General features: G+C 35.8%; 8 protein-coding genes and 8 pseudogenes across 12 annotated transcripts; 9 read left to right on the forward strand and 7 right to left on the reverse strand.

Moving 5' to 3' along the window:
- Positions 1–922: 922 nt before the first annotated feature.
- LOC143573995 (blue copper protein 1b-like) lies at positions 923–1,819 on the reverse strand. The gene is made up of 2 exons (XM_077058734.1): positions 1,580–1,819; positions 923–1,248 (listed from the first exon to the last, which is right to left on the reverse strand). Exons 1-2 carry the CDS (start codon positions 1,743–1,745, stop codon positions 923–925), a joined length of 492 nt encoding a protein of 163 aa, XP_076914849.1. The 5' UTR covers positions 1,746–1,819.
- A 3,376-nt stretch (positions 1,820–5,195) lies between these two features.
- LOC143573999 (blue copper protein 1b-like) lies at positions 5,196–6,064 on the forward strand. The gene is made up of 2 exons (XM_077058736.1): positions 5,196–5,556; positions 5,675–6,064. Exons 1-2 carry the CDS (start codon positions 5,391–5,393, stop codon positions 5,983–5,985), a joined length of 477 nt encoding a protein of 158 aa, XP_076914851.1. The 5' UTR covers positions 5,196–5,390; the 3' UTR covers positions 5,986–6,064.
- Positions 6,065–6,575: 511 nt separating this feature from the next.
- Positions 6,576–8,702, reverse strand: LOC143574007 (uncharacterized). The gene is made up of 4 exons (XM_077058745.1): positions 8,215–8,702; positions 7,272–7,508; positions 6,837–7,054; positions 6,576–6,765 (listed from the first exon to the last, which is right to left on the reverse strand). Exons 1-4 carry the CDS (start codon positions 8,512–8,514, stop codon positions 6,576–6,578), a joined length of 945 nt encoding a protein of 314 aa, XP_076914860.1. The 5' UTR covers positions 8,515–8,702.
- A 3,700-nt stretch (positions 8,703–12,402) lies between these two features.
- On the forward strand, positions 12,403–17,242 carry LOC143574008 (uncharacterized; annotated as a pseudogene). Its single transcript, XR_013142514.1, has 6 exons — positions 12,403–12,544; positions 13,586–13,857; positions 14,687–15,339; positions 15,967–16,169; positions 16,266–16,510; positions 16,593–17,242. The product of XR_013142514.1 is annotated as an uncharacterized LOC143574008 (transcript).
- Positions 17,243–19,572: 2,330 nt separating this feature from the next.
- On the forward strand, positions 19,573–23,582 carry LOC143574000 (putative sodium/metabolite cotransporter BASS6, chloroplastic). The gene is made up of 7 exons (XM_077058737.1): positions 19,573–19,678; positions 20,736–20,860; positions 20,939–21,132; positions 21,201–21,453; positions 21,994–22,247; positions 22,366–22,448; positions 23,152–23,582. The coding sequence occupies exons 3-7, from the start codon at positions 20,967–20,969 to the stop codon at positions 23,212–23,214; spliced, it is 819 nt and encodes a 272-aa protein (XP_076914852.1). The 5' UTR covers positions 19,573–19,678; positions 20,736–20,860; positions 20,939–20,966; the 3' UTR covers positions 23,215–23,582.
- Positions 23,583–26,061: 2,479 nt separating this feature from the next.
- Positions 26,062–26,877, forward strand: LOC143574013 (zinc finger A20 and AN1 domain-containing stress-associated protein 1 pseudogene; annotated as a pseudogene).
- A 3,318-nt stretch (positions 26,878–30,195) lies between these two features.
- On the reverse strand, positions 30,196–31,327 carry LOC143574009 (F-box protein CPR1-like; annotated as a pseudogene).
- A 20,543-nt stretch (positions 31,328–51,870) lies between these two features.
- On the reverse strand, positions 51,871–53,853 carry LOC143574015 (uncharacterized). The gene is made up of 2 exons (XM_077058749.1): positions 53,121–53,853; positions 51,871–52,512 (listed from the first exon to the last, which is right to left on the reverse strand). The coding sequence occupies exons 1-2, from the start codon at positions 53,178–53,180 to the stop codon at positions 51,916–51,918; spliced, it is 657 nt and encodes a 218-aa protein (XP_076914864.1). The 5' UTR covers positions 53,181–53,853; the 3' UTR covers positions 51,871–51,915.
- Positions 53,854–56,886: 3,033 nt separating this feature from the next.
- On the reverse strand, positions 56,887–58,997 carry LOC143574016 (geraniol 8-hydroxylase-like). The gene is made up of 2 exons (XM_077058750.1): positions 57,873–58,997; positions 56,887–57,556 (listed from the first exon to the last, which is right to left on the reverse strand). The coding sequence occupies exons 1-2, from the start codon at positions 58,869–58,871 to the stop codon at positions 56,933–56,935; spliced, it is 1,623 nt and encodes a 540-aa protein (XP_076914865.1). The 5' UTR covers positions 58,872–58,997; the 3' UTR covers positions 56,887–56,932.
- Positions 58,998–59,498: 501 nt separating this feature from the next.
- Positions 59,499–64,693, reverse strand: LOC143574017 (cytochrome P450 monooxygenase 76AD131-like; annotated as a pseudogene). Its single transcript, XR_013142515.1, has 2 exons — positions 63,780–64,693; positions 59,499–60,163 (listed from the first exon to the last, which is right to left on the reverse strand). The product of XR_013142515.1 is annotated as a cytochrome P450 monooxygenase 76AD131-like (transcript).
- A 23,043-nt stretch (positions 64,694–87,736) lies between these two features.
- On the reverse strand, positions 87,737–90,094 carry LOC143574018 (geraniol 8-hydroxylase-like; annotated as a pseudogene). The gene is made up of 2 exons (XR_013142516.1): positions 88,658–90,094; positions 87,737–88,576 (listed from the first exon to the last, which is right to left on the reverse strand). The product of XR_013142516.1 is annotated as a geraniol 8-hydroxylase-like (transcript).
- A 5,699-nt stretch (positions 90,095–95,793) lies between these two features.
- On the forward strand, positions 95,794–99,076 carry LOC143574019 (cytochrome P450 76C1-like). The gene is made up of 2 exons (XM_077058752.1): positions 95,794–98,041; positions 98,254–99,076. The coding sequence occupies exons 1-2, from the start codon at positions 97,058–97,060 to the stop codon at positions 98,872–98,874; spliced, it is 1,605 nt and encodes a 534-aa protein (XP_076914867.1). The 5' UTR covers positions 95,794–97,057; the 3' UTR covers positions 98,875–99,076.
- Positions 99,077–102,837: 3,761 nt separating this feature from the next.
- Positions 102,838–103,903, forward strand: LOC143574020 (pectinesterase inhibitor 9 pseudogene; annotated as a pseudogene).
- An 8,473-nt stretch (positions 103,904–112,376) lies between these two features.
- On the forward strand, positions 112,377–113,292 carry LOC143574021 (21 kDa protein pseudogene; annotated as a pseudogene).
- Positions 113,293–122,297: 9,005 nt separating this feature from the next.
- On the forward strand, positions 122,298–123,035 carry LOC143574022 (21 kDa protein pseudogene; annotated as a pseudogene).
- Positions 123,036–129,654: 6,619 nt separating this feature from the next.
- LOC143574001 (elongation factor G-2, chloroplastic-like) lies at positions 129,655–133,341 on the forward strand. Of its 2 annotated transcripts, none has more exons than XM_077058739.1 (4): positions 129,655–130,016; positions 130,943–132,354; positions 132,435–132,947; positions 133,033–133,341. In XM_077058739.1, the coding sequence occupies exons 1-4, from the start codon at positions 129,770–129,772 to the stop codon at positions 133,201–133,203; spliced, it is 2,343 nt and encodes a 780-aa protein (XP_076914854.1). In that variant the 5' UTR covers positions 129,655–129,769; the 3' UTR covers positions 133,204–133,341. The 2 variants fall into 2 exon arrangements, with proteins under 2 accessions (XP_076914854.1, XP_076914855.1); XM_077058740.1 differs by having other exon boundaries at positions 129,657–130,007; positions 130,940–132,354.
- The last annotated feature ends 10,838 nt before the right edge of the window (positions 133,342–144,179 follow it).

Raw genomic sequence — 144,179 nt, forward strand, 5'->3', positions numbered from 1 at the left:
TTACTTACCCCTCAGAAAGGGACAGAGGGGTCCTCTTTGGGGTAACCCTCCGGCGTGAGAATAAGTATGTGTAGGAGAAGATAATAATGTGAGAGTGAGGGAATTGGGAGAGTATTGCTTAATAGCTGAATACTGTATGTTACTCTGTATGATTGTGTGATTGAATATGCTTCAATGTGAATCAATGTGTCTGTAACTGTCAATGATTGAGTATGAATGTGTCCATCAAAGTGGAGTTGATGCTGTATTTATAGTGCTAGGGTTTCCACTGATTAGGCTCAACCTCGTTGGCCTCCTCCAATCGCACTGCGCCACGTGTCCTCTGGGACACCTGGCGCTTTCTCGTTGGTTGTAATCACGTGGTAGCACATGTGTCATGCTGAGTTGTCGACCTTTCATTTGGCAGCTGTCAACATCAGCATATTCTTATTCCTTAAAAAGATGCCTTCTGGAAGGTTGTCTGACGTGCACAATCAAGGTTGCCCTAATCCTGATTTGGATAAGGACGAGGTCGATTATGTGCATATGTGATATGCGCCCATCCTGAGGATGCGCGAGGTCTTCTCTTTATTCTCACGCGCAGATATTCCATGCGCAGATGTGATATGCACGAGCATGTGATATGCGCCGCGCGCTGATGCGCTGCGCGCATATGTGATGCGCGAGCATATGTGTGCCTGGGCAGATGTGATATGCATGAGCATGTGATATGCGCCGCGCGCTGATGCGCCGCGCGCATATGTGATGCGCGAGCATATGTGTGCCTGGGCATATGATGCCTGAGCATGTTTTGTATGCGCCATGCGCATAGGTTTTGGCTTTGTGCCTTCATAATGTCTTTATCTTATGGGTTGACCCGCCTTGCTCGGTGTTGAGGCGGGTACATACCTCTTCAGATGGAAAACATAAAACATTAAATGTTTCAAATCAAAAGCAGTAAAATACTGCCGAATAATGCAATTGCAAATCCATAGAAAGTTGGTGCTACCAATTTGACCGATGCGGATGTCGCTATAGGGCTTGGAGCCGCAGCCCATGTTTGAGGTAGAACCGTGATAACAAGTTTCATGTTTCTTGACTCACAATGCTTTCCGACACCACAAATGTACCATTTCCTTCCCGGGGTTTGAAGGGGCACAACATCGTGTCCACTTGTCATGATTCCATTGGAAGCTGCAGTACTACATTGTTGGAAACCAGTGCCATTGACTTTCGCCACGGTGTGGACCCCGGGCGGGTAGTTGAATACTGCATCAAGAGATTTGTAAGGGATTACACTTATTAGACGTCTTGGAATGATATTAAACGTTCAAAATCACTATTTCAAAACCGGCTATTAGCGACAGTATCGGTGTGAAAAATGTTCACAAGTTTGCGACCGAACACAAAATGTCGCAAAAGTAGTGAGCACCTTCAAATGGCACCGACTTTTTAGTCACTAGACGTGTCACAAACAAATTAGTGACAAGGTATTTGCGACTGTCAAGTTCGGTTGCAAAAGTTTTTGTGACAGATTGGTCGGTAAATATCCAGTTTTGCAATAGTGAATCTAAATAAATGTTGAGGACATAAAACGTACCAAGAGTATCTCCAACAAAGAAAACTTTATCCTTAGCCCAAGTTTGATAATCAAAGTCGAGTTTCCAACCATTTTCATCCCTGACAATGTAGTCCTTTGCAGAGATTGATGTCGCGAGAACAAAAATTGTTGCCATGAAGACAATGTTCAAATGGGATGTGACCATTTTGAAATAAATGTGGGGTTTAAGTAAAGATATCTATTAAAATTAAACAAATTCTTAAACAGGATGAAATAATTGCTACACGATTGCTGAGTATTTATACAACGTTTTAACATAAAAGTGCAAGCTGGTAGGGTACCGGCAATAGACGGCAATGGTATCATGTGGATTTGGTCTTAATTCTGTTTGATTGCCACCCAAATTATTTAAAAGAAAGTTGTTTTAATTACTAGTTTTTTTTATTTTTTAAACTAAAAAAAGAACAAACTTGCATCACATATAATTTATTTAGGGGTAGTATTTATTTTATATCAGGAGTGAAATAAAAGAACCGTGATGCAGAATAATAAGGTATCAGTGGCAAAGGTTGGATGAACATGTGGGGTAGCAGGATTCAATACGTATAAGAAAATCATAAACCGGAGTGGGCGGCCTCAAAATCTTCGGAAGAAAACGGGTAAATTTACGGTACATATATATAAAAATTTTGTGATGAAACACACATAAATTTACATTGCTGAGCAAGAAAACGGGGGTGGTCGGGCCACCCCGGGCCACAATACGAGCTTCCCCATTGTAAGCAATTAATTTGGCACAACAGGAACTTGTTGTGATCGAACAACGAATACTTGTAATTCTTCTACGCTAACCATGTTTTTTTATTCCAAAAACAATAATCAAATGTAATGTCACGTCACTGCCATATAGGTTGGAGTACGTTAACAAACTAACCCATAAATCATGTGCATTGGAAGGGTTTAAAGTTTTAACTAACCAAGATAACAATCATTTCGGTTTATATAAATATATTGGTTGGATTAAAAAGGTTTATACTCTGGTTGGATTTGATTGAAGATGGATTTGTTGCTCGTTACAGAATTAGCGCTTCAAGGAATTGAAGATGTGTATGGCACTTGTTCATTTCAGATGACATGGTTTTAACGCCTTAAAGAAGGTGACGTGGCAATAAGTGATGCCCACACCATACCACAACACAGTCTAAGAGTATTCACATTCCATCTATCATTTTTACTTTATTATTTAACTAAAGTTCATACTTTTCAAAACTTAATACTCATTTTTAAGAATCTCTCACATCTCATCCACCATTTTTATCATTATCTTACTCACAAACAATTATTTTATGATATTTCTTGTTTTTATATACCCACAATAATTTAATGAATGATGAATATTAGCTTTTTGTAGTTTAGGATTTGGGTAAATAATTGGTGGATGGGATGGAATTAGTTTTTAGTAAATTTTTTTAGATTTTAAAGACGAGGAATGAGAATACTTTAACCGACTAATGAATAGACTAAAATAAAGAAAAAAATAACTTAAATAAAAGATATATAAAATAATAAATAATTAAAAGGAAATGATTCAATAAACCAAGAGATACGAATTATCCTGTATGAGGCCTTTAATCGGTGTAAATGAGTTGATCTTGAGTTTAGTTCGACTCATTTATACCTCCATATATTCTCTAGCTAGCTAGTAACTTTCAATGCATCAAACTACCGGATAATATTGTATTCTTTTTTGTTTAATAAATTTGCAACTATAATTTATCAATTTCTTTACTTACATAATAAACTATTTAGAAATGAAAGTTATATTTTTGGTTTCTTAAGAATAAAATCTTTGATAAAAAACTGTCGCAATTCCTATTAGTGTAGGCCAGCAATACTTCTAGTTGCAACTAAAAAAACTTTACAAAGATTTACACTAATTATTACTCCCTCCGTCCCTTTGTATATGTTCTATTTTAAATTTTCAAAGTCTTTATTTATAAACTTTGACCTTAATTATATACTTTTTGTGTTATATAAAACTTGATAAAAATTATACCGATAAAAACATTTTTTAAAACATACTCAAATCATATAACTTTCATCAAGTGTTATCTAACACAAACAAAATTATTTAAGGTCAAAGTTTATAAATAAAGACTTTGAAAATTCAAAATATGACATATTCAAAGAGACGGAGGGAGTATTAATCAGTAAGTGTATACTCAGACTACCCGATATGGATAAGGCCAAATAGTATGAAACATAATTTTACAATTGAGAATGAAACTGAAATTACCAATATTTATTTATAACATATCCAATTGTCATCCCTAGCTTGAATGATATGTTTTTAGCTGAATTCGGGCTTCTAAAGCTTTTTTTTAAATAATAGAATAGGGCTCAAAATGATTGTTTCGATGCATGCAATGAATTGAAGGTGAAAGGTGGCCACTTCTATTGTCTTGTACAAAGATTCGTCAGCCGAATTACAAGTCACAAAGTCCGCAACTGTGACAATCAACTTTCACCTTCGAAATATTTTAATATTTACATATATATTTACATGGTTTGATGAAAAGTTAGTCCTTAAATAAGAAAGAACTATGTTACAATTTTATGTAACAAATACATGACTTAAAATAGGACAACTAAGACGCATTAAAAATATAAATAAAAAATAACTAAAATGTCTATTAATTTAACCGGTCAAAGTAAACAAAATGTCCATTTGATCAGTTTTTTTTTCCATAATTTCACCCTCAATCTCGTCAACCCGCACACTTCTTAATCGTTAGACGACGAGATTTTCAACCAACAAGATTTTGTCGCGAGTAATAAAATTTTCTGGCCGACCGACAGGATATTTTAGGCGTCCAATGAGATCTATTTTGGCGTTTGACGAGATTTATCTCATGTTTCGACAAGATTGTTTTGGATTTTGATGAGATGCTTTTTTTAACGTCAAACAAGATTGTCTGGACTCTGACTTGGACATGTGAGAAAATCTAGTTGGTTAAAAATTTCATTGAGTAATAACTAAAACTAAAAGTCATTGATTTGACGAGATTCAATGCACTACTAGAAAAAAGAGATGTTTTCTACAACCGAGTTCGTAGAAAATTTGTTGGAAAATCTAGTTTGAAAATCGTTATCAGCCAGCCGTTTTCCAACAACTTTTCTTACAAAATTGCTACAAAAACATATGGTTGTAAACTGCCTACAACTTTCCTACACAAATTATTTTGACTTAACATAATGTTCATTAATAACGTAGCAAAGTTGGAGCTTGTTTTTTTGTTGAAAATCTATTGAAACTACTTGTCGTAAGAAATTTGTATGAATTTTTTGTGAGAAAAATGACTTGTTTTTTCAGTAGTGATGTGTGAAATTTTTGGGAAGAAGATAGTTAAATACATTTTTTAACACTGTTTGTTTAAATAGACATTTCGACCGGTTGTAAGACCATGAAGTCAATCATTTGTGGCGTATGCTAGCAATAAATTTTAAAGACTCAAAAATTGTTTAAAAATATAACTATTATTTGCTTAATTAATTCTTTTATATATATTCATACTTCATTATTATTTAATCATTATTATCATGCGCTAGCATACTTAAGGAAAAAATGGCTTACCATTTATATGTCAAGTGTCAAGAATCAAATACGTAAATTATAGTGCTCCTTAACTTTTCAAAACTATACGGCAATTGCCGTCTATAGCCGGTTCCCTAGCCACTTTGCATCTCTACAATCTCCAAAACCATGTATAAATACTTTCAATTTCTCACTGAATTTAACAACTTAGAACCATCTCATAACAGTCATTGATTACAAAAAAATATTTAGAAAATGGCCGCATCGTGTTCAACCATTGTTTTCATCATGACAGTTTTTGCTCTTGCAACTTCAATTTCTGCCACTGAATACATTGTCGGTGATCAAAACGGTTGGAGTCTTGACTTCGATTATCAAACGTGGACCAAGGATAAAGTTTTCTACGTTGGAGATAAACTCGGTACATTATATTCCTACAAATATATATAATTAGGCAATGCTTGTTACATAGTATTCAATTACGTCCCTATCATATTAGTAGGATTTTACTGAGTACAATTGTTTGTTTGTATGTTTAGTATTCAATTACGCGCCTGGCGTCCACAATGTGATGAAAGTCGATGGCACGGCTTTTCAACAATGTATCACTTCATCTTCCAATGGAACTTTGACAAGTGGACGAGACATCATCACCCTTCAAACCCCCGGAAGGAAATGGTACATTTGTGGTTTCGGGAAGCACTGCGAGTTGAGAAACATGAAGCTTGCCATCACCGTTCAGGCAATGTCTCCGGCTCCAAGCCCGTCTACATCATCCACATTGTCGGTATCCACAACATATGGGTTTGTGGTTGCGTTGTTTAGCGGACTCCCGTTGTTCTTGGTTTAATTCTCTTGATATGCATAATGCTTTTGGAGAACGGGTCTCTCTAGAAGCAGCATCTCTAACCTTTAGGATAAAGGTATAGTTTGCCTACGTCCCCTCTTAAGACCCTACCAATAACTTTGCTACGGTTGAGATTTCTTTTATTATTGTTGTTGTTCTGTATCGATTGTTGATTTACCCTATATGAATTGATTTTTAATATAGCGGTTTGCAATTATTATTACATTTCAACACTAAACATGTTACCTAATTTGACATGACCAGTTTTTACTTGGAACGGAATTTTTAATCGCACAGGAAATCAATCATGTACAAACAAGTTACAAGCAAACTAAAAAAATTTAATATTACAAATCTTGCCCTAACCTGTCATCGTTCCCTCCTCCCAAACTGTGGCTTTGAAGCAAGCAACATGGTTTGAAAACTCTAATGTCTCAAATTAAATGATGACTAACCTATAATGTTATCTTAACCCATTGAAGGCCACTCCTACCCGGTGTAAGGTGCAAGTTTTACATGTCCTACTGGTTAGCAAAGTATTGATGAAACCCGTAAGTTTTCTCTAATAAGTTCTCACCGTTGCCCAAAGGAACCTAATGTTTCTGTAACAATAACTCTTCTTCAACTGCTTGCAACTCACTAAGCCGCCTTTTCGCAAAGATTGTGACTACTATTGTGGTTATTATCGTTAAAATAAATCCACAAACCGTTAATACAATTTGAAGTGGTGCAAGTGACCGTTGATCTTTTGAAGCAACGGCCAATGTTTTTATCACTATACCCCTGAAATGCAAACAAACAATAAGTATGCGTTTTGAATATTTTCCCTCGCAGGACTTAAAAAAAAATCTTACGTATAAATCGCAATAGAGACTTCTGGCACCATTCCAACCAATGTTCCAAACAAGTATGGAACATATTTAACATCAGTAGCAACAGCACAATAATTGTATACAATGTATGGAAACGGGGATATTCTTAATAACGTCACGGCTCTAAACTGATCGTACCAATCTCCTTCGCCTGCTAATCTCAAAAGTGATGCTTTTTTCGGATATCTATCTAACCACCACTGGATAATATACCAAACAAAAAAAACATAATTTCAGTTATCATTCATGGAGAAAATAATTATAATTGTTCAGCACAAATAAGTGTTTGGTCACATGTTCAACAAAAGCTTTACTTAATCTCATTGGTTAGCAAGGTGTTGATGGAGACAGTAAAAACACCACTTACGACTTTTACGATCGCCAAAATTAAAATAAAATAATCATTGTGATACTCACTTGAATTTTATGGTAAAAGAGGGAGCCGAAGAAATAAGGAAGTGTCACACCAATGATAACACCACACATTACAAGTAAAAATCCCAAACAGTAACCAAAACTCATGCCCGCAACCCACATAGAGGGCGTAGACGGTATCAATATGCTCGGAAAGATTGCCACCGATGAAAATATTATAGCCGCTAATACTGGTTTACTAAATGCCTTGGTCTCCCAATTTAATATAGGTATAACCTCCTGAAAACAGTATGATTATTAGATTGAACTAAGACATATCTGAAGGTTTTCATGTTCCCAGAGAAATAGCGTGGAAATAAGATGTCTCCACTCTATCCTGGACAAACCTTTTTTTTCAAAATAGGAGAAAAAGAGATGCTTCAATAGCTTCTAGAAAAGAGAGATAAAACTGTTTTGGTTTCTAGTGAATCGGTCATTTCAAATTGCGTATCCTCTCATTGTTGCATATCGTGTCAAAGTTTATAAGGGGAGTTGGACAATTCTCATATGTTATCCCATTTCAAATGGAGGAACTGCTATGAAACACTCGAGATCCGTCTCGTGAACAGTGCATAGTCAGGTAAGATACTTGATGGGAAGTGACTTGTACAATCTAATTATGGCCTTAGTGGTTCCTACATTTAAAATGGCGGATCCTGTGTGTTTCATTCTGGTTCCTCCATTTGAAAAAGGTGGAACATAGTGCAATCGTCTAACTCACCTGACAAACGATTACACTGTCTGCAACGATGAGAAGATTCGCCATTTGAAATGGTGGGTTGCCTATAAAAAAATCACTTTCATCTTTCTCCTAGAAACATGGAGCATGTAATTTTATCTCATTATTAAAGTAAGGTGCCTAAGAGGTAGAAGGTTCAAATCCTGCAATCTATAGGTTTAGGTGGTTTATATGAGTATTAGTTTGGCCGATCAAAATATTGCATACCTCATCCATAAGAAAGGGCCCGATCCATACGATGAAACAAAACGCCAAAATAACCAGAAACATAATCATAAATATAAGTTTTCCCCACCACCAAAATGACCACCAAAAACTAATAAAGTCCCCGGACGACGAAGAAGAAGAAGAAGACGACAAAGACAACCCTCCGTCACCTAACCCGTCTGGGGACGTCATAATTACGTAATCCGGCTTCGGGTCTTCAAACCCAACCTTTAGTTGTGTGATTCCAGAATTGTTTTGAAGCGTCATTTTGATCGATAGATAATGTCGAATCAAAATCATATTAAATCAAACCCCTGGAATCGGAGGGGTTTGAATTATATAGCTGTTATTTTTTGTTGATCAGAAGAATGTAAAAGGAGAATTTTTGAAGAATCAAATGGAATGTTTTATGGGGAAGGAAATGTAGGTTGAAAGACATGTTTTGGTGTTTTTTAACGGTGTATTTTGTTTGCCATCCTAATGCTTCCGGTCCATTTAAGGGTGTTTATTTTTTAGCCGAATGTTTGTTTGTTATATTTTTAGGTGTTGGCTTAAAAGTTTAAAACTTTTGTTGATAGTAACTCTAAAGGTTTAAATATTGAAAATAAGAATAAAATAATAAAATAAGTTTTTCCAAATATAGTTATATTTAAGCATAAAAAAATATATTACATGTTACTAAATAAAAAGTTGTAGCGATAAAATCCTTGATAGAGTAATTTAAAAATCTTGTTTATATTTAACTAGTTTTTTACCTAGCGTGTTGTGCCGGGTTAGTAAAACTCGGACGGTGATAAAACTCAAGTGTTGTCAGCCCCAAGCATTGAGCAAGTAAGTTGACGTGAATTCGGTTGTTTCGGTGGTGTTTGTTATTGTACCGTAATTAAAACTAGATATAAAACAAAAATGTATAAAACTTGAGGTGGGCCAATAGGGTGACGTCAGTCGGTAAAACTTGAGCGTTGGTAAAGGCCGATCGTTGTCGATCCCGGAACTAAAACAAAAGAAAACACAAAAATTTGGCGTTCACTCGGTTTTCGTTACGATGGGACTAAAAACACAAAAACAAACTTTTCAGACCAGTCTGATGCCGCCAAGTGGCCCAATAAGGCACTTGCGGCATCTTTCTATTTGTTATATATAAGGCCCAATAAGGCACTTTTAATACACAGGTTACAAACCTTATATGCGTAAGGAGATGTTGATACGTGTTATTTTCTTGATATCAATATATGATCTCTCTCTAAAAGCTCTCCGCCCCCTGTTTTTCTCTCTCTAAAAAAGCTCTCTGTCTTCACTCTCAAGGTTATGTCAAACTTCATCCTTTACGCACGCATCAATTGGTATGTAAAAGTCACAAATTGTGTATTCGTTTTGATAGGTGTAGCAAAGCAAATCTGAGTGTGGTAAGAGCACGATCATCAAGGGTGGGTTTTCCGGCTATGGATATGAGAATCGTCGACAGCGTGCATCAATCATCCGGCGAACTACTCGGTGAGTATAAGCTTCTTATTTTCCCTTTTTTGTCATATAATAAATTTCTAGGTAGTCATATTTTGCTAAAATTGAGTTAGAGAAAGTGATTAAATAAAACTTACTGTGATAGACTTGAAAATATGTGTGAGATTAAGACAAATGGGATTATAGAAATAGGAAGAACCATGGAAAGATCCATGATGCACATCATTTTCCTTGCTTGCATTTATCATGGCTTATGCATGTTACTGTTTACATCTCTTATATACATCAGAATTTTAACCCTTGGTTTGAGTAATTGATATTTGATGGCTTGCCGTTGCGTCTATTATGAGGGCCGAATAACATGTGCAGCAACTGTTGCGTTTCTGGCGGTCAACCTTTTGGTTTGACTCGATGATAGGAATCTTTTTGTTTAAGTGGATGATGGTTAATTTTCCAGCAGCTCTGGCCGCCTATGGCCACGACGTAATTAAATGAGTGCCGCATTTTGTGGGTTGTTTGTTACTGACTTTGAATATGTTGGCTGCACTCCATGATGGTAAGAACGTGACTGGGTGTTGCCGTGCCATTGCCGGCGTCTCCAAATATCTTTGGCTGCGGTTTTGTATGTTGAAGGCTATGATGATGCATTTGGGCTTATCTGAGCCTCCATAGCCACAATAACTCAGTGATGATGAGCCTTGCTTCGTCTAAGAGCTAATTTGTTTCTTTTTGATATTTTTTTTCGTTTGTGTATGTATTTGTAATATTTATTGCATTTTTTTTTGTTTTGTTGCAACTTTTGGTTTAGATTTGTTTGATTGGTATTGGCATAAACTGTTATAATGAAATGTTGTATTTTAAAGGTGTGTTTTTTAAAGGGGGGGGGGGGGGGTGGGTTAAATTTTGAATTTCATTTGCTGATTACACGCTTTTGTTGTACGTGAAGCTACAATACGTGTGTTGAATGGATCACCTATGTTATTTGGCACTTTTATTGTGTAGTTTTAATGTTTCATCATGTCATGTGGTTTAGCATGTACATTGCATTTTGTTTTTAGTATTATGGTCAATTTAGTTTACTTTGGTTATGTACCTCAACTGGAAATATATGTTTGTGTCGTTAACAATAATTAGTATTGTATACTGCACTTTTGTAACTTTATAACGAGCCAGTAAAACGTGCCAACTGTTAATTTCACGCCCACGCCGCGAAGCGCGGGTAATTCCACTAGTTATTCTTGAAAATCAAACTTCTAAGACCATGTGTAGTGAAACGTTTCCCTACCCAAAAAGCTCCTAAAAGCATCGGAACACTGCCCCCAGGGCGCTTTGGGCGTTTTGGAGGGAGGGGTTGCTTCCCACACAGCGCCGGATGAGGGAGGAAATGAGGAAGATGATTGGTTGCTTTATTTTCTTTTTCTTTTTATTATAAAAAATAATAATATATTAATGAGAAAATGATTTGAATGAGCTCCATCCACTACACCTCTTTTAACCAAAATTTCCTATAGTGACGTGACGTCACATGGCTGAAAACACCCCATATGGGCTCTACCCACCGCACACGGTCTAAAAGCAAAAGGATTGGGGTATGTGTTTTTGCTTAAAAGAGCTGAATCGTACGTAATCCAGTACCATTGGCTTATACGAGGTGACGACACTAACAAAACGTTTAACTTATGTAGTCATGGCGTGTTTATGGTAGTCGCCTAGTTGAGGCAAATTTAAGGTTATCGAGGTTGATGAGTAAAAGCATAAGAAATGTGTTAAAATGGGAACAATGTATGATTGATGACATCGTAGAAAGTTTACAGTTGATGCGTTAAAAAAATATGTGAAGTTTTTGCACGTAAAACGAATCATATTGTTTGGTCATGTTCTTGGTTTAAATTTGTAAATTTAACGACCTAATTTGTGTTGACTCAACGCTGCACCACCCGATTTTTATCTATGTCCGGGTTACCGAAGGAATATACATCGTTTTAAATATGTTATTTTTTCGTATCATAATCTATACGAGTGTCGCTACAATTATCGGCCTTTACGGACTTTATTAAATTCAGTGTCGATATTGTAAGGAACCTAACCGATAGCATCAAATTCGAGTCGCTTCAATCATAAGCTATGTGTGTGCCGATTTTTTGATGCTTACACATTTTTTTTGTATGTTTTGGTGTTGGTGCCGACCTGCCGTCGCAACACACCTTAATTTATTATATAACTTAGGAAAATTGGGTTTAAATAAGCTTAATTAAGGGTTATTAACAAATAACAGTCCCAACTAACAGGTTGGTTGTTGACAGTCTCATCTTTTATCATATTTGTTTTCAACGAGTCGCGACTAACGGAAGCTTAACTTTGTTAGTCTCTGGAAAAAAAATTTTGTCGGAAAACCAACATGAACACCAATGACCACAACCACCGTTGTCGGATTTATCTAAACCCGCCATCCATCACCATAACATAGCTGATGCGATCCACTTCTCTCTACAGTCGCTGACTCTAACGGTGGTTCTAAGGTTTTGGCAAGCTCAAAATTGAGCTTTCATTAGAAAAAGATTCACAAAGATCCGATCTAAGGGTTACAAAGAGGTTTGAGACGAAAATGTCGAGTTTTCCAGGCAGAAACGTTTTTCTAACGACCGAAGACTAATGAAGTTACTTAAGTTTGTTATTTGTGAGTGTGGTCCATAATAATTTACTCTAGTTTAAATCCACCCCCCATAACATTTCCTTTCCCCCAAATCCTATTTATTTCCTCACCTTAAACCCTACTATAAACATAACAAAACCAGCAAAGCAAAATGATGTTCGGGACTTAAAACCCTAATCACAATCAGCCTCTGCAATTTGTTCGACAATCGACGCCGTAAGTTTGCTCGATTTTATGTTTTCTTAACAGAATCCAAGTTACTCAACCTCACTGCACCCTCGTTGGTTATATCTCTGTTAAGGTTTTAATTTCTACGGTTTCTATATATAATCTGCCATGTATTCTGTTAAATAGAAATGTTTATTTATTTTTATTATTTGAGGAAACTTAACTATTTGGTCCTGATCGTCGTCTTTAGCGTTTCAACGCGAGGACTTTATGTTTCAGTGTTGGCTGTTTTCTTCGTATGCGGCGAAGCGCGGGTATAAAAACTTGTTTATTATTATTATTTCTCAAAACTAATCATACCTATACACTTTACACCGTCGATTATCACCGTGGAATTTAGATATTCTTTGCCACATCACGCTCCGGATCGTTTATTATTTGTTAATCAAATTAAATTAGTTTAGGCATACATTTTAATTGTTTATATTTCGAGAAAAACCTTAAAAGTTCAGTTGTGCGGTGTGAAACTAATGCATAAAAATCCCAAAAGAGTTCAGACTTATAAAATTATAAACCTCGAGCTCGACAACTAAACTAGATTTATTTGAGGCTTGGTTCTTTTTCGATCTGATCTTGAGTAGCTCGAGCTACTCGAGATCAGATAGATAAAAAACTCGAAATGAGTGAGCTTTTTCGAGCATGAGTCTCAAATAAAGCTTGTTTAGTTATTGAGCCCAAGCTCGAGCCCTTGTGTATTTTTAAGTTTTGCCTCTTTTGAACTTCTATGTATTAATTTCACACTGCACAACTGAGCTCGCCAACCTTTGGCTTATTCAAGGTCTTAAACGAGCTCAAGCCTAGCTTAGGCTCGTTTAAGGTTTTTCTCAAAACATATAAAAATATTTTTAAAAACGTTTAATTATTAGATAATAAACGAGCCCTAGCTTGAGCTTTATAAATAAAACAAGCCGAGCTTGGGCTCAGCTCGTTTACACTTCTTACTTTGCATTTTGCACCCCTATCCTTGTGCAATTGCTGATCTGTAATATCAGGGCGAACAATAATAAATTTCTGTTCTTGGTGTCATAGATGACGAGGTGGGATACGATACTGTCTCTCCCAGTACAAAACCCTTCAACCTTGGAGTTCTCGGCCTGCGATCTTGTTTGGTCGAAGGTAGAAGGTTATCGTGACAAAGTGGATAGGCTTGCACTAATTCCGTTTGCTAGAGTTGGTGATTTTGTTCATGGTGAATCTAAAAATAAAGATTGTCCTACGAGGTTTCATGTAGAAGCTAGGAGACGTCGATCTCCTAGATCGACTAAGAAGCCTAAAGTTGATGGTATTCTTGAGTATATTATGTAAGTTTTGATTATTATCTTGTGGTTGCATAATAATAAATGTTTTTTTACTTTTTCATTGTCATTGTATCTATCAGTTTCTACGTTTGTAGATTTTTCAAACATTTAAGCACCTGATGTACAAATTCAAACATGCCCGTATACTAATTTTGTTATCGTTCTGTTTTGTTGTAACTAGTTATTGGGTTCTGATTATTGAATGCCGATAATCACTTTCTGAATCACGTCCAGACACAAAATTCAACTTGGGGTGTGCACAGGTCGGATTTGGGCTCAAATGTACCAAAAACTGAAATTTTGGTTTTGGGTTTTTGAAAACCGTTCATTTTGGTTTTTTTGGATTTATGAAAACTGTCCGTTTCGTTTTGTTTGTTTTCCACAATGTTTCAGTTTTTATTTTTTTTGGTTTTGCTTTGGTCTTGAAACTTTCGGCCGAATTTTGTTTTGCCAATTTATGATTCATTGATTATTAAATGCTAGGGCCTAAAAATTTTGAGCTTCTTCAGTCATAATCCATAAATTTAATAACAAAAGTTGGTTTTTACCGGGTTGGTTTCTACGGTTTGATTCGATTTTTTTTAATAAATTTTCGGATTTCAGTAGATGCAAAATGAAACTGAACCAGAACTTGTGTTTTTAAATAAACATAAAGCCAAACCATCAGGATTGGGCTCGGTTATCTTGCTTTGGTTAAAAGTCGGGTTTTCTGTTTTCATGCACATCCCTACATGCAACTACAGACATTATATTATTTCTGAATAACATGCATTAAAGAGTTAAGAGGCTTGACTTTTGAAGTTCACCATGCTGACATTTGTTGTTTTTATAGGTATTGGTGTTCCTTTGGTCCAGACGATCACAGATTAGGCGGTGTGGTTAGACCAAGCAGGAACACATACAAACCCAAGAAAAACTCCGTTGGTAGGCCGAACACCAAAAGTGGGTGCATCTGCCACTTCATAGTCAAACGATTAATCGCCAAACCAGACGTAGCATTAGTCATATACAACAAAGATAAACACGTGGACGAAGAGGGATTAGCATGTCACGGCCCACAAGACACAATGGCCATTGGAACACGTGCGATGTATGCACCGTTCATCTCAGAGGACCTTCGCCAACGTGTCATGTGTTTATTGCATGTTGGAATCCCGGTTGAAACAATAATGCAAAGACATAATGAGTCGGTTGAGAAACATGGGGGCGTTTGTGGCCGAGATGATCTTTTTGACTCATAGGCATGTGAGGATACAAGAAAGAAATACTAGACGCGCAATTTGTGAATTTGACGAAGATGATGATGTCAGCGTCGGGTTGTGGGTTGAGAGTCATCAGAATCTTGTGTTTTTTTATGAAGGCTTTAGTGAGAATGACCCGTTTCTGCTGGGGATTCAAACGGAATGGCAGTTGCAGCAAATGATTCGGTTTGGAAATGGACGGCTTCTTGCTTTGGATTCGAGATTTGGAACGAACAAATTAAAGGTATGTTTGACCCGTTTGTTTATGAGTTGGTCAATTTGGGCTCCAATCAAACCGAAATCTGAAAATTCGGTTTTTGGATTTTTGTAAACCGTTTGTTTTTTCGGTTTTCAGTTCGGTTTTTCTTGTTTTACCATTTGTGCTTGAAAGTTTTGGACCGAAAAAATTGCCCAAAACAATAAATATGGGCCTAAATCATTTTTGGCCTTAATTTTTTTTCTTAATAATGATTAATGGTTAATTGATTATTTACACATTTGGATATACTTTTAGCGCAGAACTGTTTATTAATATCTTATAGTTTATTTAAAACCACTCTCTCAATTTTTCGGTTTTGGTTGATAGCAAAACCAAAACAGAATCGAAAATCTGTTTTCGAAAACACATAAAATCAAACCTTTAATTTTTTATTTGATTCTCTTATTTTGGTAAAGTCGGTTATTCCAGTTTTTTCAGTTTTGGTTCTTAATTAACACTTTTTAAATAGTGACCGGAGAAAAAAGTGTTTTGGGACCAATGTGGGTCGGTCTTGCCCATTTCAACCCGAGTGTGTTTTATTTTAATAGTCTTTCTCATGGTGTTTAATATTATTATAAACTTTTTAATTTTCACATTACAAACTTCATGCAGTACCCGATCCAAAGTCTTGTTGTTTTCAACTCAGACAACAAAGCAATACCGGTAGCATGGATAATATCCCCTAGTTTTCTGACACCTGGCGATTCATATAGATGGATGTGGGCCCTCTTCAATAGAGTCCGAACTAAAGATCCCACGTGGAAATTAGCCGGCTTTATAGTCGATTATCCTTTAATAGATATCGTCGCTATCAAGTTTGCTCATCACTATATTTACAAAATTATTATTATTATTTTAACCCGCTAACCCGTTTGGACTTATCTTGACCTGTTTCTTTTTTTTTCAATCAGGGAAGTATTTCAGTGCTCTGTATTGTTTTGTTTTTGGCGGGTTCGTCACGCGTGGCATAAAAACATAATGAAAAGATGTTCAAGTATGGAGACACGCGCAAAATTGTCAAAAACGCTTGGTCAAATGGTAAAAGATGTTTGTCAAGGGCGCGGAACAGTCGAATCATTTGATAAGTTCATGGAAGATTTTGTAAATTGCACAAATTTCATGGGCTACTTCAAGGCAGTTTGGTATCCAAGATTGGGTTAGTAAATAAAAAATAACAATCATCATTAAGTTTGACCTTTTGACTTTTTTTTTAATATTTGTATTTTTATTTCCATTAGGGTCTTGGATAACTGCTTTGAAAACACTACCACTTGCAAGCCAAGAAACTTCATCAGCTCTTGAATTCTATCACAACCAGTTAAAAATCAGGTTACTTAACGAGACTGAAGATGACGTTTACCAACGAGCCGACTGGTTGATTAACAAACTGGGTACTAAAGTGCAAGCCTACTTTTGGCTTGACGAGTATGAGGGCAAAGATGACTTTTCACGCTACTGGAAAGACGAATGGACGAGTGGTTTAACCGCATGGCGGAAATCAAGAACCATACCCGACACAGATGTGGTCACAGAAGGTGATCGGGTCAAAGTTGTTGACGAAGATGTGGTTCATGTTGTACGGAACCCGTGGTCAGAGTATGCTATTTGTGGTTGTGAGTGGGGAGAAAAGGGTAATTTGTGTGAGCATGTTTGTAAGGTTATTCAACATTTTCGGAAAAAAGGTTTAGAGCCGTCGTCTGTTAGCTTGATGCAGTATAATCAGCGTTTGATTAATATGTTAAAATGCCCGCCTGCTAATTTGTTTATTCGTGACCATGCGGTTTCTTTAGCGGTTTGGGTTAATGAACAACTTAGTGCACAGTTTGGAAAAGGTGGACTAAATGGTGACTCGGATGGGAGGAATGAGCTGCATGCGTATGGAGGCTGACTCGGAGGTATGTTGAGTGTGTTGCGTCTGGCAGCTCGTGGTGGATGTTGGTAAGGAGTAAATGACTGAATTTGTATATGTTGGATGGGAATGTTTTTAAGTTTGGATACTTTGGTACTTATGCGAAAATCTTTTAAATTGTTTGTTTGTTTTTGTTAATACTATTTTTTTTTATCTTAGTGTATATAATTTTTTTTTGTACAAAATATGTGGAAACATATGCAACTAAAACAAATTAAATGATTTTCGGAATTATAGTGTGGGTTTTCGACTTTTAATGTGTGCAGACCATTTAATTTTAGGCATTTTTTTAGCTTTACTTTTTGGGAAAATATATTACATATTTTGTTGGATTATCTTAGGTAGTCATATTTTATTCATTGTTCCTTCAAAAAATAAATAAATAAAATTTCATTTGATTCCTAATCAAAATTTAAAATACAAACAAACAACGCTATGCAATCAATAAAGATGTATCTGATTCCTAATCAAATATTTAAATTAGGGCTGGCAATTTATACTCGAGACACGAATACACGATACGTACCTAAATGACTTTAACAGGTAACAGGTAAGACCTTAACAGGTTTCGTGTACTAAACATGTAGACACAAAATTACCTGTTAATTTCCGTGTCTAAACAGGTATAATACTTGTTTACCTGTTAGGTACCTGTTAATACCTGGTTATTTTTAAAATTAAATAAATATATATAAAATATATATAGTAATATTATATCCCATTATCCATTTATCCCTAACCCTAATTCATTCTTAGTTTCTTACAGCCGTCTGTCTCTCAAGTCTCAACATCCATCCTCCCTCTCACACCGTCCATCACCCGAAACCCGTCGCTGGCCTTCCCTCTCACGTCGGCCATCACCCGCCACGGCCATACTCTCTCCGGCCTCCACCCATCGACTTTTATGTTTTATTTTAAGACTTTTATGAACTTTCGTCGACTTTTGTTTCGCTAAAAGGTTGTCAAATATGTGTTTCTAAACAGCTATTATCGTGTACTATCGTGTATTATCGTGTATACCAGGTATTGACAGGTTCGTGTTCGTGTTTGAGTTACAGGTACACGATAAGTTTTCGTGTCGTGTACAGGTATACTCATTTCATGTTCGTGTCTTATCGTGTACGGAGGTATACACGATATGCCAGCCCTAATTTAAATAAACAAACAAAGCTATGCAATCAATAAAGATTTGTTTAGTAGTGTGTTTAGATGTTTTATTAATGTGAGGCCAAATTTCAACACTAGTTATTGATCAAATTATTTTAAAAAAATAGGAAAAGAAAAATGTATTGCAAGGATGCCTGATTATTTCTTTAATTAATATATTAGCATTTATTAAACTAATTTTAAATGGTTACCTAACATAGTTTAACTTACTCCTCATAAGTCGATCATATTGGTTTAGAGCATTCTCATCCCGATTTTCAAATCCAAAATTAAACTAAAACACATTATATTTTTTTCTTATTTCCAACTATATAATATATTTTTATAAATGTATTTTTTCGCTTACAATCACTTTCAAAAAAATATTAAAAAAATTATAGATGATGAACAATAATTTTTCAAATATATAAAGAAATCAAACATATTTTTTTTTTTACTTTTTCATCGAATTTATAATGGTATGATGCATATCCTATTGAAATGCAGATGTTGGTTCAAGTCTTTGCAAATTAAAGGTTAAATACTTAAATGAGTATTTAATGTAAATAAATTTGGTGTTAAGAAAATATGTTATATGGGTTCCTGCAAGTTTTGACCGAAATGATAGCAACAAGGCCAAATTAATATATTAATATTATAACAATAATTATTTTAAAGTTACACTTTATCTTTTATTAATTAAATCATTTATGATTATATTTTAATTAATAATCATAAAGTTTATAAATCTGATTCTTCGAATTGACCGAATATGAGTTGAGTGATCCCTAAATCTCAAGAATGATCCTTCGAAACACCATCTCCCAGACCCACCACCTTCAATTTCAATTTCAATTTCAATTTCATAATAATAATAATAATAATCAACCATCAATCCGGACATATTCTTCTTCAGGTATTACAATATAACATAACATATTAACTTAATAATAATAATAATAATATTCCATCAACAACATTGTAACTAATTATTATTATTATATAAACTTTGCAGCAGAGAACACTCCAATCGGGTTACCAGTTCGTCCTAAAACCCTAATAACTTTACTTAAGTCATTTTGATTTTGATTATTATTATTATTATTGTTATATGAATTGTGAATTGAAGGATTATTTGTGGTGTTAGGTAGAGGTAGAGGTAGAGGTAGAGGTAGTTGGAGATTAATAGTTGATAGGCGTGTCTCTGGTGAGTCTCCTCAGTGGATTGGTCCTGATGAATCCTCTAATTATGCACCAATTTCACCTCAGGTATCCATTTCAACCTCGCCTCGTTTTGACTTATGAGAGCTCGCACTCGATTACTCATTTTTTTTCAAGCTCTGTCTTGGCTCATTTATTATTTCTTAATTAATTAATTTGTATATGTTTTTAAATTATTTTTGTATGTTTTTGAGGAAAACATATATAAGGCTCGAGCTCGTGTAGTTCCTTAAGCTAGTGAAATCTTCCCGGTTATGCAATGCCAAATCAATACATAGAGGTCCAAAGGTTGTGAAGCATTAAAATACATGAGGCTCGAGCCGGGCTTGACAACTAAACGAACTTTACTTGAGGCTTGGGCTTGGCTAATTACTTTATATACGTTTTTAATTGTTTTTATATGTTTTGAGAAACTTCTTAAACGAGCCTAAGCTACGCTCGAGCACGTGTAGTGCCACCGTAAACAAGTGAAAGTTAAGTTATGCAGTGTCAAATTAATGCATTTAAGTCTAGAAGAGGTAAAACTTAAAAATACACAAGGCTCGAGCTCAGGCTTGATAACTAAATGAGCTTTACTTGAGGCCTGGGCTCGGCTCGAGCTCAAAGAAACTCTGCCTGTTTTGAGCTCTTAATCGATCCGGTCGCAAGTAGCTCAATAAGAACCAAGTTTCATAATTGTTTCATTTAGGTCGTTTTCAGTTTAAACAATTATGAAAAGTTTCACAATAATGGAACAGTATTGAAGGTTGAGTGGTATTTATGATTTTATGGCTAGACTAAAGTATGAGTGACTTTATTGGAACAATACTGAAACTTGGTTACTATTTAGTGATAATTCTTTTCAAGTTCTAATATGAAGTAGTTGTGCGAGGTAATCCTAGAGAAAAAGGTTGTTGAATAATAACAAGGTTTCGTAATTGTTCCATTTAGGTCGTTCAATTTAAACAATTGTGAAAATTTTCACAACAATGGAAGAATAATAAAACTTAAGTAGTTTTTATATTTAGAAAAAGGTACGAGTGATTTATTCGAACAATACTGAAACTTTGCCACTATTTCTGTAATTCATGATTTTGTTATATTCTTCATGCTTGTGATGAGGCAGATACTTGAAAAGGAGTCTTTTGTCGATGTTTTGAAGAAAGCCAACTCGATATTACCTCAAGTAGTTATTGCTACTACAATATTGGCTCTTGTCTATCCACCATCTTTCACATGGTTTACAAGCAGGTTAACTAATATTCCCTTATTTCCAAAATGTTATTCCTTAATATGAAGTGTCTGTATGAAAAAAAAATTATATTTCAGGTAATATGCCCCGGCTTTAGGCTTCTTAATGTTTGCAGTCGGGCTAAATTCAAGTGAAAAAGATTTTATCGAAGCGTTTAACCAACCTAAAGCTATACTTGCTGGTTATGTTGGCCAATTTGTTATTAAACCGGCTCTCGGTTATTTGTTTGGCACATTGGCGATGACATTGTTTGGTCTTCCAACTTCATTAGGTAATATTATTTTTTTCTTTCAAGGTTTATTATTATTGTATGGTTAATTTGAAGAGTGTTTGATGCAGGTGTTGGGATCATGCTAACTTCGTGTGTTAGTGGGGCTCAGCTATCGAATTATGCAACTTTTCTAACGGACCCCACGATGGCCCCGCTAAGCATCGTTATGACATCAATATCTACTGCTAGTGCTGTTTTTGTGACACCGATATTGTCGCTATTGCTCATTGGAAAGAAGTTGCCTGTTGATGTAAAAGGAATGATTTCCAATATTTTGCAGATTGTTGTTTCACCTGTTGCTGTCGGCTTGCTTCTTAACCGGTAAGAAAATACTTGAAGGTCGGGTAACGGTTCAAAAACAAGTTTGTGGTCAAACATGGTTTTATATTTTAGTATGCCAACACTATAGTAACTTCTTTTGTTAATGGGTGCATTAAGTATGAGATGAAAATAATATTTATATAAGAAAGAATTACACGAGTGGTCAAGGGTTGTTTGATCATTTCTGATTTCACATGTATTTAAAAAGTAAAAATTTAACCTTCATCCACGTCAGGGACCATTTGTGTGTCATATGCATACGTTGGGACCAGTGGTGCACTTTCTCAAACTTAAAAGACTAAAAGTGAAATTCGGATATACGACACCGACCATACGTGTAATTCTTTGTTATTTCAATTATTATATGAATGTTTGTATAAAACACAACTGAAACTGACCTGATCATAAGTAAATAGTTAAAATTTCCACCTTAAACTCATATCAACTTCAAGTTTAACGAGTAAGAAGTTTGACTTTAAAAAATCAAACTAAGCTTTTGTTGATTTTTTTTATCTTACACGCGTTTTCTTGTATATACAGGTTTTTGCCAAGCATATCAGGTGCTATCAAACCATTTTTACCACCATTATCAGTATTAGTGACATCTCTATGTGTCGGGGCTCCTCTTGCAATTAACATCAATTCGGTTTTATCGCCTTTCGGGATATCAGTTTTATTACTTGTTACCTCATTTCATTTATCAGCATTTATACTTGGATATGCATTTACTGGCATTGCTTTTCACAATGAACCAGAAGTCAAACCTCTTCAAAGAACACTTTCTTATGAAACAGGTTCAAACATTTCTTCTTACTGCAATTTAAAAATGCCTAAAAATTTTCTTTTTTTTTGTTACGAAGATTTGCAAATTATTTATATTATGTGACGCTCACCGAACTTTACTTTATATAGGTATGCAGAGTAGTTTGTTGGCCCTTGCCCTAGCAAATAAATTCTTTCAAGATCCACTCGTTGGCGTACCTCCTGCAATATCAGTAAGTTTGTTTTTCTAACTGTTTAACTAACTTGAAATAATCTTACTATCTCTACCCGTATGAATTAAAAACCCTCCCAAACGTGCCCTGCCACATTAGATTTCCATTAATCTTTCAAAAACACCTGTTTTCTCTCCAACCCCACAAAGTACAAGCATCCATACAAATCCTTACATTTCTACATCATCACAACTTTCTAATTTATTTTTATTAATCAAGTTATTTTTTATACCAAATCAAATTATTTATAAATTTTTATTAACTCATTATAATAAGCAAATACTTTGTTAGTAAGATAAGTTATATAAAGTAAAGTATTGTACAAAAGAAATAAAAATGGTGTAAAATTTTGTATGAATTAATTTTTTGAAATAAAATATTAATTGTTTTTTTGTTATTTATCCAATTACTAAGTTTAAAATGATTTAAACCTAATAGTAAATTTTGATGTACAAGTCATTAAAGTACATGTGTACAAGTTAACGGGGCCCGTAATTTTGAACGGGCAAAGCCTTTGGGGGTGGAGGTATCCACCAAAAACTCCCCAAATGCCACCTAGGCGCCACATCAGTTTTTTTCTTCACACAATTCTCTATATGGGCCATGGGCCGGAGATGGTCTTCTTGATCACTTTCTTTGCGTGGCCCGCCTTTTTTTTTTCTTGTACATGAAGTAACTGATTCGTTTCTTGGTGTTTGTGCAGGTTGTAATCATGTCACTAATGGGGTTTTCTCTTGTGATGCTTTGGGCTAAGAAGAAAGTATGAGCTCAGAACTGATTAGTTGATATTCCTCATTCTTCTGTTTTTAAATTTTTAAAAGTTCCATTGAGAATTTGTATAAATCTTGTAATCTTGAAAGGTATGCAAACGAATCATTTCATAGTATTGAGGATTTCTTGCTACCAAAATCCGCGTAGCTAGACTTGGATCCTGGTAATAGTGCAAGATCAGGAGTTACCGCGAATGTGATGTTCTTGGTGACTGCATGCAATTGTTCTTTGTGTCCCTAAATCCGACTTTGACCTGTCAACATCAAAATAGACTTTAGAAGTGGTCCCCGAGCCTCCACGTCAGCTAGAGGTGCACAAACAGGTTCTAAACTGGTTTTGGTTAGGTCAACAAAAGTCAAAAACGGGTTACCGGGTCGGGCTGGAACCGGTTCTTTATGGTGTGTGGGTGGGTGGGTGGGTGGGGGAGGGGGGGGGGGATCGGGTTTGGCCGTTCAAGTAGGGTTGACTTGTTTCAAAGTATAGTGTTAGAACCCGCTTTTAGCCCTACAGGTCGAGTCCGGTCCAAAACTGATTCAGCCGACTAGTTTCAAAGTCGGGCTGCTCAAAGTCAATATAACCTTTTAATATTTTGTTAATTTTCATTGATACCGAGTGTTGTTACCTTTTCATCCGAACCATTGTCAATTTGGATTTTGGGAAGGGGGGGGGGGGGGTCAAAGGGCGATATTGTATTAACAAGTCATACACTCAAAATATTATGAAATAAGTAAATAAGAATTATGTTATTAGTTAAACCATTACATTTTTTATGAAAAGAATAGTGAGAGCCTCATGCCTATAAGGTACTGACATAATGGTGTGTTTTCTAAACCACGTTAATGGAGTTTTTTTGTCTGTATTTCAAAATAAGTATGCTAGATGTCGTTCTCACTTAACTGAGTTGGTCATGAGTTTTACCTTATGTTCTTCTAAATGGTTCTTTTTGTTTGACATAATGCGTACAAATCTCACTGATATCTCATATTCTTAGATTTTATGGGTTAAGCACCACTGGATAAAGTTAGTTTCACGAAATCGGACACCCCCTAAGAGTATTTCAGGAGTTTTGCATTTGTATGTCGTTCAAACAAATAAGGTTTTTTTTAAAAGATAAAATAAAAATAATAAGTACTTTGTTGAATTGTCAAGGTGTTTCTGACAGGAATCTAGTTTCTTGTACAACGTTATGGTGGTATGATTGCGTGAGATTTACCAATGCTCGTATTTGTCTGTATTACTATTGTCTCGACAAACTGAAAGCCCACCTCGATTCTTGCACTTTTGCAAATAGGCAATTTGATATGGGCATGCAAATTTCCCAAATAGCCCATTTAACCCTTTATATAATATTCTTTTGTAGAAGTGTGAAAAATTATTATAAAAAAAATCAGAAATATTTTTATGAGTTGATTTCGCAAAAGGATATCTTGATAGTTGCTACCCAAGAGGCTTGGTCTATTTTTTTAACGGTACTCGAATATCAAATTCACCTCAAACCACCCAAATTAGCTAGAGAGTACATCTATATATTGTCCTTCGGATTAAGATGAGAGTTATGTTAATAGTTTTCTCTAAGCACAATGGAAAATCTCTACATGACCATCGTAAAAGATAAGACAACACTCGCATGACCATGTCTGCAGATGTCACAAATGTCCACCGAAACACGCGTGGGTATCCACGACACCTAGTTTATCAAAGAAAACATTGATGATTTTATGTTGGTATCATAAACCCTTTTAAGAGTATTTTACAGTAAACATTAATGGATTAATTACTTTTGGCTTTGTATGCTACTCTCTCTAAAAGATAGTAATTCTTCATCAAGAATCAAGTATCTTCATGGTTTGAAAGATTTCAGTTTTATTATATTTATCACATGATATTGGCATTTATGTTAAGAGAATAGTTAATTTGAAGTGAAGTGTCAATGAAAAAATTATAAAATATTTAAAATATCTACATTAAATTATAATGAGAAAAGTTTAAAATATTTCATATGGTCCACAACGTTTTGAAATTAATGTTTGGGTATATACCTAGTTGGATATAACCTTTTAAAAAACTATTGCTAACGTTTGATATTTTAAATCATTTAATTTAAATATCTAATCTTCTCAAGTTGATATTTCTCTCAAATATATCTTTCATCGTCGTTCATTTTATTAATAGTTAAGACTAGTGGAATACAAAATCATATTTTTAGTAAAACTATATAAGCCTTTAAAAACGATTTTGTCAGCTCTATATAGTCGCTTATGTAACAACATAATCAATCTTTTTTCCTCTTTCATTATAACTTCAAACAGTTCGATGTAATAGATAAAAGTGGTTATACAACGCTTCTAGAATTCTAAAAAGGACTTAAATTGGATTTCTTGTAACTTTCATTATCTTTAAAATATTCATTGTCTTTTAAATATAAGGAAAATACTTAAAGAAAAAACCACTTCATCTACAGCTTTCTTATCCATAAACTATAGAAATTAACCATATGAATTGAATAGTGACTTTTTATGTTTATCAACTCACAATTTATTATTTATAAACTTTTTATTAGTAAAAGAGAGAAAGAAAAGACCAAAAACTAATTAAAAAGGCACTATGTACAAAATTTAAAAGACAAAAGTGATTTTTAATTAAACTATAAAGATAAAATTAATGAAACAAAAGTGATTACAAAGTTGATTATTGACAAAAGTAAGTTTAATCTTTTTAAATACAAGGGTATATTTGTCTTTTGACACCAACAAGTGGTACAATACAAGGGTAATACAGGTATTTCATAGGAATCCTAATCCAAGTTACATAACAATAACTTATTCACAAAGAAAAATTCAAATACCATTTCTTTGTTATTATTACCTTTCTCTCTCTTCATCCCCACTTTATATAAACCCCTCAACCCCTTTATTCTTTCCCTTCAATTTACACACAAAAATATTATTAATAATAATATTCACACACACACAATAACAATATTATTAACATTCATTCCAACTTCAATTCATAAGATGGGATCCGATGGCAACAAGATGAACGACGGTACAAGCTTCCAACCTTCCGAGCCGACTCCATGCGCCAACGGCTGCGGCTTCTTCGGAGCCGCCGCCACCAACGGCTTCTGTTCAAAGTGCTTCCGTGACTTCCGGATCCAAGAAGAGCAGGCCGCTGCGGCTGTAGCCGCCGTCGACAAGCTGGTCAACTTCTCTACACAGGCCACCGCCACGTCATCTTCATCGTCCGGATCTGAGCCGGTTTTGAAGCCGGCTCAAGCCGAGCCGGTGAAGAAGCCGTCCAACAGGTGTTTGAGCTGTAACAAGAAAGTTGGTGTTATGGGGTTTAAGTGCAAGTGTGGGGATGTGTTTTGTGGGGTCCACCGGTATCCTGAGAAACATGAGTGTGAGTTTGATTTTAAGAAAACCGGTCGGGAGGCCATTGAGAAGGCGAACCCGGTTGTTAAAGCTGATAAGGTGGACCGGATCTGAAAGAAACCGGGTCGGGTCAGGGTGTATGGTATGGGAATTTGTTAGGTTTTATTATTTGTTTTTAGTTTTTTTAAAGGTTTGGATTGGATGATTAAATGTAAGGGGAACAAAAAAACAAACATAAAGAAGTGAATTTGGTTGAAGTTGAATATAATTTGATTTGGATGTTTTACTTATGGTTTTGGTTTATTTATTTCTTATAATAATATTAATAATAATATAATATTAATAAATTTGGTATTGAAAAAATTAATTAAATTAGTATATGTTGCCGTCTAAGTTTTGTTTCTACACCCTTCTAAAGTTTGGATTGCTTTCAAACATTTATTGGTGATTAAGTTATCTTACTGGACACGTATGAAGCTTCTTGATGGGTATCTCTATGTTTGAATATGGTTTAATGTTTTGGTATCATAAAAAGTAACGTCTTATTTAAAATATATTAAAATAAATGAGCTTTAGAATAGTCTAGAAGCTTTAATTTATATGAAATATTAGTTGGGACTTGGGAGTATTTAGGTTGAGAACAGACTTTATTTTTTATCTATGTTAGATAAGAAGCTTATTGATTTTTATATGGTATTTATACTTTATTAATTTAAACTATAGCAAGTTGTCATGGATATAATTTTTTTTTTATTTTTTAAATTTGATAAGTATGGTATGGTATTATCAGTTTGGTATTAAATAAAGAGAACGTTAGAATTCCAATGATTACTTCCCTTTTGTTTTTTTTTGTTTTCGTCCGATTTCATACGTTGTATTTTTAATAATAAAAATAAGCATCTTATAATTTATAAACATGATGGTTTGGCTATTTGGAACTTTGGGACTACGGATTGCTATCACCACTCTTGTTGATCTTTAATCCATATGTAGTTTTTTTTAACCATTTCTTTGGAAGTTTATAACAATAATATTTACTAATTTTAATACAACTATTTTACTAATCTTTACTAAATACAAAATATATAATAATCTTATTATACAGAATTATACACGTGCTTTTCATATGCAAACTAAAATTTAAAATAATGTTTTTATTTTATGTAAATAAATATAATTTTCAATAAAATTATATATAAATTTTGTTAACAAATAGTGTGATACATGATTTTATAATTCTATAACACACCAAATTCTCTTAAAATCTAAGAGACGAGTGAGCAAAAACATCGAAATGGAGAAGAAGCAAAGGCACCCAAAGACGCCACTCCTGCAGACTGCAGTGCAATATTCTTAGTGGTTTGATTGGCCACATCAAATGGTGGGGTGTGAGACGAGTACCGATAATCTTACCTGTTGGATTTGAATTATGTAAATAAGTTGTGTAAATCTTTTTTTTTTTTTTACCAAATATTCATCTTTTGTATATTATCACAATTCTTTGGGTATAAAGGTGATTCCACTATAACGTTTCTTAATTTCTTGTATAATCCATAAGTATTTCATAGTTTTGAATATTTGTTAGTATATAGAAAAAGAATTTTTTTTGTTAACATGCTTACATTAGGCTAGTGAGTTTAACCTATGTCACATGTAAGATGGATGATACTATCCTTTTATCATTACTATTATGTCCTCTTCGAGTATACTAAGTGTAGAATTAACATCTTGATTTCAAATCTGTTCACGGAACTTGTGTGATAAGAGTGTTTAGTGTTCACTTGTGTTTATTTTCCTTTTTGAGGTATTGGACTAATGGACTTAGACCGAGAGTTAGTTCGGGCTGATAGAAACATGTATGGGATGGAAGCTGTTGCTTTGGATCGGTCTTGGTTGCAATAGCTAGTTATCTTTTGTCGTACCTCTTTTATGTCTCCGGCTAGAGGTGCGCAAACAAACCAATTTAAACCCGAAATAGTACGTAACCGGTTAGTACCCGATTCAACCCGGTGGTTAGAAACCGGTTTATAGTATTGATTTCCGGAACCGGTTTATAGTATTGATTTCCGAAACCGGTTATTAGTTTTTTTTCCGTTTTCCGGTTATTTACTGGTTAATCGGTTCGGTTATACCCGAAACTGGTTATACTGGGTAGGGGTTTCATCACTGAAAACCGGTTAGTACCCTAACTGGTTATTGGGCTAACCGGGTAGTTGACTACGTTGACCATAACCGGTTTGTGCACCAATATCTCCTGCTTGTTTGCTCTCTAAACAACGAGCACAATGGGTTGTCCTAATTAGAGATGAGCTCAGTATCGGTATCGAAAATGCTGATACCAAAATTCTCAAAAAGTGGGGTACCAGTATCGAAAATGTGGTACCTATACCGAAAGCAATAATTCAGTAAAATACCGGTACCGTACCTCTTTCGAAACTTCAAAAAGATGATATCAACTAGTCCTTATAGCAAAAAAGTCATGAAGTTAAAGGTGTTTTTTGCACTTTTGGTTATTATGTTTGGGAATTTGGATATGTACTTGAACCATTCCGATGATTATGAACAGTTTGGTTATAACTTATACGTAAACATGAATTTATTAAAATTTTAAATGTTTTAAAGTACTATTTCGGGTTTTGACACCTTCTTTATATACTATTTAATTAAAAGTAGCATCCCTACTTTATATACCTTTAATTTCAAAAAAGTTGGGCCGAAACCATGCTATGAATGTATAAAATAGACCACTCTTGTAATTAACTAAAGATTCCTTGCGTTTTGGGACAAGGCATCAATCCCCTCTTCATATATTGAGCAAGCCCATTGTTGTCATCCTACTTGACATCCTTAATGACAAAGTTTCGATCCATACCGAGCGCATTAACTTGGTCCCGAAAGTAGTCCCATTCACCCCAAGACTTTACTTAGTACACCCACTTTTTGATAAAATGAACTAATATTTTGTACATGTAATGCATTTAACCTACTTCGTCGCAACACACGGGTAAAAATGCTTGTGTATTAAAGTGCCACCATATAAAATGGAGTGTAGAAAACCATACAGTTAAATAAAATAATGTTCTTAGGTAAAAAAGAAAAAAATAAATATAAAAGGAACATATCAGCCACATGTGTAAGCTTAAGTTATTGTCTCCTTTGACTAATTTACAAAAAGGCAAAAAAGAGCATATCAGTTATCACTATATATATCAGCTACATGTATAAACAGTGGAATAGTCTACTGTAATCTTGTGCATAGAAACTTCATATTAAATGATATGAACACTTATATAAACATGCATACCAAGCATGTTAGTAGAACATCACCAATGTTTAAAATTTCCAAATTATCCAAAAACCATGACTCATTTTTAAAGTCAAACAACAGGCATGAAAATCCCAAAGTGTTAACAGTAAACAAAACATAGACTATTAAGAAGAAATTGCTATCAACTTACATGATTTAATCTCCATATCTTGCTTGTCAGCTCCAAAATTTGTATCTTCACCTTGACTTATGTCAAAATCCTAATAACATTAATGTGTCACGGTTACATGTTCAACCTCTCCGTCATGCTTCTTCATTAAAGGTACCACACTTCTTAAATCCCAGTGTCAAATAGCATAGAATTTGGCTGGTCAAGCAGAAGTAGAGATTCTATGTAGGAACACACAAAAAATACAAAATTTACTTCGTTAATCCCTAGATTAACGATGCATCCTGTGTCATGTTCATAAACAGCAAGTATATGTGTTCTAGGGGCTCCAAAATGACATTCTACATTTGCAATTACAGCTTCACCTCTCAGAGTACATGATATTATCAATAGAAAATAGCTTCGTGAACGATTTAGGAACACCATCCTCCATAATCCATACACCAGACATGTCTTCAAGCACAACAAGAGACTCCTTCAGCTTATAGAATCCCAAATCGTCAATAGCCATGCACGCTAAAACATCCGGGAGATATATTTCTCTAAATTCTTCACTTGTCATATCAAATGAAACAATCATAAACCTACATGTACCATCTATAGCAATCCTATCAGCAGCGGGCCAATACAAAAGACCATCTACGGCTACACCCACGCCTTCTCGAAATACGTTGAACTGAATTGTTTTACTAGGGAGATTGCCATAAGGAAGTCTCCAAACCCCTGCGCTTAATGTAAAAACCTCAACTTGCCACGGGATGCAACTTATACTTTCCATCATCCTCCATTTATTAATATACATGATCTTGACAATCTTAGGATCGATAGTCTCACGACAAACCCCAAAACCTAGAACGGTTCCATATAACAACCCATTTGTCACATTAGGCACATTAAGAGCGAAGGCTTTTCTAATGGAAGGATTCCAAATTACAGCCTTTTCAGTTGCAGAGACAGGCCCATCGTGGCCCTTTTGATAATCGCCACACAAACATAACAAGCCGTGAGAGCTGCCGATTGTGGTAGTAATATTAACCAGTGGGGGAATAGTCGGAGAAGCTTTGTGATTAGGGAAAGTATCATCATCAACAACCGAAAGGTATTTTGGCTTAGATTCAGCGAAATGATGATTCCTTACAAGTAGATGTTCTTTTTGACCGATATAATGAGCGATAAAATCAGCACCATCGATGGTAGACTTCCATGTTTTCGAGACGGTCCGGCATTGAATCAACGATTTGAGAGGAAGCCTTTTGATGATTTCCACTTGTATTTCAATTGGTATGTTGTCGGACATTTTGATTATGATTATTTAAAAACCTTTTCAGAGGCCTAAAGCGAAATAAAAATCCCTATACATAAAAAGAAAAGACGCAGAGTTGTCATTTGAACTATATATTTTCTGTCATGTCCTGGGTTGTTAGCCCAGTGATAGAGACTTAGACAAAGTCTCTGAAATACCCAAAAGATCCTCGGTTTCGAGTCCCAGCGGCAATAGGGGAGTCGTGTTAACCCGAACCCAAATAACATTTAACCCAATTCAAATAAACCCGAAACTGAACAACCTGGACCCGATTAAGAGGGAACCAGAAACCCGTAGGTTGTCGTCGAATTCACATATATAATCAACAAAAAATCTATTTTCCTCACATATGTTTCGTTTTGTTGTGAAGATGATATGTTGTTTTGCCATACTCACACATATATATCAACAGGAAAATCTAGTTATCACTTAAACAATTAACTTATTGTGTTAGAAAGTAATGCTGGTTGTTTAAGCGACAAAACATATTCGGTTTGGTTGACACGATTTGAAAGATCATACTGGAAGTGTTTTTATTTGATATATTGTGGTTATTACATAGTTATTAAATTCGATAGGCGCACTTAAGGTGCATAGGCATCTTCTAGGCTCTAGGCGCAAAAAAAAGCGTGGACCTGAGAAAAAAAAGCACACTTAAATAAAAAAATCTTAAACAAAATTTGTAATGGCAAACAACAGCTTATTCAAATACCAAATCATTTCAAAAGCATAATCCTCAACCATAGTTACCAAAATCATATGAAAATACAAAATAACCAAATTGTTCATACTACAAAGCAACAAATTCATAAAGTAGTAAATATAACTTTAGCAAGTAGGTTAAAACAAAGCATCTTGTTCATGCATCTTAACAGAATTAACAACATAATCGAAAACAAAAATTAAAAAAATAAATAAATATTACCAACCTCTTTTCTTCAAGTAGCCTCTGGAATCGTGTTATAGCAATAACCAAAGGTCGTTCATTATAAAAGATAATAGAGTTAATTTTGTTAATCCCATAAATTTAGGTAAATCGTTTATTAAATAGATCAAATAAAATCAAAGGAAATACATAAAAAATTTTAAAAATATTCAGTTGCCTATTTTTCTCCTATATTACTATGGGTTATTATCTATTAATATTGTGTAAAGTATGCATTGCAACTTGTAATTCAAAAACCCGAATAACGATTAACCACACCCCAACCGATTAACCCGAATATTATTTGGGTCGACGGTAAATGGGTAAGATTCCTAGAATAACCCGACCCGAATAACCCAAACAACACCTCTAACGTACAACAAACAAATTTGCCTCAAGAAAAAGTGTATATTTTCTCTCATCAATCTATCATATCTTAACCCGATATATTAAATTATAGAGCAAAACAAGTCGATTACTTGTTTACTTGAAATTTAGTTACTTTAATGTTAAAAACTAAATCAAATTACATAATACATACCCTTTTTTTTTACTGTCAGACACAATGAAATCATCAGTCGATTACTTGATTATTGATAGTAACATTTCTAGGGCTTTTGATTCACCCTCTACGATTTAATTTTATTATATTCTTTTCGTTTTCTGGGCCGTTTCGGTATTATAAGAAAGTGGGAGTGTGTGGTGTAAACGAGGATCTTGGTTCAGTTCGAGCGATGTTTTAATAATGGTACGGACCGGACTGCCGGCCGGTTGAACCGAATATGCTAGATTTTGATAAGGCAACCGGTATTTAGAATTTATTATTTTTGGACGATTTGCTAGAACATCGTACCGTCGATTTTTTTTTGCTGGTTTAAACCGGCAAACCGGTTTTAAACCCGAGAGATTTTTGATATTTTTTTACGGCCCGTATTTTAAAAAAAAAACTTTTAACCTAGCGAATAAATTTGAAACGAGTAAACACAATAAATGACGATCTGTTAATCAGTATCCTGCAAATGCAAGGTTGATTTCTTAACATCTTTTGTAATTGATTAATTTCGTATACAAAGTACAAACTTCCTATTTGATTCGGTTACTTTTCATGTGATGTTTGATTCATTTTTATGTTTATTAATGCACTTTCGGTTTATTTTTTGAGTTGAACTTGCATTTATATGGAATTATAGATTAAACTATTCAACCTTGTTGGGCCTCCCGGTATATTTCAGTTCAACTAGTTATACAAAATTTAAATCAAATGCGGTACTATTAAAATACCGGATTTCATGTTTTCTAAAGGTTCGTGAATTGGATTTCAAGCTTAAACTTAGCTTATTTATTATATTTTAATTATTTTTATATATTTGAGAAAACTTCAAACGAGCAAAGTCCAGCTTTAGTTCGTGTATTACCTTAAACCCAGCCCATAGCTCGGCTTAGCGATCCAGTGTGAAATTGATACATATAAAACCAAAATATGTAAAACTTAACAATACACAAGGCATGAGCTCGAACTAGAAAAAATCTCAACTCTTTTCGAGCTTTTTGTCGATATAATGCACCCATATTCGGTAATGTGTCTTAGATTTGTCAATTTGTAGCCTTTTATTATAAAGAGTAATTAAAATTTTGGGCATGCCTGAAATTGGAAAACTCGATTCGTAATTTAAAAATCATATCCGAACCAAATTTATGAATTTTTTTTTACTATTTTAAATGTCAAAATAATATATAAAAATTTAATAAACAGTGTAGCACAAATATTTTAACTCAAGTTTATAAAAATCAACTAATAATTTACTTTCTTTTTGTGACTAAAAGTTCCAAGCTCAAACGATAAAGCTCAAGAAAACAAGACCAAATTGAACCCAAACAAAAACAGACGGATTTCAAAAAGTCTAAAAACAAATGTTTTGGTTTAGTTTGTGTCCAAACATGTAAAGTATGAGTGAATTGGAACCTGTTTTTACCTGGATTCCACATAATATTTATGTATAGTGAAACATTCCCGTCCAAGCTTTGTAATTTCCCACATCGGTTATGAAGGAGAACGGGACATTCTTTGTAAGGAGGTGGTTCTCTTCCATATTATGACGCTTTAAAATCCTTGAAGTGATGGTGGTTTGTCCCGGCAAAACAGAAAATATTATGGTGTGATTATGTTTATTAAGACCAAAGGTGAAATATTATTAATTATTGAAACCAAACGAAATCGCAAAAAAGATTGTAACAAATTTTGAAACGAGTGGTTACAAAAGAGTTCAAACGTTTTTTATGACAACATATGTTGCTAAGGTATGTCATTGCTGATGACATAAAATAGATGAATATTAATAAAAATTCTTTAAATTAAAATCAATTTTAAATTAATATCAAGTTATTTTATCGCTAATAATACTATAAATTTACAAATATATGGTTAAGTTTTATTATGCAGTCCCCTAACTCTAGAAATGATACAAAAATACAATATATCGTAAAATATTACATAATTATAATTATAAAACTTGTATAAGAGGTATATTAGAATACCATTTTAAGCTAACAAAATAAAGAACCTTGTGTACTTAAATCAATGCTGGCTTTCTGCGTGACAATTAGGGGGTGTTTGGGATTCCTTATTTTCATCAACTTATAACTTATAAGCTTTTTGATAAGTTAATAAGGTGTATAAGATGTTTGGTAAACCATAAGGCCTTATGGATTTTTATTATAGTGAAGACAAAATAGAGGGGTTTTGAAAAGTTAGGAATATGCAACTTATTAACTTAATGAGTTTGATTTACCTATTATACTCCTCTCACCCTTAAACCCCATTACACTCCTTTTAAAAAGAGTGCCCTTTTGGTCATTTTGGTTTTCATAAGCTAATCCAAACATTCTTTTAAAAACCTCTTTTCAAAATTTCATAAGTTTATATGTCCTTTTAATCAAAAGTCCTTTTTCACCTAAATAAGCAATCTCAAACACACCCTTAATCAACCATAAAATAACTATATTAACCTTAGATAGAAACACTGAAAGACTTACAATCTCATATCGCGTTAGAGGTATGGCGCGACGAGAATAAACATCATCCAATGCCAGGTCACAAGAGATATAACACACATAACACGCCTTGTGTAATATATTCAGGTAAAATTACCATCTTTTCTAATATGCATAATCATAAGGGAAATGTAATCAAACTCTTAATCCGTGAAAGATATAAGTTGTAACACAAAATATACATCAAGCTATCTCCTTTACACAAAGTGGATTGTGCTTTAGAGTAAAAACAAAGGTTCATTATGAATGATTCGTATCTCCAACTACAAAGTTATAACCTAAGAACATTGTAGATTGATATGAATGAAATTGAATTATCCATGCATGCATGATGAGTATATCAACTCTTGGAATGTAGAACTTTAAAAAACCCTAATTTCAATTGGCATATCGTGATTAAACCAGAACATCAATGGAGAATTAAATGTTGGTGAATTATGATAATGTTAGTTCACCTGATAAACAACAATATTAATAACGAGGGTATCGATGAGGATGAAGAAGAATAGAAACTATGCAAACATATCCCACATTTGAGGAAAATCTTTTCAAAATAGGATAATATTTAATAGTAAAATGGTTTATAGGAGAGAGAAAACATGTTAATGGAAAGTAGGAGATATGTCATTTGAAATGACGGATCTAAGGCAAAACGTAGGCCCCGTCAGATCTTGTCTAGTGAGGTAGACGACTACCAGGTGTTCCACCATTTCAAATGACGGATCACGAATATTTTATTCATGTTCCGTCATTTGAAATGACATATGTCAAGTTTTGTGATCCGCTAGTTTGACAAACTGGCCGGTCACAATTCCCAACGTAGGCTGCTCATATATGTCAAAATGTATTTTGAAGGACATTCATCATTTGAAATGGAAGATGCCATCTTAACATCCATTATTTCAAATTAATGCCGGATGTGAATAATGTACTTTTCTGGGTGATTTGACCACACACTACATTTTCTTTTTATTATTACTTACTTTCCTAAATAACTCTTTTTAAAAAAATAACAAGTTTTTTAAACATTAAACACTTATATGTAATTTTGATATAATACGTTTTTTTTTCTTTTTATTATTTATTAGTTTTCGAAATATCGTTATTTAAAATATACAAATTTAATATTAAAATGATTTTTTTATTGAAAACACTAGACATTTTTCATTTCAAATGACGGATGTCCATCAAATATTAAAAATTAAAATTACACATGTAGTGCTTTTTATAAAAAAAATCCTTTTAACATTAAATATTTTATTTTTTAAATAACGATATTTCAAAAAAGTAATAAATAATAAAAAGAAAAAGCGTATTTATCAAAATTACATATAAGTGTTTAATGTTAAAAAACTTATTATTTTTTTAAAAAGAGTTATTTAGGAAAAAATAATTAACAAAAAAAGGGAGTGGTGTGGTCAAATCACCCAGAAAAGTACATTATTTACATCAGTCATTTGAAATGGTGGATGTCCATCAAAATATATTTTGACGTATAGGGGCAGCCTATGTTGGGATTTGTTACCTGCTAGTCAAACTAGCGGATCACATAACTTGACATCCGTCATTTCAAATGGCAAAACACGAATAAAATATTCGTGATCCGTCATTTGAAATGGTGAACACCTGGTAGTCGTCCACCTCACCAGACAAGATCTAACTGGGCCTACGTTTTGCCTGAGATCCGCCATTTCAAATGACGGATCTCCTACTTTCTATTAATACGTTTCTCTCTCCTAGAAACCATCTGACCATTAAATGTTATCCTATTTTGAAAAAAATTTCCACATTTGAGCTCTCTTTTCTGCCCAACTCTAATTATCATTAGAGGGGGCAATCTTGATTCAGTGAGTTGGTTTTAGGGATGGTAATGGGTCGGGTTTGGGTCGGGTTTAGGTATTCTCAAACCCATACCCGGTTATAAAGTCCATCCCAAACTCTCCCAAACCCGTTGGGTTTTAATCTGGTAATTACCAGTCGGGTTTCGGGTTTTCAATCGGGTTTTTTCAAAATACCCGTTGGGTATACTCGGCCTAAAACCTATCGAATTTCTATCGGGTTTTGACAAAATATAACTAATCGATCACAAATAATAATTACCATAAAAATAAAATGTCTCAAATAATTGTTATAAACAAGTTTCAACAGATGATATATTTAAAATATATAGCGTATACTATATATAAATACAAAAAAGTTATGTCGGGTATATCGGTTTTATAATCGGGTAAATGGGTTAACGTTATCGGGTAATCGGGTCGGGTAATCGGGTATATTATAAATCCCAAACCCGTCCCAAACCCACGGAAATTTTCAAAGTTAATCCCAAACCCGTCCCAAACCCTAATGGGTTGGGTATTACCCGTCCCAATTATGTCGGGTTTCGGGTTTTCCCATCGGATTCGGGTTTCATTGTCATCCCTAGTTGGTCTGAGTAAGATATTTTACCTAAAAGAATCAGAATGAGTCAACTACAATTTTATCTTCTTATTTTCGGGTCAAAACGGGCCATCAAATTTAAAGAAAATGATTGATGTGGGTTAAAGCATCTTAAACAGAAGAGACATGTTTCGGGCTGGCACAGGTTTCCGGCCGGCACAAGTATCCGAATGAGACGTGTTACAACATAGAACGGGTTATGGATCAGAACGTGTTCGGTTCAGATTGGGTTTCGGTCCGGGACGGGGTTGAAACGGATCGGGATTCAGAATGGGTTCGGTTCGGGTTTTGGGCCGACAAGAGTTCCGCACGGCACGTGTTTCGGGTCGGGACGGGTTTCGTTTCGATTTCGATTTCTTGTTTTGTTTTGTTCGATTTTGATTTTTTGTTTCGTTTTGGTCAGTTTCGGTTTTTTATTTGTTTCGTTATGCCCGGTTTTTTTGGTTTCGTTTTGGTTCAGTTTCGGTTTTTCAGTTTTATTGTATCGTTTTGGTCGGTTTATTTGGATTATGTCCTGACTCGAAGAAAGGTACATTAATGATATTAATTATGATGTAATCATGTTTTAAGAAATGGAAAAATAAAATAAGAAAACCTTTTCGCCCTGAAATCCATTCCAAACCTTACCCAATCTGTTCCAACATGACCCAAAACAACTCGTTCCGATCTAACCCGTTCTGACCCGACCCGTTAGTTAGTCCAAAATTTATCACCTTCTTTCTATTTGTTCAATTTATTATCTCTGATGTATTAAGAAGCGTTCGATGGATTTTCCGGTGGATAAAAGATACAAATAGATTGAGTAAAAAGAAAAATATAGTTGTAATAGATTTTATAAGATAAAGAAGAAATAATGAAAAAACACGTAAAAGTTTTTCAAATATTCTATTCTGGTAAAATAAATTTTTTTACCCACCGACTTACGTGTTATATTACAATAAAAACACGCTTAAGTCTATCTCTATATATACACTAGGTTAGTAACCTACACGGGTTGACATGTATTACACGGATTATAAACCAAGTTACTTATAAATGTATGCAATATGAGAGGTTGAAATAAAGCAATTTTATTATTTCTGGCATGCCTAATTTTGTTATTTCTGGCGTGCCTAATTTTGTTATCATAAGCAAACGTGCATGTTAGAGTAATATCCCTATAAATAGGGCAAGTAGTTCCTTTTTCAAATCAACACAAACTACCCTTGTACTCTTCGTCATATTTAATTGGAGTGACAATCTTAATAGCACACGATACAATGGTGAATTTCCATAAGACGGCCTTTTTATGGAAATTCACCATTGTATCGTGTGCTATTGAGATTGTCACTCCAATTAAATACGACGAAGAGTACAAGGGTAGTTTGTGTTGATTTGAAAAAGGAACTACATGCCCTATTTATAGGGATATTACACTAGCATGCTTATAATAACACAATTAGGCATGCCAGAAATAATAAAATTGCTTTATTTCAACCTCTCATGTTACATACATTTATAAGTAACTAGGTTAGTAATCCATTCTACTTGATCGGTTACCAACTCGGGTCGCGTTGGCAGCTAGAAATGTGGCGGTCCCTTCTGTCTTGTGTGCTCTTTGCGGCGAATGCAACGAGTCGGTAGAACATATATTCGTTTCGTGCAGCCTCGCGCATGGTCTATGGCAAGCTATAGGGTTATGGTGCAACACTCCTGAAATTTATGCGTTTGGAATCCGGGATCTACTCGAGTTGTACAAATATTGTAGATTACCAAAGAAGATGGCGAAGATTTTCTATGCTATTATCTTAATTGTGTTCTGGTCTTTGTCGAAGGCCCGCAATGCAGTGCTACAGGAGCATGTGGGAATCCGTTTGGTCGACTTGGTGGAGCAGATCAAGGTGGTTAGTTTCTTATGGGTAAAGAATAGGGCAAGGATGTTCGATGTCTCATGGGCGGCTTGGAAGGATTTCAGTTTCTAAGGTTATGGGCTGTGTATTGCATGCTTGTCTGTTTCTTGGTATCTGGTGGTGTTTCTATTTTTTGTGCATGTACTGAACTACTTTATTTAGCCTCTAGCTAGTGTGAATGGATTTGTTTTGTCATTTCAAAAAAAAAAAAATATATGCACGGGCTGAAGAAAATAAATATGAATTATAGTAAAAATGTTAGATAACATAATTAAGATATTAATTACATGAATAATATAAATTTATAATCGATGAGAGTGTTAACACAGACAAGATTAGTTTTAAACTTAATAAAATAAATTAATAATTATTGCACAACATAAACATCACCAATAAAAAAAACACATGCATAACTTCAGTAATGTCGTAAATAGAAATAAACATAAACATTAACAAACAAATACGGTTTACATAAACAAGTACGTCTACTGATATATCAAACAAACAAACAATCAATGAATGAGCATGAACTTTAAAATAAAGCATGAACCATTAAAAATATAACCTTTGTCAATGAACGAACATCAAGATTCTAATTGTGATGGAGGAAAGTGTCACACCCCAACGGCCCAATCTACGGCGGAAATGCCGGGGCATAACTGATTGCTCACAGCTTTTCAAATGTTACTATCATTCAATACTAAATGTGACAATATCTATTTAATTTAATTAAATAGCCATACATCAAAGTAATCAAAGTGCATGAATTAATATTTAAACAAATAAAACAAAATTTAATATTCTAATTCTTGTGTCTTCTTCTCTAGCATGCAACCTAAGTTTTCTTCAAATACAAGCTTGAGAATCACATCACATGATAACATGCATATGCGTTAAAAATAAAATAGGTTTTGTCAACACAATGTTGAGTGGGTAAATCACCAAATTGAGACACTATATAATAATAAGTAAAAAGTGCAAATTGTTCCTGTGAGATATGCAGATAAGCCATAGCACATAACAATTAAATAACTATAAAGAAAGCAAACCATAAAGAAAGCGCTCAACCAATCCATATAAATGGACATGGGTTACCAAGCAAGGACTAAATTGTGCCATAAAATGACAACGGTTGCCGAAATAAGCAAGTAGCATTCAAACAAAGCAAGTAAGCAAATAGCAAGTTAGGCAAACTGATAAACACACAAGGATAGACAGTTGCGGTTGAGTACTATATAATATAAAAATATCTACGAACGCATAAGTCCCCAAAACGGTTGAAAATAAGTAAAAAAGGGGAGTGAAATACTCACCTGATAAAGTAGAACAAGTGATAATGAAACGATGATAGAAACTAAGTTAAATGAGTCCGAGCTACGGGATGCGATGACAAGAATTCCAGATACAACTATCAGATGGTGGTGAACGGTGGATACACAACCGCCGACCTTACACAACCAGACGAAGTTGGTGCAATTAAAGATGGGGTAAAGGTTTGCGACGGGTATAGGGTTGTGCAGGCTCAATTAATTGCGTTATAACGATCTGTAATTGTTATATTGACATTAGGATATATGATGGGTTTGATATATGTGATAATACCTATCAATTTGATTGAGTTTTCATAATTAGATTATCGGTGAGGTTCAAATTACGCGCATAAATGATTCCTTATGATCCATTCCATGTATAAGACGAAGATTAAGCTTCAAGAAAGCAATTGGGTCGCGAATCAGGGTCAAATACGGGTCTGGGTTAGTTAAAGAGTTTGATGAAATGGGTCTGGGTTATTATATTATATTATATTAATATCTCACATTTGCAAATTAGTCCCTGAAGTTTATGGTTGGATTCCAAATTGATTAAAACTAAGATTTGGGGTGAAAATTGAATAAAATTGAAAGTTCTTTTAGATAATTAAAATAATAAAATATTATCAACTCGTAAATGAAACGTTTTGATTATTTAAAAATTACCCGGAAACGAAAATGGATCGGGTATTTGATACTGATAAAGTAAACGAAAAAATCCGAGTTGTTACAGAAAGCAACAAGGTCAATGGGGGATGGGGGGGGGTGGGGCTGCCCAACTTGTTTCTTGATCTGCAGTTGCACCAGAATCCAGAATCTGTGAAATGCAAACAAAAATAGTCGTACAATTGATTAAAACTACCCTCATACACCACTTGTTAGAAAGTTAAATATTCAAGATTGTAATTTCTCCTAAATAAAAAAATAACTTGTTAAAAATGATAACCTTTTGAAGGTGCCTGAATATATAAAAATAAATATTAAATTAACATGAAATCTACCAATTGAATTTACTAAAAATAAAAAATTGTAAGAACATAACTAAGAAACTCACATCGACCATGAACGACAAATTTCTCCAATACGAACTGGATCCTTGCTCATATGTATAAAAAGAATATCACCTGTAACATATTAAAAAGATGTCACTAAGAAAAACTAAAATATCATTTGAAACACAATGAGTGCTCATAAGTTGTACATACACCAAACAAACTTGATTACTAAATTACAATATGAACAAAATATTACTTCAGTAGATTATGATATACATCTGGCAACTTACTCGCTTAAATTCATATTGGAAGATATGACAACATAATTAAAGCTAGCAAGCTAGAGAATCTGGCCATACAAAAATTAATGACACATCAAAGGTAACATAATTATAGGAAAAACAAATACGTGACGAATAATAATGATTGTTGCAGATCAATTACAAACAAACAAACAACCTAATACTTTACAAACTAGAAGTGTTTTTATTTGATATATTGTGGTTGTTATCTACTAATATTTTGTAAAGTACGCATTGCAACTTGTATTTCAAAAACCTGAATAACGATTAACCACATCGGAACCGATTAATCCGAATCTTATTTAGGTCAGTAAATGAGTAAAGATTCCTACAATAACACAAGAATACCCGACCCGAATAAGCCGAACAACACCTCTAACGTACAACAAAAAAATTTGCCTTAAGAAAAACTATATATTTTCTCTCATCAATCTATCATTTCTTAACCTTATATATTAAATTATAGAGAAAAACAAGTCGATTACTTATTTACTTGAAACTACATGATACATACCTTTTTTTTTACTGTTAGAAACAACGAAATCATCAGTCGATTATTTGATTGTTGATGGTAACATTTCTAGGGCTTTTGATTCACCCTCTGCGATTTAAGTTAATTATATTCTCTTCGTTTTCTTTTCCGTTTCGGTATTATAAGAAAATGGGTGTGTTTGGTGTAAACGAGGATCTTGGTTCGGTTCGAGAGATGTTTTAAAAATGGTAGGTACCGGCTGGTTGAACCGAATATGCTAGATTTTAATAAGGCAACCGATATTAAGAGTATGCTATATTTGGACGATTTGCTTGAACTTCGTACCGTTGATTTTTTTTGAATGGTTTAAACTGGCAAACCGGTTTTAAACCCGGGAGATTTTTGATATTTTTTTGCGGTCCATATTTTTAAAAAATTACTTTTAACCTAGCGGATAAATTTGAAACGAGTAAACAAATAAACGACGATTCGTTAACCAACTAATTTTGTATCCAGCAAATGCAAGATTGGTTTCTTAACGTCTTTTGTAATTGATTAATACGTATACAAAGTACAAACTTCCTATTTGACTTGATCATTTTTCATGTGTGATGTTTGATTCATTTTTTACGTTTATTAATGCACTTTTGGTTATATTTTTTGAGTTGAACTTTCATTTATATGAAATTATAGATTAAACTATTCAACCCTATTGGGCCTCCCGGTATATTTTAGTTCAACTGGTTATACAAAATTTAAATCAAATACGGTACGATTAAAATACCGGGTATCATCTTTTCTAAAGCTTCGTGAATTGGTTTTCAAGCTTAAACTTAGCTCATTTATTATATTTTAATTATTTTTATATATTTGAGAAAACTTCAAACGAGCAAAGTCCAGCTTTAGCTCGTGTATTACCTTAAACCCATCCCATAGCTCGGCTTAGCTATCCAGTGTGAAATTGATACATATAAAACCAAAATATGTAAAACTTAACAATACACAAGGCTTGAGCTCGAACTAGAAAAAAGCTCAACTCTTTTCGTAATTTTTGTCGATATAATGCACCCATATTCGGTAACGTGTCTTAGATTTGTCAATCTGTAGCCTTTTATTACGAAGAGTAATTAAAATTTAGGGCATGCCTGAAATTGGAAAACTCGATTTGTAATTTAAAAATCATATCCGAACCAAATTTTTGTTTTTTTTTTTACTATTTTAAATGTCAAAATAATATATAAAAATTTAATAAATAGTGTAACACAAATATTTTAACTCAAGTTTATAAAAATCAACTAAAAATTTACTTTCTTTTTGTGACTAAAAGTTCCAAGCTCAAATGGTAAAGCCCAAGAAAACAAGACCAAACTGAACCCAAATAAAAAACAGACGGATTTCAAAAAGTCTAAAAACAAATTCTCTTATTTAGGTTTAGTTTTGTGTCCAAACATGTAAAGTATGAGCGAGTTAGAACGTTTTTTTTACCTGGATTCCATGGAACATTTGTGTATAGTGAAACATTTCTATCCAAGCTTTATAAATTCCCACATCGGTTAAGGAGGAGAACGAGACATTCTTTATAAGGAGGTGAATCCCTTCTATATTATAACACGTTTTAAATCCGTGAAGTGATAGTGGTTAGTCCCAGCAAAACAGAAAATATCATGGTGTGACTATGTTAGGCTCTTATTATGACCAAATGTGAAATATTATTGATTATTGAGACCAAACAAAACCGCCAGAAAGATTGTAACAGATTTGAAACGAAACTAGTTTGAAAAGAGTTAAAACGTTTTTTTTGTGACAACATATGTTGCTAAGGTATGCCATCGCAGACATTGTGTACTCACATCAATGTCGGCTTTCTGCGTGACAAATAATCAACCATAAATAACTATACTATCCTTAGATAGAAACAAATAAAGACTTACAATCTCATCACTTTAGAGGTATGATGCGACAAGAATAAACATCATCCAATGCCTCGTCACTAGATATAACACGCCATGTGTAATATGTTCAGGTAAAATTACAGTGTTTTTCTGATAGACATAATCATAAGGATAATGTAATCAAACTCTTAATCCGCAAAACATACAAGTTGTATCACGAAATATACATCAAGCTATCTGCTTTACACGAAGTGGATATTGTGCTTAGATTAAAAACAAAGGTTCGCTATGAATGATTCGTACCTCCAACTACAAAGTTATAAACTAATAACATTATAGATTGATATGACTGAAATTGAATTATCCATGCATATATGCATGCGTATATAAATTCTTGGAATGAAAAACTTTAAAAACCCTAATTTTAATTGGCATATATATCGTAATTAAACAAGAACATCAATGGAGAATTAAATGTTGGTGAATTATTATAATGTTAGTTCACTTGATAAACAACAATATTAATAACGAGGATAGCGATGAAGGTGAAAAAGAACAGAAACTATGCAAACGTATCCCAAATTTGAGCCCTCTTTTATTCGGCCTAACTCTAATTATCATTATTAGAGGGGTAATCTTGACCCAATGATTTGGTTTGTATAAGATATTTTAACTGAAAGAGTCAGAAACTCAGAATGAGTCAATTAAAAACCCAACTTGTTATTTCGGGGTCAAAATGGGTCGTCAACTTTAAAGAAAAGGATTGAAGTGGGTTAACATCTTAAACATAAGAGACATGTTTCGGATTGAAACTATTTTCCGGCAGGAACAAGTATCCGAACTAGACGGTTTACAGCACAAAACGTGTTCCAGATCAGAACGAGTTCGGTTCAGATTGGGTTTCGGCCCGGGACGGATTTTGGGTTGAGATTGGTCTCGGGCAGGGACGAGGTCGAATCAGATCGGGTTTCGGGCCAGCATGTGTTTCCGCACAGGACGAGATTCGGAACGGGCTCGGTTCGAGTTTTGGGCTGACACGCACGGGACGAGTTTTGGGTCGGGATGGGTTTCGTTTTTGTTTTTGTTTTTGTTTTGTTGTGCCCGGTTTTTTCAGTTGCGTTTTGCAGGTTTTTTATTTGTTATATTAAAGAGATCATTGAAATAACAACATATATTAGAGAGTAATAATATGTCAAATAAAATTATAAAATATATTTTAAGTCTAGGGGAGAGGGTATGACAAGTATACAAAGGGGATACGTTTAGCCTAACTATTGTTCAATTTATTATCTCTGATGTATTAAGAAGCGTTCGATGGATTTTCCTGTGGATAAACGATACAAAGAGATTGAGTAAAAAGAAAAAATATAGTTTTAATAGATGTTACAAAATAAAGATTGAAATAACGAAAAAACATGTAAACAAATTTCAAATCTTCTATCTTGGTAAGATAATTTTTTTTTACGTACCAACCGACTTACGTGTTATATTATAATAAAAACACGCTTAAGTCGATCTCTATATATATACACATTCAATTTCAACAATTCTTTCATTGCCTTGATTCCATCCAAGTTCAGAAAATAAGGTAATTAATAATTAGTGATATATTGCATGTTAATAATCATTTAATGTTCTATATATCTTCAACCATTAAACCCTAGTTTTATCTTCTTTTTAATTTGTTAACTAGGATTTCGTTCGTCATGGGTATTGAAAAGAACTCTAAAGTCGATAATGTTGTTCAAGATAAACCTACTTGTTGCGGAAGCCCAACGGTGGAGGTTATATTTAAGTCCTTTGTGGGCTTTCATTTTACTTTTCCAATCGCTTTCTCCTTCGAACCGATGATTCATATCCGGTTCCAATGACTACAAAGAAGTTTGGAATTGAGTTTTATGTGAAATCGATAGAAAGTTTTGATAACAAGTATCCGGTTGGAACAACCAAACGATCGAAAGCTGAGGATGATATCGTCTCGGAGTACTTCTACTATGCTAGTATATGCTGCAGGGATGAGCTGCATTGGCATCGTGAACTACGTCGAGATTTTCCAACTCCGACGTGTGACAAGATTCAAAAGATGGGATATCATGGTTGGCCGTTTGTTTGATTGATCGATCGTCTGCATGCTTCTTAAGGTTTTACGTACATTCAATATTATGTTGCTGTTGATGTTGATTTTTCAATTTTTAGGGTTTTATGCACTTTTGGTTGTTTTGTTTATTAAGTTTTAACATTAATGTCTTGTTTCTATTAGCTATGATATGGTTAGAAGAGCGATGAAGAAACAATTTTTATTTTTATTGGGGTGTTGGTTAAGTTTAACAAGTACTAATTCAATATTCAAATGTAATATTAAAATACCTTAGACACCGTCAAATTAAGAATCCAAACAAGTGTATGGTATGATCATTAGGGCTGTAAACGAACCGAATCAAACCGAACAAGACTTTGTACATGTTTGTTCATTAAGCTTTTAGCGGACAAGAACGGTTCACAAACACCTAACATAACGAAATTTCTTATTCGTGCTCGTTCGCTAAGAGGATGACTTGTTCATGAAAGCTTCACAAACACAAGTGAACACAAACAATGTTTTTATTTGATTTGGTTAACCGATAATGGTCAATGCCAATGATTCTGGCTACAAAGTTTGCGTTTGTGATTTTTTTAACATGCACACATGTTAATTTACATATAAATCAATTATATAATACTTGTATAAAATTGTATATTATCTATATGATAAATTTAGGAAAGTCATTAAAAAATATTAGAAACCTTTTTGAACATACATAAACAAATAAACATGAACGCATATAACCAGACTTAAACGAAATGCTATCGAACGTTCACGAATACAAATGAACAAACATGGCTTTTGTTTTTGTTCGTTTAGTTAATCAAATGAAATTCTTTATTCATGTTTGCTCATTTATTTAACGAACGAGCATAAGCGAACTTTCCACTAAGCAGTTTATGAACGGCTCACCGAACTTTCGATTCAATTAATATCCTACTGTTGTGTTTAATTGTGTACTGATATAATTTCACTCATTGAGAATCCAAAATTTGCCTTTACAAGCCCATCAGTGTAGTAATTTCCTATTGGGCTTTGTTCAAATTTGGCCCACATAGTACATTGAAAGTTAAAAATTAAATGAAAATATTTGATTATCGAATGAGAAAAGATTTGACATCACCACCATTTCGATGCTAAATATATCTTCTAGAATCATTTACAATTTTTTTATTGGAATATATTCTTTCTTGTCTGTCAGGTCACCACACTTTCTAATTTAGAGAATCCCGTTACTCAACTCTAACAGACTTGATCAACCTAAGATAATAACAACTATTCCTCTGTAATATAAAAGTGACCGATTTGGCAATCCAGATATGCAAAGGTTGATGTTTTTTTTAAAACATAGACTTTTATTGTTTCTTAATGCTTCATTGCACTTGTATGTGAGATTTTGAGCCTCCAGGCTCCAACTTTAGGATGAGTGAAGTTCCAATAATTTGGAACTGTTCCATGAATACAAGTACACAACCCTATTCTCGACGAGTTATAAAGGCATCGGACGAAGTTTTGTATGTCAGGTTAGTGCAGATAACTTCATCTGTAGATTGCCTTGTCAGCATGTTAAGATCGACTTAAAACATCATAAAATTTTTGAACTTAATGCACATAGGCTAAACTGTGATGTCGGCCTCCTTCGCGCAATTATTAAAGTCTTTTCGTGATTTTAGACTTAGGGACTGTTTGTTTACATCTTAATGGAACCATTCAGATGGACACATCTGATTCATTCAGACTTCAGACTGTTTGGTTTCAGACAGAAAAACATCTGAATTAAAATTTGGGTTTAAATCATTTAGACTCATGTTCTTGCTAAATGAGTCAGATGCTCATTTAGATCTAAATGAACCAAACAGTCCCCTATCATGTAATGTTGTACGCGTGATATATTACTTGTTAAAGAGTTTTATTTATAACCAAGTCACCTTGCAAGGTGATAGAACCAGGGGCGAACCTGGTTTTTTTCGTATGAATCATTACCATTCCATTGTCTTATTTGGTTAACTTATAGGAATGAAATGAATAATTACTTTATGTTGTTTGGTATCCAAAAAAAATTGTATGAATGAAATATAAATAATAAAAAATACTCATATCCCAAAATATATATTTTTTTTACCAAAGAAAAAACTAAAATGCCGACGGTTGTGGTGGTAGCTTCGACGACGAAAATGGTGGTGCTGGGGGTGGGGGTGGTGATAGTAGCATTGGTAGTGATGGAGATGGTAGGGCAGCGACGACGGTGGTGGTCATGCATCGACAATGGTGGCGGCGGTTATGGTTAGGTGGTGGTGGTGGTGTTGAGAAAGTAGGGCGAGTGATGAATGGAATGAAAAAAAAAGAAAGGGGTGAGAATGAATGGTTTTGATAAAATGAGATTCCATGTGTAATGGATAATTCAATTCCATTGAGTAACCAAACACCACTTTCTTCATTCTCACGTAATGAATCATTTCATTCTCTCTGTCATTCTTACATACAAAATGCTACCTTAGTTCTGAGTTAGTGGGCATGGGAACAATGCAGGCTAGTTGTGCTTCATGTGAATGATACTTGTATCAGAGAGTATCTCAAATGAGCCCCCATCTAGAAACCTTTAAAAAATGGGAATTACTAGAACGTTCAGGATTTGGATTCTGTTCAAAGTTTCTCGCTGAAAGTTGATGGAATATGAATGAACCAAGGGACATGACATGTTTTTGACTTGACAACATTTGAAACTTCTCCAAGAATTATTTCATTCAAGTTCAAAATATATTCTTGAATTTTCTCCTAACTATTTTCGAAGGTTTTCAAATTTCAATTGAAAATAGGAACTAAAATCTCATTTTTTTTTTCATAATAGCCGCCAAATTAGTTGATTTGGGTAATCAGGTTTACTCTTATCTCCATTTTGTAAAAACCACCTTAAGTGTTTTTTTTTTATTTTAAGGTTTGCATGTTTTTATGGTGACGGCGTCATGACTCATGAGCAAAGGCTGGTCAAAGGATCAATTAGATCTTTCCTTTTTGTTTAATTATTATTTTATCTTCATGTTAAATTAATTTAAACAATATTTAATCATTACAAAAGGCTTCAACCACTACACATACATATGGAAAAAGCCCTTATATATTCGTGGAGTTGACGTTACAAATTTAAACAATTTTGTATAAACTTATTTTTTGAAAGGCTGGTATTATTTAAAAGAAAAAAAGGGAGGCAACAAATGAGAAGCCGAACATATAATAAAAGAAAATAGAAATGCAGAATTAACAAGTACCAACACCCTATAAAGTGCACCATTTTCCCATTCAGGCTCGATCTCTTACTACGATGTTTCACCCACATGAAGAACGGGGATTTCGATGTCGTTCGCCACTTTGAAACGGCTCATTATTAAAGATGAAGTCATTTCAAGATTTTCAAATCATCCAACATTCTATCGTCGATATAGGTTGAACCACGATACATTCCTTCTTATTCTTGATATTTTTCCTTGGGTAATCTAGTATCTCCTCCGCCATACTAAAGTTGTCTCGTCTTCCATTTGTATAAATTTATCTGTTTTTTACAGTACAATTTTTATACAACTTTATTTGATTTGATATTTTAGTTATAAATTTGAATGGTTGACCATTTTGTTTTTTATTAAGGCACAACTCAGATTTCTTTCTTTCTAGCACGTTTACTCGTTTGCGTGTATAGAGATTAGAGAATGACCATGGCCATTTGCGTTAGTTGACTTCTAAAAGCATTTTTTTTAGTCATCATCGTTGGCACGAAAATCTATTCCTTAATTAGTAATCGTTTCATTAAAAAGCACTAATTAGACTATTTAACACCATTAGTAGAATCGCAAAGATACTGTGTAAAAGTTTGGACTCGGCTCGTTTAATTTAGAAAGCTCATACATTTTAAACTCTAATTCTAAAGCTTGTGTTCGACTCATAACTAGTTTTTCAAATTCGGTATTGACATTTTTATTATTTTCAAATATTTTAATTATATATATATGTGTACACTTTTTATTTTACGTATAAAATAATTAATATATAACACTTAGTTATTTCTTTCATTTTATATATTTATATATAAAACTGTTATGTGTTCCGTGTATATTTAATGTATTAAATAAAAATGTTAAGTACAGCAAACTCGTTTAGGCTGTCAAGCATAACGAAACTAGATAAATGACGTTTGAACTCAGGCTTGTTTGTTAAATTAGCTTGAAGGCTAAACTCGTTTGTGACCGGCTCACTTTCGACTTTTAGTAGCCGATTGTGTTGACTCATTTACCCTGCTAAATTTATTCTATAAAAACTAAAATACAATGAAACTAAAACTAATGATTACAGATTATAATTGGTCATAAACTGTAAGGCTGAGGGGTGTGGGGGGCGCGAGAGGGGGCGTGAGTGGGGGCGCCATCCAATAATATTGTGACGTGTGGCAGAGAGAGAAACTTGATAAGATGGGTATTGGTAGTGGTGATAGCGCCCCGGGGCATGGTGTGGAGGGGCGCGAGAGGGGGCGCGAGCGGTTTTTTTTTTTTTTTTTATAAATGTATTACCCAACGAATCCGGAATTTCTCAAAAACTCAATCGGAATCCGGTCAAAACCTCAACGAATCCGGTCTTCAAAAACTCAATCGGAATCCGGTCAAAACCGGAATTTCTCAACCCGGAATCCGGTCAAAACCATGGCACCTTCACTCTCTCTCCTCCTCCTCACCACCACCGTAACCTCCACCGGAATCCGGTCAAAACCATGGCACCTTCACTCTCTCTCCTCCTCCTCACCACCACCGTAACCTCCACCACCATCGGCGTCACCTACACTCGGTGGTTGAATTGAAGCTTTTCTGCACGAATATATATATATATATATATATATATATATATATATATATATATATATATATATATATATATATATATATATATATATATATATGCTGAAACATTCCCAAGACACCCAGCTTAAACCCCAACGGCTCTATTTTGCATCCCAAGACACCCCTCACGCTCAACCTGTCCCGCGAGCCTCCTGGCGCCAGCCTCGTTTTCCGCTCTCGCGCCCCTCTCGCGCCCCTCTAGCGCCCCGGTGGTGTGGCTCTCGCGCCCCGGGGCGCGAGCGAACTCCCTCTCGCGTCCTGACTAGCGCTCCGCACCCCTCAGCCTAATTACAAAAGAATAAAGACAATATCTTCCTTAAATTAAAAACTACAAAAACCTTTTCTTACTTTCGGATCAGAAATTCTTCCCCTGATTCCCTGTCGACCCGTTTAATCCACCTCCCATTTTTCACCTTACCCGAACCCGACCCGGATTCCGCAGCCGCCACGTGGGCAACTTCCAGCCCATTTCCCACCGGAAGAAACACCGATCTCACAATCCGCCGTGATCCACCGTCGTCAAACAAACTTCGCAAGTGAAAGTCCGAAACCACCCGTAAACTCGCGTTCTTACAAACAACCACCGCTCCGCGGTGGCCGAAACTTGCTGCTTTTAAAACCCGAGCAAAATCATGCTTCTTTGAATCAACCACCAAGAAATCTATGATGTCCAGTTTCTTAACCACGGTTTCCGGGTCTCCAACCATCACTTCGGGCGCCATGCTGTACTTCTGCATGGCTTTGACGTACATAGTTCTCGACTCCTGGTTGGGAACTATGCACACGTGTCTGCCGCACGTGTGGGTTGAGGCTACTGCCAACCCGATGCTTGTTGTTATCACATCGCCGAGACACCAAGTCTCGACGATGAGGCTAGCGTTCCAACCCGCGGCCATAGCGGATATTAATTCGCTCACACTTGATCCTTGGTAAAGCTCACACTTTATAAGAGAAAGATCTAAATATTAAGAACAGTTCACGATGATATAGTCACCATCAAATAGGTGTTTACAAACACTCATGCCACCTTTTTTTTAAGAAATTAAATAAAATTATTTGTCAGAACGAACCGTTCGAATAATATTCAGGTAACCATTTTAACCTAAGGATGGTCAAACTTTAAAAGTTTATCCACAAAATACCCTGACACCAATTTTAACAAAAACTTTAAAAGTTTATCCACAAAATACCCTGACACCAATTTTAACAAAAAGAAAAAATAAAAGAGAGTCAAACTTTAAAAATTATTGGATAGAATGGCCTTTTGAACAAATCCGGATAGAAGGCAGTTTTGGCCGTTCTGACCATATGGAGTCAAACTTTGATTATTGTTTTATTATTAAAAGTTAAAACAGTTGTCTGTCCAATATCCGGATGACCGTTCTAAGTCTGACCATGAACAATCGAACTTTGAAAACTTTTTGTCAAAACGATTGTTCGACTTCTATCTGGACGGCCATTTGAAATGGTCTGAGATTAAACGTAAGACGATGCATGTATAATTCAACTATAAAACATTAACCAAGAAAATAGTAATTGATAAACATACCGATTTAACAGTGTCCATGAAAGCTTTTGTGGCCATCTCCGGCGACCAAACAAGTTTCATCTTTCCAAATATAAGTTAGCTTGTTTTTGTTCAACTAGTGGTTTTAAAGTTTGTAAAAATTTTCATTGATTATATATGAGAAATAAATAAAGAATATTAATTGTTGGTCAATAAAGCTAGAGGGGTGAGATCGTTGACTCATCTACGAGAATCCAACGTGTGGATTAAGATGCAAAACAATGGGATGTTATGTTTGGTTTGGTTTTGTCTTGATCAGACCGACAAGTATTTAATTAACGGTAATGATTATTATTATTTGGTTAGAATTAATCCAAACATCGTAATCAGCTTGTTAAGGATAATATATTCAAACGATCGAATATTCAGTTTCAAACACACCCAACTACGCGTTTGCTGTTAACTTTATCTCTTTCGACAAAAAATAAATTCAAGAATTACGTACAAAGATGTATAAACGACTTGTATGTGAATGGAATAATGTATAAAGTTTATATTAAGAAAAATATTCACTAGTTGTAGGATACACAATGACACTCACACGTAATACTGAGTTGGAGAAGTAATGAAACCCCTTTTAAGTTTTAAGGAATGTAAAATTCATTTAATTTTTAAAATATGATTATAGAATATAATATTTATTTAAAGTAAACTGTTAAAATTGTCGCCGACAACTGGTCACTTTAATGATTTTCGTCCAACTTTTTGTTGAACATAGACATTTCAGGCTTCCCAATTATTGTTAGCGACGTCCAAATTTTAACAAATCCGTCTTTTTTAACTATAGCTTTGTTGGAGGTGGGGTTTGTTTTTGGAGGGTTTTGGCCTGTCATTAAGTTACTACCAAAAAATACTTTTAGTGAGTGTAGTCTTGATTTTAAATTTAATAAATTCATTTCAGGGTTGTGGGTCACTGTACCTTACTCGTGGGGTACTAACCAGGTTTTAGTTTTTCAGGAAAATTATAGTAGAACTTGTTGGAACCGGTTTCATATCTACACGGTTAAAACCCAGAGCCGACCTGGTTAAATTAATACCTGATCATATCCAGACCCGTTTCTTAAACTTTTTAATTTTTATTGACCATACCTTCAGTTCCGGTTATCGAAAATACCCAATTTTCTCACCTCTATGAGTGGACTATGGAATAGAGATGCACAAATCAGGTTTTTCAGATACCCGGGTTCGGGTATGGAACCGGGTTCGAGTATGACCGGGTATTGGAAAATCGGGTATTGCTAAAAAACGGGTCGGGTTCGGGTCCGGGTATTGCCTTTAAAAACATACCCTATGCATCGGGTTCGGGTCGGGTATAGAACCTGGTATTTTAAAACCGGGTATTTGAATATCCTATTTTCGGGTATTGAAAAAAACCTATTTGTGGTTTTTTCGGGTTTTTTTCCGGGTATAGATTGGATTTTTTAAAATGTTGCATTTTTAGGGGTATTTTTCGGGTTTTTTTAATGTATTTTTGGGGTATACATCAGGTATTTGAAATACCCGGTTTCGGGTTTTGGAAATACCCTGTTTCGGGTATGGAACGGGTTCGGGTTTTCGGGTATTACCGGGTACAAATCGGGTCCGGTTCGGGTTCGGGTTCTAGTACCGAAATGCATACCCTATCCGTACCCTATGGTAGGGTCGGGTACGGGTTCGAGTATTAAAAACCCGGGTATTAAAAAACCGATTCCGAGTTTTTATTTCAGGTCCGGTTCCAGATTCGGGTTTTTTTTGCACCTCTAGTCTAGAGTGCCAGACCGTATAAAAAGTGAGAAGTTGCCTGTGAGTTAACTTAAAAGAAAAAAAAAGTTCTTAAAATATGCTTGTTCCGAAGAAAGCCCACATAAGATCCTTTGTTTACCAGGGTTCGTTATAATTGAATTAATTTAAAAAAAAATCCATATAAAACGACAATGAGATTTCATTATTTGAAACCAAATCAATCAAATAAACTTAAACGTGTCATCAAAGTTCGAGAAAGAGACGAGAGAAAAGCAAATTAATGATATTATAACTTATCACACTTGTATTAAATAACTATTTCGTTTAAATTAGTGAGAAATGATGCAACTAATATATGTGTGGCACGTAATAGTTAAGTGTGGGCTTATTAAGTATTTCTTTATTTGTAGAAAAGGACAAAACGTAATTATCTTCGTTACTCGTTAATCTAACTTCAGTTAGTTTTTTTAAAAATGTATTGTTTACTTTTTGCATAATAAATACAATCATATACAAGGGATTGTCTTTTAGTTGCTCATATAATTGCATATTATTATCTTGTGTAATAACTAGTTTGAGACTCGTGTATATTTAATAAGTAATCAAAATGCACTTTAGCAATATACTATCATATACTAGACTCGTGTATATTTAATAAGTAATCAAAATACACTTTAACAATATACACTATTATATACTAGACTCGTATGTTTAATAAGTAATCAAAATACACTTTAACATTATATATATACACTATCATAGTATACTACTAATACAAATCCATTGTACAATACAGCTGACAACAATTTTAAAAACAATCAATTAGTTAATTAACTAACATTACTTGTTGGTTTCTTTGAAATTACACGAGCTTTCTAGAAAAATATAACATATTAACAAAACAAATTAAAAAAAACATTATATACAATGTCAATAGAACAGAATTTGTTAAAGTTTAATTAAAGATGCAGGGAAACAAAAATCATTGAGAGTTTTTAATTTTTAATTTTGTGATAAACTCGAATTTTTAAAACTAATTTGAAATTATTTCCTTAAAAATATCACTACTAAGAGAAAGGTACATTTATTTAACAAATGAATAAGAAATAATTAAAAATTTGTGAGAGTGAATATTGTTATTTTGTGATGACACCTAAGAGAAAAGTGGTGGTAGTAAATGAGAACCAAAGTTGCATGTTGTTTAGAGTTGTGTAAATTTAAATGAACTCGTAGAGCAACAAAATGAAAACCAAAATAATCACACAAATCTAAACGTACATTTACAAAGCCGTTGTGTTTTATTTTTGTTTTGATTAACAATACACTTTCAGATCATTTTATCACTATTAGAAAACTCATAGGTTTGTGAAGCATAATTGCGCCAGAAAAGTGTCACAGACGAGTAATTCCGACAAATTAAGCAGGTTGGAAAAAGCCTCTTCGTAAATTTGTATGTGACACATTTTCGACACAAACTATGACAGTTTTTACACATCATTTTATCGCAATTTTTCGACACTTAACAACTTCTACAAATTATAGTTACCGTACTAATTTTTTTAAAAATTAAAAATGGTGTACATTTAAATCGTTGTTTTCTGACATATATACAAATTGTTTTCCTACACATACATATATTATTTTTTCCAACGCAGAAATGCCAAAAATTCCAACACATTCCTAATGTAATTTGTAATATCATTAGGATTTTTTTTAGTTTTTTTAATAAATTTGTCGCAACTCTCAACAAAAAATCAAGGTTTCACTTCTTGCCGGAAATGTGTTGAAAACATATAGCAAATTGCGACGCTAAATTTACGTCACAAATTTAGTAGCAATTCATCTATTTTCTAGTAGCGGTTGTTAGTTCTTTATCGACATAAAGAGATTTTCTAATGATGATTGTAGATATATATAAGAATGTGTTCTACGAATATGTAATAACACAGTTTACCCATCGAAGTAGTAGCAAAATTTAGTAACAAACATTTAAGGTTTTACTAACTTCATAAAATAATACATGGAAAGTCACATAAACAAGTATCACCTTTGAATTAAGAGCACATGATTTATTATCCCATGTAGAGGGTTGCCTCAGGTAACCTTTGAGAGGGTATGGCTACTAATGATTTCCTTTTCTTTGTCACAAATCCAAACTCATCACAAAGCTCAAACTCATCGTCTTTAGGCAAGTTCCACTCAAAAGAATGCAGAAATGAAGCTAATATATATGTTAACATCTTGCCACCAAGAAGGATTCCAGGACATATTCTTCTTCCTAATCCAAACGGCAAAAACTTCACATTATTTCCGTTGTAATCCCATTTTCCGCTTAAAAACCTATCGGGTTTGAACTCCAATGGATTAGTCCAGTTGCGGGGATCGCGATGGATTGCCCAAACATTCATATACACGATTGTATCTTTTGGGATCGTGTAGCCACCCACCTTGCAAGATTCTTCTGGGCATCTATGGATTAGGAGAGGAAGTGGAGGGTGTATTCTGAATGTCTCCTTGATCACCGCATCCAAATATGTCAATTTGTGTAGATGGGATTCTTCAACAATATTATTCATACCAATAACCTCGGCTAATTCATCTTGAACCTTTCTCATTACATCTAAATTGTTCAAAAGCTCCGCCATCACCCATTCTACCATTGTCGACGTTGTGTCTGTTGCAGCAACTATGACTTCCTGTTGAAAGAAATATAAGGATTTTAAAAAACTCATTCGGTGAATAATATTTTCTGTGTATTGAAAGTTAAAAATCAGACCCCTTTACATAAAAAAGATCAAATTGAAAAATATAATGGTAAAGGTAATCAATTTATGATAAAACTAACTAACAAATGATAATGATAAAATATCAATAACTATCATAGTATTCTAAACCAAAAGATAGATACATCTAATAATAATAACCACGCCTCTTATATTTAAAGTTTCCATGTTTAGTATAACTTTTATAAGACAGAACAACAATATTAGAAAAAAAAAAAGAACAACATACCATCAAAAGAGCTTTAATTTGGATTATGTTAAATGATGTGGGAGTGTCTTTCCGGTCTCTAAGCTCTAATAACATCTGCAGAAAATCCATCCTTCCATCTCCTTCAACTGCTCCATCTATTTTGTTGGAGTTAGTTTTAATTCTTTTTTCTATAATGTTATCAAAAACATGATCAAAATACTTCACTTGCATCTGCATATCTCGCTGCCTCTTTTGTAGATCAAACCATGATAACACCGGAAGAAAATCGGAGATGTTTGGTGCTCCTAGTAACTCAACAACTTTGTATTCAACTTCGCGGAACCTATATCTGGTATAGCTAGATTCCACCCCTTCATCAGATTTGCTACAACCCCATAACATGCTTGTCACCACATTAAGCTCTGTGTAGAAAGCGATTTTATTAATATCAACCTTTTCCCCTATTTTAGTATAAACTTCATTCACTGTCTTTCTCACTTCATGTGTTCTAAAACTCTCACAAGCGTTTAGATTTGTGTTGTTCATCAAATTGTGAACTAAAAGCTTACGCATGTTACGCCAATGTGTCTTGTCGTCGGTCCAAGCGATATCAAGCCCACCATAAGTGAGCAATGATGCTGTTATTGGAGTGCTGCGGTTTGCAAAGGTGTGGTCCAGATCACGAGCCACGACACTTACTAGGTCCGTGGAGTTTACCACAACATGAAGCTTACTTCCTAGCTTCAGACTGAAGATGGGTCCATATTTGTGAGCCATCTTGGTGAATATTTCATGTAAGTTGGAGCCGAGAAACGGGAGGTAGCCTACGATTGGTAAGCCGTAAGGACCTGGTGGTAAGGAAGTTGTGCCCTTTGTTGTATAGAAGAATAACAATTTGTGCCATAGAAATACTAGAGTCGGAACAGAAATGGTGAGAATTGTGCGAGCAAGATCGTCTCGCTCGTTGTTGGCTTCCCACCACCATGACCAGTAGGTAATCATTTTGAGATAAATGTTGTATCCATGTATTGATATCATTTCTACTAAAAATGATATGTTAGCAGTCTGCTTGTTATATTTATGGTTGATTTGAAGTTTGGTTATCTTGACTAAATCACAAAATGATAAAATGTCCCCCAACAGGTGTCCAGCTAGCTTTATTGGTTATCAAGGGTCATTTTATTTTCTTTAGTCAATGACCGTGGCCCAAGTCAAGTAAAGAAGCTTCAAAAACAAATAAACAAATTAAAAGCACATGGCTCATTTTTTTTGTTTTTTTTACTCAGGAGCAGCAGATACTGTACTCCTATTAATTACCTCTAACACCGTTAAGTATTGTTTGGTTCTTACCCATACAACTTGATAAGAGCTACGGTTGCCAAGTCAGTCCCCCACTTTTGATGGATTTTTGTCGCAAGCTAAACATCGAATCGAAATCGATGTTTTAGGGGTGGACATGTTAACGAATATTAAGCATCATAACATATAAGTAGCATTTATGATTTGCTATTATTATCTAGTAGTAGTTAGTTGTCGAGTAATGGGTTAATATCAAATAACATAGCGAATATATACATTAAGCCTAGACCTAGATTATTCTAGGCTAGTATCAATACATGTTGTATTTTAATCTCTTTATGAACTCCACTTATTTATCCAAATGTAAGAAACAGGAATATATATCTGCCTATCACTATATCAGATAATTTATATCATAAGTAAAACCTTGCTTCAGATAATCTTTAAGAAGGTATAGCAAACAGCGGTTTCCTTTTCTTGGTTACAAATCCAAACTCGTCCGAAAGCTCAAATTCATCATCTTTTGGCACGCTCCACTCAAAAGAATGCAAGAGGGACGCTAATATATACATCATCATCATCTCCCCAAGAGGGATTCCCGGGCATATTTTTCTTACCGATCCGAACGGTAAAAACTTCAAATTGTTTCCACTACAATCCAAATTTCCATTCAAGAATCTCTCGGGCTTGAACTCCAATGGATTGGTCCAGTTTTTGGGATCCCGTTGGATCGCCCAAAAGTTCATAAATAAAATACTTCCCTTTGGTATTGTGTATCCACCCACATTGCTTGATTCATTTGGGCATCTTTGGATTAAGAGAGGAAGAGGTGGGTGTACCCTAAACGTCTCCTTGACTACTGCATCCAAATATTTTAGTCTAGGTAGATGATATTCTTCAACAATATTCATACCAATAATCTCCGTTAATTCTTCTTCAATCTTTGTCTTCACACTTGGATAATTCAAAATCTCCGCCATCACCCACTCTACCATTGTCGATGTTGTGTCTGTTGTTGCTGTCAAAATGTCCTGATATAACAATTTTTGGTTGTTTAGTAACTAAGTATTAGGACCTTAGACTCACGCGTTGCGTTGCGAAAGTTAAACTATACGAAATGCAAGCGTCAGAACGTAAAAAATGTGCACGAGCGTTGCAACGCTTAATTTGTGCGTTGTGGCACATTAAAACTTGAGATAACAAAAGTTAGATTGAAACGCAAATCGTAACGGTAAAAAATTGATTAAAATGGGAAACCAAAAAAATCATAATGACTTATTTATCTATGCTTAGATTATTTGTACATTACATGTAACTCCATTTCAGATGAAAATTACAATAAAGCATAGACTAAAAAAAACATATTGAAATAGTATACTTAGGATTTTGAACAACATCACGTTATAAAAGTTACAAGAGAAAAACGAATATATTAGGAAACTAATACAACTAATAAAATAATAATAATAATAATAAAATGATTGGCAATGGATAACATGTCACATGAAACAATTAGCAAAATCATTTTGTACACAATGTTAGTGTACATGTCCTCATGGCGGATATATATATTAAATGGATGGTTTCTCAAAACCACCTGAGTTTCGAAATAACAATGTATTTATATATAGAAAATATTATAGAAACCACCTTATAAATTAGTAAGGAATCACCTTATTTATATTACAAGCAATAGTCTAGGTGGTAGTTTGGTGGCTTTGTAACCTGACGGTCACATGTTTGATTCCGGGGTTTAGGCTAATTTTAGAACTTTTTTTTTCCTAACTTAGCTAATCAATTAGGGTTTTATAAACTAATAAAACACATATACACAAGTCCACAACGACTACCTATCTCTCTTCAAACTCACGTTCACGCACACTATTACCATATCGTCCTGTTCTCCGACCACCGCTATCGCCTGTTGCTTTTCTGGCTGACCACATGTCACACCCCCATCTTAGGCCTAGGAGTGCGACCCAGTAGTTGGTATCGTGTTTGTAAATAAATCAGAGTTGCGTTAGTTTGCGGAAGACTTAGAAAACTTTAAGGATCAAAAGTGTAACTTAGATATATATATTCAAAAGACGGGATTATAGAATACCCGTTTGAGTTTACAAAAATGATTATATGTTTATAATTACAAACCATCACGTTAAGTTTACAAAAGAAATCCGAGCCATCGGATTTATATACATAGCACTTCGATACTCCAAGTGCTAAACTTGTTCACCTGCAAAATGTAATAAAATACGTCAGCAACGAATGTTGGTGAACACGCTGACGCATAAACATTTTTCTTTTTTACTTTATTACCCCTCGAAACTACGCCTGCCTCGGTCCAACGTGGCTTAGGAATAACAAAGTCAAATAACACATTATAAATATGAGCCTCTACACTAGGTCACCTCAGCAAACACCTCATCGTTCGACTTAGTTAAGTACCCGTAAATATACACAACGATCGCACTCCCTGCAGGAGAGCGTCCTACGACCAAGGGTGGTGCGATCATGCCCATACATCGCATAGTACCACCTGTGTAAGGATCCAGACATACGTATACCACAGCCTGATGGCTAGGTTTATACCCTTATTCATAACGGTTTTATAAACACATAGTTTCTTGTAAACAATTTCATAAAGCAAGTTGACTAGTTTTAAAATCAGTAAAAGTTTGGGGGCGTATTCACCTTGTGTCTTTAGGATCGGCTTCACTCACCGTCCAAGGGTCTTTCCCTTTCTTTATCTCGCACCTATAGTACGAGTATAAATATTTGTTAGTCGGATACACGATCCGACTTAAGACCTTTAGTCTTATATCTCAATCCTCGATTGAACCTCTAGTTCAATTCTTTGTTTACTTGAAAATCTTTAGTTTAAAAGTAAGTTATAAACCCTTAGTTTATATTTAAAAACCCGACGGTTCTTCTTCTCTAAGAAACGTAATCATTTTCTTTATTATTTAAGAATACTCTTTATTCATTAAATAATATTTCATAACAAAGAATATTTATACATATACTTACACACATATATATGTATTCAATAATATTCATAATCATACTTTCATTCGTTTCTTTGTTATGTTTATTTCTCTTTTATCGAGGTATCGAGTATATCCTCGACTTAAGGCTTAAACCTTTAATATAATATTGAATTATATTGAATTCGTTATTACGCCTAACCTTAATGGCGTTTAGAACCTCTAGGGACTTGAGCAACACTCCAACACCGCTTTAACCTTCTCGACACGCAAATTGAGGAACACCAAATCTTCAATACTCGTCGACACGCTTTACGAGATTCTTCGCCATTACAACAACACCTTTGCTCGTATGTGGGTGGTGGGTGGCACGAACTCTAAGGAAACGTCGGTACACAAATGGAGGTTCGGGGCACGCTTAACGAGATTATTATAGCACGCTTATCGAGGCAACAAGGCACGAATTTCGAGGTATATTCTAGAGAGAGAGTAGTGAGAGGTTAGAGCTGATTTTGGGATGCTTGGAATGAGATCCCATGGCCGCTATTTATAGGCAAATCTTGGGTCCCATCGCGTACCGCGCCCGGACTCCTAGGAACCCCATCGCATACCGCGACGTAGGGTTGATGACGCAGAGGGTAGGTCTGCCACGTGTCGACACATGGCAGTCATCGCTCCACGTGGCAACACGTGGTGGCAGTGTTGCCACGTGGTGACACGTGGTGGCAGTGTTGCCACGTGGTGACACGTGGCAGCACATGGTGCCACCGTGTGCCACGTGGCACACGTGTCACACTGTGTCAGACTTCCCATCGCGTACCGCGATGGGAGTCTCTTCTGACCTGTCGTGTACCGCGATGGGACAGGAAAATCAGATTTTACAATTTAAACCCTGGGGTTTGGAATTTGGCAATTTTAATCCTTAGACTTTGAAAAGCTGGTACTTTAAACTCGAAATTTTCACATTGTTACACCACACACCTCCTGCCTTCCTCCAATCCTCCTGCCTTCTACTCTTCCTCGAAGATCGATTGCTCATTTGCTCGAATCCTCCCACTTTGAAGGTAAGTTTAGATTCATTTGTTAAATGTTAATTGTTCTTGACTTCTTGTTAATTGCTAACTTATTTTTTAAATTTAGTTTTAATTTGTTAGATTGTTAGTTTTAATTTGTTAGTTTCCTAGTTTTTAATTTATTAGTTTGTAATTGTTGATTTGTACGATTCTTGCAGTTGTTACATTGAAAGAGAATGCCTCCGAAAAGTTTCGGTTGAAGAAGTAATGCAACGATTTCAAAAGATAAAGACTCGTATGGAACAACTATAAATATTCTTTTAAATTCGTAAAGAATATTGTATTTATATTATATGTCTTTTTAATTTCTAGTAAGGGTGTAATTTTTATTATTTTATTGGATTTTTATTACGTAATGAACTTTGCCCAAACAATTGAACCGACCCTAACCTCAAAGGCTCAAACCAACCCGGAACTTTTTATGCCCGACTCTATGAAATTGAAGTATCTAAAATTAGTATATCACCTGAAAAGAATTTCTAGATCCACCACTACATGTACTTCCCATTTGTTATGGTTAATAGTATACTTACATTTGTAATTTCATAAAAAATAATAAATTAAATAAATCTTTAGGATCATGAACTTACAAATAATAGGACCTTTATTTGATTGATATCCAATGACGTTGAAACATCTTTCTGGTCTTTAAGCTCTAACATTATTTGAAGAAAATCCTGATGTCCATTAAATTGTAGAGTTATTAACATTGATTCTTTCTTCAATTAAATTGTCAAAAATCCTATCAAGATGTTCCCGTATCTTCAGAATCTCTTGATGTCTTCCTTGTAGATCGAACCGCGATAACATCGGTATAAATTCAGAGATATTTGGTTTTCCCACTAACTCAACAATCTTGAACTCAAGTTCTCGAAACCCACCTAATATATCCCCAGAATCGCTACAACCCCATAACATGCTCGTTACAACGTTAAGTTCAGTATCAAAAGCAATTTCATTAATATTAACCTTTGTCCCCATCCTAGCATAAAGATTACTAACTGTTTTTCTCACTTCTTTATTCTAAAATCGATACAAGCATCAAGATTTGCATTGCTCAACACTTGGCTAACCAAAAGTTTCCTCATGTAACGCCAATGTGTTTTGTTGGACCATACAACTTCAAGGGCACCATAGGTGATGGTTCGTGCCGTGACCGGAGGATTGCGCTTAGCAAACGTCTTGTCACGGTCACGAACCACAACCTTTGCTAGGTCCATGGAGTTTACCACAACATGTAACTTAGTTCCAAGCCGAAGGCTAAAGATAGGACCATATTTGTGAGTCATCTCCGTAAATCTTTCGTGTAAGTTGGAGCTCAAAAACGGAAGGTAACCGAAAACCGGTAAGCCATAGGGGCCTGGTGGCAACCGATAGTTGGTAATTGATACGGTGTATTTGTACCAAAGAAGCACTAGTGTTGGAACACAAACTGTGAGAATTGTGCGAGCAAGCTCATCTCTATAGTTTCTACTTTCCACCACCATGACCAGTAGTTGATCATTGTGAGATAAATTTGATCTTTAAAATCTGATTTTGTTATATATATATATAGCAGTAGTGGTATTCTTGGCCACATATAGGAGTGGATGATATAATGTTGATATATTTGGAACTTTCCTAGCTACCAAATTGTAACAACTTACATAATTAGAGAATAAGTTAGTTTCATGGTATATATGCTTAAAATTTAGAGAAATCCCCTTATAATTATGAACATCACTTTACTCCATTCTAGATACCATATTTTTACGAAAACCTTAAGTGAATCATCATATTAGGGGATTCACTATTATTTATTTCAAATTCAAGCAAATCAATTAAATTATAACACATAATTAGATCGTTGTTGCCATCGGTCGCCATATAATTACTAGCCCTTTTGTTTTATATATTTTCTTTCCAGATTGTAGCTTCTTGTGCTACCAACTTATTCGTTACCAACATTTATATTTTGGTATGAGCTTAGGATTTTCTCTTGCTTCGACTTCGGTGAAATATATTTTTTAATATATTATTAAGGTTTTTAGTTATATAATTACCATAATTAGAATATATGGTTTAATTAGGTCTACTTTAGAATTGTTATTGTTATACTCCTAGAAATGTCGAATAAGGGTTTCATTATTCTACAAAGAGTGATATACCAGTGTAAAACTTCACTTCTATCATATTCAATTCAGTTGGAAGCATTTGGGAGTAATTAAAGAATCTCATAGCTACAGTACCCCTTATTTTTGGGTCTTCGGCTCTTGATTGTTCATAGTTAATTAGGTTTCCAAGTCTAATTCTTTATTGTTATTGTTTTGAGAGCGAGAATCATCTACGTTTCTTTGAACTTCATTGCGTTGATGAAGTTCTTGTTTCATCTGGTGTAATAGTTTGGTTTGTGTTGATTGTACAAAGAAGTATTTCACTTTATGGATTATAATAGTAAATAGTGGTTTCCCTTCATAGGAAGTTGTACAAGTTGCGAAGAATTAGATCTTTGAGTTACCGTTAAAACATAATTAAAGGGTTTTTACTTTCAAAGTAAAATGTCTCGAATAATTCCTTTTCTTACATGTTTTATTAACAATTTTTAGTAATTTTAATTTAACTTTTTTTAAGATAAATTGTTTTTCTTTGTTTAGAAAATATTTTTATTAGCGGCATACGTGCAGCTTTTCTTTCTAGGGTTTTGTTTCGGTCAAAAATTAACAAACGAACTTTTGATCAAATTAATGCGTGAGGCTAGGTGCTAAATAGTAAAAGGATTGAACACGAGGATATGATCACGAGGGGAAAACCCCTTGAATATAATTGTCTTCGATTCGGTCAAGAGTTTACAACTTAATCTTTAGTCAAATACCTTCGGTTAAAGATTATGAGCTTAACTTTTGGTCGAATTACGAGTGAATATTATAATCTCCGGCACAAAAAACCCCCGGACGGTGAAACTATCACCGTCAAGTTTATTAATATAAAAAAACGGGTGATTACAGAGGTTGGAGCTGATAGAATATCGAAAGCTAAGTGTTACAGTGATTGCTAGTAAGCTAGATCGTGAAAAGTGTGTGTGTCCTATTGATATTATCAGCTCAATATATAACAAAAGATTACAACTGTTATCCCGAAATATCCGGAAACCCTAGACTACTTCTTCAACAAGCCGTTAGCTTCCACGTTGTTAGTTGACGAAGTTCAAGTTATATTCCGTTGCAATCCACGTTCTCATGAACACATTTAACACGTGTTCTTATCTGCAAAACAGTTAGATAATATAGGACAATTGAATTAGTCAACGTACCTTCCTCAGAATAACTGCCTGAGTCAACATCCCTAAGTTAAGCTCAATTCCGAGGATAAAAATCTGCACCCAACAATTGCCCCCAATTTTTACTGCGTGACAGCTGTAAAAATTTTAAACTTCAAAAGCAATAATATCTTCTGATATGTAAATGACGTGCGCGGGAATCGAGGAGACTCTACAGCTGCATTTCTAGGTTATAAACTATTTCCAATTATTAATCTCAACTCTTCTCCCATCGGTCCATAATCAGGTTAGTTTCTCTCTCTCTATTTTTCTTAATTTCTTAAAACTTTTCTTCTGATTCGATCAAGAATGAGGAAGAGAACCCTCGAGCGCTCAAACCTTTTTCCTTCAAAACCTCGGAAGATTTCGTTGATCAAGCCCTAATTCCGGCCACCGATGAAGATCAATGCCTTTTTAAAGATCTTGACATTAGGTCTCTGAAAGATTCAGGTCTGTTACCCGTCGACGTCGTTATCAGACCTTACGACTCTCAAGTCAAGGCTGATTTTTCTTCAAAAACCTGGGTTTGCTTCTTCTATTACCCCTTTTCGATTGGCGTTTCATATCCGTTTCCCCCCCCCCCTTATCTAAGAGTTCTTTGACGTAACCGGCCTCTCATATTCACAAATCATGCCAATGGTGTGGAGGGTTTTGGCAACAGTAGATCGTTTGAACAAAACCCATGGGTTATTGTCACACCCCCTTCTAGGGCCTAGGAGTGCGACACAACAGTTGGTATTGTAATTTTAAATAAATCAGAGTTAGATTTATTTGCGGAAGACTTATAAAATTTAAGGATCGAAAATGTAAATTATATAAAAGACGTTGTTTAAAACATCCGTTAAGTTGCTACAAAAGATTATGTGTTTTATATTTACAAATCACCATGTTGAGTTTATTACAAAATAATCCAAGCCATCGGATATATCAAAGCACTTCGTTACTCCAAGTGCTAAACTTGTTCACCTGCAAAATGTAATAAAATACGTTAGCAACGAATGCTGGTAAACACGCTGACGCAATATACTTTCTTTTACTTAATTATCCCTGCCTCGGCCCAACGTGGCTTAGGAATAACCAAGTCAAATAACACATTATAAACTAGAGCCTCTACACTAGGTCACCTCACGAACACCGCAGCGTTCGACTTAGTTAAGTACCCGTAAATATACACAACGGTCGTACTCTCTGCAGGAGAGCATCCTACGACCAAGGGTGGTGCGATCATGCCCATCCATCGCATAGTAACACCTATGTAAGGATCCAGACATATGTATACCACAGCCTGCGGGCTAGGTTCATACCCATAGTCATAATGGTTTTAGGAACACATAATTCCTTGTAAACAATTTCATATAACAAGTTTGACTCATTTGAAAACAAGTTTAAAAGTTTGGGGGCGTATTCACCTTGTCTCTTTAGGATCGGCTTCACTCACCGTCCAAGGGTCTTTCCCTTACTTTATCTCGAACCTGTAGTTATGAGTATAAATCTTTGTTAGTCGGATACACGATCCGACTTAAGACCTTTAGTCTTATATCTCAATCCTCGATTGAACCTTTAGTTCAATTCTTTATTTACTTGAAAACCGCATGTTTAAAAGTAAATTATAAACCTTTAGTTTATATGAAAACCCGACGTTTCTTCTTCTCCAAGAAACATAATCTTTTCTTTTATTATTCACGAATACTCTTTATTCAATAAATAATAAATTCATAACAAAGAATATATACATATATACTTACACACACACATATATATATATATATATATATATATGTTTATCTTATCATTTCTTTATTCTTTTCTTTGTTATGTTTTGTATTTTTTTTCTTTTATCGAGGTATCGAGTATATCCTCGACTTTAGGCCTAAGCCTTGAATATAATATTAAATTATATTAAATTCATTATTACGCCTAACCTTAGTGGCGTATGGAAATTCTAGGGACTTTGAGCAGCACTCCGACGCCGCTTTACTCTTCTCGATACGCGAATCGAGGTATGCCAAATCTTCAATACTTGTGGATACGAACTTTAAGAACCAACACCATCTTGGTTGTATGTGGGTGGGAAGTGGTATAAACTTTCAAGGAAACGTTGATACACATTCGAGGGTTTTGAGGCACACTTATCGAGGAAATCGTGGCACGTTTTACGAGGATTTTTAGAGAGAGAGTGGTATTTTCTAGAGAGAGGTTAGAGAGCTGTGTTTTGGGATGCCTGGAGTGAGATCCCATGGCTGCTATTTATAGACGAAATTCGGAACCCCATCGCGGTACGCGATGGGTCCTTGGACAGACCTATCGCGTACCGCGATATAGGTCTGTCGAGTCACACATATAGGCTTGCCACGTGTTGACACGTGGCAGCCGTTGTGACACGTGGCGACACGTGGCAGCAGTGTTGCCACGTGGTGACACGTGGCAGCACCTAGTGCCACCGTGTGCCACGTGGCACACGTGTCACACATTGTCAGACATCCCATCGCGGTACGCGATGGGAGTCTCTTCTGACCCGTCGCGTACCGCGATAGGTCAGGAAAATCGGAATTTACATTTTAGTCCCTCAACTTTGGAATTTGGCAATTTTAGTCCCTAGACTTTGGAAAGTTGATACTTTGAACTCGAAATTTTTACGTTGTTACATCCTCCCCACCTTGAAACAAATCTCGTCCTCGAGATTGCTTTACTCGAACAAGTGGGGGTATTTCTTTCTCATTTACGATTCGAGTTCCCAAGTATATTCGGGCCCTCTACGCGGGTCCCATTTAACTTTCACAATTTTCAAAGTTCGTCTTTTCAATTTCTTTGTTTTCGAATCTTCAATTTTAATTGGACGTTCTACGAATTTTAAGTTCTCATTTGATTCAACGTCTTTTAATGGCATCGCCAAAGATTCATCGGTCAAACACTTTCGCAGATTCGAAACATGGAATACATCATGTATCCCTTGCATTTCCTCGGGCAGTCGCAAACGGTATGCAACAGTGCCGATTCGTTCGAGTACCTCAAAAGGTCCAACGAATCGAGGACTTAATTTTCCTTTCTTACCGAAGCGAATGACGCCTTTCCAAGGCGAGACTTTCAACAGAACTTTGTCACCGACATTGAACTCTAACGGCTTACGACGGATATTGGCGTAACTCTTTTGGCGATCACGAGCCGTCTTAAGTCGTTCACGGATTTGAATAACTTTGTCGATTGTTTCTTGGACTATCTCAGGTCCAGATAACTGATTCTCCAGTTTCAGACCAACACACGAGCGTTCTACATTTTCGCCCATACAACGCCTCAAATGGTGCGGTTTGAATACTTGCGTGATAACTATTGTTATACGAAAATTCCATTAGGGGTAAGTGGTCGTCCCAACTTCCACCTAAGTCTATCACACAAGCGCGGAGCATATCTTCCAATATTTGAATCGTCCTTTCGCTTTGCCCATCAGTTTGCGGATGATAGGCAGTGCTAAGGTTCAACTTTGTACCAAGAGCTTGTTGGAAGCTTTTCCAGAAATGAGACGTAAAACGACTGTCTCGGTCAGAAATTATAGATAGCGGTACTCCATGTAAAGCAACAATGTTGTTCACATAGATACGCGCTAATCTATCCATAGAGTATGACTCGCTGATGGGTATGAAATGTGTGGACTTTGTTAAACGATCCACAATTACCCATATTGCATTATTTTGTCGAGTGTCTTCGGGAGTTTAGTAATGAAATCCATAGTAATCAACTCCCAGTTCCATACGGGAATTTCGGGTTGCTGAAGCAATCCAGAAGGCCTTTGGTGTTCAGCCTTGACTTGTAAACAAGTCAAACATTTCGCCACATGCGAAGCGACATTCCTTTTCATCCCATTCCACCAATAATTCGCTTTTAGATTATGATACATCTTATCACTTCCGGGATGCATCATATATTTTGACTTGTGAGCTTCGTTCAAGATTTTCTCACGCAATCCTCCAACGATTGGTACCCAAATTCTATTACCAAGTCTAAGGATACCATCGTCACCTTTGACCAACGAGTCAATGGTGCCATTTCGTTTCTCGTCGGAGATTTGGTTTTCGTTGATTGCTTGAGTTTGCGCGGATTTGACTTGTTCAAAGAGGTCGATTTGGATTTCTAAGCGCAAAGCTCTAACTCTTTTGGGTTTCTCGTGTTCTTTTCGACTTAAGGCATCGGCAACGACGTTGGCCTTGCCTTCATGATACACAATCTCACAATCATAGTCGTTAAGAGTCTCCATCCCTCGCCGTTGGCGCATGTTGAGCTCTTTTTGATCAAAGATGTGTTTCAAACTCTTATGATCAGTGTACACGGTAAATCGTACTCCGTAGAGATAGTGCCTCCAAATCTTAAGTGCAAAGATTATGGCGCCTAACTCTAGATCGTGAGTCGTGTACTTTCAATTGACGAGAGACGTAAGCGATTACTTTCTTTCATTGCATTAGTACGCATCCCAATCCCCGAGTGGTATGCATCGCTAAATACCACAAAATCCTCGGTACCTTCTGGCAAAGCCAAGATAGGTGCTCGAGTAAGTTTTTGTTTAAGTATATCGAACGCCTCTTGTTGCTTCGTTCCCCATTCGTATTTAATGTTCTTTCGAGTTAATGAAGTTAGGGGAACGACGATACGAGAAAAGTTTTCGATGAACCTACGGTAGTAGCCGGCCAAACCTAAGAAACTTCGGATCTCGGTTGGCGACTTCGGGACCTCCCACTTAGAAATAGCTTCAATCTTAGCGGGGTCCACTTGGATACCGTTAACATTAATGATATGACCAAGAAATTGCACCTCGTGTAACCAGAACTCGCATTTCGAGAATTTAGCGTACAACTTCTCGGTTCTTAGAATCTCAAGTAACGTACGAAGATGGATTTCATGATCGGCCTTAGACTTAGAGTAAATAAGTATGTCGTCGATGAAGACGATAACAAATTTATCCAAATAAGGCTTACAAATTCGGTTCATCATGTCCATGAATGCGGCCGGAGCATTAGTAAATCCAAACGGCATAACCGTGAACTCATAATGTCCATACCTTGTTCGGAAAGCAGTCTTTGGAATGTCTTCGGATTGGACTTTAAGTTGGTGATAGCCGGAACGAAGATCAATTTTAGAAAAGAAGCTAGCACCTTGAAGTTGATCGAAAAGGTCATCAATACGAGGGAGTGGATATCGGTTTTTAATTGTAACTTTATTCAACGCACGATAATCGATACACATTCGCTTGGAACCATCCTTCTTCTTGACGAATAGAATTGGCGCTCCGCAAGGCGAAGAACTTGGTCGAATGAATCCTTTCTCCAAAAGTTCGTCGAGTTGTTTCTTTTAACTCCTTCATCTCAGTCGGTGCTAAACGATATGGAGCTTTTGCGATTTGAGCAGTACCGGGAACAAGGTCGATCCTAAACTCTACTTCTCGATCGGGAGGGATACCAGGGAGTTCATCAGGAAAGACGTCAGAAAAGTTAGAAACGATAGGAACGTCTTTGATTTCTTTTGGCTTAAACTCTTCGGTAACGTAGGCCATGAATGCGAGGCATCCTTGATTCAAACATTTGTTAGCCCTAATTATGGAGATTATGCTAACTTGGCTAGCGTCTTTGTCCCCTTCAATTCGAATTGTTCATTTATCGGGGGCTTGAAGTTCCACAGTTTTGTTATTGCAGATGATACGGGTTTGGTTATCGGATAACCAATCTATACCAAGTACAATATCAAAACCAGCCAAATTCATGGGTAAAAAACAAATAGGCAACAAATAACCAGCTAAAAGGATTTTTCCGTTTTCAAGAACTTCGGAGATTTTAACGATTTCACCGCTAGCAGTCTCGACGCTTAGAGTTTTATCTAATTTAGTTAATGGTTCGTTTAATAGACTACAGAAACTATAATCTATAAAACTTAAATTCGCACCCGAATCAAATAAAACTCTAGCATAGGTGTCGTTGACTAGAAACGTACCAGGAATGTATTCTAGCACATCAGCGGCCTTTTTTGTGTCGAGTACAAAGACTCGAGCGTTTCCCTTTTTGTTTTGGCCACTTCCACCCGCACCACCAGCAGCAGGTTTGTTCTTTGGGCATTCAAAACTTAAATGGCCCATCTCCTTGCAGTTAAAGCAAGTCATCTTGTTCTTCCAACAGTTGGCAGCATCATGTCCTGAGCGATTACAGGACTCACAGACTTTAGGAGACGGGGCGAAGTTGCATCGGCCCTTATGGTACCTCCTACAAGTCTTGCATGGCGTAGAGTTGCTTTGGTTTACGCCTTTGCTCCTAAAGTTGGAACTTTCACCAGTCCTTCCTTGAGCAGTTGTTGGGGTTACCTTCTTGTCCTCTTCCTTGTTGCGGACCATGCCGCCCATCAAGTATCCAGCCAACTCCATCGCAGAGTCAGCGGTTTGAGGCAAGTGAGACCTCACCATGTCGCGAATTTCTCGCGGCTGTCCCCAAATATATCTAGTTACTTTACTGGACTCAGGGTTAACCAGCTGGGGAACAAGGCGACAGTACTCGAGGAATTTGGTGTTATACTCTCGAAGATTTGTCCCCACGACCTTATGATTAAGAAACTTTGTTTGGACTTGGTCGGTTTCATGCATAGGAAAAAACTTCGCCATTACCATGGTTTTGAACTCTTTCCATGACAAAATATACATTTCGTTTCTACCCTTACTCATTAATAACGAATTCCACCACTCATGCGCTTCACCCTTGAACATCAGGGCAGAGTACTGAATTTTCTCCTCCTCGGAACACTTGCTCGTGATAACGAGAGTCTCCATCTCCTCGAGCCTCCTCACAGTTGTGATAGCTCCCTTGTCACCATGGAATTCTTTTGGTCCATAGGATTTAAAGTCTTTGAACGTACGCCCACTCATTTTCAATTTCTTAAACTTTTGTCTAATACTTTCGTCGGCATTAGATCCATGATCACTCTCTTCATCATGAGAGGGTTTTGGATGGGATTTTACAGACTTACGAGAGGGATTAACAGAAGGATTAACAGATTGGGAATGTCTAGATTGTCTAGATTGTGATCTCCACCCAGATTCCTCTCTCACGGCTTGCTTAATCATCTTTTGAATTTTGTTCATGTATTTATCGGGAATTTCTCCTTCTTGCTCGTTTTCGGGGCCTTTCCCCTTATCTTTTATTTCTTTCTCCCTCTCTCTACGAGCGTTCTCGTTATTGTTACTTTGATCATACATATTTCTTTTTCTTTTTCAAGTTAGGTCTGAAATTTTAACAACATATTTTTTTTAAACATATATCTTTATTTATTATACATATATATATATCCAAAGGATATATATATTTCATATTACACATATTTATATATCGTTACAAACGATATATAACTTGCCCTATCCATACAGAGAATGTTTCATACGTTCTTTATTCATATACACATAAAACTATATAACACATAGTTCTCGCATGGCCATCATCTTCAGTTCTTCAGAAACTTCTTCACAACCTTCGATATCTTGTTGCATTTTCAAAGGATTGTTTCTCCAACTTTCTTCTTTTTCTTCTCTTCCTCATGCACCTTCTTCCTCCAATCGTCGGTTTCATGAAGAGCGCGGTCCAAGTGCTCTTCGTACGATTGCGGGATTATGTAGGGGTATCCATACTGCGGAGGAGGGTCTCGGTAACCCAGTGTCAGCATCTCATAATGGTTACACGGTTCAGGATACGGAACATAATTCCCGTCGGAGGCAAGGTAGAGGTAGGCCTTGGCTGCTTGGTTCTGCTCACGAATCTCGTCGGCTTGTTCTTGAATTGAGGGAATTCTCCCTTGAAATGGTGGGAAGCTTGACGAAGCTTGGTTCCTCAGATTTTCAAGGTGTTGGACATACGGGTCCATAGAACCATAGCTTGCATTGTTGGAAGTGAGTGATCCATTCATCGGGCTTGTCATCTCATTTGAGTTCTCTGGATGCTCTTCTTCCATATCTTCCTCAGACTCCTCCACTGGGTCCTCCTCACTTTCTCCTTCAGGGTCCGTTTCATTATCAGACTCCTCTTCTTCCATGGGTTCTTCTTCCTCCAGAGGTTCCTCTTCTTCTTCTGGTTCACCTTCTTCCATGGGTTGTATATCTTCAATTGAAAGCATCTGGAAGGTCTCGGTGGGCATCATTACTCCCATATTGGGTCTTCGGGACGGCCCTTCTTCATTGTTCGGTTGGGAGCTAACTTCTTGGAAAGTAGAACCTCCAGCATGCCATTCTTATTGTTCAGCAAGGTATTTCATTCATTCGGAGGATGGTTGGGAGTTTGGTAGGTATCCGGCTGGATAGTATTGTGGTGTTTCCAAGGGTTGGATGGTGAATGGATTTGACGGTACATAACCAGTTGGGAAATATTGTGGTATCTCCGATGTTGGTACCTTTGATGGTTGATACATTGGCATAGTCGGTGAATGATAGCTCAAGTGCCTTGGTGCCTCAATACTTGACTTCAGTGGACTATCGGGGATGTCAATCGGGTAATGTCGGCTTCCGGGATAGTACACCGGTTTGGACAAATCGTGTTCCACGTTTTGGTTGAAGTAGGCTTCGTAGTATCCATCACCCATGCTATCTTCGGGATATGGTTCGGCTATTGCGGCTTCTTTGGCCTTGCGAATATAGCTCTCCATATAAGCTTGGAACGACATCTATTAATATGGGTGGTTTAGAGTGTGGAGCGAGAAAGAAAGGTTACCAGCCTATCTTATCTCTAAAACACATAAACAATTAATTCTTATACTTGGATCGAAGCTTGGGTATTGTTTTATGATACCCAATTCGCTAAGATCGATGGTTCTGATACCAAACCTTTCACACCCCCTTCTAGGGCCTAGGAGTGCGACACAACAATTGGTATCGTAATTTTAAATAAATCAGAGTTACATTTATTTGCGGAAGACTTATAAACTTTAAGGATCGAAAATGTAAATTATATAAAAGACGGTGTTTAAAACATCCGTTAAGTTGCTACAAAAGATTATGTGTTTTATATTTACAAATCACCATGTTGAGTTTTTACAAAATAATCCGAGCCATCGGATATATCAAAGTACTTCGTTACTCCAAGTGCTAAACTTGTTCACCTGCAAAATGTAATAAAATACGTCAGCAACGAATGCTGGTGAACACGCTGACACAAAATACTTTCTTTTACTTAATTATCCCTCGAGGCTATGCCTGCCTCGGCCCAACGTGGCTTAGGAATAACCAAGTCAAATAACACATTATAAACTAGAGCCTCTACACTAGGTCACCTCACGAACACCGCAGCGTTCGACTTAGTTAAGTACCCGTAAATATACACAACGGTCGTACTCTCTGCAGGAGAGCATCCTACGACCAAGGGTGGTGCGATCATGCCCATCCATCGCATAGTAACACCTATGTAAGGATCCAGACATATGTATACCATAGCCTGAGGGCTAGGTTCGTACCCATAGTCATAATGGTTTTAGAAACACATAGTTCCTTGTAAACAATTTCATATAACAAGTTTGACTCATTTGAAAACAAATTTAAAAGTTTGGGGGCGTATTCACCTTGTCTCTTTAGGATCGGCTTCACTCACCGTCCAAGGGTCTTTCCCTTACTTTATCTCGAACCTATAGTTATGAGTATAAATCTTTGTTAGTCGGATACACGATCCGGCTTAAGACCTTTTGTCTTATATCTCAATCCTCGGTTGAACCTTTAGTTCAATTATTTATTTACTTGAAAACCGCATGTTTAAAAGTAAATTATAAACCTTTAGTTTATATGAAAACCCGACATTTTTTCTTCTCCAAGAAACGTAATCTTTTCTTTTATTGTTCACGAATACTCTTTATTCAATAAATAATAAATTCATAACAAAGAATATATACATATATACTTACACACACACACATATATATATATATATGTGTGTGTGTGTGTGTTTATCTTATCATTTCTTTATTCTTTTCTTTGTTATGTTTTGTATTTCTTTTCTTTTATCGAGGTATCGAGTATATCCTCGACTTTAGGCCTAAGCCTTGAATATAATATTAAATTATATTAAATTCATTATTACGCCTAACCTTAGTGGCGTATGGAAATTCTAGGGACTTTGAGCAGCACTCTGACGCCGCTTTACTCTTCTCGATACGCGAATCGAGGTATGCCAAATCTTCAATACTTGTGGATACGAACTTTAAGAACCAACACCATCTTGGTTGTATGTGGGTGGGAAGTGGTATAAACTTTCAAGTAAACGTTGATACACATTCGAGGGTTTTGAGGCACACTTATCGAGGAAATCGTTGCACGTTTTACGAGGATTTTTAGAGAGAGAGTGGTATTTCTAGAGAGAGGTTAGAGAGCTGTGTTTTGGGATGCCTGGAGTGAGATCCCATGGCTGCTATTTATAGACGAAATTTGGAACCGCGATGGGTCCCTGGACATACCTATCGCGTACCGCGGTATAGGTCTGTCGAGTCACACATATAGGCTTGCCACGTGGTGACACGTGGCAGCAGTGTTGCCACGTGGTGACAAATGGCAGCACCTAGTGCCACCATGTGCCACGTGGCACACGTGTCACACATTGTCAGATATCCCATCGCGGTACGCGATGAGTCTCTTCTGACCCGTCGCGTACCGCGATAGGTCAAGAAAATCAGAATTTACATTTTAGTCCCTCAACTTTGAAATTTGGCAATTTTAGTCCCTAGACTTTGGAAAGTTGATACTTTGAACTCGAAATTTTTACGTTGTTACAGTTATCTATTGGTGTGCCTGAGCTTGCTGCAACTTATAACTTTCGAACCCACGGATCCTTTCGCTATTATCTTCAATCCAAGTCCAGCCGTGTTTATATGATTCCCAAGGTGTCCGGTAGCGACCCTGATTGGAAAAAATACTTCTTTTTAGTTCGCCGGGATTCTATTCCTGATGGGATGAACTTTCCTACCAAATGGGTTCATAAGGGTAGGAAATCTGTAGGATAAAACTTCTTTTTGTAAACGATTTATTCTAAAATGGTTTGTTTTTTTGACAGTGGTATTTGAGGATTTGATAAAGCTTAGGAAGGATACAAACAACAGGCTCAAAGAGTTGTTCATAATTCCTGCAGAGGAAAGAGAGTTTTGGTTAGAGGAAGAAATAGGAGAAACGAGTGTGATTGCTGAGAAACCTGCTGAGAGTATGACCTCTGGTAAGTGTTTTAGGGATTTTTGGTTTTCTAGGGGTTTTGTTATCTTGAAAGTAACTTGATAAATTGTTGTGTAGGAATGCCGAAGCCAAAGTCTTTTTGTTTAGTTGATTTGGATGATCTCATTGAGGATATGCCTGTGGTGAAGCAAGAACACCCCAAGACACTTTCCCCTTCGGTGAGAATTCCAACTACTCGCCAAAAAAATGCTGCACAAAAGAAGAGGAAAGCCACCAGTTCAGCTGAAACAGAGCCCTTTGCTGATATGACCACCTCCGATGCTGTAGAGAAGCTTCAAGCTCTTGCTAACTTTCTTGGAAAAGTAAGTAATTTTTGCTTATCCTGAAAATAGTAATCTGCAGAAAAACTAATATTAATTTGGGGATAACAGAAAGCCGAAAGTTACCATCAGATATCCCAAGATGCTGAATTGTCCAAGAGAGAGGCTGAAGCCAAGCTCGCCGACCTCCTGCAAGCTGTTGACACAAAGGACAAGCTGCTCAAAAAGAAGAACAAGGAGATTTCGGATCTCAAAGCCTCATTTGAGTCAGAGAAAGCTGAGTTTCTTGAGGATGCTAAGAAGTGTGCAACCGCCAGCATTCTGGAGTCGATGATCAAGATGTCCGAGGAAGTGCAAGCAAAGGGTCATGTGATGGAGTCTTGGAATTCCGTAGCTTGGAAGAAAAAGCTCAAGATGCTAAGGGGGGAGAAGCTTGAAGAGGATGAGATGGTTGGGACTTCTGAGGTGGTTAAGGATGCTGAAGCTAGTGAGACTGCGAAGGAGACTAAGGTTGGGGAGGTGATGGATTTGGAGAAGAAGGAAGGTGATGATGCCGAGGGTGGAAAGGCTTGAACCTGGTTTCCAGGTTGTTTTTATGTGTTTTGAATGGTTGTTCCGAACAATTTCTATTTTGGTTGTGTATGGATAATGTAGTATGCTTAGGATAATGGTTTGGGTGGAGGGATCCTGGTTCAGGATGAAGCCCAAACTGTCTTTTACTTTCTGAACTAAAAACAATTATGATAGTTCGGGTGGATGGGCTCTGTTTTGAGTGAAACCCAGACTATCTTTTTTCTGCATAATAGTATTAGTATAACTTTTTATGACTTATATTGGCATGCTTTCATTTTTTTCCGTTTAAAAAAAAACTAAGTTTCATGAAAAATCTCTTAGTAATAGTTTAAGTTTTACCAGTAAACCAATATCAAGTCATAAGCTTTAAATAATATGAAAGATGAAATATTTGCAAATAGTAAATCATAACAATATCATTGTAACATTAGCATTATTCTGAAAATATTCTTATAAATTCTGGCGACAAGGCCCTTTAGAAGAGATGTAAATCTCTTAAACCTTTAGAATGAACTGGCGTCAAGGCCCTTTAGAAGAGATGTAAATCTCTTTAACCTTATATTATGGTACGTCTACCTTAAACTTATGATTCAAACCATTAGCCGAGGATAACGAGGTAACAAGTCACTATATTTCATGTGCTGGCCCCGCCTCTCAAACTAAGGCCGAATAAATCATGCGCTACAGGCGTCTTGAGAAGAGATGAAGATCCCTTGAACCTCAAGATCCAAACCATTAGCCGAGGATAACGAGGTAACAAGTCACTATATTTCATGTGCTGGCCCCGCCTCTCAAACTAAGGCTGAATTTACGTGCTCTACAGGCGACTTAAGAAGAGATGAAGATCCCTTAAGCCTTAGAAGAAGTGAAAACCCCTTATACCTTAAGGATAATCAGGCCACGAGGCCCTCAGAAACTGGCGACGAAGGCCCAAGTTAATCTACAAAACAGTCAACTCTAAGTGAGGGGTGGGTGTTAGCCTTGCTAACACCCCTCCGATGCTTAAGTCAGTATCTTGTTTGAAGAAAAATAATAATAATAAATGAATAAAAGATTAAGTTTGAGTACATACCTTAACTATTCAGTATAACAGTTATCCTCGGGATAGAAATCTTACATGAAATATTTTTTGAGATGAATAGTATTCCAAGCCCTTGGTAGTAGGTCACCATCCAAAGTAGATAATTTTATGCCCCCTTTCCTGCTTCTGAATCAATCAGGTAGGGACCTTCCCACTTTGGCGCGAGCTTGCCATCCGTAGGATTGGTAGTATTCTGAAAAGCTTTACAGAGAACCAAATTCCCTTCTTGAAACCTTCGAACTCTGATATTCTTGTTGTAGGACTTTGCTATCTTCTGTTAATAAGTAGCCATTCTGATCTTTGCCAAATCCCGGAGTTCTTCTACCGCATCTAGATCTTCAAGTAGGCTTCGAGTGTTATCTTCGGGATTTTGATGAGTGACTCTGGCCGTTGGGATAACCATCTCTGTGGGGATAACTGCTTCGGCTCCAAACACTAATGAGAAAGGAGTCTGACCAGTAGCATTCTTCGAAGTGGTTCTATCTGCCCAAAGAACGAAAGGAAGTTCCTCGGCCCATTTTCCTTTCTTAGACCCCAACTTTTTATTCAGGTTATTGATGATGATTTTGTTGCTTGATTCGTCCTGTCCATTAGCCTGAGGGTGGATAGGTGTTGATGTAATCATCTTGATTCCCCAACTGGCACAGAAGTTGGTTGTTCTCTTGCCGATGAATTGTGAGCCATTGTCACACACTATCTCTGCTGGAATCCCAAATCTGGTCAGGATATTGCGCTTAATGAATGAGATGACTTCTTTTTCTCTGACTTGAACAAAGGCTTCCGCTTCGATCCACTTCGAGAAATAATCTGTCATAGCCGGCATAAAGACTTTTACTCCTGGGGCTCTTGGTAATTTCCCAACGATATCCATCCCCCACTTCATGAAAGGCCAAGGGGATATAACATGATATAATGGTTCTGCTGGCTGGTGCAAAATGTTGCTATGTCTCTGGCATGCATCACATTTCTGAGAATAATTCATAGCATCCCTCTTCATCGTTGGCCAGAAATACCCCGTTCTCAAGATTTTGGAGAATAGAGCTCTGCCCCCAGTGTGATTCCCACAATCTCCATCGTGGATATCTTGAAGAACTTATTGAGCTTCTGCCTTCTCCAAGCACCTAAGATATGGTCCTGCAAGAGATTTTTTGTATAATATATCATTCATTATAGTATATGGGGTTACCTTTGTGCGAAAAGCTCTTGGGTTTTCATCCTTGGGGATAATTCCATCTTGAATATATTCCTTGATTGGGATAATCCAAGAACTTTCATTATCCTCAGTATTCGTGACTCCAATATCTCTACCATCTTCTGATATTTCGTTGACACCTTGTTCTTCTATTTCTAGGCTTAGGATATGTATGATAGGGATCTTGACACCTTCTGGTATCCTGAAGGATGAAGCTAAATATGCTAGGGCGTCTACTTTTACATTCTCTTCCCTAGGTACCTGCGAAATATCGAACATTTCGAAACACTTTGCTAGTTTTTTTTACTAGCTCTAGATATTTCATTAGTCTTTCTCCTCTAACAGTATATGAACCATTAAAATGATTAGTTAATAACAATGAATCAACATGTACTTGAATAAACCTGATTTTCATGTCGATTGCTAGTTGTAATCCTGCTATCAAAGCTTCATATTCTGCCTCATTATTTGTGGCTTGAAATCCGCAGGATATGGATTGAGATATAATGTCTCCCTGTGGTGATTTCAACAGAATCCCGAGACCTGTTCCTCTAACATTTGAAGCACCATCAGTGTATAGAGTCCACTTATCTTCGGTTTCTTCAAGTTGTTGGACTTCCAAGTCTGCCTTTTCTTTAAGTTCACTGGTGAAATCAGCCACAAAGTCTGCTAATGCCTGGGATTTGATAGCAGTCCTAGGTTCATATGTTATATCATATGCACTTAGCTTTACTGCCCATTTTGCCATTCTACCTGACATTTCTGGTTTTCTCAAAACAGACTTAATATGATAGTTAGTTTTAACACATATAGGGTGAGTTTCAAAATAATGTCTAAGTTTAGTAGATGCCATAATAAGGGCTAAAATTAATTTCTTAAGATAAGAATACCTGGTTTCAGCATCCAAAAGACTTTTACTTACTTAATATATGGGGTGTTGCTGACCTTCGAGATCCTTAGCCAAAACTGCACTTATAGCATTATTTGATACAGCAAGATATAGAGATAGAGATTCACCTTCCTCGGGTTTTACCAGTAGAGGAGCAGAAGAAAGATAAGCTTTTAAAGATGCTAAAGCTTCCTCATGCTTACTGGTCCACTCGAACCTTTTGTTTTTCTTCAGGATATCATAAAATTCTTTGCATTTTTCTGAGGATTTGGATATGAATCTGTTGAGCGCTGCTATCCTGCCAGTTAGCCTTTGAACATCCTTGACTGATTCTGGGGACTTCAGGTTCAGGATAGCTTATATATGTTCTGGACTCGCCTCTATCCCCCTTTTGGTAACCATGTATCCCAAGAATTTGCCAGCCTTCACTCCGAAATGGCATTTCGAGGGATTCAGCTTCATGTTGTATTTGTCGAGAATATCAAATGTTGTCTTGAGATCTTGAAGGTGATCTTCAGCTTTCTTAAACTTCACCACCATATCATCAATATAGACCTCCATCGTGTCCCCTAGTTGCTCTTTGAACATCATGTTAACTAACCTCTGATAGGTTGCACCTGCATTTCTAAGTCCAAAGGGCATAGCAATATAACAAGAAATCCCTGTGGGAGTCATGAAGGCCGTATCTTCTTGATCTGAGGGCTCCATCTGGATTTGCTGAAATCCTGAGGATGCGTCCATAAATGTCAGCATCTTGTGGCCGGCTGTAGCATCCACCATTGAATCGATGTGTGGTAGAGGGAATGGATCTTTAGGACAAGCCTTATTCAAGTCTGTGAAATCTACACAAACTCTTCATTTGCCATTCTTTTTCTGTACAACCACTACATTTGCTAACCATCAGGAATATTGAACTTCCCTAATCATTTTTGCCTTCAAGAGTCTTTCTACTTCTTCTTGAATAATTGTGTTTCTTTCAGGTGCAAATTTTCTTCTTTTTTGATGGATTGGAATGAAAGAATTATCGATTCCAAGTTTATGTGTTATAATATCTTTGGAAATACCTGTCATATCTTCATGTTTCCATGCAAATGTTGACAGCCGTGATTTGAGGAAATCGAGCAATTTTGACTCAATATCCTCAGGAATGCTAGTTCCTATCAGCACTTTGACTTCAAGATCCTCGGGGTTAAGAGGTACTTCTTTAATTTCTTTTTCCCTGGCCTCCATCACGCCTCGTGCTGGCTTCTATAATTGCTACGCCTGCTGGGGTTTGGCAGTACACTTCATGGAAGACGTGTAGCAATTCTTTGCGTCTTGTTGGTCACTGATGATTTTGATAACTCCCCACGGGCTTGGGAGTTTCACACATTGGTGATAAGTGGAGGGAACTACTTTCATCTCGTGTATCCAGGGCCTGCCTAATATAATATTGCAACAAGATAAATAGTCAATAACACAAAATTTTTGCATTATATTTACCCCCTTCGACATATATTGGGAGCTTAAATCTCCCCAATAGTGTTCTTAGTTTCTCCACTGAATCCAACCAATACTGAGGAACTGGGGACGATCTCATCCTCAGGAATATTCATCTTTTTCAGCACGTCTAATTGAATAATGTTGACAGAGCTCCCGCCATCTATGAGGATCCTGCGAACATAATGGTTAGCTACATATAAAGTTATTACCAAACTATCATGATGAGGATCTTGAACATCGACTCTATCGCTTTCATCAAAGGATATAATCCTCTCATTAGTGAGAATAGATGTCTTTGTTGGTCTGTCAGCCACTTCTAACTTTCTTTGGTCAGCATTTCTTTTCACAGCAGAATAAGAGGTTCCACAGATGTCGGATCATCCGGATATGAACATGATTGTTCTTGCATCTGTTGGTGGAGGAGTCGGCTTTTCAGGAATTTTCTCGGGATCCTGCTCTCTTCCCTTCTTCTTGCCAAGTAGCTCTTTCAGATGGCCCTTGCTGAGAAGATAGCTGATCTCCCTTTTGAGTGCAATGCAATCATCAGTCAAGTGCCCAAAGTCTTCGTGGAAGGCACACCATTTGGATTTGTCTTTCCAGGCTCCTGGTCTCTCCGTTTTTCTTGGCCACCTGGCTTTCTCACCTAAATCCTGCATAGCACACATTAATCCCCCAATATCAACAGAAAAACAATATTCAGAAATATTAGGATATTCTTCATCATTTTCCTCATCTACTGCGTTAATCCTGGGGTTATCAGGCTTATGGTAAGGCTTTGCTCGGTATGATTTTCCTGGGGATTCGAATTTCCTGTTCGTCTGGTCATACTTCGGGATATCAACTTTAGAGTTTTTCTTGTCATCTACTAGCCTGATAAACCTCAGGGCTCTGCTTCTTGCTTCGTCTAATGACCTGCATGGAGTCATAACAAGATCATCATAAAAAGATGAGTCTTTTTCTAACCCCCAACTTGAAAGCTTCCACTGCTGAAGTTGGGTTCAGATTCAGGATTTCCAACGACTCCTTACTAAACCTGGTAATAAAATCTCTTAAGGATTCCCCAGGATTTTGGGTAACCCTATAGAGATCACCTGTCATTTTCTCAAAAGTTCTACTGCAAGAAAACTGGTTATTAAACATGTTAACTAAATGAGAAAAAGAATTGATAGTGTTAGGAGGAATACTCAGTAGCCATTTCATGGCTGCTCCGGTTAAGGTAGATCTGAACCCTTTGCAAAGACATGCTTCTTTGATTTCCATAGGGATTGGATTGATCTCCATACGTTCCTTATATTGTGCGACGTGTTCCTCAGGATCCGTTGAGCCATCATACAGCTTCATATTTGGAGTTTGAAACCGTTTCGGGATCTGTACGTCGCTAATTGATGGCACAAACCAGGATATCCTGTGACTATCAGTGGGAACTTCAGCTATGGGACGGATCACGCTGGGGACGTTCGATATCATGTCCTTAAGTTTCTGCAATTCTCACGCTAAGCCCGGACTTATGCCTGCATCCTGCAAAAATCCTTGATTAGCATTAAATGGAATCGTATTGAAAGAGTTACTCTGATTAACATTTTGAGGAACGGTCTGGGCGTGGTAGCTTGTATTCCCAAACATAGTATTCCCAGGGTAGGTAAGCGGAGCAGTCGGAGTGTTAGCCTGCATCGGGATAAAGTCTCCCTGGTGCACATCAGAGAATCCTGAGGGCTGCTGAGCTTGAGCTGATCCTGAAGATACCGCCTGCTGATAAGGATCAGTCTGATGGAATAATCTTGAGGATCCAGACTAATGGGACAATCCTGAGGATCCAGACTGCTGGAATAATCTTGAGGATCCAGACTGTTGGAACAATCTGGAGGGTCCTCCCGGCTGCGACAATCCTGAGGATCCTGTATGTTGAAAAGGCCCAGCAAATGACGAATACGGGTATCCTTGAGATCCGGATAACTGCAATCCCGCAGTCCCCAAATGCTGGAAAGACGGGGGTCCAGAGTTGTACGCCGTGGTTGGCTCTGGATGCACCAATACTGAGGATCCTGGAGGAGTGAAATCCAAAGATCTCGGGATTAGTGGTGTGAATTCTTCCGCCGACTTCTTGGCTTTCTTGAAATCTTCCAGTTCCCTCACGAGCATCTGGTTGGTCTTGTTCTGGCGATCCATCTGTTCCTGTAATCGTCTGTACAGAGACAGAAGGTCGTTGTTGGACACCATGATGGGGTCCTGGGAAGATGGTTTCGATCCCGAGAACACAGGAGTTGCAGTTTTCTTCTGAGCATTGTCAGGCTTCTTCGGGATAACACCAGCAGGAGGAGGAGGCATGGGAGGCCTCCCAGAGGATTCCGAGACTGCGGCAGAAGAAGAGACAATCTTGGGTTGTGAAGACATGTTGTGGATATTGAGAGTAGGGTTTCGTTTGAGAATGAATATTGATCAAAGCACCGTTTGCCCCACGGTGGGCGCCAAATTGTTTCGGTCAAAAATTAACAAACGAACTTTTGATCAAATTAGTGCGTGAGGCTAGGTGCTAAATAGTAAAAAGATTGAACACGAGGATATGATCACGAGAGAAAAAACCCTTGAATATAATAGTCTTCGATTCGGTCAAGAGTTTACAACTTAATCTTTAGTCGAATACCTTCGGTTAAAGATTATGAGCTTAACTTTTTGTCGAATTACGCGTGAATATTATAATCTCCGGCACAAAAAACCCCCGGACGGTGAAAACTATCACCGTCAAGTTTATTAATATAAAAAAACGGGTGATTACAGAGGTTGGAGCTGATAGAATATCGAAAGCTAAGTGTTACAGTGATTGCTAGTAAGCCAGATCGTGAAAAGTGTGTGTGTCCTATTGATATTATCAGCTCAATATATAACAAAAGATTACAACTGTTATCCCGAAATATCCGGAAACCCTATACTACTTCTTCAACAAGCCGTTAGCTTCCACGTTGTTAGTTGACGAAGTTCAAGTTATATTCCATTACAATCCACGTTCTCATGAACACATTTAACACGTGTTCTTATCTGTGAAACAGTTAGATAATATAGGACAATTGAATTAGTCAACGTATCTTCCTCAGAATAACTGCCTGAGTCAACATTCCTAAGTTAAGCTCAATTCTGAGGATAAAAATCTGCACCCAACAGGTTTTTAGAAAGATTTTCTCTCCGTGCGACAATAACTGATGATAGGAAAACACACAAATTAATCATGTCATGGCTACATTAGTAGCCCTACAAGAAGAAAAACCATCACAATAATTGAGATAAATAATCAGCCCACGTACTCAATTTGTACACTCCCAACTCTATGATGTGAATTGAGGTAACTCTAAAGAGCAATGAATGAAGTGGTCCATCATTTTCTGGTGGATGCCGACAGAGCTTCCGATGATGGCAGATTTTGAGAGCAAAATTCAAGTATGTTGAATTTTTGGGTTATATATTGGTTTTTTTTTCTTCTTTTTATCTGTGTGTGTTGTTTTTTTCAAAATCTATAATATATATAAACGAAAATATAAAAATCCTACGTGTCGCTATGCGGTCGTTCCCCTTTTTTTGGAGTCACCAGATTTCCTTGATTTTTAAATAGAGGCTTCTCATGCATTTGACCCGAATTCATAGATATGGGTGTAATCAAACCCATATATTTCTTAAACGGGTTATAACATCTCATTAAATTAAAAATTAATCTCACCAAATATTTGATATAAAAATCCTACAAAGTAGGGATATATTAAAAATTAATATCTGATATATTTAAAAAAAGATATATATTATTTATAAATAAAAAACAATTTTATAGTAAAAAAAATAAACGGGTCTTGAAGCTCATCAAACCATATAGTTTTTAAACCGGGTTATAACATCTCATTTATTTGTGAAACAATTTATCATCAAAGCATAAGTATATTATTAATTTTATAGAATAGAAAAAATAAAAATTCAAAACATATATTAGAAACAAATAATATAAAACAATCCCCGTAAATAAACGAAACATTTAAAAGCTTTATGATTGTTTCTTACATTTACTCAAGCCACCATATTGTTTTATTTGTAAATAACGACTTCAAGTGCATTTGACCCGAATTCACGGTATGGGTCTCACCATACCTAAATAACCTTAAACGAGTTATAAAATCTCACTGTTTTAAAAATAAATTTCACCAAGTATTTGATATGCAGATCTTATAAAGTAGGGATATGTTAAATATCAATATCCAATTTTTTATAAAAAGATATATTATTTATAATAAGAAACAATTTTATAGTAAAAAAAAATAACATGTCATTTATTTGTGAAACTATTTCATCATCAAACTCTAAGTACATTATTAACTTTTTTATAATACATAAAATAAAAATGCAAAAAAATGAATATTAGACACAAAAAAAAAACAAAACCCCCGTAATACGGGGGATAAAAAGTAGTTAGTTTTATAAAAAACAATTATTGATGAATTACTCAAGGATATTTAATGGGCAAGCGTTCCCACCAAACCGACGAAAGTTAATTGATCTGTTGACATCTTTTTTTGTTAATTTTAACAGAACCGGTTGTCGGAAGTCTATATGAAATTCCGATGGAATTTCATCGTTGGTAATATTCCGTCTTTGTGACTGTGATACCCATTTGTATGACCGTGATAACAAATTCCAATACTTTAGTATTTTATTAACATCACATTATAAACGATACATTTGCGAAATGGAAAGCCACATAAGCAAAGTATCTCCTACGAACACACACACGTATATATTTATTTATCTCAAATAAAGGGTTGCATCCGATAACCTTTGAGAAGGTGTGGCTACTAATGGTTTCCTTTTCTTTGTCACAAGCCCAAACTCGTCACTAAGCTCAAAATCATCATCTTTAGACAAGTTCCACTCAAAAGAATGCAAAAGTGAAGCCAACATATACATTAACATCTTGTCACCTAGGGGGATTCCCGGGCATATTCTTCGTCCGGATCCAAAGGGCAAAAACTTCAAATTATTTCCATTGTAATCCCATTTTCCCTTTAAAAACCTCTCGGGTTTGAACTCCAATGGGTTTGGCCAGTTGTTGGGATCGCGATGGATAGCCCATGCATTAATATACACGATTGTGTTTTTTGGGATTGTGTAGACTCCCACCTTGCAAGATTCATCCGGGCATCTCTGGATTAGAAGAGGAAGCGGAGGGTGTAATCTGAATGTCTCCTTGACCACTGCATCCAAATATGTTAATTTATGCAAATGTGATTCTTCAACAATATTGTTCATACCAAAAACCTCGGTTAATTCATCTTGAACCTTCCTCATTACACTTGGATTATTCAAAATTTCCGCCATCACCCATTCCACCATTGTCGATGTTGTGTCTGTTGCGGCGACTATTACGTCCTGGTTTATCAAAGTTTAATTTTATTTATTAGTATATATATCTTGTGCTAGAAAGAACAATAATAAGTAAAAAAAACGTACCATCAGTAGAGCCTTAATTAGAATTATGTCAAATGAAGTATCAATGTCTTTCTGATCTTTAAGCTCTAGTAGTATCTGAAGAAAATCCTTCCTTACATCTTCTTCAACCGCCCCATCGAGTTTGCTAGAGTTGTCTTTGATTCTATGTTCTATAATGTTTTCGAAAATCTGATCAACATATTCGACTTGCCTCTCCATATCCCGTCGCCTTTTTTGTAGATCAAACCGCGCTAACCATGGAAGAAAATCTGAAATGTTAGGTGCTCCTAGTAACTCAACAATTTTAAATTCAACTTCACGGAACCCATCTCCAATATAGTTAGATTTGCTACAACCCCATAGCATGCTTGTCACAACATTAAGCTCCGTGTTGAAAGCGATTTTATTAATATCGACCTTTTCCCCTATTTTAGTATAAACTTCGTTCACTGTCTTTCTCACTTCATGCGCTAAAACTCTTACAAGCGTTTAGAATTTTGTTGTTCATCAAATTGTGAACTAAAAGCTTACGCATGTTACGCCAATGTGTCTTGTTTTCGGTCCAAGCGATATCAAGCCCACCATAAGTGAGCAATGATGCTGTTATCGGAGTGCTGCGGTTTGCAAAGGTGTGGTCCAGATCATGAGCCACGACACTTACTAGGTCCGTGGAGTTCACCACAACATGAAGCTTACTTCCAAGCTGAATACTAAAAATGGGTCCGTATTTGTGAGCCATCTCGGTGAATATTTCATGTAAGTTGGAGCCGAGAAACGGCAGGTAGCCTAGGATTGGTAAGCCATAAGGACCTGGCGGTAAGGAAGTTGCGCCCTTTGTTGTATAGAAGAATAACAATTTGTACCATAGAAATACTAGCGTCGGAACAGAAATGGTGAGAATTATGCGAGCGAGATTGTCTCGCTCGCTTTCGACTTCCCACCACCATGACCAGTAGGTGATCATTTGGAGATAAATGTTGTATCCAAATACTGATATCATTTTTGTTACAAATGATATGTTAGCTGCCTGTTTATATATTTATGGTTGAATTAGCCAGTTAGGACCATGGACTTGCCACTAGCTTACGGCATTAAACTTTGAAGTATGGTTATTTAAAAATTCAAACATATAGAATAAAAAAAATATGATTTTTTTCTTGAGACCATAAGATAACGACTCAAACTACACATAATACTTGAGTATACTTTCCTAAAACGAGATGTCAACCGTCTATGCTGATTTTGACGCTCTACGTATGACTCACTCAGGAAAACCATCGAGGAAACCTACCACTATGGAGAAACCTCTTAAGATAGGTTTCGAACCTAAGAACTTAAGAATTTGAAACCATAACAATCGCCCCATGCCATTATCCAGAAGACCAATTGCAACATAACTGTATAACTGATGACAGGAAAACAAAACTATCGATGTCTTGACGAAATTATTGATGTGAATCGAAGAAAAACCATCACAATAATTGATCTAAGTTTGAATTTTTTTTATTTTTATTTTGAATAATCAGCCTACCCATCTTATACACTCCAAGTACCACAATCCAATTTGTTAATATAAAAACAGGTTCTGAATATGATATATCATTTTTTAATATTATAAAGAAAACAAAACATGAAGAACTTATATGTATCATTCATTCATTTAGTATTAAAAATTTATAAAATAATAAATTCGGGTCTATAGTCACATAAATGTTCGCATGAAACCAAAAAAATAAACTTAAGTATCGAAATTAAACTGATTTACCTTGACATGGTGAGTAAATCAATCTAATGAAAAAAAATAATATAAAAATTTACAAAAGCCAATAAACTTTGAACAAAAATAAATAAGAAAATAGCCGTTTAAATCTGTGGGCTACGCCGCTACGGCTCTGAAGGCTCATGAATGCCAACCTAATCCCGGAGTACGTATTAAATTATTTTCACTATTCATAAATTTATGGATGACTTTTCTTCTTGAATACATTCATATCAATCTATCATCTCATTTGTAATCGGCCACTCGGCACCTAAAAAATAACGAAAAATGATTTAAAATGGACTTGGCTCCATCAAAACAAATGGTCCACGAAATAATAAGATATGCATATGATAAATGCATAATATGTAGCGTGTCTAAATATACAACTAACAAAATGAAAATTTATTATTCTGCATGCATTTCAGTCTGATTACAATTCAAAAAAGCAAGAATTGTCTTGAAACATATAATTTACATTTTGGACTTGTGTAAACAACATTGACAACCTAAAATTACTAGACATGTATCGTACTTTGTAACATCTGAGATGTACAATGACTCAGGGTTTCTATCTTCTTTATAATACACTCTAATTCCTTTAGCTGCAATGACTCTTATGATGAGATATATCATATATGTTTTGTGATTCGTTCAGCATGCAAACACTTTGAGCTGACGAACAAAGTTATATGTAACACGAGTTCGCTCCTGTTATAAATCTTATAGCCACAAACCATCAAGCCCAGTTCAAGGCCCAACACAGAATGAATGGAATTGGGGCTCAGTGAAAGAAACACGCATGATATGAAAGAGGCGAGAACCAGAGAATGGGATTACGAATATGATGAATGTTTAGTAAATGGTGGTTCTTCTCTCATCTTAGATTTTAGCCTAATTTCTCATCTATTCTTGTAATTCTTGATTATTCATGATTGTGTAAACGGTTTGGTTTATATCAAATTGTAAACCTTCAGTTTATCCATATCTAATCGTCTAATTCTATTAATGCTTGGGTTGTGTTAATATCACTTCACAACAGCTACTAAAACAATGATTCATATAAACTAAATGCTAAACGTATTTAAGAGGCTAAGATCAACCTCATTGAAGAGTCAAGTCCAAACTCTAAGAAGCGTTTAGATTTGTGTTACTCATCACATGGCTTTTCTTGTTGCTCCACAGGATCTCCGAACCACCATAAGTGATCAATGACGCTGCTATTGGAGCTTTGCGGCCGTTAGCAAAGGTCTGGTCCATGTCATGAGCCACGACCTTTACTAGGTCCGTGGAGTTCACCACAACATGAAGCTTACTTCCGATCTGAATACTAAAAATGGGTCCATATTCTCTCTCAAAGCGACATGGTCTAGAAAACGAGTAAAAAAAGGACACGGTCTATATTAATCCATCGATATAACAAGTAACAAACATATTCTCGTACACATATTGGATCATTGGAGTCTTGATTTGAAGTTAATAAATTCACTTGCGCGTTCGTTTCACGGAATGGAATTGAATTGGAATTGGAATTTGCATAGGATTGGAATTTGAAAGAATTGGATTTGGAATCTGAACATTCCAATAGGAATTGGAATTGACGGGAATTGAAATCCAAATACAATATTAATGTGTTCGTTTGACAAATGAATAGGAATGAAAGAGGTTTTTTTTAACAATGATAACAGCGAAAACATTTTAGTTTTTTAGATTTTTTGTTTTTTATTTATATTTTGAGTTATGATTTTTTTTTTTGAATTTATTTTATGGGTTTTCTATTGAAATTAAAAACCCCTCAAAAAAATATTCAAAAATAATAATAAAAAATTCATAACTCAAAATATAAATTTAAAACAAAAAAACTAAAAAAACTAAAATGTTTTATTCGTTGTCCTCGTTAAAAAAACAACTTCGAGATAAGATTCCAATGAATTTCCTTGAATTCCTTCACATTTTGTAAGGATTTGAAATCCTTGTATTTAAAGGAATCCAATTCCAATTCCAATTAACCAAACACATCAAAATGGAATTAAGATTTCAATTTCAACGAAACGAACACGCCATGTCATGGGATTTTAATTCCAATTCTTTTGAATTCCTACGAATTCTGTGAAACGAATGCGTCCTTAAAGATCGGGGGCATAGTGGAATCTTAATGGTGATAGACTGATAGCCAGTTAGCAACATTAACTAAATATGGGCCATACAAGTTGGTCCATGATCCACAGCTAAGCAATATGATGGGCCAGTGTCAGACCGTATAAAAATTGAGAAGTGGGCCGTGGGTTAACGTTACAAAAAAAGTTTTTAAAGGAGGCCTGTTCTGAAAAAGTTTACAATGACGTATGAAATAGAGGTGTACAAAAACAGTTTTTTCACAAACCGAACCGGTTTGGTTTTTATATGCTTGAAACCAGTTTGACCCAAACCGGTTCAATTTAGAAACCGGCTTAAACATAGAACTACTCGAACTGATCCAGAGTAGTTCGGTTCGGTTTTACCCAAAAACTGCTATACGAACCGCCAGTTTGGTTCGGTTTAGAACCGGTTTTTGAAACGAACCGGTCCAGTTTGATTTCCGGTTGTACACATATGAAGAACAAGAAACCTACCATCAATAACTATCAAAGCGAGCCAATGCGAACTAAAGTGAACTTCATATCCATACCTAATAAGTAAGTAATTGGTTGTTCTAAAGTGTTACAAGTTCAAAAACTATTTTTCCCACTTCTCTTATTTCAACCATCTGTATTAATAGTACATAATATATTAGATCAGATATAATGACTTATTTGAGACATCTGATACCCCCCCCCCCCTCTCCCCTAACTGACTCTATGCAGGGTCGATGGGTTAATTTAATTAGCTAATCGTCTAATCAGTTATCTAGAGTTGGTGTCCTTGATTTCAATGTTTCTTCATCTCAACATAGCCGATAAATGATTACTTGATTAACAAGCTAATGGAAGATTGTTAGTGACTTGTTGGCCACCCTTCAAAACATGAAATTCAAATTAGTACTATTATTATATTATATTTTTTGTCACTAGTCTATGTTGACCTAGTGCTTCTTTTCGGCCCCTCAACCTTGACCCGCTATTTGGAATTGAGTTAGTAAAAAAAACTTATTCAACCATTGGAAAATAAAAGTTCATAATTTTCAAACCACATCAGTAAAATACAAAATAAACTAATGTCATATCGAGAAAGAGACGAGAGAGAATAAATATAGTTAACCACACTTGTATTAAATAAAATTATTCAGATTATATTACTGACAAATGATGCAACTAATATGTGTAGTAATAATTAGAGCAGTTATCATTAGCGAAAACATTATAAAATAGTAACCAAGTTTTAAGTTTTTTCCAATTAATTCACTTATATTTTGTTTTATCTCAATCAGGTTACTCAACTTTCAGTTTGTTGCAATTATACCACATAATTTTCATATTACAAATTTTGTCTTCAAACATATGTATATGCGATTTATGGATCAAATCATTTAAAAAGTTTAATTGCAAACGATGTCATTTATATGACATGTTTGTTTGATTTTCGTCCTTTTAACTAGCTGTCATCAAAAAACTCAGTTAAATATTTGAATGTACCAAACAGGCAAACATGTAAGAGCATAAATGTAATTTCTACTTGTTGTCTACTATTATAATAAACAAAAACATATTTGTGCCACTTGGCATCTAATTTTACCATGGTTATGCCACTTGCCAAGTTTGATCTCAATCATTAAAACTTTATTCCTTATTTAAAAAAAGAATAATTAAAATTGTTAAATGGTAATTGAACATTTCTTTAAATATGTTTTTCATATTATTATGAGTTAATTAATTAGTAATTAGTAATAAATGTCAATAATAAATGTATGTTGTTGTAAATTGTAATTTTTAAATTTTAAGACTTTAAGAATGAGAGTATTTCCATAGACATGTGAGAGTACATATTATTCTTCCATGTATAAGAAAATGAAATACTCAGTTTACTTATTATTATCATTGTTATTATTATTTAAATAACAAAATAAAAGAACTTTAGCTTAAAGAATAAGTACTCGGTTATTATCATTTCAACAATTTTGTATTCTTTATAAGTAATCCTTAACATAATAAATAAAAATATGGTGGTGTCAGCATCTAATTAGACCATCTTATGCCACTTGACACATTTTAAAGTTATAAAAAAAACTATATTATCCCATCCCATATTATGGAAGAAATTAATAAGGAAACCAACTATTAGACGGTCATTGGGTATACTATAACCCCTCTTAACTCCATATAAACACAACATCACTTATTTTTCTCTCTTTCACTCCATCTCACCCAAAGTAAATAGTTTAATCCTTTTAACTCCATCTCACTCCTATTAATTGTTAATTTAATATATTCTTCTTTTCCTTTTAACCCGTTAACAGCATATAATCCATGACGTATTGTGTATGGTTGCTTAGTTTTAAAAATATTTCATGGTATCCGGACTATAAACGTTGTACAATTTGGTATCCTATATCCGTTGTTAAGAACACAAAGATAAAATGGATGACATAAAATAAATGTAGAGACAAATACGGTTAAGCAACTAATAAACTATAAATGTTATATACATATAAATATTTTGAAATTTAGGAATATAAAGCTATATATATGTATACACACACATGTATGTATGTATGTTTGTATGTATGTATGTATACACACACCATGTCGTTTAATATGTAATTTATTATACTGTAAACTGTATATTTATATAAACAATTTAACATATTAATTGTGTTTTACATTGTGTCGTCATTAAAATTTATTTATTCTAACCCGTGTTACACACGGGATCCTAACCTAGTAATTAATATATAAATATAATATAAGAAAGATTATTAATATATACATATAATTAAATTAATGGGGGTCTCACGCCTTCATCCCCATCAACTCTCGGCATTCACCAATCACCACCACCAAGTCCCACCCCCCACACAACCACCACATGCAACAATTGACTCACTTTAAAATACGTCTCCAACTAATCGATGCTTCTCGAGCCTCCAGATTCGTCAAACTCCAACATTGCCATGCTCTTCTGTTGTGACGAATTGAGGACCAGCCATTTCCGATCAGGGTTTTCTAACTCAAAAATTCGTCTCCAATCTAGAGTTTTTTTAACTTGCGGTGTCGTTTAGATCTAACTTCTCATATAACGATAATACTAGCCAAAAATTGTGAGCTTGCTAACTAGTAAATTAAGGTGATTATGTCTGATATTTTGGATTAAAAATGTTGTTATTTTTCTAAATACTACATGTTCGTTTGGGTTCGTGAACAAATTAAATTCCTTAAGGAACGAGCACGAACAAGATTCTACGTTCGGTTAGCGTTCATGAACCGTTCGTGAAAAAGTTTAAAGCCAAGCAAATGTACATGAACAAGACATCGTTTGGTTTATTTATAGCCCTAAGTGTTCCAGTAGCATTAGAAGTAATAAAAAGTCAGTCCTAGGTCGTGTTTAAGCTTGGGAGTAAGGTAAATACATTTAACGACTTGTTTAAGTTCATTTCCTTACGTTTAAGCAAAGATTTAAGCTATTATCGATCAAACCTAGGTAAAAGTATGTAAAAGATGATTTCTAACATAATCAGTTTTGTGAAGAAGGTTAGACAGACCATCTAATATTCATATGTCCGTTTAACTCAAAATTCATACGGGTATAAGTCATACCATTGGATGGTCCATCTAATCAATTGGTGGTGCATCTAATGATAATATCTTCCGTCTAATTAATATTGTTCGTCTAAAATTAAGGCACCCCGTATAAACAAGTTTCTGGTCAAATAATCAAACGGATGACTATACGGATTGTATAAACATCATATGGCCCGTCTAAAGCCATATATTATTTTTTTAATGAAAATTAAGTTTTAAACCTAATAACTAATCTGGAATTTATAAATATGGGTTGAAACGATAAAATCAAGCCAGTATGGTTTGTAGTAGGATCCAACTAAGATCCATATATTTTTATAAACCTATTAATATTTACCTATTTTAATTATAGGTCAGTTAAGCATCTAATAAACAGAGGTTTCATAAACGGGCCATCAGCCGAACAGAAAGATGAATACGTTGAACCTTTAAAAACTTTTAAAATAAGATGATTTACTCGGAAAAGACAAACAAGTTCATCTTAAAGAATCCGAAAGCATTTATATGAGATAATGAAATCATAAGACGTTATGGCACAAGATAGAATATAAAACACTCAGATCAACTACAAATATGTCTAGATCCCCAAAGATAATTGATAATTAGTAGACATACATAAAATTAAATAATGAATTAAGTAAAGAAATTATTCAATAGTTCACTGTACGTTATGCTCTTTTATCTAATTGTAAAAAAAAAAAAAAAGATAGAAAGAGAATAATGATCCATACCCTACATATTTTAATAGCAGAAGATCCATTCATCCATACCATATTTGACCTCTTGGCAGAAGCATGTTTTGAATTAGGACAATGCTTCCTTTGATTTTAAGATAATTACACTTAATTTAACGTTTAATGCCGTAAGCAAGTCGAACATTCACGGTCTTAAGCAACTATAAATATAACAAGCAAACCGCATATAACATATCATTAATTTGTAACAAAAATGATATCAGTACTCGGATACAACGTTTATCACAAAATGATCACCTACTTGTCATGGTGGTGGGAAGTTGACAACGAGCGAGACGGTCTTGCTCGCACAATTCTCACCATTGTTGTTCCGGCACTAGTATTTCTTTGGTACAAATGGCTGTTGTTCTATACAACAAAGGCCGCAACTTCCTTGCCGCCAGGTCCTTACGGCTTACCAATCGTAGGCTACCTCCCGTTTCTCGGGTCCAACTTACACGAAATATTCACCGAGATGGCTCACAAATATGGACCCATTTTTAGTCTTCAGCTCGGAAGTAAGCTTCATGTTGTGGTGAACTCCATGGACCTAGTAAAGGTCGTGGCCCGTGACTTGGACCACATCTTTGCAAACCGCAGCACTCCAATAACAGCCTCATTGCTCACTTATGGCGGGCTTGATGTCGCATGGACTGACAATAAAACAAATTGGCGTAACATGCGTAAGCTCTTAGTGAGCCATGTGATGAACAACACAAATCTAAACGCTTGTAAGAGTTTTAGAACGCATGAAGTGAGAAAGACAGTGAATGAAGTTTATACTAAAATAGGGGAAAAGGTTGATATTAATAAAATCGCTTTCGACACAGAGCTTAATGTTGTGACAAGCATGTTATGGGGTTGTAGCAACTCTGATGAAGGGGTTGGAGATGGGTTCCGTGAAGTTGAATTTAAGATCATTGAGTTACTAGGATCACCAAATATCTCGGATTTTCTTCCATGGTTAGCGTGGTTTGATCTACAAAAAAGGCAACGAGATATGCTGAGGCAACTCGAATATGTTGATCCTGTATTTGACAACCTTATAGAAAAAAGAATCAAAGATAACTCTAGCAAACTCGATGGGGCGGCTGAAGAAGATGGAAGGATGGATTTTCTTCAGATCTTATTAGAGCTTAAAGATCAGAAAGACGCTCCAACATCATTGAACTTAACCCAAATTAAGGCTCTATTGATGGTATTTCTTTTCAATCAGAAACTTTAATAAAACATGTCTTACGTACGTAGTTTGTTGTTTATTATAGTTATTATTATTAGATTTATATGTTTTCTATTTAACTTTTGAATTCGTTTAATAAGTATCATTATTTCGTTAGTTTGATACTAAGTTGGTTACCTTTAGCATTTAATTTTCATTGTGATCTCTTTCTCTCTTTAATTCTTCACCAGGAGGTCATAGTTGCCGCTACAGACACAACATCAACAATGGTAGAATGGGTGATGGCGGAGCTTTTGAATAACTTAGATGTAATGAGAAAGGTTCAAGATGAATTAACCGAGGTTATTGGTATGAATAATATTGTTGAAGAATCCGATTTGCACAAATTGTCATATTTGGATGCAGTGATCAAGGAGACGTTCAGAATACACCCTCCACTTCCTCTCCTAATCCATAGATGCCCAGAAGAATCTTCCAAGGTGGGTGGCTACACGATCCCGAAAGATACAATCGTGTATATGAATGTTTGGGCAATCCACCGCGATCCCAATAACTGGACTAACCCTTTGGAGTTTAAGCCCGAGAGGTTTTTAAACGGCAAATGGGATTACAATGGGAATAATGTGAAGTTTTTGCCATTTGGATTAGGAAGAAGGATATGTCCTGGAATCCTTCTTGGTGGAAAGATGTTAACATATATATTAGCTTCACTTCTGCATTCTTTTGAGTGGAACTTGCCTAAAGATGACGAGTTTGAGCTTTGCGATGAGTTTGGGTTTGTGACAAAGAAAATGAAATCATTAGTAGCCATACCCTCTAAAAGGTTACCTGAGGAAACCCTCTACTGTTAGCAGGCTAATTCAAAACTTGGTGCACGTGTGTTTTATTTTGAATAAGAAGTCTCAGTCCTGGTTATGACCGATTCTTCAACTAGTTAACGTTTAAGTTTGTTTTGTCAATTTCTATTAAAGTTGTTTAGCTTTTCATGGTTAGGTGCATTAGTTATTTGACTATTTAAAGCCTTGTTTCATATTGAATAAACTCAGTCTCTCCTGTGTTCTCTCTTTCTTATTAATCTTTATCAAAACTCTCTAAACCCTAATATACAAGTCAAGACATATGATCGATCAAACTCTTTATTATTGCAAGAGAAAATTGACTCAAAAACTATTTACAATAATTCTCTAGTGATCAGATATCAAAAGCCTCTAACCAAGCCCTATATTTATAATCTAACCCTAACATGTGGACCAAGACATTACAATAATAATCTTATTACAATTTGGAAAATAAACTAACTTATCAACTTAGGTCCTTCCATATTCACTAACTTGTGAACACGGTCCGAAATTAACAATATACAAGCCTCTTTAATCATTATCAAAACCTTATTTGTATGAGATGATCTAACAAAGTGGTATCAGAGCCACCCTATCTGATCCAATCTAAAGGCTCTTGCTGGTATTGTGAAGTCAATCATATGGCCGGAAGTAGCATGACTGTAATGTTCACTCGACTCCTCTCCCCATCTTCAAATTTCACGAGGGATATGAGTTATGGAACATAATAATGAATACCCTACTCGTCTAAGGCGATATGTGGGATATTGTTAGGAGTGGGTTTGTTATGGACGTTGATCCAAGCCCAATTGTAAGCCAAAGTCAGGAGACGGAAACAAGCCCAACTAACGAGCACAATCCGGTACGCCAGCAAAGTGAACAGATATAAGCGAAGAGAGTAAAGGAATATGGCGTGAGTGAATCATTTCTTCTCATCTCAAACTCTAATTATGTTCTCTCATTTTCTTTCTAGCTATTGAATATTAATTTCATTCTTGTAATTTCCTTTTGCAATTGATTGCTTAATAAATCTAAGTTGAATATTATCAGTTGAATTTTCTTTTTAATTACATCGAGAAGAAATCACTTCCGGTTTAACCAAAATGATAATTAACCTAGCTAGGTTACGAGAAAATCAAAAGAAAGATGCAAACGCCTTGTCTTTGATTCAACATGTTGTACATGATGAAGTTTTCTCCCTCATAGTAGTTGCCACGACCTGACGTTGCTAAAAACTTATTATCATGGGACTCCAAAGTAAAGATGACGAATTTAAATGCTTGCGACGTGAATTCAAGTCACTTCAAATGAAAGAAAGAGAAGGTATCTGAAATAACCTAAAAAGTTTTAGTCTTTACAACGACAAACCGACAAGCTTTAGTATGGCACGCCAACAGAATTGGCCATTAGAGCATTCACAATCCATCCATCAAACCAACCATCCCCCATCTCTAAAACATAAAAAGTAAAAAAGAAAAATTCAAGAGCAGCTTCATCCCTTCGCCTGTTTCATTTCTTTAACCCTAAATTATTAAAAAAATTGATATAGTAACTTGTCATATATATTAAAAAAAATTATTATTTATCCTCCATCTAATATATGTGAGCATATAAAAATAATAATAAAATAAATATTTATGAGTTAGATAAAGATAAAAAAGAAAGAATGTGATATGATGTGGAAATTTTTTTACAATTAAAATTTTTAAATGGTGACTCGCTTCCTACTACCAACTTCTAAATATAACCATTTTAGATAAGAGTGTATCCAGCAAGGTCTTGGCATGATCCATAAAAGCTAAAGGTGAACCTCAATCTGGTTGATCAGGCGGTTAAGTAGGAAGTAAAATGGTTAATTAAGTCGGCCTTTAAAGAATGCCAACTTTCAACTAATTACACCCTTTTACTTTTTTTTTAATGTTTTTATGTCATCTATCTCTATTACGTTATTTGTTTTTTCAGAGATAAAATGTCTGCAGTCTGCGGACCACATCTGTAGGTGTCTATGGCAGAATAGGTGGACCAAACCTCTTCAGTCCGCAAAAAGAAAACTATTTGTTTTTTTAACGTTTGCAAACTGCTTAAATCAAACATAATTTTTTAAATAAGCTAAAATTTAAATAATAGTCAAACAACACTAAAATAATATTTATAAAACCACAATAACAATTTTTTTTAAATCACTTGTTCCGTACTTTGCATAAACAATGTTATTTGATAGATGTTGTGCTTAAAACAATGTTGAAGGTGAATTGTGAAAGTTGAGAACAATTTATCTTCTATATCTATCTTTTTTTTACTAACATATAAAAAAATATACAATAAAAATGAAAATAAAAAAAAACTCCCTTTAAGGTAAAATATTATGTTAAAAAAAACTTGCTTTTGGGCGAGTCTATAACATGTTTACATTTTGGTTAATTTTGTAAATTTAAAACTTCAAAATTATTACATTTTTTTGTTATCCTTATATATAAGTCATACTTGTATTTCATAAGTGTCGATGCTGTCCTTAGTCATTTTCTAATTCTTGTTAAATTCAAAAGATGAGTCTTATAATATATTTGTTTTTGTATACTAATTATTTTTATATTATAGCTAAAAACTTTTGCATATTAGTTATTTTTATACTGCGAATATAACATTTTAAATTCTAAATTCAAATTTTTTTTTAATATTTGTGTTGAATTTGTTGCGCCTTACATGGACTTGTTGCGACGTCATTGATGAATATGATATTTATGATGCACCCGGTTGAATCTGTTGCACGCGCCCAAGGATTTTGCGTCATGTTCGATATGTTGCTCGAAAGTAGTCCAACTTGTTGTGCAAATAGAAATGTTTCATGTCAGATAGAGATCATAGAGATCTGTTGATCAGTGAATTTATAAAGTCAAAGTTATTTGATTATTTTTCTTAGTTAAACTAGCTATTTTTGATGATTTTTTCTTTTAAACCTGCAGTAAGTTTTAAGCATGAACTAGGACTACTATTATATCTCCCACTTGAAAAGGTTGTTCATTTCAAGAAAAGTCAATAAACCGTGGGTTATATACTAGTTTGCAAACCCTTGCTTTCGATCAGTAATTAATTTAAAAATAGTAAAATGTCTATTGCTTAACCTAAACTTCTTATACAGTTGTCAATGAACAGCTGTTTAAACAAGTGTCGTTATTTATTTAATTTCTTCTACTAATTTCATTTATTGTTTGGCTCGTTGACTAACATGGTTGTAAAAATCGCGCCTAGACTTTGTTTGATCATCGATTATTTGTTAGTCGATACCCCACCGATTAACGCTATTTGGTAAATATCAATCAAAATTAAAAATTTTGTATATAAAATTAAGTATATAAGTATTGGATCATTTCAGAAGTTTTCTTACAGCAAGAAGTGCGAGAAATGAAGCTATAACTCCATTAATCCCTAATTTTACTCCATTTCTTATGTGTAGGTGTGTTGTGTAAGTGCGTATGTAGGTACATATGTTTGTATATATGTATGTATGTTTGTATGTGTGTAGGTACGTAGGTTTCAATGTGGCTCGGTACATTTGTATGTGCGTGGGTAGGTTTGAATGTGTATTAAGACATAAATACAACCAACCTACATACATGTAGGTAACATCATAAGAAAGAGAGTGAAAAAATAGGGATTAATGGAGTTACACATTCACTTCTCGCACTTAACGCTGTAGTATCACTTCTCGCAAGATCTATCTCCTAAGTATATATTTATATGTATATTTGAGAAATTACGTATAAATTAATTCCAATTCGATTAATCGCTAGTACGTCATTATCCCACTGTCTGACTAGCGCTGAACGAGTTCTACGACGCTGTTGACTGGTATTAACTGAACACTTGCCTCATTCCTTCTTGGTGATTTCCTTCTTCTTGTCATCATAAGATAGATATTAAAAATATAGCATGTGGCTACCGCCTGGCGCCTGCTTTAACTTCATGTATTTTTTTTAATGTCTACAAACTTTAATTGAATTGCACACTTCTAATGGTTTAAAGTAACAACTTTTTATCAAGTATATAAACCCCTCAACTCCTCTCAATTTCTTCATCCAAATCCAACTCCAATTCATTTTTTTTCATATAATTAATATTCCAAAATCTCTCTTAATAATTCTTAACCATGGATAAACTTCTGTTTTACTTGCTAATTCTTCTAATCAACTTCCAATACACCACTTGTGCCATTACCAACCCTACCCCTCTAGACTTTGTTAAAACCTCATGCAAAACTACCCGGTTCCCTGCTCTCTGCGTCAACTCTCTCTCGAATTATGCCGGTTCGATCCAACAAAACGATCAGCAGCTAGCCAAAGCCGCCATAGCGGTCAGCCTGAACACTGCCAAGTCAGTGGCAGCATATGTTTCGAAACTGGCTGGAACCGCAAATATAAAGCCAAGGGAGTCCCAAGCCCTGAAGGACTGTGTCAATAGCATGAGTAGTTGTGTCGCTAGTCTGATACAGTCCGTTCAGGAGCTCAGGAAGATGGCTCAATATAAGGGCCAGAATTTTGTTTGGCACATGAACAATGCCCAAACATGGGTCAGTTCTGCACTTACTAACCAAAACACTTGTGTTGGGGGGTTCTCTGATAGTTCTATGAATGGACAACTAAAGGATGCTATTAATAAAAAGATGAGTTCGGTTTCACAAAGCACCAGCAATGCACTTGCTTTGCTCAACAGGTTCTCTGCGAGACATAAAGATACACATAAGCCTTGATGGTTCATGCTTCACAGCTAGCTATTGGTTTTTGCTTGTTCCTCATCTAACAAGGGTTATACATATATAGTAGTGTAAAGTATTATAGTGTGCCATAAGGTTTTGTATCCTTAAGGATATATTGTTTTTTTGGACTAGTCTATTGTACTGGTTTTTGTGGCTAAGGTTATGCCTTGTTTAGGTTTTGCTGGCCTTGTGGTTAATGTTGTAATATCTAATGAAATAAATATGGCACCTTATATGATATATTTTATCTTCGTGTAACTTTAGGATGGCTTTTGTAGTTTGTACCGGTGCATGTCTAATTGCATTGAGTTAATGACATTCTAACTTAACTTGTTGAAAATCAATATTAACCGATTAAGAATCGATGTACTTCATAAATTTATTGACATTTACTTAAGGACCATAGAATGTTGATCAAATATTCATATACTTCATAAGCAGTTTGTTGTCGAATAGCTAGGGTGTGAAGTTAATCCCAGTCATTGCTGGAATTAAAAAGCCTACAGTTCATTGCTGGATTTAAAAAGGCTACATGTTGTATTCGTAGTGTAATTATAAGAAACGATGTTTATTTTGTATTTAGTATCTATGTAAAGTTTAGGATCCAGTTTGTAATGATCAAACTTGATAACGTACTACGAAAGTACGAAGTTTTAATGTGTTGATCATATACAAATGCTTGAATAGTTCTAACCTTACAAACACATCGGTTCGATGGATATATGAGGCCTGATCAACATCAACAACAACTACATCATTGTCAATCAAATTCTTGTTTCATTCAATCTTGTTCCTCAATTTATATTGCAATTGTTGTGTGAAATTCCATTTTTGGGCAACATAGGGAGACAAAAGGATTTAAACTAATGTGTTTCTGAAAGTGATTATTAAATTTTTTGTTTGCAACCCGTGATTTGAGGCCCTCGGTTCATACTTGTGTCCAATGTTTGTCTTGTTTGCCATGTTTCGTATACAGTTTTTTATCACTAATTCACGGGTTGTCAAATCGATGTCAAAGGAGTTGTTTTCGTAATGTATAGGATCAGAAAGGGAATTTGCGAAAGTTTTAATAGAGGCACATGGTTATTTTGGCTGTTGGGTCACCAGGGAAGACTTTTGGCCGTACCAAAGAAGACCCGTTGGTAACCCGTCTTTAATTTAACCATCAGCAGTATCCTTTGCTAATCTTTCAGAAACCAAATTACCCACACCCACATTCCTGATGGAATATCACCGACCACTTTTATTTGCAAATTTCTGACGAAAAGTTCTAGCGGTGATACTCATTTATTTAGCAATGAGAACACACATATATATATCAAACTATTTATAACATGAAATCTTATTTTTACACAAGAACTGTTTGCGTACTCCCTTAAGAGAAGTCTTTTCACATTTTCGGCTTTTCACATTGCTTCGGAAGTTTTTTAATCCCAGGTTTTAAACCACAAATTTGTATCGTGACGACACTTGGGAAACGAGACAACAGCATCCAACACAAATATGGATTTGACACATTAGCATCAAATAGTTAAACCTTCTAGGTATCAATAAATTATAGTCCCAATCAATAGTTAAAGGCGAGAGAAGGTCCTTAATGTTGAATTGTTGATCATGATTCATGAAGGACAGACAACTAATATGGTTACCATCTTAACTCTACATGATTTTTGGTGTAAACTTTATCCAAGTTTATGATGGGGAATTTTCAAAATGACGCACAAATAACTAAACTTGGTCAATATGATCATAAACTCGGTCCGGTACTTGAACAAATTTACTCATGGAATCAAGATCATTCACTTGTTGATTAAATTTATTAATGGAAAATTGGAAATGGTTTTGTTACACAGGCATGGGGTGTTCACTTCAGGTTGATTTATGAGATCTGAGAACAGTGAGACTGTTTCCACCGACCTAATTAATAAAATTACTTTGATTTCAAGCGTTAATTGTTTAATGATTTTAATGGAAGAATGGAGCCATCTTGATCTGGAGCTGCTTATGGGAAACTAGTTAATGAACTGGAGTCTTTAAGTATGTTGGTGTATATTTTATTCTTTTCAACAGCTCATGTGCTTCTGTTTTTGTCTAATGAAAGTTTCCCACAAATATCCTTTTTAAACAAACTGCCACATCAACTTCGCATCTCGTTTTTCTTTTATTATAATTTAATTTTAGTGAGCTAATGACGTTAAACTCTTGTCACAACTTATAAGATAAACACAAATAAGAAAAGAGTTTAAAGGTTAAAGATGACACAATCGGATTTATAGAGGTTTAAGTGAATGTTAAGTGTTAACTAATTTCAATCTATCTCCTCTACTGGATCCATCGATAGAGAGTTTTCTTCACTAGTCGTCTCCCTATAACGGTAGGGATGCTACTAAAAAAAATGTCTTCCTTGACATGCGCACAATGACACGCGTCAATTTATGACGCGCAGTTGTGCGAGTCATAAAAAAGAAGTCATAAATTTATAAAATTAGAAGAGTTATGACAATCATTTTTGTATGTCATTAAGCAAGTGTCATAAATTACAAAAATAAGTGTGACGTGTCATATTTGCGTGTCATCTTTCACTCAAATTGAAAAAAGTTAACCCCTGCCATATATGTTCGTCATATATCACAAAATAAGTTTCCCTCAAATTAAAAAAGTCCCATTTAACCTAATCCCAAATCCACAGTGTTATCTCTCAGCATGGGCGGATCTAGTAGGTAAGTTGCGGGTTCACGAGAACCCACTGAGTTTCGGTTTATAAGCAGAATGCCTATATAAAATATTGGAGTGAACCCACATATAAAATGGTAAGTGAACCCATAAGTAGTAAAGACTTTTACTTTCTACCGTGTGAACCCGGGTTCGAAACCCCTTAGTCACATAATTTTTTTTCCTTGTTTTTTGTTTTGTCTATTCCAATAAGTCACAGGTCATCAGATCTGAAAATTATATATATTCTTTACCTTTCTATCTTTCACTATAATTCCCTAAAGCCATTTCTTCTATCATATAATTCCCTCGAACCCATTTCTTCTTTATCACTTCCATTTTTCATCTTATCAATTTTCTGTATTTCACATAATGTGTGTACTCCGTTAATGAACAAATTTTTCAAATATTATGGTTTTCATCGAAATTTGTTTACTCAAAATCAACAAAATTAACTTCAATTTTAGGGTATTCAGCTATAATATAATTTTGTTTTTGATTTGAATCATTAGGGTATATGATCAAACCATAGATAGTTTTTTTTTTAGTTTAAAATGAATTGAATTCATATTATGTGTTTTTTTATTTCTAATGATAATGTTTGTTTTTTTGTTATTTTAAGCATTTCTATTATGTGATGAACCTTACCCGGCCGAACCATTGAACCGACCTGAAAATTTTTATGTCTGGTCGTATAAAATTAGAGCATATAATAGAGTGAACCCACTGAAAAAAATTTCTGAATCCGTAGTTGTCTCTCAAAACATCACAACAACCTGTTTCTCTCTGAAGACACCACCGGCCGGCCACGAACTTGGAGTTCCATCACCACCACCAGCCACGACATTCTGTCATCACCATCAGCCGCGAACGCCATCACCACCACGATATTCAGTCACCATGAACCCACAAAATTTTTGAAGGATTGAAGCAAAACTTTTGAATCTATTGAAGGAATTTTTGAAGGATTTCATCTTCTTCGAGGTATATGCCTTCAATTTTACCTTATTATACTATTAATTGGCTAGGGTTTAATGAAGTGTTAAGTTATTTCTTCAAAAAAATGGAATTTTTTGTTTTCTAAATGCTTAAATTTGAAACATAATTGAACTGTTTCTAAATGCTCATGTAATGACAGTTATACTGAAGAAGTATAGTATGAGATTTGAGCAGAGGGGTACAATCTCCGAGCCACTCGTAAGCTACTTGAGCTCGAATTGATAAAAAAAACTCGAGACGAGCTGACACCGAGCTTCAAATAAAGCTTATTTACTTATCAAGGACGAGCTAAATGGGAAGCTCGTTTAAGCTCGTCGAACCTTAACGAGCCATGTGTATTAACGACTGAGCTCGAGTCGAGCTTTGGCTCGTTTACGGTACTATAATAGCTCGAGCCGAGCTTACGCTCGTTTAAGTTTTTCTCAAAATATATAAAATTAATTAAAAATGTATACAAATTAATTACTAAATAATAAATGACCCGATCCCAAGCTTGAAAAAACAACTCACGAGCCGTTCAAAAGGCTGTTTAAAACCGAACCATTCAAAAGGCCGTTTAAAACTGAACCATTCAAAAGGCCGTTTAAAACCGAACCGTTCAAAACGGCTGTTTAAAACCGAACTGTTTAAAAAGTTTGTTTAAAAGGCTGTTCAAAAGGCTATTTAAAAGGCTGTTTAATAAAAAGGCTATTCAAATACATAAAAAAAACCGCTCAGTTTAAAAAGGTTGTTTAAAACGCCCATTTCACCGATCAGTTTTTCTTTTTAACAAACTTCAGTTCAAAAGGGCTGTTTAAAAAACCGACTAACCTGATCAGTTTAAAAATGTTGATAAAAAAACCCGATTAACCTGAAACCCGATCGGGTTGACCCAAGTAACTCATTTTAATAATTTATGCTGAAACAAAACTATGTTGATTTATATGGAAGGGTTTGAAGTTGCAACTTACTGCTGCACTTTACTAATTCTAGTGGTCTTCTGTCTTATTTAATATTATGTAGGTCAATATACGTGTTTCTGTGTTTGTGTTAGGGGTGTACACGTAATTTGGCACAAAAGTGTTAGAAGCCTGTTGATCTATCTAGTGATTTATTAAGTTGTAGACAAGTAGCTTACTTATCTGTTTAATAAACTTAATTTACAATGGAAATCTATTTCATTTATTGGTTTTGGCGTTTTGATTTTGATTTCATACAAACTTTAAATGACTTTATTTGTGACTAAGTGTGAGCCTAAGTATTAGAACAAGAACAAGCATAATCTTATATACTTTCTCACACAAGTTTTAAAATGGTTATTTAAGCTGATCTTAAATATCGACTAATGTATTGAACCAGAAAAACTAATATCGACTGTTTTTGTAGCGGGTCAACAGCTGGCACGTTGATTAAACAGGTGACATTATTTAAAAATAAATTAATTTTGAAACGTTGGTTTAATTTGATAATGAATGTGAATATGTTGCAGGGTCAGGATCTTATAATTGGGAATATTGGGGATTGTAGGGCTATTTTGTGTACAAGAGATCCAATAATTCTCTTGGTGTTGTGCAGTTGACTATGGATTTAAAACCAAATCTTCCAGGTTCTTCTTTTTCCCATTTTTATTATGTCTATTTGCTTGTTTTATGTTCTTTTATGATTTTCAAAAACCAAATTATAAACCTTTTCACTTTCTATTTTCAGGTAGATAAGGTTGGGAGTTTGTTGGTGTGTTCAGTTGAAGCCGACCAAACTGCTCAAACAGGAGCAACTCGGTTGGTTTGGTCAATTTGATATCTGAAGGAGATCGTTCGTGAAGGACTTCAAATACTCAATGATAACAATGTAAGTGTAATTTATATGTTTGATTATGCTTAAATTGGTTTGTCAGATTTGACGTTTAAACCTGTTGACTTTAACTTAAAGGGCAAATGGGTCATTTGGTCAATTGATTTTGATGATACAGTTTAGGGGTGTTCATGATTCGGTTGGGAACCGTGAAACTGCTCAAATCATGCACATATATTTGATAGTTTATAATTCAAATTAGGTTTAATAAATATGCAGGGCTATACTAATTTGTTTAAACCATTAAGTTTATAAATCATGTTGAGTGAATGACTTTAATAGATTTCGCTACATATTATTTTTTGAAAATTTTGAACCATAAGTCTTTTCAGTTTAAGAGCTTGACATTTTTTTTCAGTTTAATTTAACAGTTAACTTTTTTATAAGCACAATAAGCTTAAACCGGCGAAACCGAACCGGGAGAAAACCGTTAGAAATGGTTTGGTTTGGTTCGGTTTTAATTTTCAACGGTTCTGTTTTGGTTTTTAATAACCAAAAACCATAGCTAAAACCCTCAAAAACCAAAACATGAACGTCCCTAATAAAGTTCGTGCCAGAAGTAATTAAGGGTTTGAAATGTTTGTTTTTTATAAATGATAGTAAGAGATGGATTAAGGACAACAATTGGTTTGGCCAAATTTCGTAATGTTTTCTTTGTTTAATTTCGTTCTAAGGTTGGGGGAGGCAAACACGAATACATGGAGGCGGATTTCGATGCGGTCCGAGAAGAATGGCCTGCTTATACGACATAGTTTATATTTCATTAGTGATATGTATGATATTAAATATTCACCGATATTTTTGGAACTTGGGGAATAATATGTAATATTTTGATTTAGGATGTTTAATTTAGAAATAGAATTTATATTTTTGCTGCTATATTTTGAATCATTAATGTAAATATTAGTAATTATATATGCAAAATAAATAAATAAAAATTTAAAAAAGTTATACGATGACATGCATTTATGCATGTCGTTAATTGGTGTCATAAACACCAGTGTTGAAAGCGCGTCATACAAGCATGTCAAGAATGTGTGTCACAAATGAGTGTCATTAAATATGACACGCGGAACGCCGTCATATTTGATTTATGACGGGCTTCAATGACTGCATTTGCGTGTCATAAGTGCCCTTTAATGACACGCAATGCGTGTCATTTAAAGCCTTTTTTCTAGTAGTGACACGCATTTGGTCCGGACCACAGATACAAATGTTTCACTCTTCAAAAGAATTAATCGCCTTCTTCACCAAGCACACTAAGTACTTTGCATTACAATTCTTTTTAATCTCACTATGTCAAGATATTGAGTCTTCACCTAACAACTAATTAACTTTATATCAAGATATAGTTCCCAGCCCAACACAAAAACAACACTATATCAAAATGGTGTGTTCCTTTCTCAAATTATCAACAATTTGGCGCCTATCTTGTCTATGTGGAATGTGGGTGGCGATCACAAGGCTTGGTCTTAGGAGCTATAGAGATATTTGAATTTTTAATTTATATTTTGGATAGGAATTACTAAGAGTAGACTTTGATGATAATAATAATAATAACATTAATATTTGCATCGATCCCACATGGAGTAATACTTTAATAAACGTCAACGGTTGTCTTCCCCTATGCCTTAATTGGTATTCAATACCGACCAATTCTTGTCAATAGTATATATATATATCCCTATTGCTTAGTTTAAACTTTTGATAGTTGTTTACAGTCTTAAAATACAATATATGTTATTAGTGATCCACTTTATATGTAGATCTTTGACCACCTCACTTGCCTTGTAATTTCTTTCACATTTTGTCACCTTTCTGATTATGTTGTTTTTTATATTTGTTGACACGGTTGAGTAGAATGGTTCTTTCTTGGTTGTTCAACCTTAAAACTTGTACTCGAAACTCTAATTAGAAAAGTAAACCGACTAACTTCATTTGGTTGTAGTGTTAACATTCTTTTCCATTCTTAACTAAATCATTATGTTCTTATGTGATCAGAAGTTATTATGCGACTGCTTTGCAATAGCTTTTGCGACAAGTGTCTAACCCGGCTCTTTTGTGAATGGATTATTTTGCGTGTTTTTGTATAGTATCTGAATAGTTAAAATTGGGTTTGAATCATTCAGACTCAGACATGTTGTTGAATGGGACAGTGGCTTATTCATATATGGCTTATTCAGATCTAAATGAACCAAAAAGCCCCTTACTTTAATATCAATCAGATGGGACCATTTTTTGCAGTTGTTATTTGGGAACAGCCGAACATGTTCTCAACTCTTGCAGGTTGGTTTCTTTGGTTTGGCATGATCTATCTCTTTGGTGCAATATTCCCCTGATCTACGCCTTTTCTAATTCGTGATTTGTTTTCTCTTCACCATAACTTGCAAACTAGTGTTGTTGAAAAGGAGGTGGTCTACGCGATGATATATACTTTCGGCTTGTTGGTGCATTTGCAAAACCCATAATAACGACGTTTTCAATTGAAAAACCCGCAGTCAATAGGATAGTGAGAAAATAAAGATCACTAGCTACTTGTGGATCAAAAATCAAGCCAAAGACATAAACTTAGGAAAAGTTGGTCGTTTTAAAACGGAACTTGTTTACCCTGGTGTGGCGTCGCATTTTCTAGTTCATTGCTAGTTGTGTGTGTGTGTGTTTTTTTCTAAATGAAATCTGCATTCCAAAAAACATGTAAGTGTGTTAAAACTGATTATGTACACCTTGTCGCAAAATATATAGCTAATTAATCTTGATAAGTATCACAAAGTCAGTTTTCATAAAAAGGTAGTCTTTTAACCATTCATACTTAAATCTACCTCTTAACCATTAAGAAATTATGAATTCTATTAAAAGATAGTTTCTTAATAGCCATTAAAAGACTACCAAATAGTCTCTAATAAGACTATCCGCATCAGCTTGGTGCAATTTTTTAAACAAACGGCCTAGTCAGCATGCCACATCAGCTTTTCATTAATTATTTTCACACACACTTTTACCTACAACACTAACATATTCATTCATTCTACAAACAACCTCATATTTTTCACATAACCAATATTAGGGACCCACCAACCATCATTCTTCACCATCCTTGGTAAAGGATGCTCAAGGATGGATGGCCTCCACCTCAACTTTCACAATAGTTATCTTTTCCATCCTTATCACAAATACTCTCCACATAAGCTATGGATGACCCTGATACGGAAGGTCTAAGTCATAACATCAGAGAAAGCTAGTGATAATAGACATGAATATTAAATAAGTGCACGTGACTACTCCTGATTAGATCCCATTGATGGTTTTATATTCGAGTTAAAAAAAAGAGTAGGTGACTACCTCTTGATTAAATCTTATGGATGGTTTTTAAATTATTAGTCAACCATACTAAACTAAGAAGTGTAACGGTTTAAGAATTTTTGAAAGTAGTATATAAACGCTTTAACCCATCTCATTTGCTCCATCCAAACTCACTTACATATCTTTATTAATATTCCTACATAACTCACAACTTGTAACACTAATAAGTTATGGTCAACTTAGAGTTTTACTTGCTAGTTCTTCTACTCACCCACCACTACACCACCAGCAATGCAGCCACCGACCCCGCCGCTACAAACTACGTCAACGCCTCATGCAGAAACACCCGCTATCCCGCTCTATGCATTCGTTGTCTCTCACCTTACGCGGGTTCCATTCAAGGAAACGATCAACAGCTCGCAAAAGCAGCCATTTCAGTCAGTCTAAACAATGCCAAGTCAACCTCTGCATACATTTCCAAACTGGCCATGTCATCGGGACTAAAACCGAGTGTGCGCCAAGCCGTGAAAGATTGTATCAACAACATGAACAGCTGTGTCCCGAGCCTGAACCAGTCGGTTCTGGAGTTTGGGAAAATGGCTCGGTTTAGGGGTCAGAATTTCGAATGGCACATGAGTAACGTCGAAACGTGGGTGAGTTCGGAGCTAACAAATCAATACACTTGTGCTAGTGGATTCTTTGATGGATCCATGAATGGACCTGTGAAGGATGCTGTGATTAGGAGGATGAATTATTTAGCACAACTCACTAGCAATGCACTTGCGTTGATTAATAGGTTTGCTTTGAGACATAAAGTTGGTACTCACATACCTTGAGGAATAATGGTTTTTCTAATGAGAAACATGTTATAGAAATCATTGTGTTAGATACTAGACTAAAATCAGGTTATTCAGTTAATTGTCTAGGTCAATAATATGTAGTCATGCAACAAACACTATAGATTGTTATAGATTTGTTTTGTTTTGATTATGAGAATAATTAAGTCCTCATGTCTAGAAGTTTCACCACCGGTGTGGTGAAGGTGTTCTTTTTTCCATCGGTTTTAATGCAAAATGGTTACAAATTTACAAGTTTTGTTAGCATTACTCCTCTTCAAATCATTACCTTCTACTTTGATATATTCTAAATAATTTTTCACTTATAACACGCATAATGGATTAATTTCTCATAAGAAAAATGTTAGGCTTACAAAACACACAATACAATGATACATATATAATATAACCATCCGAATGATGAGAGAGATAGTACAGAATGGGAATCCGGGTACAGATAGTACAATATCCAAAACCGTTCAACAATGTGACCGTCCTAATGAGACCGTTAGCAAATTTTAACAGCTAATCCTGCAAAACAAGCATCGTTAGCCTCGTTACACGAAGGGAATTCTTCACGTACGTAGCCATCATCCGACGTGAGAATCATTATTGTTTATTAAGGAATAGTACGAGAGTATAAGTATAAATGAGTAAAAGCATACTTGAACAGTTGAACCTTTTTTTATTTTGTAATAACTACAGTGATGTAGAGTAAGGTTGATGTCACCGATCACGTCCGTTGATTTCCACTTGGTGGTAACAGCTTATCGGAATGTGATAGTGACATATGGGATTTGATTGGTTGAGTAGAAAGATTGTTTTCGCCTTTTTGCCCTTTGGGGTCCACAACAGATTGTGGTATTAAATGTTGCCGAATCCAAGTAGAACTGTATATGAATCAGGTCGATGTAAGTTTTGTGATGAATCCATCTCATTCCTATTCATTTATAAGAGTGTGCACCTCCGCCACCCCTCACTTCCACCACAACCAATAGTATTAGGGTTTGACGTACTGTTACCAACTGATTCAAATGGTTGATATTAAACTTGTTAAAGTGAATGTTGATTATGTTTAATTGAATATCTTTGAGTTCTTTACTATTTTGTGGTACATTGTGTCTTGGACCCAAATATAGTACGATATTATTGTGTACCTCCATGTTTTCCCACATGTTAGCATAGACAGGGATAAGGCAATTGATGCGGCAGTACATAATATTTAAAAATATTTTTATTTTATGTGGTTGATCAAGTGAATTGCTTAGAAAATCACAAAAATCAGAAAGAATTTTTTTTATTTATCGTGATGATTTTGTTAGACTTTCCAAATATTTTTTTTATTTCTTTTTCTGGTTATGTGATTCACATATACAACTTTTTCATTCATAGTGACCATAACTCCATAAGTGATAAGAGTAGCCATCCTTTTTCATAGTAGTACTTGAAGTAGAATATTACTATCACGTGACTCACATAGATTTATTTAATAATATATAAAAACTAATGAATAATTATGTAATTGATCATATGATATGATGAGGACTAAGGGGGTGTTTGTTTTTTCTGAAAAGCTCTTCCTGATCACTTCTGTCTGCGTCGCGCAGACCACGCACAGACATTGCACTCTGTAGAGTGTTTATTTTTCCGAAGACGTTTTATTAAAAAAACGTTTGCGTACCCACTTCCTGGTGCAGACATGGTCCAACCACTTCTTCCCTCTTCTCACAAACATTATTCATCATTCATTTAGAAAGTTTAGGTTTGCTAAATTATTGTTATTAGATTGTAGTATAAAAAAGTTTGTAGAAAGTTTAAGTTTGATGAATATTGTTATTCGTTTGTAGTTGAAAAAAAGATTGTAGTTTTTTTGTTAATTGTTAAAGTTTTTTGTTAAATTTCAGTTTATTTAAATTTTAGTTTATTTAGCAGTTTGCAGACGTTAAAAAACAAACAATCTTCTTGTTTCAGACTGCAGAGGTTTGGTCCACCTCTTCTGCTACAGATGTTTGCAAATGTGGTCCGCAGACTGCCGACATTTTACCTCTGAAAAAACAAACAGCACCTAAGTGAAGTGATGTAGAGGTGCGGCCTTCCACTCTGCCTACTAGGAGCTTGTTGCCAATCCCGTTGCTTGGGTGAAGAAGAATTTTGATTTATTTATGTTTTACAAATCTTAAAATCCGTTATTATTTTTATTGAATATATATGGGTGCTTGGCTTTCATTAACCGTGTGTTTTGATGCTCAGTGCTGACAAGCAAAATATACATTTTCAGGGGTTGTACAATATATATATATATATATATATATATATATATATATATATATATATATATAATCCCGGGCGTCATTTTAGAAATGAATGTTGGTGGAGTATAAAAACCATGGACGGTATTTGAGATTCTAAAAGTTTTCGAAAGGATTTTTGATTGGGAAACTTATGCTTAAAAGATCGCATTCCATGGTTGTTTGCCCTTGAGCGTGACAAAACTGTCATGTCATTAATAGAAAGTGACATGATGGTGTATGAACTTGGGAATGGAGAAGGCTTATTCGAGAGAGTTTAGAATCGACTTAACTCTCAGGGATGGTTTTTTGTACTTGGTTGGGTCCATTCAATTTTACTCCATACAAATGAATTTGATCTTTCAATTTGAAAATGAGAGACTTCAAAGTTAAATTTGTTAGTAAGTTCATTTATGACTCTATTCGACAAGATCTATACAAGGTGAAATAAATTTTCGTGCGTAAGCTTAACATCAGAGGTTTGGATGTTCCATCAGTGCCGTGCCCTACGTGCAATGGAGAGCCAGCGTCCACAGGCCATTTATGGGTAAGGGCGTCATCATTGAAAGAACTTAGAATTTTATAGCTAAATGGTCGAATTTGACTTTGAGATCTCCGACAACTCTGACCTCTTGGATGGATTCGTTAAAGTTGAAATATGACAATAAATGTTTAGTTGAAGCTATTATGGTGACATCTTGGTGGGTGTTGTAAAGGTTCATAAATGTTACGGTTTTCAAATCAACATGATCCGGAATCAATTGAGGTGGTGGTCTATTGACAAAGACAAAGACAATATTCCTTTTTGTGATATGTCTAAACATTTTTATACCAAAAATGCATGATTCGAATTGGATTTTACTACGCAAGCTTACAGAAAACCACTGTCTCATTACACTTGTTAATAACATATTCTATATGATCATTATTATAAACAATATAAATTTTCTTAATCCCTAACATTACTTATTTCTATTTCGGACTAAAAGCATGTAATCTACAAGAAGTAGTAGATAATGTCATAATGATATCAACTACTCAATAGATTATACAAGAATTGACTCATCAATCATCTCTAATATAAGGTGTTTATTTATAAAGTATATTAACTATTTACTTGAAAAAGCATTTAAGGGTTGTCGCACTGGCCCATATGTATGTTGAATAGTAACTATTTGTCTATGATCTGTTTAATTATTCATAGCACTTTCATTCTAAAAAATAAAACTTTGAACGTCAACATCTCGTTCACATTATCTTCATATTAAATAGATTTCATTAAGAAGTTCAGAATATCATGAGTTGAATAGTAAAATACTTAAATATATATTGTTTACTTATATCATATTATTTATTCGAATATATATATATATATATATGTTGTTTTCACTCTTTTCTAGCGATAAGCTTTTGTTTTCAATTAGAAAGTGGCAAATTTCTAATCTTTTTTTCTTGTCTTGTATGTGGTTTATTGACTTTCTCATGTGTTAGGTATCTCAATTTATTATCTTAGATGGTTAAAATTTAGTCATTAGATATGATATCACATGAAATCAAGCTCACCTAAAAAAACTAAGTTATGATATCGAATACACAAGTATAATTCTAACAATTCCATATTTTTAATAATTGTAAGTTTTTAACAACTTTATAACTTCATTTATATTTTTTTAGTTATATAATATATATATTCAGTTTTAAAACATGTAAACATATACTGTATTAATTTTGGATAAATGTGAATATCACCTATTATCATACATCTCATAACCTTAAAAGATTTATAATTCATTTTACGCCCGTCAAACCACTAACATGGAGAGCGAAACTTATGGCGCCCCATGCCCTATTTACTCCATCCATTTAACTTGTTGATCCAACAGAAAAATTACACATAACCCCTTTTTAACCTAATTTTTATTTATTTAATTTAATTACTATTTTAATAAAGTAGTTAGTTAACCACTACATACTTTCAAAATTTAGTTAGTTAAAATTTCGTAGATAGTAATAATAAGTATTGTAGTTTTAGACAGTTATTCTATTAAAAGATAAAAGAAGTAAAGAACAATGAGAAAAGCCATAATAAATATTTTTGGCCCTCTCTTGAATTTAACTGGAATGCAAGGACAATGAGTTGTCTTCAAATGTCTAGGCGACTAGGCCTACCATGATATTAATGGGGCCTTCTTTTTTATTATTTTAATTGTAAAAATGCTAAAATTAAGTGTTTCTAAAGGATATCAAATACTTCTTTATGTTTATACGACAATTTAAAAGATTAATCCTTTTAAAGAAAAAGTCGCCTACATTTGATTAAGGTGAGGGTGCGTTTGTTTCACGGAATTTTTTTAAAGGAATTGAAATTGGAATGGAATGGAATGGAATGTTTGAAAATCCCTATCATGTGTTTAGTTGGTTAATATATCTTTAGAATTAGAATCTTCTCCACTTTATTCATTTCTCTTCAATCTACTAACATATAAATAATAAACTAACAAAAAAAATGATAATTAAAAAAATTTAAAATAATATACATAAAATTAACTAAAAAATTGAAAATTTATTTAAAAACCAAACAAAAAAATAATTAAAAAAACTAAAAAATATATTAAATATATAAAAAAAAGTTAAAAATAATTTAAAAAAATTAAAACTAGTATAAAAATCTAGAACTACTAAAAAAATTTAAGAAGATAGTAAAAAACAAATATATATATGTTTTTATGCTTGTCACACAATAACACGTCATAACACCACCATAAACAAACATTTGATACGGTTAAGTTCAAAAACCCATATCACCCATCTTCATCATACATGTCGAGACCAATAATACTAAAACCAATGTTCAAACATACGATTAGAGAGTTTTCAAAATGCGAATAAAAGTCGTTCCAACATATGACGACAAGTTGTAAACACCACTAATAAAAGTACCAAAATACGAGCATATGACATACCAAACTTTTACTTAGACAACAAATACCTCACCCAATCTTCTCTTTCTTTTTCACCCAAATCCCAAAAGGTCGACACCCTGTTATAGTCACTTTTGATTTCTTCAATAGCTCTATACTTTTCCAATTGAGACAAAGATGTCATTTTTTTAATCTCGGAAGTGATCATTGTTGTTTTCTTTTCTTTATCAAGTTCATACTTTATCCCTTCACTCAATTCGGCCGACGTTTCCTTAAGACGGTCACCAAATAAAGCAACCGCATCATTGAAATTTTGAAACAAAGAATTAACTTGGCCCACACGTTTCCTCTTCTTACCTCGACCACTTGAAGTTTCTTCAACTTGAACACTTGCATTAGTGCCTTCATTATGACTAAATTCATCAAATTCATCATCCATTTGGTCCTCTAGTTCCTCCCTATTCGCCTCTTCTTCCATCTCGGCCACACTTTTGGCTCTATCACCTTGAGCTCGATCATTTCCAAAAATAACACACATTTCTTCATAATGAGGAAGACTTTTACGCTTCCATTTATCTGCCGTTGGATGACTCTATTAACAATATAAGATTATAATAAACAAAACATCAATACGTTTTATGATTAACCAAATAAAAAATGGTAATAACATAAAACTTTAAGGGGCTACAATTGGGGGCGAATTATGACACGTGGCACCCAGTCAGTAAAGGGTGCGAATTTGTTTTTGGGGTGTAATGGTGTATGGGCTACAAGTTGGGCCCACAGTATCTTTTTTTATTATTTTCTTTTTATAATTAAACTAATCAAATAAAAACCAATTTAATTAAATAATTAAATAAAATGCATTAAAATTAAAAAGAAATACAAAAATAAAATACATAACTAAAAATATAAAAAAAACATATAGCTCGGTTGGCGTACATGTTTAGGTTCGGGTCGGGAAATTGAAACAGTTAGCTCAGTTGGTTTAGGTTCATCGGGTTCCATTGTCAGTTCACGTTCGATTGGTTTTGCGAACCATGTGTTGACCGAAAGGAGGGAATGGGTGGTTCGGGTTGTTTCTAGGATTCATTTTGCATATGCATATGTATATAACACACACATATATACATATACATATACATATACATATACAGGTTTAAGTTCAAGAAAAAATCAAATTATTGCAAGAAATGATATAAATGAATATGAACCACTAGTTTTATTTTAGGTTTTAAATATTTAAAAATAAATAAAAAAGATGTAAATGCAACAATAAATGCACACACTCTCTCTCCAATTAATACAACTAATATAACCATAATAAATATCTTTAATTAATATATCTAACTAATTTAACTATAATAATTAAAAAGATAAAAACACTACTTTAGTTTTATTTTTTATTTACGCATTCTTCATTTTATTCAACATAAGTACAATTTATTCATATAATACTATTTCTTTATATTAAAAAAATAATTTCCACTCAATATATTAGCATATATCAACGTATTTAAGTTCAATAAATATACAACCTACACAAAGTTATATAACCTACACTTGTTTTGAACAATAAAAACGTACAACATACAAAAAGCATATAACTTACATATATAATTCGATATCAATTATATAAACTACACAAAAATACACATACCCTACACATGCGTAGGTCATATGTTTTTCGTATGTAGGCTATATGTTTTCTTATTCTTAGAACAAGTGTAGGTCATATGTTTTTGTGTATGTTGTATATTTTCGTGTGTAGATTATATGTTTTTCGTGTGTAGGTTATATGTTTTCGTGTGCGTGTGTATTTTATTAATAATGAATTTTGTGTGTAGGTTAAATGTTTTTTCGTGTGTAGGTTATATGTTGTTTTACTCATAGAACAAGTGTAGATTATACGTTTTTGTGTAGGTTATATGTTTTTTGTTGATATCTAATGCAAACACTTGTAAAATTGATTTTTGGTATTATTCATCATAATGTAAGTATGTGTTGATGGATATTAATATATTGAGTTGGAAAAATTAGTTTTGGATAGAAAGAAATTTTAATGTATGAATAAATTATACTTGTGTAGGATAAAAATTCAAGAAACAAAAAGTAAGTTATAAAAATAAATAAGTTCTTAATATTTTATAATTATAATAATCTAATTAGTTATATTAATTAAATAAATAAGTATTATGATTTATTAGTTATATTAATTGAAGAAAGAGAATAATTAATAGTTTCTTTATTTAGCTTTAAGCATTTAAAACTTAAAACAAAACTAGTGGTTCATATTTATTTCTTACATTTCTTGCAATAAAATCATTTCTCTCTTGAACCACCCCCTACATATACATATACATATACATATACATATACATATACACATACACACACATAGGCTACAAATATAATATAATAATATATATATGTATGTATATATATAACACACACTAGTAATATAATAATAATAAAAACAATATTCTTCCGGCGACAAAATACCCACGCCTCCGCCCAAATCGCCCCAATTTCGCCCAGGGGGGCGGTGTTCGCGCCCAATTGTCGCCCAAATTCTAGCCCACTACACATGGCCTAACAGAGCAACCAAAATAACATCAGTACCAGTTTTGCTATTACCAAACCAATATAGGTATTTCGTTTTTTTATCTTTCCGGTCGATGTAAAAACAACTTTATTGTTTGGGTTACACCACTTTATTGTACGAGTTATGTTCAATATAATTAGGGATTGCAATTGGGTACCTGTTAAAGACACGATAAGACCTGTTAATCAAAAAAGTGCGGTATGTGATTTTTCTATTTTCTTAAATAATTGAAATTAGTAGGCTAGACTCCCTCTTTATCCCTTATTGATACACAAAACTTAAAACTGTCTTATAGTTATGGCATATAAAGTAGTTAAACGAGTCATATTCAAGTTTTATATTTGTGTCACGCGCGTCGCCTCTTACCTGTTAAACCTGTTAAGACACGAATTACCAGCCCTAAATATAATGTATTTTTTTGTTTCATAAACATATTGATTGTGAATTGGCACCCTGCCACTAATAAAATAAGCCAAACCAATACGAACCAAACAATGTGCCGGTATTGGTATATGTTTTCATTTTCTACAACCGTCACGTATTATATATCTATAACACCCGTGCACCCAACATGCGGGTAAAAAAACTTGTTATTCTTAGCAAAGAAACTTTTTCTAAAAATCGTTAAGACATATTTAGTATTACAATAGATGGCTTGTTATTACTGGTTGATTCGAAAATGCATATTATAAGTAAATTGGTATTTTTTTTGAACGACCAACCAAGTAACATCGGACACTCTGTACGCGGCCCCCATTGGCTAAAGTAGCATAAGCCGACCACTAGTCCGGACGGGCGGAGCCCCTAGCGGTTCACCTATTGAGGGATTCACCGGATAAAACCCGACCCCCACGCCCGCCAAACGGCACGACAACGAAGGAGACGGTAAAACCGGGTGAGATCAGGACTCGAACCCTGGCAAGTCAGGATCATCTCTCATATCTCCCATATAAATTGGCAAGCCAGGATCATCCCTCATATCTCCCAGATAATTAAATTGGTATACCTAAATATGCTTGATATAAGAAGACAGTCCATTAAATTTTATGACAATAGAACCAAACCATATAATAAATATTTGAAAACCAAACAATGAAAATATCACGCCGACACAACAATTCAACAAAACACTCATTTAAAACCTTATTCGAACCAAAGTATGCATCCAATCAGAAGTTTAATATAGTATCACAAGTATACAAGGTTGGATAGCGACATAGAATACCAATCTTTTCATAATATATCAATCTTTGCCCATATATTGGAACATATTCCAATCTTATCATCATTCTTCTAGAGAGAGAGAGAGAGAGAGATATGTGGCAGGCAATCTTAACATTGCTCATATTCAGTCTAGCCATATGTCCAACAAGATCCAACACTCAATTCATCCACAAATCATGCAACACAACATTGTACCCTGAGCTTTGTTATTTGTACCTCTCGCGGTTCTCTACCAGGATCGGGACCAGCCCGAGACTCTTGGCACAAACCGCTTTAGCCGCAACCCTTAGCAAGACACGATCCACTTTGAGAACACTTAAGGCTTACTCAAAAACACGCAAGCTAACCAAAAGGGAACTCGGTGCGATACAAGATTGCTTTGAGGAGATTGATGACTCGGCTTATCAGCTCCACAAGTCCATGGTGGAAATGGGAAAAGTCCGATCCGGGCCCAATTTCTTGTTTAACATGAACAGTATAGAAACATGGGTAAGTGCAGCAGAGACAGATGATGACACATGCTTAGATGGTATTTCAGACAGACGTATCAATGGAGAGGTCAAGACCATGGTTCATAAACATGTCTCAAAGATTTTGCACCTGGCTAGTATCGCCCTCGCTTTCGTTAACAACTATGCAAATGGGTGACCAAGTCTTCCAAGGGTCAAGGAATTTCAATTTATAGTTAAGTTTATGTTGTTTTCTCCAATAATATTATTTGATCATAGATCTTATCGAAATAGTTACCGGACATGTTTGTGTTTTTTACACGCGTTGTATGTGCGTAATAACAACATGTGTATATAAGGATAGAGTTTATTTTTATCTGGTGACTTAAGTTTAAAAGTGACACAAACAAATTACTTGACATGAACAAAAGTCACCATCAATTTTAATATCTTATTCTCTTGTGAATAAATATTTAATCAAGCACGTTGTTTTTTTAAATGTGAAATTCCATATATAAAATACAATAATGAATAATACATGATATTTTAGAAACATTAAATAAATCGGTTGGTTATGTTCCTATGACCATACATTTTTGTCGTTTTGAAACAATAATGTTGTGGGACATGTCCTATTGGCCTTGCCATGCATTTCCATTTTATGTGAAGATAAAGAATTACTACTTTTGATGTACCATCTAGTGTTTGATCCAGTATTTTATTAAAAGTTATTCCCAGATAAAACGGGTATTTTAAATATTATATGAAAATATTTAATTGCCCATTTAATCTTTAAAACAAACCTAACATGTTTTCTTTAATTAGCCATTAAATTCTAATTATAAGTTTTATTACCATGTTAAATAAAGTGCAGGCTCATAAATTAATATCATCATATTGATTCTTGTGTTATATAAGTTTTGGAATCTAGGTTTATCTTTACGATTCAACTTTACTAAGTATAATTAATAAAGAAAAAAAGCGAACACAATTTCCTAACCACATATATGCTGTGACCATCGTTGTCCATACGTGCCTTAATATGTAAACACTTATAATCATCTGTATGAGCGGAATTGAGCAAGTGTAATAATTATGCGAGCACACTTAACATGTTGACAAAAATAAAGTTAAGACTTAAGAGCGTTAATGATCACATTACTCTATAGTTATCATAAGTCAATTAGTACTAGTTTGAATTATTAAAACTTAGTTTGTCTAAATAAACACACATACAAACACCCATGTTACATGTTAATACCGAATCACGATCACACAGACACAATCGTTCGTACGTTGGGTTATGGTTGGTGTTTCGCAATGTGGTGGATCATTATGCTCACTTGATCATGTTGGTTATTTGGTCATGTGGTGATCATGATGGATTCACCTATATATGCCACGAATAGGCTTAATGAGTTAATTCTAAGTCTTTTATTTTAATTTAAGTGTGTCTCTATCTCATTTCACTAATATATATCATCTCTTTAAATACTCTTTTTAGTTTAAAATTTATAAAAAGTTCAAAATAATACATTGAAAAAAGAAAAAAATAATCTTCAGCATATTATTGGTAAAAATAGTTTTATTCAATAGTTTCTATTTATGCTTCTATATGGTTAAAAACTAGAGGTGCACAGACCGGTTTAAATTCAAAACCAGTTTGGGTTGAAACCGGTTCAGTTTGGTCAGCAAGAGTCAAAACCGATTTATGATCGGTATTGGTTCGGACTGAAACCAGATTCTTGACCAACTTACGGCCGGTTAAACCTATGGTTTTGATCGGGTTTGGTTAGAGTTTTGATCGGTTTTGGTTCGGGTTTTGACCGGTTTTGGTTCGGTTAACCGGTTTGGAACCGATTGAAAACTAGAGGTGGGCATAAAAACCGGTTAATCGAACCGAACCGAAAATCAAATTGAAACATAACCGGTTTGAAACCGATTATGTAGTAACCGGTTCGGAACCGATGAAAACCACATGCTAGGAACCCGTTTGTAATTCTCTATATCGAAAACCGGTTAACCGAACCAAAAACCGGCCAAAACCGGTCAGTTCCATCAAAAACTGATCGTAAACCAGTCAATAAATGCTTTCAACCTGAACCAAAACCGGCCATATATGAATTTAAGGTTTGAAAACGGTTTGTGCACCTTTGACCTTTCTAATGAAAACATGCTTTGGATTTTACATTGATGTGGATAATATGCTAATTATAACATGAAAATAACCCTTGAATAAACTCACACCTAAATTATTTATTTGTAAGGATACAATTTAAGCCCGTCCCACATTTATGGATTTTGAAAGACATGGCTCAGGCCACGTATCATAGTCCTTGAAGGTTCCACACACCACTCACTTTTTTCATTGGCTTGCAACTGCTTCTCGTGGACTTCCTTAAACCCATGAAAATAAGATGTCTTATTCATACCCAAATGTTATAAACCATTCTATTATCTAAATAAATAATCCACATTACATGAATCAAGAATAATTGTGGGTTTTATTCAAATAACCCAACCGAATGATTCGGTTAGTAAACTTTTCCCTTAAACCTTTCTTCTTTAAAACATAAGTGATTGCCTAGTAATAATCTCTTACTTTTCTATTTTTCTATTTATGCTAGACAGATAACTTAAGGAATACGAAATAATAAAAATAGGAAATTTAAAATATTAACAAATAACGAAGATAATTAAATACGATTTAAGTAAAAGATTAAAATGAGAGACAACACGACGTCGTAAGGAGCGCCAAAAGGCGAGGTTGTCCAATGGTATGCATAGTACACAGACATGGAAAGAATGTCCACGAGACACATCACCTAGTCGATATCATTGTAGAAAACTAGATGGACAACTAAGGATGGATGATAGCGAATAATGTGCTAACGCACATCTAATAGGATTCACATAGATCATGCATGTGCAGTCAGTCATGTTTGACCACATAAACAATATTTGGATAATATGAAGGCCATACAATCATAATAAGGATTTCAGATCCAAATTTTGAAACATTCGCATTTTTAACAATCTTTGTATAATTTAATTAATATATATATATATATATATATATATATATATATATTTGTGTACAATTTGTTGTGAAGAGAGTATCTAATATATGTTGTATAGTGCATTCTCCAGATCTAAAATTTGTATTCAATTCATGGTCCGGTTTTAATGCTATGCTGTCAACAAATGTACAAAGCATTATTCTTTTACTTACTTTCGCTTTATTATATGGAAGATGAAAAAGAAGCTATATACCAGGTTAACAATAGAAATAAGTTCATAAATCATAATTTATGACTTTGACACGTGATTAGTTATTTCAAGTCCATGTTAAAAAATTTGTCATGTCCCAATAAAATTGGGGGAAGAAACAAGAGGGGCAGACAAATGTTATGTCAAAGTGTAATATTTAAATATATTAAAAACCAGATCACGTCTCACTCACATAACTTATTGTTCATGAATGTATAACGTAATTTGTGTAATGTATAACATATGCTTTCCAAGTATCCATCTCTTACATGTATCGACATATCGTGTTATGGCATTACACATATTCACCATTTTTTGCATTCTTCGCCTTCGCATACTGCTCTCAATCCTTCACTCTTGTTCTTTGCCAACTTCAACCAGTTATTATTATTATTATTATTATTATTATTGTGCAGCATCAACCCCTGAAAGGTTGTCTCATGTCATTAGTATACAACTTTTGATCATGATCAACAAAAGAGCTCAACCAGTCTCATGCTATTAGTATACAACTTTTGATCATGATCTTTGTTGCAACTTCAAATTGGTGTAGTTATCCCACTTCTATATTAAGCTTATAGTACCTAGAGTATAGGAGTGGTGTTCTTGTGCAGTACACTCTTACCACCTCAACCCCACCCCACTTGAACATGTTCCTTCCACTTTAATTTTATACGGTTATAAAAGATAGTGTTTGATATGAATGATTAGCAGATGGTTATAAGAGATCTATTACACAAGAATCTCATTCTCTCTAGATTCTCTAAAACAATTCATCCGCACCCTCCTTTTCTTTTCCACTCCACTCCCTCTTTCATCCTACTTTCTCGTCGACGCCGTCGCCACCACCAAGGTCATCGTCGATGCCACCACCGCCACCATTACCATTTTTTTATTTTGAGAGACGGATATTATTGTCCTTTATCCAAATTCCTTGTCACACCCCGACCAAAGGCGGCGGAACATGCCGGGGTGCAACGTGATTGGACAAATACACAAGACACTATTAAAGTGACAATATTTAATCAACTCATTAATTTCATTCAATCACCAAAGTAACACATATTGTTCATACAAATAACATCAAAACATAAGAAATAGATATTGTTTATTCTTCTAATAACCTAGCGGTATCAAAATAGAATGACGTCTTCAAACTCCAACTCAAGTAATAATCAAACCTGTAACATGCATAAAATAACATTTGTCAACACGTATGTTGGTGAGCAATTTCATAGTTTTGAGTATATATAATATGAGTGAAATCCACAAACGTATATGAGACTATAAATAAAAGCATCAATCATGGTATATAAAACATATGTAAATGAGGATCCTTTCTAACTGGTAAGAATACCGACATACTTGGATAATGAGGCCCTATTCTACTAGCACAAGGCTAAGTAGTTAGGGGAGCGTATGATCATACTTAATGAGGCTCAACAACAACATAAAAATAAACACTCGCGCACGTAAAGCATATGAGACATATAACACACAATAGAGCAAGTATTCTAGCATCATATACCCTAAAGTTTGTGGTTTGAGAAATGAGTATAATATAAATCATTTTTGTTTGAATAAGTATGCATGTTACCCCCAAAAGATAAAAGTGAAAACGGGGGATGAAATGTACTCACGTTAACTAAGTAACTTGAAAGATTGATTCGTGAATAATCGGAGATCGGGTTTAACGAGCAAGACCTAGATTAAACGGGTCTTAAGTTAGTAGGTAGTCTTGGAAGGGTTTAAAATAAAATATGACAAGTAAAGTAAATAAATGAAGTTTATGGCTTAAAAATGTAAATACTTGGGAAATTAAAGACATGTTCTAAAAAGTAAGTTTACTCGAAACCGGGTCTTGGTATTTCATTCATAATTATTACTCAACCTATGTTAAGTAACTTATGTGGGTTATAATGCACTAATGCAAGACCCTTTGGGTATATGAACACCAAAACAAGGTTTTAATCGAGTGTTCGGATTTGTTAACTTGGGTCTAGATAATTAACTAAACTCAAAGTTAACTTTCCAAAATGTTTTGAGATAACTCAATAAAATCGAAAGACTTAACCAAGTATATAGTTCTATTATGAAGAACCTTAACGTCCGTTAAGTGTGTATTTGGTATCACCGGTCCAAGCTTGTTATAAGATCAAGTTGGATAGCGACACACCAAGTAAGTTGATAAAATACTTAAAATTAGTTTAAAATACATTCTTGAAGAAAAGATGAGTTTCGATGGCCAAAAACACACTTGTGTGTCTTAGGCAAGTGAACTCGGTTTAGTTCGGTTTTGGTTCGGTCCTTGACTCGGAATGATACCGAGGATGGTTGCCACATACCCAAATACCATAGAACTATCAAAATAGTTTTAGAAGTTACAAGGTTCAAATCTTTCATAAACATGTTTATTTAACTATTTTAAACAAAACTAGTAAACAAAACTATTTAAAACAAAAGCTAGTAAACAAGAGTTCGGTCTTGGTTCGGTCTTGATTCGGGTCCAATCTCGGGATGAAACCGAGACTAGTGACTTCATAACCAATACCATGAAACTCTTTAAACATGAATTAAAAGCTAAACTACTTACAATATGAACAAGACTAGGAAAGCATTAAAGGAAAATAGTATAAACAAGAACTACAAAGAGTTCTCCATGTAGCCTTGCCTTGTAGCATATCACCTCCCGAAGAAGATGAAAGCCGAAGGAAACAAGGGGTGCATATTATATATATGTTGTGCCACAAGATATGAATTAATAAGTAACAAACAAGAATTAAAGAAGGTTATTGCTTGATTATTAAGAACCTTAAAGGTTAGAGATATGAACTTTATTTGGGAGAGAAAGAAAATGAATGAGCAAAGAATAATGAAGAGGATGGGATTGTTTATATAGAGAATGAGTCAAACTTGTTTTCCTTATTTTATATCAATATTTGCATGTGTTTTTTTTTTAAAAAAGGTTTAAATAATACAATATGGTAACAAATCCAAAAGGTAAGAGATGATTATGAAACATAAAAATCCAACATTTTATATTAGTGAAAGATTTGGTTTACAAATCGGGTCGGGTTTTGATACAAATACAAATACAAATACAAAAAAGATCGAAAATGACGAATGTTACATTCCTCAACTTTTTTTACCAACCAAATAGCATAAAGCAACGAATCATTTCACTTCTATAGCTTAACCAAACTAGCCAATAAAATACTAATCATCTATTAAAATTCTTTCTTCCATTCATTCCCTCACCAACTTTATTCCGTTATACATCCCATTATCCCATAACAACAAGACCATCCTAAATATCAAAATTATTCCTCTTTAATAGAACAAAGACACAACAATTTAATATCAAAATTTTCATAAAACATATAATTTAAGAGGCACCATGGTTATGATGAGTTACTAGACGAGTATGTGACGTTTATTAGTTGGATTATTGTTCTGAACGAGTTTTATCTTATCGGACCGTTGTTTCTTTGGTTGAGTGTTTACAGAGCCATCTTTTCACAAATTAAAAGTACATTATATCATAATAATATTATGAATATAAAACACCTTGAATAAATAATAATAATTTCAATATTTGTCTACCACAAAAAAACTATCCCAAATTGAAGTATTTCCTATCCCCAATCTATATATCAATCTTCATTATCTCATCACATATCACCACCAGATAACAATAATATTATTGGCGCGGGTACTCCAATGGCGGCCGAATCCGTTACCGCCGCTGCTGCACTCTGCAACTTCTCCGGTACCAATGTCACTCCCTCAAACTCAAACCGCCGCCACATACTCTCACCCTCCGCCGCATTCCGCCGTCACTATCCACGTAGTCTTACGTCATCTTTCTTCGGAACCCAACGACTCGTTGTTCCAACCAAATTGACGTCTTCTCAGTTTCCCAAGAGGAATCTTTCGGTGTTTGCCATGGCTGCTGAAGGTCTGTTTAGTAATTTCAAATTTGTTGTTTGAATTCATGTTCAATTGAAGGTTTTGATTGTCAATTTGGTGCAAATGAATTCAATTGAATAAAAGTTAGAAGCTTGCAACAAAACCCTAAAATTTTCTTACCTAGAAATGATAGTTCGGGATAAGGGTGTGCATGGGTTGGTTTGTTTCGGTTTTGGGCTTCAACTGAAAACTGGATTTTTGGTTTTTGGTTTGGTTTCGGTTGTTTTTGTGCCTGCAAATTTTCGGCTGAAACAAAAGTATTGGCAAAATTTATTAAATTTGGCAAAAATCAATGAATTTGGGTTACATTATTTATTAAATTATTATAAATAACATAAAATCCAAAGTACATAATGAAGTTCTATAAGTTCGGTTCCGTTTTCTTGGTTTTAGTTGCACGCAAAACTGAAACCGAATTGAAAGTTCGGTTGTTTATGAAAACATTCGGTTCCGTTTTCTTGGTTTTAGTTACACGCAAAACTGAAACCGAATTGAAAGTTCGGTTGTTTATGAAAACATAAAACTAAACCGACAATTATTATCCATTTGGGCTATAAAGTATTTGGGTTACGCCATATATTTGATTATTGTCAATGACCTAAAGTTCAAAGTAAAAAAATGATATTCTATAAGTTCGGTTCGGTTTTTTCGATTTTAGTTGCACGCAAAACTGAAACCAAACCGGAAGTCATGAAAATATAACACCAAATCGTCGGTTTTTGTTTCGGTTCGGTTATTTTGGCTTGGTTTTTATGCACACCCCTAGTTTGTGAGCTGCGATAAATGATTGTTGATGTAGAATTATGCAACCTATTATAGTTTGTGATGCTAAATTTGAAGAGATAATGTAATATGAAGAAACTGGTAAACTACTTACATTGTTTACTTGATATTCATATTTTTATTTTTATTCTTATTCAGAAGTAAAACGCGAGGTTCCATTGAAGGACTACCGCAACATTGGCATTATGGCACACATAGATGCGGGAAAAACCACCACAACCGAGCGTGTACTTTACTACACGGGTAGAAACTACAAAATCGGTGAGGTACATGAGGGCACCGCCACAATGGACTGGATGGAACAAGAACAAGAAAGAGGAATCACCATAACATCGGCTGCAACCACCACGTTCTGGAACAAACACCGCATCAACATTATTGATACGCCTGGCCACGTGGACTTCACACTTGAGGTGGAACGAGCCCTTCGGGTTCTTGATGGTGCCATTTGTTTGTTTGACAGTGTTGCTGGTGTTGAACCGCAGTCGGAAACGGTTTGGAGACAAGCAGATAAGTATGGCGTGCCGAGAATATGTTTTGTTAATAAAATGGACCGGCTCGGTGCTAACTTTTTCAGAACACGGGATATGATTGTTACAAATTTGGGTGCAAAACCACTCGTGCTTCAACTCCCGATTGGTGCAGAAGATGTGTTCAAAGGTGTTATTGATCTTGTTAGGATGAAAGCAATAGTTTGGTCCGGTGAAGAGTTAGGTGCTAAATTTTCATATGAAGACATTCCTTCTGATCTTCAAGAGCTAGCGGAAGAGTATCGCGCGTTAATGCTCGAGACGATTGTTGAATTAGATGACGAGGTTATGGAAGCGTATCTTGAAGGAGTCGAGCCAGATGAAGAAACTGTTAAGAGGTTGGTTAGGAAGGGGACCATCGGGGGTAGTTTCGTCCCTGTTTTATGTGGGTCGGCTTTTAAAAACAAAGGTGTTCAGCCATTGCTTGATGCGGTTGTTGACTATTTACCGTCTCCGCTTGACTTGCCTCCCATGAAGGGTACCGACCCGGAGAATCCAGAAATTGAAATCGAACGGGTTGCAAATGATAACGAACCGTTTGCTGGGTTGGCGTTTAAGATCATGAACGACCCGTTTGTCGGGTCACTTACGTTTGTGAGGATATACGCTGGGAAGCTTGCTGCGGGATCGTATGTAGTGAATGCAAATAAAGGAAAGAAAGAAAGAATCGGGCGGTTGCTTGAAATGCACGCGAACAGTCGAGAAGACGTTAAAGTAGCGTTAGCAGGTGATATTGTGGCTCTTGCGGGGTTGAAAGATACCATTACTGGTGAAACTTTATGTGATCCCGAGAAGCCGATTGTGCTTGAAAGAATGGATTTCCCTGATCCCGTTATTAAAGTTGCTATCGAGCCAAAAACCAAAGCCGATGTTGATAAAATGGCAAACGGGTTGATCAAACTTGCACAAGAAGACCCGTCTTTCCACTTCTCACGTGATGAAGAAATTAACCAAACGGTTATCGAAGGAATGGGTGAGTTGCATCTTGAGATTATTGTTGATCGGCTCAAGCGGGAATTCAAGGTTCGTTTACTTATTTTTGTTTGCATTATGACAATTTGCAACAATAATATTAAATTGCTTTGTGTCGTGTGGATTGTCAGGTGGAAGCGAATGTAGGTGCGCCGCAAGTTAACTACCGTGAGAGCATATCCAGGGTGTCGGAGGTCAAGTATGTGCACAAGAAACAATCTGGTGGTCAAGGACAGTTTGCAGACATAACCGTGCGGTTCGAGCCATTAGAAGCCGGTAGCGGATACGAGTTCAAAAGTGAGATCAAGGGTGGTGCAGTCCCAAGAGAGTACATTCCTGGTGTAATGAAAGGGTTAGAAGAGTCCATGTCTAATGGAGTACTCGCAGGCTTCCCTGTGGTTGACCTTCGTGCAGTGTTGACTGATGGGTCTTACCATGATGTTGACTCGAGCGTACTCGCCTTCCAGCTGGCAGCTAGAGGCGCTTTCCGTGAAGGAGTTAGGAAAGCGGGACCCAAGATTTTGGAACCGATTATGAGAGTTGAAGTTGTGACACCCGAAGAACATCTGGGAGATGTTATTGGTGATTTAAATTCTAGAAGAGGACAGATTAATAGCTTTGGTGACAAACCTGGTGGTCTCAAGGTATATGTTAAACTCATTCCTTGTTACATAAGATGTTACATTATTAATTTGTTCATTTTTTAATGGTTCGTGTGTTGGGGTGTAGGTGGTGGATTCACTTGTGCCGCTAGCAGAAATGTTTCAGTATGTGAGTACATTAAGAGGAATGACAAAAGGTCGAGCGTCTTACACTATGCAACTAGCGAAATTCGATGTGGTACCACAACACATTCAGAACCAGCTTTCTGCCGCCAAAGAAGAAGCAGTTACAGCTTAATTTTGCTTCCTGTAATTCTATTTTATGTTTGTAATTTTTTTCACTTATGTTTTATAGGACCATATGAAATCAGTCAATTTTTCGTCGAAAGATATACGAAGCAACATGGTTATTTATCCATTCATAAATTTGTGTTTATTTTGCTCAACTCTGAATTCTTAGGTAGTAGCTAACATGTTCTGGCAGATATGTTGGGTAACATTGTTTGGTACTAAAGGCGAGTGCTACATAAATGGTATAAAAGCTCGGGATTGGTTGTTTGTGGCACCTTAGACGAATCAACATGTTTACTTATCCGTCCATAATACATGTGTTCAACACCTTAGGGAAACCCAAACCAGTACTCAGTTTTTTTCGCATACCTTGTATATGTTACCTATGATATATGCGCAGTGTATACATTGCTGCATACAATGCATATGCCTTTCTAGTATATTGTATATTTGTATGCAACAATGCATATATTCTTATGTGTTAATGAGTATATTTTTATGGTGTATGCATTACTGCATAAACTACTCTTTTAATGTGTTAATAATGATGATGCATGTGCTATCTCTGCGTTCTCTATTAATCGATCTTATCGAATTCACTGTTCTCGTTCATTTGTTTTCCTTTGATTTGTTTTAATCCAAATATTCTTGCTTCGGGTCCATTTTAGATTCACTTGTTTTCGATTAAATTTTGTTTTGTTTACTTTATGATTCAATTGCTCTCATTCATCTTTTATCCAACTGTTCTAGCTCGATGGTCTAACAATCGGTTCCATATAGCGGAATTGTCAAACTACAACGCTATAAAAGTTTCTTTTAATCTTGTTGGCAGTCTCTTTTCACACAATACTTATGTGCCTGCATCTCCACTTGCACCAACCTACTTGAAAGGTATAGACATCGTTGTTGATGCCCCGTCACTCTGAACAAACGATCCAAAATACTTGAAAGTGGCTACATGTGGAGCATATAGGGCTTCAACAGTGATTTAAGTGTCCTCTATCCTATCGTTAGCAGACTTAGCACCCCTGAACGTACGGTAAAGGTACTCAATCATAAATACTTATCTTTAAATCCTTTATGTCCATTTATCAAAATTCATTAATACAAAAGGATAACTGGACAAGTAGTTCGTAAAAAAACTGAAGAAACACTAGTGACCCCGACAGATTAAGGATAATCTTAGGGTTAAGTAGATGTTTCCCACGAGGGTTAGGTCCGGCAAAGATGGTTATTCTTCTCAACCTGCAAAACAGACACCGTAAGCTCGTCACTGAGAAGGGGGGGGGGGTTCCTCCTTGTGACCACCCTCCGGCGTGAGAATCAGACTAAGTTGCTCTGAATATAAGTGTATATAGAGAGAAATAGCTAGAGAGAAGATGACCATACCGTTCCAGGGTGTTGGAGTATTTATAGCCGAAGGTAGGTTTCCAAGCAGGTACGGCCAGCTGTATATAATATTCCTTTTCCACCAACTATGGGCTACGTTCGTGCCATGATGGGAGTTGGTGGGTAGGCAGCGGCTGATAGTGACATTTTGTACTAGAGCGTGCTCCTCCTCGTACTATTGTCAGTGAGCTGTCACCCTGTGATTGGTTCATGGGTTGCTTTTGTCAGATCTTGTCTATTTGTCCATACCTTGGTAGGTATAGTACAAAAGATCTTCTAGAAGCGTACGGACTGGCTCTTTTGGGCGGGAATATTCCCGCCCTGCTCATTTGTTGGGTTCGTAGGCCTTGTTGGCCCGGTTTATTATATGAAGTCAAAAGAGGAGACGGGTGTGGGCGGTCGGGCCCAAGCCCGGCCCGGTTTAGATTTCTTGCATAATAATTTACTAACCCTAGTTCAGTCTCTATATAAACAACATTATGTACTTGTAATATTTGTCACTCAATAAAGATATACCTAGTTGCCACCCGTGGACGTAGGTCAGTTTAGACCGAACCACGTTAAATCCTCGTGTTCGTTTATTGCTTTCGTGTCGTGTTCAGTTTCGTGTGTGCGTTTAATCCTAACAAGTGGTATCTAGAGCTTAGGTTTGTTTCACACGAAGAACTCGTTGAACCGTTTCTTACGCCGTCGCGTCACCGCTAGCAGTCGCTAGGGTTCCGTTGTCGCCGTCGTTATTTCTTATTGCCGCAGTAGCGCCGCTAGAAGAAATCGCCAAAGATCGTTATTATCAGGTTCTGTTATTATTTTCTGAAAGCAATATTATCATCCACCATCGTGTGCCGTTGCAGAAGAAGACCCTTTTTTTTGTTTTGTCTAGTTTTCCCATAAACGTGGAGAATTGTGACCAAATTTTGTTTTGGTTTGACCTACCACCTTTGGGCCGTAAAATAGCAGCCCATATTTGGCAAAATCAACTTATTTAGTTTGTGCCACAAATAAAGAGCAGTAGGCTTGTTTTGTTTGAGTTTTGTGGGTTTTTTTGGCAGTTTGGCCTTTTATATTTTATTTGGGGGTCGAGATTCTATTTTGCAAAGTACGAGTCAAGAATAGTTGAATCAAGATCCTATTTTTCGTTGAAGAACAGTTTTAAGTCAGAAGAAGCGTTAAAGAAACGGAGAACCAGTGCCAACCGCGTTTGTCAGGTTTTATCATTTCAGTTTAAAGTTTCAGTTTCTGATTTTCAGTTCGTATTTCCGCTGCGTATAAATAGGTTGATTTTTTAACAGAGTTCAGTAGAACAGTCGTTAAGTTCAGGCTCGTGTTGCTGTGTCTGTCTCTGTTTTTTATCCAGTTTTTCGTTTTAGTCATTGTTATGGCAGAAGACGGAAAGTTTTCGATACAGAAGTTTGACGGACAGAAGTTCGGTTGGTGGAAGATGCAGATTGAGGCACTACTTTGTCAGAAAGACTTGGATGTAGTGCTTAAGGATGAAAAACCAGAAAAGATGTCAGAAGCAGATTGGAAGAAGTTAGACAAGAAAGCTAGGGCTTGTATTACATTGTCGTTGTCGGAAGATGTGGCGTTTAACATCATGAAAGAAACCACAGCACGTGGTATGATGGAGGCGCTATCCAACATGTATGAGAAGCCTTCGGCAGCGAATAAAGTATATCTTATCCGAGAGCTAGTGACAACTCGAATGAAAGAGGGTGGGTCAGTTACAACTCATATCAATAATCTTAATTCGATCTTGTCCCGCTTAGTGTCAGTTGACATTAAGTTTGATGATGAAGTTCAAGGCCTCTTGTTATTATCCTCTTTGCCCGACAGTTGGTCGCAAACAGTGACTGCAGTTTGTAGTTCGTCTACAAATATTACTTTCGATGGGATTCGAGATCTGATTCTGGGAGAAGATTCAAGACGCAGAAGTTCAGGTGAATCATCAGGCAATATGCTAGTCACAGAAGGTAGAGGTAGGGGAAAACAGCGAGGCAGTGGGAGCAGGAAGAGGAGTCAGTCTAAGACTCGTAAGGATATTGAATGTTGGGGTTGTAAAGAGAAAGGACACTTCAGGAATCAGTGTCCGAATGGTAAGAAAGAGGTGAACGTTACAGAAGACGACACAGATGACGGGGTCAGTAGTGATGAGGCTTTGGTTTATAGTGTTGAGAGTAGCGTTGATGCTTGGGTGATGGATTCTGGTGCATCGTTTCATGCCACTCACTGTAGTGAAGCGATGAAGAATCTTAAATTTGGGGATTTTGGAAAGGTTCGACTAGCGAATGATGATATTTTAGAGGTTACGGGTATGGGAGACGTTGATTTGATAACTTCAGCCGGTACTTCTTGGACTTTGAAAGACGTGAGGGTTATTCCAAGTTTGAAGAAACGTTTGATTTCAGTTGGGCAGTTGGATGACCAAGGGCACGATGTTAAGTTCGGGAATGGGCAGTGGAAAGTAGTCAAAGGGAATCTCGTGGTTGCTCGTGGCAAGAAAATGGGTTCGTTGTATATGGTCGATATGTCACCGAAAGGAGTGGATCCAGTTTTGGTGAAAGACAAAGTCCGGTTCACAGAATCCCGTGGGCAGAAGAAGGTTCGTTTTGCAAGTAACAAACCCAGAGCCAAAGTGAAGATTCAGGATGAACGAGCTAGGAAGGTTAAATCAGTTGGGGGACATCGTGACAGTGGGAGCACAGGTCGTGTTTCAGTTACAGTTCCAGGTCGACAGTGGATTAAGAAAACCAGTATTCCAGCTGTAAAAGTCTCTCCAATGAATTACTTGCTGAATATGGAGAGTGTTTGTTCTCAGGTTATCTCAGGATCCGGTAGTTCGTTACAGTGGGAGCCGGTAGGGACAGAGAACGGGTCAGGGGCAGTTTCAGCCATGACTGACGTGTTGGAGCTCCGGGGAGCTTCAACGGGCCTTCAGGTTAATTGATGAGAAGGCGGTGGCAACTAGAAGAAGTTTAATGTTCAGATTACAGAAGTACAATCAGGAGTGCAGACGAGAGTACTCAAGGCCTCCGAGTGGGAGATTGTTGGGTTCGTAGGCCTTGTTGGCCCGGTTTATTATATGAAGTCAAAACAGGAGACGGGTGTGGGCGGTCGGGCCCAAGCCCGGCCCGGTTTAGATTTCTTGCATAATAATTTACTAACCCTAGTTCAGTCTCTATATAAACAACATTATGTACTTGTAATATTTGTCACTCAATAAAGATATACCTAGTTGCCACCCGTGGACGTAGGTCAGTTTAGACCGAACCACGTTAAATCCTCGTGTTCATTTATTTCTTTCGTGTCGTGTTCAGTTTCGTGTGTGCGTTTAATCCTAACATCATTCCTTCTTCAGGTGACATTACTGAAGTATTAAGAGTTAGTGCCTTATACGTGTAGCCTTACTGTTAGTGCGGGTAGCCTTCCTTCTTGGCTTGTACCCACAGCTGCGGGGACAGGCAGGGTACTGTACCAAGGGAGGCTTTCCTGCAGGGACAGCTGGCTTACTGCGTGTAAGGTCTTCATCTCTCTGAGCATGGTGGGTCCTGCGGATCCAGTTGGTCTTTGCGTAGACGTACCTCATCAAGGTGAGTCTTGTGGGTCCAACTGGGCTTTGCGGGAACCTACCTCTTCAAGTTCCCCCAGTCCATTGTTCTTCTCATGAATTGTTAATAAGTGAGGGGAACTTTTGGACTTTAAGCAAGGGGCTTTAAAAAGGGGTTTTCGTTTTTTAAGGTTCTCCGTGGGGATTCTTCCTGCAGTTTTCCTAATGTCACTTGCAGAAAATTCCCGACTTTTCTGCCTGATCTTTGGGTATGATGCGGGTAGGTGTGTAACCTCTTCGCAAGTCGGGAGCGTTGAGTTTCACTTGTGTAGATTCTCCACGAGGTTTTGGTAGTTTTAGACATAGTGATCAGTTATGTTAAACAACCAATTCCACCTTGAAGCTTCAAACAATCTAGTTCTCAACGTTTCCGCCATGCGGGGGTGTTATTTCTCTTTCCGCAAGCATGGCCCATAAGATCGATCTTCTTGGCTTCAATTCCCTGCAAGTGCTAAGTATGTGAAGGGTTTCGCCTTGACACTGTACCCGCACTTGTCTTATGGTTTCTTGCTTTCCAAGGTAAGGGGGTATATTCCCTCTTATTTTTGAATCTTTTTGAATCTTTTTGAAATTCGGAGGGTTGGTGAAAGGATAAGGACAGTCCAAACGGTTGAAAGGACGTTGGCGTCTTCTGACGGTTTCAGGATGTGCAGGAAGTTGTGACGACGTGACAGAATGTGGTCAATCTAAACGCTTTTTCAGGCGCGTGGGCGCGAGTTTCATGGCACGCGCCATTCTGACATCTGTTGCCAGCTTGCTTTATCCACACGTGTCGCCGTGTCATTGCTCCTACGCTTTCTCTCTCATTCGCATTAAATTCATCGCATTCATTGCGATGAGTATATAAGGTGGAGAGGGTGTATTTCGTCCATTATCTTCACTTCACTCTTCTTTTTCTTTTAAGCGATTTCCGGCGAATTCTCATCTTTTCCGGCGAGCATTCTCCTGAAACCGCTTTCTTTCATCCTTAACATTAAAAAATGTCTTCTTCTTCTCATGACCCAGAGGTTAACGTCGAAGAGTCCGACGTTTTCCCCGAGAACCCGACGTCAACGTCCGATAAGGACGATAAGAGTACTGCTGGCGAGTGTCAGTGTACTCTTTCTCTCGATGTATACAATTACATCGTCAAGAAATTCATGCTGGAGCCCTATGAGCCGGAGTTGCCGGAGACCAACCAGGCGGTATACGACGCCCCTAAGGGCAAGATAGGGGTTTACGCTTCGTTCTTCATATATGGGAATCTAAGATTCCCATTAACAAAGTTCGTATACCGTGTTTTGGAGAAACACGGTGTTCATTTGACAGAGGTGCACCCAATGGCAATTGCTAAAGTTCGCCATTTCGAATGGGTGTGCCGTATTTTGGATATCGAGCCTCGAGTCGACCGCCTGATGACCTTCTATACTTGGAGGTGCATCCAGGGTTGGTATACCCTTGTCACTCGGATCAAGGGTTTGAAGATCTGTACTACTGAGCGTAGTCTTCGTTCTTGGAAGCGTGAATTTTTCTATATTTCCGCTCGTGTCGTTCCCATTGCGATGACGTTCAAGAATGGGATGGCACTTCCTAATCTTCCGGCTTCCAATTACCAGGAGACGGAGTGGTTCACCAAGATTTCCCAGATTCAGACTCCTGTTTATCGCTTCTCGGAATCTGGGATGGTCATGCTTGGGATGAGTCGCGTGTGGAAGGACGCCGGGTCTGGGAAACCGCAAATACCCATCGTTCTTGAATACGGTTTGAACTATATTCCTTATGGTACGCCCCGTCTTTTGTGTTGGTTTAGGGTTTTCCTTCTAACATTGTTATCATTTTTATTTCAGAAGGGAACGACTTACAGTCGCTTTTGCACCCTCGGGAGACTGGTTGTCCAACGCGATTGGGTACTCGTGATCTTGATGAGAACGAGTTGCCCGTTTTGGAGAAAACTGCGGATAGGTTCGTAGAGGTCTACCCGCCAGGCCATGAGATTTTAAGCGCCACTCGGCCAGGTAATGAGTTCTTTAATCCTCGTCCTCTTCATGCTCACACTTCTGCTGGAATTCTTCTGATCTTGTCATCTTCTGATGAGGGATCCGCAGATGGGCCTTTTGTTGTAAGGAAAAAGAAGGCGGCTAGCGTGAAGGGCAAAACGAAGGTTGCTACCTTCGTTGACATGGGGGATTAGTCTGATTCCGAGACTGAAAGTGAGGAGGCGGCGAGGAACCTTGGTGGTGGTGACGAGACCATTGTCTCAGAGGTTGAGACAACGACTATCACTTCCGAGCCGCTAAGCATTGCGAAGGTATTTGGCGTGAAGAGGCCATTTTCATCGGGTCCATCTCCGCCTAACAGGGCTTTCAAGATCAAGAAAACCAGTAAGTGTACTTTTTGTGTACCTTTACCGCATCTCCTTCCGCCTTCGTTTTTTATATCTTAAGGTTTTTCTTTATGCAGAAGTAGACTTATCTGTTTTTGAGGAGAGTGGTGCGGGAGGAGTTGGTTCAGGACCCACGACGATAGGTTTGGTCAACCTATCCGAGGCGATGACCCAGGCGGCTGCGTCTGTTTCTGGTACTGGTTCTGTTGCTTTTACTGTTGAAGCAATTGTTCTGGTTATGACGTCGTCTGTCATGGCTGCTGTGCCGACGATGGCGTCCACTTTCGTTGCTGCGTTGAGCAGTTCAACTTCTTCGCCAGCCATCAGTGCCATATTTACCACGTCATTCACCGGACCGGCGGTGACTTTTTCCATAGCTCATCTGCGATGAGCTCATTTGCAGCGACTGCAACGGTTATGAGTTCATCTCCAATGGTCTCTACCTCTGTGACTTCTACGGTGTCACATTCGGCGTCAACGACTACTTCGTCCTTGGCCAGTTCTTCAGGTATGTTTAGAGTTGGGACCTCTAGACTTACCTCTGTTGATGAGGGGGTCCGATCTTTGCCTCCTTCCCATCTCCTTGACCTCTTGGATGGATATCCTTTAGGTTCGGGTGATGGTTTAGTGGCTATCGGCCTGTTATCGACCCTACAGGTGCGTGGGGTTACTTTGGCCTATTATCCATCCTTAGTCATTTTTTCTTGACTATTTTTTGTTGTTGCAGTTTCGGATTCCAATGAGGTTTATGCCCCAAGGTGGAATATCCGCCGATGAACAACTCTCAGGACGGCTTCAGACTGCGTCGATTGGACGCGCCATGCCGCTCCAAGTGGTGCATTGGGGGAGGCAATGGTTAGTTACCAGGAAGGCAGGTTGTCCACCGAGCTCCGAATTCTACTCGCCCGGATGCAGCCGCGTGTCGAATTACTTTGTCGTGAAAACGATAAGTTAAGGACTGCGCGTAGCTTGGAGGGGTCTTAGGTGCGATCGCTGAGGGAAGAAAACAAGAAGCTTGCCGCCACCGCTACTGAGAGTGAAAAGGCCTTCAAGGATCTTGAGGCCGAAATGCAAGCTAGGCATGAGGCCCGTTCTAAGGCTTCTCAAGTTGTTAATGAACAGCTTAGGTTGGCTAAGGAAACTGCGCGTAATGCGACTGAAAGGGCCACAAAAGCTGAAGCTGTTGCTGAGCCTCTACGCACTGAGAATGAAGAACTGAAAGCTAAACTGGAGAAGCTTCAGCAGGCTCATGAGGCTTTGGCTTTGGAGGACGCCAAGAAGCTACAGGAGCTCTTGGATCAGAGGGGTGTGCTTGATCGCACTGAGCGCAAGCTTAAAGGCGTTGAGGAGGCTACTGCCAAGGAAGTGTTGCCTGCCAACCTAAATAAGAATGAGGCCGAACGCGCACGCGATCAAGCTCAAGTTACCCTTCAAGGGGCTCTGTCGAATAAGGATTGGCTTCTACGAGAAGCGTTGCCGCAGGTACGCATAGCTCAATTATTCTTTGCTTTTTGCTTTTTATACTTAAAAAAGTTTTTTTTTTTGTAGGTTATGCATCGGATTTTCGCGAACACATCCTATGATGATGCCATGAGCACAGCCCTCAACGCTTCTCATGAGGATGGAGAGAAAGTTGGTTTCTTACTTGGCCTAGGATTTGCAGAGAAAGGTATCTCGCCTTCCAGATTTCCTCTACACGATGTTGATACTGAGGCTGCCTATGACCAAGCTGTGAACCAGTATGCTGCTTTCTCTCATCCGGTCGTGGAAAAGGTGAATGAAGTTGCTGTTGCTGATGACGGGCTAGCTGTTCTCAAAGCTTTCCTTGAACAGCCGCAGCCAACTGATGGTGCGGGTTCAAGCGGATTTGGAGGGAGTGGGAAGCCTGAATCTTGAGATTCCTCCAAGCCGTTAGGATATACTTGCACTTTTTGTAGGCGGGTAGATACCTAGCCATTTTGTAATGTTTGAACAGCTTTTATCGTGAATATAAATGTTTTGTTAATGCCTTGCCTTGTAAACATTATATGGTTTGCTCATGCATATTTTAGTTTAACTTAGCAATTTTCTAAGTGTTTTGAATAAGTTATCCCTTCGACGCGTGTCAGATAATAGGTTAATGTTCTGTTTCCTCTATCATGATTGTGCGGGTAGGACCGTCACTTTCACTTAGTAGGATGACCGAACTTTATCTATGTCTGACCTGCGTGAAGGTTTTCCTCATCTTTTCCTTAGAAATTTTTACTGTTTATTTGTGTTTATGCGGGTTGTGTCGCTTTCCACACGCAACGACTTACTTCCTCTCTCACTTATTTATGCGGTGAATACCGGCATATCAGTGTGGTCAGATCATAAGTATAAAGGTAAGGCTATCAGTATCAATGTGATAAGGAGAATCAATTCCATTAGAAGTGGCTCTAGGCCTGTTCGTTACAAGTTTGGAATTGATCTACATGTAGCATCTGCGTAATTGAGCTCCATTCCATGTTCTTGGGATGGGGGTGCCATCGAGCCTTTCGAGCCGGTATGCGCCCTTTCCCAGAACTTCTTTAATAATGTATGGCCCTTCCCAGACCGGGGCCAGCTTTCCTGGGCGCTCCTGGTTCGAAGCCTCGTTGTTACGCAGTATGTAGTCTCCGACATTGAAGTTGCAGAGTTTCACCCGCGTGTTGTAGTGCTTTTGCATTTGTCGCTTATAGTTCTCTTCACGCGCTGCGGCTAAGTCTCTGCGCTCTTCGGCCAGCATATGGTCTAACCGTCTTTTCGCCTCATTGTCTTCTGGTTGAGTTATGACTCTTGGTGAGGGTAGACCAATCTCGATTGGAACCATGGCTTCAGTGCCATAGGTGAGGCTGAATGGGGTTTCGCCCGTGCTTGCTTTTTTCAGCGTTCTGTTTGCCCAAAGGACATGTGGCACTTCGTCCACCCAGCCGGATCTATGCTCCAAGAGTCTTTTCTTTATGCCGTCGACGATGCTCTTGTTTGCTTTTTCCACCTCACCATTACCCTGCGGGTGTGCCACTGAGGTAAAGGTGTGGGTGATTTGAAGCTCTTTCAGCCACTTTTGTAGCTTCTGGTCAGCAAAGTTGGTGCCGTTATCGCTCACCAAATTCTGTGGAAGTCCAAAACGACAAATAATAAATTCCCAAATAAATTTTTTGATATGTTTTGCGGTTGTTTGGGCTAGGGGTTTTGCTTCTATCCACTTGGTGAAGTAGTAGATGGCTACCACTAGGAACTGAACGTTCCCTGCTGCTGTGGGAAATGGGCCTGTAACATCGATGGCCCACTTCTGGAATGGCTATGAAGAAGTGACTGGAACAAGTTCGTTCTTCGGGCGATGCGTGTTGGGTGCGTAGAGCTGGCAGGACCTACATTTTCTGATGTAGGCCAGCGCATCCGTGTGCATCCCCGCCCAAAAGTATCCCGCGTTGTTTAGCTTAGCTACAACTGCGCGTGGACCTGCGTGTACTCCACAGATGCCTTCGTGTACTTCCCTTAGGAGGTAGTCGGCATCTTGGTCGTCAACGCATCTGAGGAGTGGGCCAAGAAAATTACGCCTGTAAAGTATGTCATCAACAAGTTGATAGTTAAGTGATTTACAACGTATCTTTCTTGCCTGTGTCTT

Source organism: Bidens hawaiensis, unplaced genomic scaffold (assembly GCF_021521415.1).
Source record: "Bidens hawaiensis isolate Kalapana, Puna unplaced genomic scaffold, B.hawaiensis_p1.1 tig00026819_1, whole genome shotgun sequence".
NCBI classification, from domain to species: domain Eukaryota; kingdom Viridiplantae; phylum Streptophyta; class Magnoliopsida; order Asterales; family Asteraceae; genus Bidens; species Bidens hawaiensis.

Bases quoted from the DNA above. Each gene is read 5' to 3' on its own strand.
- LOC143573995 (XM_077058734.1), bottom strand. From the start codon at position 1,745: ATGGTCACATCCCATTTGAACATTGTCTTCATGGCAACAATTTTTGTT. The intron at 1,249-1,579 runs GTACGTTTTATG...CTCTTGATGCAG, and splicing joins CTTTGTTGGAGATACTCTTG to TATTCAACTACCCGCCCGGG.
- LOC143573999 (XM_077058736.1), top strand. From the start codon at position 5,391: ATGGCCGCATCGTGTTCAACCATTGTTTTCATCATGACAGTTTTTGCT. The intron at 5,557-5,674 runs GTACATTATATT...TTGTATGTTTAG, and splicing joins CTACGTTGGAGATAAACTCG to TATTCAATTACGCGCCTGGC.
- LOC143574007 (XM_077058745.1), bottom strand. From the start codon at position 8,514: ATGATTTTGATTCGACATTATCTATCGATCAAAATGACGCTTCAAAAC. The intron at 7,509-8,214 runs GTATGCAATATT...TACTGTTTTCAG, and splicing joins GGCCCTTTCTTATGGATGAG to GAGGTTATACCTATATTAAA. The intron at 7,055-7,271 runs GTGAGTATCACA...TATATTATCCAG, and splicing joins TCTTTTACCATAAAATTCAA to TGGTGGTTAGATAGATATCC.
- LOC143574000 (XM_077058737.1), top strand. From the start codon at position 20,967: ATGTTTGCAGTCGGGCTAAATTCAAGTGAAAAAGATTTTATCGAAGCG. The intron at 21,133-21,200 runs GTAATATTATTT...TGTTTGATGCAG, and splicing joins TGGTCTTCCAACTTCATTAG to GTGTTGGGATCATGCTAACT. The intron at 22,449-23,151 runs GTAAGTTTGTTT...GTGTTTGTGCAG, and splicing joins GCGTACCTCCTGCAATATCA to GTTGTAATCATGTCACTAAT.
- LOC143574015 (XM_077058749.1), bottom strand. From the start codon at position 53,180: ATGAAACTTGTTTGGTCGCCGGAGATGGCCACAAAAGCTTTCATGGAC. The intron at 52,513-53,120 runs GTATGTTTATCA...TCTCTTATAAAG, and splicing joins TCATGGACACTGTTAAATCG to TGTGAGCTTTACCAAGGATC.
- LOC143574016 (XM_077058750.1), bottom strand. From the start codon at position 58,871: ATGATATCAATACATGGATACAACATTTATCTCAAAATGATTACCTAC. The intron at 57,557-57,872 runs GTATGTTGTTCT...TTCTTTCAACAG, and splicing joins AAATTAAAGCTCTTTTGATG to GAAGTCATAGTTGCTGCAAC.
- LOC143574019 (XM_077058752.1), top strand. From the start codon at position 97,058: ATGATATCAGTACTCGGATACAACGTTTATCACAAAATGATCACCTAC. The intron at 98,042-98,253 runs GTATTTCTTTTC...ATTCTTCACCAG, and splicing joins AAATTAAGGCTCTATTGATG to GAGGTCATAGTTGCCGCTAC.
- LOC143574001 (XM_077058739.1), top strand. From the start codon at position 129,770: ATGGCGGCCGAATCCGTTACCGCCGCTGCTGCACTCTGCAACTTCTCC. The intron at 130,017-130,942 runs GTAATTTCAAAT...CTTATTCAGAAG, and splicing joins GGCTGCTGAAGGTCTGTTTA to TAAAACGCGAGGTTCCATTG. The intron at 132,355-132,434 runs GTTCGTTTACTT...GTGGATTGTCAG, and splicing joins GGCTCAAGCGGGAATTCAAG to GTGGAAGCGAATGTAGGTGC.